The sequence below is a fragment of the Panonychus citri genome, unplaced genomic scaffold, assembly GCF_014898815.1.
Source record: "Panonychus citri isolate SS breed McGregor unplaced genomic scaffold, ASM1489881v1 Contig00072, whole genome shotgun sequence".
In the NCBI taxonomy this organism is placed as follows: domain Eukaryota; kingdom Metazoa; phylum Arthropoda; class Arachnida; order Trombidiformes; family Tetranychidae; genus Panonychus; species Panonychus citri.
Genome location: NW_026515477.1, coordinates 1,168,907 through 1,277,542, shown reverse-complemented (window position 1 = coordinate 1,277,542; position 108,636 = coordinate 1,168,907). Strand labels below are relative to the sequence as shown.

The 108,636-nt window shown below is 30.5% G+C and overlaps 17 protein-coding genes and 1 non-coding gene across 27 annotated transcripts; 8 read left to right on the top strand and 10 right to left on the bottom strand.

Moving 5' to 3' along the window:
* Positions 1–3,476: 3,476 nt before the first annotated feature.
* Positions 3,477–11,621, top strand: LOC128386540 (serine/threonine-protein phosphatase 6 regulatory ankyrin repeat subunit B-like). Its single transcript, XM_053345585.1, has 23 exons — positions 3,477–4,588; positions 4,709–4,807; positions 5,227–5,343; positions 5,420–5,623; positions 5,697–5,900; positions 5,966–6,064; positions 6,147–6,245; positions 6,320–6,523; positions 6,593–6,820; positions 6,891–7,025; positions 7,094–7,210; positions 7,274–7,372; positions 7,449–7,649; positions 7,718–7,816; positions 7,887–8,093; positions 8,184–8,285; positions 8,366–8,587; positions 8,680–8,985; positions 9,045–9,251; positions 9,331–10,005; positions 10,253–10,754; positions 10,848–11,078; positions 11,169–11,621. Exons 1-23 carry the CDS (start codon positions 3,743–3,745, stop codon positions 11,438–11,440), a joined length of 5,475 nt encoding a protein of 1,824 aa, XP_053201560.1. The 5' UTR covers positions 3,477–3,742; the 3' UTR covers positions 11,441–11,621.
* On the bottom strand, positions 11,621–17,686 carry LOC128386546 (phosphatidylinositol transfer protein alpha isoform-like). 2 transcript variants are annotated; one of them, XM_053345593.1, is made up of 10 exons: positions 17,309–17,686; positions 17,125–17,160; positions 17,011–17,041; positions 15,129–15,292; positions 14,968–15,067; positions 14,736–14,894; positions 14,588–14,665; positions 14,404–14,499; positions 14,202–14,324; positions 11,621–14,113 (listed from the first exon to the last, which is right to left on the bottom strand). In XM_053345593.1, the coding sequence occupies exons 2-10, from the start codon at positions 17,139–17,141 to the stop codon at positions 14,063–14,065; spliced, it is 819 nt and encodes a 272-aa protein (XP_053201568.1). In that variant the 5' UTR covers positions 17,142–17,160; positions 17,309–17,686; the 3' UTR covers positions 11,621–14,062. The 2 variants fall into 2 exon arrangements, with proteins under 2 accessions (XP_053201568.1, XP_053201567.1); XM_053345592.1 differs by having other exon boundaries at positions 17,125–17,686.
* Positions 17,687–19,015: 1,329 nt separating this feature from the next.
* Positions 19,016–20,115, top strand: LOC128386549 (uncharacterized). Its single transcript, XM_053345596.1, has 2 exons — positions 19,016–19,710; positions 19,791–20,115. The coding sequence occupies exons 1-2, from the start codon at positions 19,368–19,370 to the stop codon at positions 20,027–20,029; spliced, it is 582 nt and encodes a 193-aa protein (XP_053201571.1). The 5' UTR covers positions 19,016–19,367; the 3' UTR covers positions 20,030–20,115.
* Positions 20,116–20,295: 180 nt separating this feature from the next.
* Positions 20,296–20,369, bottom strand: Trnan-guu (transfer RNA asparagine (anticodon GUU)). The gene has a single exon. It is a non-coding gene; the product is annotated as a tRNA-Asn (tRNA).
* A 620-nt stretch (positions 20,370–20,989) lies between these two features.
* LOC128386539 (ectopic P granules protein 5 homolog) lies at positions 20,990–30,017 on the top strand. The gene is made up of 21 exons (XM_053345584.1): positions 20,990–21,388; positions 21,634–22,331; positions 22,426–22,646; positions 22,731–22,890; positions 22,967–23,567; positions 23,681–24,249; positions 24,351–25,621; positions 25,684–25,846; positions 25,921–26,011; positions 26,103–26,180; positions 26,251–26,393; positions 26,477–26,627; positions 26,708–26,905; positions 26,989–27,114; positions 27,197–27,278; positions 27,352–27,503; positions 27,567–27,729; positions 27,811–28,653; positions 28,726–28,950; positions 29,039–29,429; positions 29,521–30,017. Exons 1-21 carry the CDS (start codon positions 21,221–21,223, stop codon positions 29,882–29,884), a joined length of 6,858 nt encoding a protein of 2,285 aa, XP_053201559.1. The 5' UTR covers positions 20,990–21,220; the 3' UTR covers positions 29,885–30,017.
* LOC128386543 (aarF domain-containing protein kinase 1-like) lies at positions 29,988–33,126 on the bottom strand. 2 transcript variants are annotated; one of them, XM_053345587.1, is made up of 4 exons: positions 32,669–33,126; positions 31,218–32,556; positions 30,941–31,147; positions 29,988–30,530 (listed from the first exon to the last, which is right to left on the bottom strand). In XM_053345587.1, the coding sequence occupies exons 2-4, from the start codon at positions 32,220–32,222 to the stop codon at positions 30,207–30,209; spliced, it is 1,536 nt and encodes a 511-aa protein (XP_053201562.1). In that variant the 5' UTR covers positions 32,223–32,556; positions 32,669–33,126; the 3' UTR covers positions 29,988–30,206. The 2 variants fall into 2 exon arrangements, with proteins under 2 accessions (XP_053201562.1, XP_053201563.1); XM_053345588.1 differs by lacking the exon at positions 32,669–33,126 and having other exon boundaries at positions 31,218–32,617.
* Positions 33,127–33,263: 137 nt separating this feature from the next.
* On the bottom strand, positions 33,264–34,452 carry LOC128386547 (histone RNA hairpin-binding protein-like). Its single transcript, XM_053345594.1, has one exon. The coding sequence runs from the start codon at positions 34,182–34,184 to the stop codon at positions 33,450–33,452; it is 735 nt and encodes a 244-aa protein (XP_053201569.1). The 5' UTR covers positions 34,185–34,452; the 3' UTR covers positions 33,264–33,449.
* Positions 34,453–34,750: 298 nt separating this feature from the next.
* LOC128386542 (E3 SUMO-protein ligase ZBED1-like) lies at positions 34,751–37,237 on the bottom strand. Its single transcript, XM_053345586.1, has 2 exons — positions 36,664–37,237; positions 34,751–36,446 (listed from the first exon to the last, which is right to left on the bottom strand). The coding sequence occupies exons 1-2, from the start codon at positions 36,893–36,895 to the stop codon at positions 34,879–34,881; spliced, it is 1,800 nt and encodes a 599-aa protein (XP_053201561.1). The 5' UTR covers positions 36,896–37,237; the 3' UTR covers positions 34,751–34,878.
* A 474-nt stretch (positions 37,238–37,711) lies between these two features.
* LOC128386538 (piezo-type mechanosensitive ion channel component-like) lies at positions 37,712–52,451 on the top strand. Of its 4 annotated transcripts, XM_053345580.1 has the most exons (22): positions 37,712–37,886; positions 38,012–38,110; positions 38,278–38,400; positions 38,676–39,393; positions 40,419–40,581; positions 41,685–41,870; positions 42,180–42,284; positions 42,981–43,262; positions 43,697–43,963; positions 44,059–44,397; positions 44,471–44,619; positions 44,678–45,278; positions 45,350–45,532; positions 45,597–45,698; positions 45,772–46,674; positions 46,750–47,170; positions 48,318–48,460; positions 48,541–49,638; positions 49,722–50,020; positions 50,085–50,232; positions 50,342–51,783; positions 51,854–52,451. In XM_053345580.1, the coding sequence occupies exons 1-22, from the start codon at positions 37,820–37,822 to the stop codon at positions 52,194–52,196; spliced, it is 8,181 nt and encodes a 2,726-aa protein (XP_053201555.1). In that variant the 5' UTR covers positions 37,712–37,819; the 3' UTR covers positions 52,197–52,451. The 4 variants fall into 4 exon arrangements, with proteins under 4 accessions (XP_053201555.1, XP_053201557.1, XP_053201556.1 ...); XM_053345582.1 differs by lacking the exon at positions 41,685–41,870; XM_053345581.1 differs by lacking the exon at positions 42,180–42,284.
* LOC128386544 (uncharacterized) lies at positions 52,360–54,346 on the bottom strand. Its single transcript, XM_053345589.1, has 2 exons — positions 53,701–54,346; positions 52,360–53,606 (listed from the first exon to the last, which is right to left on the bottom strand). Exons 1-2 carry the CDS (start codon positions 53,792–53,794, stop codon positions 52,660–52,662), a joined length of 1,041 nt encoding a protein of 346 aa, XP_053201564.1. The 5' UTR covers positions 53,795–54,346; the 3' UTR covers positions 52,360–52,659.
* Positions 53,854–55,555, bottom strand: LOC128386548 (leucine-rich melanocyte differentiation-associated protein-like). The gene is made up of 6 exons (XM_053345595.1): positions 55,415–55,555; positions 55,071–55,298; positions 54,858–54,997; positions 54,668–54,794; positions 54,521–54,599; positions 53,854–54,433 (listed from the first exon to the last, which is right to left on the bottom strand). Exons 1-6 carry the CDS (start codon positions 55,460–55,462, stop codon positions 54,354–54,356), a joined length of 702 nt encoding a protein of 233 aa, XP_053201570.1. The 5' UTR covers positions 55,463–55,555; the 3' UTR covers positions 53,854–54,353.
* Positions 55,556–56,149: 594 nt separating this feature from the next.
* Positions 56,150–57,586, bottom strand: LOC128386545 (zinc finger C4H2 domain-containing protein-like). The gene is made up of 2 exons (XM_053345591.1): positions 57,174–57,586; positions 56,150–57,063 (listed from the first exon to the last, which is right to left on the bottom strand). Exons 1-2 carry the CDS (start codon positions 57,257–57,259, stop codon positions 56,277–56,279), a joined length of 873 nt encoding a protein of 290 aa, XP_053201566.1. The 5' UTR covers positions 57,260–57,586; the 3' UTR covers positions 56,150–56,276.
* Positions 57,587–57,684: 98 nt separating this feature from the next.
* LOC128386465 (actin-related protein 10-like) lies at positions 57,685–59,029 on the top strand. The gene has a single exon (XM_053345498.1). It carries the CDS (start codon positions 57,776–57,778, stop codon positions 58,925–58,927), a length of 1,152 nt encoding a protein of 383 aa, XP_053201473.1. The 5' UTR covers positions 57,685–57,775; the 3' UTR covers positions 58,928–59,029.
* A 203-nt stretch (positions 59,030–59,232) lies between these two features.
* On the top strand, positions 59,233–64,996 carry LOC128386464 (putative uncharacterized protein DDB_G0274535). Of its 3 annotated transcripts, none has more exons than XM_053345496.1 (2): positions 59,233–59,584; positions 63,432–64,996. In XM_053345496.1, the coding sequence occupies exon 2, from the start codon at positions 63,467–63,469 to the stop codon at positions 64,871–64,873; it is 1,407 nt and encodes a 468-aa protein (XP_053201471.1). In that variant the 5' UTR covers positions 59,233–59,584; positions 63,432–63,466; the 3' UTR covers positions 64,874–64,996. The 3 variants fall into 3 exon arrangements, with proteins under 3 accessions (XP_053201471.1, XP_053201470.1, XP_053201472.1); XM_053345495.1 differs by having other exon boundaries at positions 62,537–64,996; XM_053345497.1 differs by lacking the exon at positions 59,233–59,584 and adding an exon at positions 59,864–63,344.
* LOC128386463 (MOG interacting and ectopic P-granules protein 1-like) lies at positions 64,933–68,218 on the bottom strand. The gene is made up of 3 exons (XM_053345494.1): positions 66,073–68,218; positions 65,725–65,946; positions 64,933–65,458 (listed from the first exon to the last, which is right to left on the bottom strand). The coding sequence occupies exons 1-3, from the start codon at positions 67,903–67,905 to the stop codon at positions 65,252–65,254; spliced, it is 2,262 nt and encodes a 753-aa protein (XP_053201469.1). The 5' UTR covers positions 67,906–68,218; the 3' UTR covers positions 64,933–65,251.
* Positions 68,219–69,426: 1,208 nt separating this feature from the next.
* On the top strand, positions 69,427–74,390 carry LOC128386715 (cryptochrome-1-like). Its single transcript, XM_053345788.1, has 4 exons — positions 69,427–69,896; positions 70,564–71,029; positions 71,167–71,615; positions 72,687–74,390. Exons 1-4 carry the CDS (start codon positions 69,807–69,809, stop codon positions 73,308–73,310), a joined length of 1,629 nt encoding a protein of 542 aa, XP_053201763.1. The 5' UTR covers positions 69,427–69,806; the 3' UTR covers positions 73,311–74,390.
* Positions 74,391–74,890: 500 nt separating this feature from the next.
* LOC128386712 (epithelial splicing regulatory protein 1-like) lies at positions 74,891–104,626 on the bottom strand. Of its 2 annotated transcripts, XM_053345785.1 has the most exons (12): positions 104,031–104,626; positions 95,423–95,566; positions 95,128–95,347; positions 94,787–95,042; positions 87,772–87,947; positions 81,192–81,286; positions 80,708–80,923; positions 77,615–77,842; positions 77,292–77,487; positions 75,705–75,925; positions 75,123–75,261; positions 74,891–75,015 (listed from the first exon to the last, which is right to left on the bottom strand). In XM_053345785.1, exons 1-12 carry the CDS (start codon positions 104,157–104,159, stop codon positions 74,999–75,001), a joined length of 2,037 nt encoding a protein of 678 aa, XP_053201760.1. In that variant the 5' UTR covers positions 104,160–104,626; the 3' UTR covers positions 74,891–74,998. The 2 variants fall into 2 exon arrangements, with proteins under 2 accessions (XP_053201760.1, XP_053201759.1); XM_053345784.1 differs by lacking the exons at positions 87,772–87,947; positions 94,787–95,042; positions 95,128–95,347; positions 95,423–95,566; positions 104,031–104,626 and having other exon boundaries at positions 81,192–82,753.
* On the top strand, positions 97,586–100,336 carry LOC128386713 (putative uncharacterized protein DDB_G0282129). 2 transcript variants are annotated; one of them, XM_053345787.1, is made up of 3 exons: positions 97,586–98,565; positions 98,646–98,907; positions 98,989–100,336. In XM_053345787.1, exons 1-3 carry the CDS (start codon positions 97,918–97,920, stop codon positions 99,714–99,716), a joined length of 1,638 nt encoding a protein of 545 aa, XP_053201762.1. In that variant the 5' UTR covers positions 97,586–97,917; the 3' UTR covers positions 99,717–100,336. The 2 variants fall into 2 exon arrangements, with proteins under 2 accessions (XP_053201762.1, XP_053201761.1); XM_053345786.1 differs by having other exon boundaries at positions 98,646–100,336.
* Positions 104,627–108,636: the final 4,010 nt, after the last annotated feature.

Sequence of the window (108,636 nt, the reverse complement as noted above, 5' to 3'; positions counted from 1 at the left end):
TGTTGAGGAAAAAAAAATCTAATCTATTTTGATGAAAGTTGTCAACAATTTATTGATTGTAAACGATATCAATAACCTAATGGTTAACAATCAATGAGCAACATTCAGTTATTATTAATACTTGCCGATGATTAATTTAAATTCATTTCATATGATCGATATGATTAACTAACTGTAAGTTAATTTGTATTGTTCATTTTTTAGTTAATTAATCAATTAACTTTTCCTTTTTAATCAACAATTTGTTTGATTGTTAAAAATTAATCTGTTCACTATTTAAGTATAAATAAATTAATTTTACCATACTTATTGTTAATTGTGTACATGAATCAGTTAATTGTTGATCATTTAATAGATAACAGGTGATTTACCGTTAATTGAAAACATGAGATTAATAATTAACTATTATTATCATTATTTAAATAATGAAAGTTTTAAAAAATTTTCTCATTTAATGATTTAGTAAATTCAACCAATCAAAAAAAGTTTAATTGTTAACCAACTAACTAAAAGTTGTTCAAATCATGATTTAGGCCTAACAATTTAATTAACTAATCAATCATGATTCTCTCACTTGTGTCTAAATAATAATTATGATAATTTCCACCACAATTTAGTAGACATTTGGAAAGAAAAACAATTTGATTAAATGATTAACCCAAAGAATTGAAAATGTAATAATAATTTCGTTACAACGAAATTGAAACAACGAAGGGAAAAGTTTCGTCAAAATGTTCAAGGTTAATTTGATGATTTACGATTAAATGTTATTACGATATTATGATAATATTCACACGGTTCGAATTGTCTTTCACCATGTGAACCATCTGAGTACCTGAAAAATTTCAATTCGTGGTAATCATCAGTTAATTAACACTCGAAACTCGAAACAGGTTCGAAGTGAAAGTTTTTCTTTCTCGTTCCTTTTCCTGGTCATCATCATCATTATCGTAGATGATAATGAAATGTACATTTACAAATGACCATTGAGAATCTGAAATTGTAATTAAATGGTTAACTAAATTGTGAACATTAAATTGTGAGAGTTACATTTTGATTTATGTTAACTAAACGTCACCTTAATCATCAACAGTAGAGGTAAATTGTTATTTCATTCATTTCAAATTACTTTTAAATTATTGTTTATTATGTTAACATTAACAATCATAATTGTCATAATTTACTAACCAAATCAACATGGGAATTAGTTAATTGTTGAAATAATGAAATTTATCTGCAACAATCAAACCAACTATTAGTTAGTCTAATCGATTGACTTAATTTGTTTTCTTGATAGTAGTTGTTGTTTCTGCAACAATTAAGATCCTCAATCAGTTAATTACTTTAGGTTAATCTCATTACATTCAAAGTTAAATTTTAATTGTTCAGATAATCAGGTGACTACAATTGAAACAATTAAAAAAATTTATCGCCATCTTTTGGTTTAAAAAATAACCAAAAATTTGAGGAAAAAAAATTTTCATTAAATTTAATTTAATTGTAACTCAGATAATCAAGAAAGGTGTTTGTTTTTTTGTTAATTAATTAATTTTATAAGTTAATTGTGTATGTATATTTAATTTTCAAAGAAATCAGAATAAAAATTCTGACAGCAATTAATGTTTAATTGCTGATTGTTATTTCTCTGTCCGTATTTTAATTGTTTAGTTGATTGCGTGATTTAAGTTAAATTGTTGATTGTGTTTACTTTTTTACTTTCAAGATCAAAATTATTTCCGTTTTAATTGTATAAATAAACCATTGTATTTATATCATTATAATTATAATCATGTTTAACTGTTTCCAGTTTAAAACAATAAGATTAACAATTAACAGGTCATCATAATCATAATCATGTTCATCACTGTTGTTTGTTAATTTGTTAAATTATTTCAATAATAAACTTGAAACTTGAATTGTACCAATGACACTAATCATTGTGAGTTAATTGTTGTTGGTTAAATAACAATTAACAGAAATTTCTGTTAACTATTATGATACACCAAGAAACAAGGAAATGGTGTTCACGACACGATCGACAATTTAACTTAATCATAATCATCCCTTTACACACACACATACAACAATTAACTTCCCAATTTAGTTTTCCATTTAATTGTTTTTAAATTTTCTAAATTACTTTGTTAATTGTCAGTTTACCTTGTGTACAATTAAAATGAAAGAGAAAACAACAAAAACAATTGCTCAACATTAAATAGCCTCAGGGATAGTAAGTCCATCTTAAATTGTGCTCGTTAATCAGATAGTTAAGCTGATCAAGTGACGATAATAATAATATTGATTGACAATTACTGTTCATCGTCATGGTTAATCTAATGCTCAGAATTCAGGGAAATTCATTCATGAGCCATGAACGTAGAGGAAAATGAATTAATATATCAAATTGTCAGAATTTTGGAAAACTATCCGAACGAAAATGAAACTTATCCAGATAAATTCACGAAATTCAGAGCGATTTCATGTAAAGATATTCAAATGACCTTCCAATAAGACAATTCTTTGCTCGATAAACTCCTAAGGGTCAATTCTAATGGTCAAGTTTGTTCAATTCGGCACTGAAGTAATTACGAGATTAAAAACCTACCAAAGAATCAGAATTAAATTGTTTCAAGTAAACTGAATTACATTGATCATGATTAGTTAACTTCTCGTGTCTGATTAGTACAAGATTATATTTCATTGAATAAATTAATTAATATATATTAAAGTCCACAATAAGGTTAATAGTTTATGATGCTGATCATAAATTAATCTCAAAAATGAGTTAATTGTCCACAAGCAAAATCCTTTGAGTAGATTGAGTTTACAACGATAAATAGATTCGTGATTAAATTGTATTAAATTAGTAATCCAACCATAATAATAACAATATGAACAAAAAATTAATCTTCGTGACACTTTCATAGGATAATAATACAGTTGGGCCAAAGTTTAATTAACTGTGATTTAATCATTTTGATTGTCCTTTTTGTTTCCTACCGATTAAGTTTACGATTACATGGGAACAATTTATTTTAATTGTTTAGCCTTTTTCCATCCAGAATGTTTATCCAAATGATTTATTCATTTGATTTGGTCGGTTGATTGTAACAATTTAACTCTTGAAAATTAATCGAAAACACAACAAATCGTAAACACAATTTGATGAAAACAATGAGAATCTCTCTGTGATTTAATTGCAACCTGAAAGTTTATCATGGAAATTATATCAATAACAATTAGAGGTTTTTACTTTCCCTTCATTTCAATGATCTAAATTGTTGTTCAATCATTAATTGGATGACCAACCAAATGAGAACTACGTGATTATTATTGTAATCAATTTGATCGATTGAAAGTCTTCGGCTTGGATTCTTCATTTGATCAACATCATCATGATCACAATCAGTTGAAATCAACTATTATCATGAATCTCACTCTGATTCTTGACTCTTTTTGTCTGATAAAATCCTTGGTAACCATTCAATTCTGTATGCATGGTTGAATCAGAATTCACTGGAACTTTGAGTAAATTTCCTCTGACCATCATTTCCATGTAAAAGTATCATGATTATTTTGTTACATGATGAATCTTCAAGTTGAATATTTGTTCATGTTTCTTTTTTATATATTCATCACTCTTTTCCTTAAATCATCAAAAATTTTAGACTAATAAGTCTATCAACTCAATCAATGTTCATCATTTATTCTGATTGTCACCAATTAACAATTCATTATCCAAATGAATGAAAAAAGTGTTGATAATAATCAGGAAAGTGAAAATAAGGCCACAGGTAAAGATTCAGAAAAGGAGAATGTCAATTCTGTGAGAAATGAAGGTAAATCCAGTGAAATCCAAGTGAAAAATGTTAAATCTCAACCGAGAAAACAATCAATTGATCAACGAAAAGGTAAAAAGTTTGTTAAAACGACAAAAGTTGTCAGATCAATTGTACGAACATCGAAACAATTAAATCCAATCGGTGACAATTCCCTGAAATCAGCTGATACAAGTTCAAAAGTTAATCCACCAATTGTGATACCTAAAGAAACGGTTAATAGTGAATCCAATCAACCAGATAAATCAAAACAATCAACTGTTGGTAATAATAAACAATCAGAGCAGCAACAATTATCTACTAATGGTAATGATAAGGAATCATCAATAATCTCAGATGACAAAAGTGAATTAAAAGTGAACACATCAAATGATCCTAATGTTAATCCAAATGTTAATCCGAATGATGTTAATCCTAATCGAGCCAAGTTTCGTCCAAAATTTAAAACTGTCGCTCTCTTATCGGTTGCTGGTAAAAAGGGTAATCTGGTTAAAGGGAAAAAGCCAATGGAACCCAAAAAACCACCCAAACCAGGACCAGAGAGATTCATTGAATTATGTAAAAAGGGAAGTTGGAATCGGGTGATTGAGCTTATGGATGAATATCCAAGTGAAAATAATAACATCGGATTAAGTTCAGTTGATCCAGTTACGGGTTACTCTCCAATAATGTTTGCTGTTAAATCATCAAGAGCTGATGTACTTGAGAGGATGATTAAGTATGGTTTCCATATCAATACACAAACTGAGGTAAGTTCATTAATCAAATTTTATTTTACTCTAATAAAAATGACCTTCAAGTGATTTGGAAAAATTTTAATCAATTGATCATCTCAATCCCAATTTCATGGTAATGCTCATGGTTTTCAGAACGGTATAACTGCCCTTCATTTAGCTGCTCAATCGGGCAAAGATGAATTGATGAAAATTCTGATATCAGCTAAAGCCGATCCCATGGTTTCAGGAGGGGTAAGAATATTTAATTACAATTAACTAAATCAATGAGTAGATACTTATGAATATTTAATCAATTGAGTGAGTGAGTGAGAGAGAGAGAGAGAGCTGAATATCTCATGATACATTTGTTTGAATCAAATGATTTAGTTTATCATGATCACCAAGACAACGATTATATTTAATAATTAAAAGTATTTTCTAATAATTAGAAGGATAATTAATGTTTTATATTAATAATTAACTACCTTTGATTATCAAAAATTTACTGATTTTGTATTTTCCTTTTTTTTTAATCAATGAGAATCTCAAAACTTTCATGATTAATATGCAAAACTTATCAACTATCCTAATTAACGAAGTGATTGTGTTTTAATTAATCTAGAGAATCAAGTTAATTGTTTTCATTGGTTAAATTTTTGCTTTTCCTTCAGATTAAAAAAGAGTTTCCAATTCATATGTTGATTCGTAAATTGAAAGGTCCAAATTCAGGACCGATTTCAATGCTACTCAAATCATGTCCAGAAGAAATGAGATTGGCTGCTGATTCGGTAAATTAGTAATTAACTTAATTGTTACAACAGAAATTCACTAATCGTTAATATTGATTGATTGATTCTCTTCCAGGAAGGTTACATTCCTTTGCATTTTGCTGTTGAAATGCAAAACACTGGATTAGTGAGAGAATTGTTAACAATTAATAGTAAATCACAATTAGAATCGAAGAGGAAAAAGTTTGGAGACACAGCTCTTCATATGGCAACTCGAAAACGAGACATCGAAATGTTCAGAGTTTTATTAGATTACGGTGCTAATATTAACATTCAGAACGTGAGTTACAATCGATATTAACTAAATTACGATCGACAATTAACCCTTTAATTGTTTCTCCACCTTTAATTAGCGAGAAGGACAAACACCTTTACATATTGTTGCCTGTGATTCTGAGGATAGTTGGATTAAGTTTCTTCAAAGTCACTCAGCTGATTCAAATATCGCTGATTGTCAAGATCGCACTCCATTGCATTTAATTGTTGATAAAGGATTAGCTCGGCGAGTTGATTATATGATTGAAAAATTTGGTGCCTCAATTAACTGTCGACCCATGGTGAGTGTTTGCCCTAACAACGAAAGTTAATTTCTTGATTAACCTTTGATTGTTTGATTAATTAGGATGGTAAAACCTTAGTTCATGCTGCGGTTAAATCAAAAACGGTTGAATTACCATTGAGCTTCATTAAAAAGGGAATACCAATTAAAACAGCTGATCGAGTGAGTGATTAATCCAATTACTATTCTTAGGATTAAGATTTTTTTATTTTCCCAATTACTAATTAACTGTTTAAATGTTTAGAATGGATCAAGAGTTATTCATATTGCCGCTGATTGTGGTCATGTTGATTTAATTAAGATTCTAATTCAACGAGGGGAAGATGTTGACTGTCAAAATAATGTAAGAAATTATCATAATTGTTGAGGATTTTAACTTTTTTTGATTAATTGCTTTTCTTAATTGCTGTAATCAAGGATGGTTATACTCCTTTACATGTAGCAGCTAAATCAGGACGTGATGATATCGCTGAACTTTTAATTGCTAATCGAGCTTTGGTTGATGTAATTGCCTCCAATGGATTAGAAACTCCTCTTCATCTTGCTTGTCGAAGTCCAAATGGTACTAATTGTGCTCGATTGTTAATCAAAAGTGGAGCTAAAATTAACACAGCGAATAAGGTATTCTAATAATAATCTAATTTTAATTCGCAATAATTAACTGTCCATATTGATTATCTCCAAATTTAGATTGGCATGACACCGATTATGATCGCAAGTGAATCTGGTAATTTATCAACACTCGAACTGCTTCTTGATCATCAAGTGAATATTGATTTAGTTAATAACAATCAAGAAACTTTATTACACATCGCTGTTGCTTCATGCCGAACTTCAATTGTTACAACTTTAATTGAGGCAATTAAAGGTTTACGATCAGAGGATGGACTTAAAAAATTCGTAAACTTACAAAATAAGGTAACAATTGTAATTGTCATAACAATTAATATTCTAATTAAACTAATCATGGATCGTAAATTGTATTTAGCTTGGAGAGACTTGTCTTCATTATGTTGCCCGTTTGGATAAAAGTAAATTATCTGATCAACAGAAACAAGATGATCGACAATTAACTAAATTACTAATAGAATCTGGTGGATCCATTTTGATTGAAAATTTCGAGGTAAATTAATTTCATAATTAGATGAGTAACTTTGATAATTATAAGTAAATTTGTATCAATATAATTAGACGAAAGAAACTCCAGTCCATTATTGTTGTCGACTTGGATCAACTGAAGTTCTCGAGGAAATAATCGAAGCAAAAAGTTCGAGTGATCTAATGTTCATAGTAAACATACCGTCAAAGGTAAAAGTCCACTTTAGATTGTCACAAAATTGTCAACTAATTGTTCTCGAATTTTAATCACAGGGTGGATTAACTCCAATTCTTCATGCCTGTCGTTCAGGTCACGCCGATATAATCAAATTACTATTAGTTGAATTGGCTCGAACTGATGTTTTTGACGAGGTTAGTTTGATATTGTTTCGAATTGATTTCTTATCGTTAATTGTTCCCTTCGATAACTATACATTTATACCTACAGAAAGGTCAAGCATGTCTTCATTTAGCCTCTGAATTGGGTCATGAGGCTGTTGTTGACATTTTACTTGAAAACAAGGCGACGGTTGGAGTTCGTAATAAACAAGGAATGACCCCTTTACATTTCGCAGCCAAAAATGGTTTCACTTCAATGGTTAAATCGTTAATCACTCGATATCAAGCTCAGATTGACGCTGTTACATTAGTATGTTGATTTATTTCAATTAATTCATATTGAATTTTAATTAATTCGCATAATTAATTTTTCATCAGACTAAACAGACTCCACTTCACATGGCAACTGAATCTGGTCAACTTGAAACTTGTGCAACATTGTTAGACCTCAATGCCAACATGAATGCTGTTGATGGGGTAAGAATTGATTAATGAAATGATTATTTAAATTGCAATTTAGATTAACTGTAAAATCTTCACCTTTCAGCATAATCAGACACCTTTACATTTGGCTGCTGAATCAAATCATTCTGAAGTTTTCAATCTGTTTCTTGCTAAAAATCCGGCGCTCATTTCATCAGCCAATGGATCGGGTTTAACTTGTGCTCATATCGCCGCGAGTAAGGGAAGTGTTTCCGTTATAAAAGAGCTTCTTAAATTTGATAGAAAATCAGTAATCACAAGTAAAATACCAGTGAGTTAATTGTGTTAATTATTAATCGTATCATTTGTATACGTTAATAGAGGAAAAGTTAATTTGACGTTTGAATCATTTAATCTTCAGGGAAAAGAAGCAACTGCTCTTCATGAGGCTGCAGAAAAAGGATTCGCTGAGGTTGTTAAGATTCTCGTTGAATCTGGAGCATCAGTTCAAGACGAAGATAAAGTAAGAACTGTTGTTAGAACTTTTTTATGGAATATTATCTCATCTTTTGTTCTATTCGATATTCGATTCAATTATATTAGCATGGAATGACTCCTCTCCATTTAGCGGCTCGTTATGGGCACATTGAAGTTCTAAGAGTGTTGAAAGATGCCGTCGATCTTAAAATGGTTTCTAAACGGAACGGACTGACTGCCTTACATGTCGCCGCTTCTCATGGACAAAGTGACTTTGTTATTGAACTTTTATCCAATGTTCCTGGAGGTATAACCAGTGTTAAAGGGACACTTGACCCCAATGCTGAGGTAATAAATTCAGTTGAACTTTCTATTTGAGTTTTCTGTTTCATAGTTTCACAATTAGACGTTTTCATTTATACACATTATCTTTGATTCAGTTCGGAGTAACTCCGCTTCATTTAGCTGCTAAAAATGGCCATGAATCTGTGGTTCGATTGCTAATGAACAGCACTGGAGTTCAAGTTAACTCGATAACTAAAATAAATGAATCAACTCCTATGCATTATGCTGCTGAAGGAGGTCACATGATCGTTGCCGGTTTATTAATCAGTCGATCAGCTGATGCATTGATTAAAAAGGACAAACATGGTAAAAGTAGTTTACATTTAGCCGCAGCTCAAGGTCACCTTAATATGGTCTCAATGTTACTCGGTCAAGGAGCAGAGATAAACGCTTTGGACAGAGTAAGTAAATTACGACAATAATCGAGAATCTAAAATTAACTCATACATTTGTTTGATAGAGAGATTGGACTCCGTTACATTGTGCCGCTAAATCAGGTCATCTGCCTGTGGTTAAATTGCTAATCGAAAGTGGAGCTGATCATGATGCCGTTAATAACGAAGGACGAAATTCAATTTGTTTAGCAACCGGATCAAGTCATCTTGATGTTCTTAGCTATTTACTAACAATTAAACACGATTCACTTAATCTTGTCGATGATCGACCGGTAAGTGGCCTAAATCAAACGCTCGAATTGAGCTTTTTCTTAATCTAATCGTAAAAATTTTTTTTCTTTTCCTTTTTAGTTCCTTCTTGATCTGATGTTTTGCTCAAAGAATCATGATAATAAACCAATCGAGGAATTGATTCTCAATTCAGATTCCCCGATTTATATTTCTGTTAAATTAGCTCGTTCCTTTGAACAATTAGCTAATCGTGATAAAGATAAATCTAGAGATTTACTTGCAGCCTCATCTTACTGTGATAATATTGCCATTGAACTATTGAACATAATATCAACTAATTATGGAATCGGTTCTCTACTTCGAGCAACCGATTCTCAGTCAATTGAATTTCTTGATATTCTTATTGAATTTGAACGGAAAATGGTCACATCCCAGCACGCAGTTCAAAAATATCTGTCCAAAGTTTGGATCGGTGATCTAACTTGGACTCCAACTCGATTTACAATATTTTTCATCCTTCTACTGGTCTTCCCACCTCTCTGGATAATAATATCAACCCCGATAGGCCATAAATTACATTCGATTCCCGTTATTAAATTTTTATCCTTTCTAACTGCTCACATATATTTCATCATCTTATTATCATCAGTGATTCTATTTCCACCCTTGACAATTGCCTATTATCATTGCTGTTTACCTCAATGGAATGAGTGGTTTCTGTTTATCTGGATGATTGGATTACTTTTCTCTGAGATTGTTAATCCTCGAGATAGAAGTGGTTTGGGTAATATTAAGGTAATAGAATAATGAAAACAATTAACTTAATTACGAAAAGAAAAAGGAAAACAATCAGAAATCTTGGTTAACATTCTAATCCTCAATTCTCAAACCAACAACATTAATTTCTTATTCCAGTGAACATTTAGATTGAAATTTCATTTCTGTTGATTTTTGAATGAACGAAACTTCATTTCAATTTAATTGTCTATCATTTGATTTAGTTTACTAATCTTTATTTTTTTTTCTTCTCTCAATTGTTTAGATGATTATCTTGATCTTTAATTTCACTGGGATGTTGATGCATCTCAGTGTATTCATATTGAACTTTGTTTTCCATGAAGATGATATTCTTTCCGATGAATTATGGTCCATTCGTCGATCTGATATATTATATTTACGAAATCAAATCTGGGCCTGGGCGATGCTGTTCAGTTTTATTGATTTTCTCAATTTCCTAACGGTTCATCCACTTTTCGGCCCGTGGGGAGTAATTATCGTCGAGCTTATCGGTGATCTAATTAAATTTGTTTCCGTTCTATTACTTTTCCTTCTTGGTTTTACCCTTCACATTTGTGCAATTTACCAACCAGTTTATCGATCTCCTGTTAATTGTTCAATCTCATCTCATGGGCAAACATTCATGGAACCACCGAAAACAGCGGAAATATTGCTTTGGGCTCTTTTCGGTTTAGTTCAACTGGAAGAGCTTCCGGCTAATCATTTGAGCCCAAAATTTTCTCAGCGAACAATGAAAGCAGTTTTCGGTAATTAATTGATCCAAATGTTCAATTATCGAATTAGTTTTATCTCTCTCTCTCTAAAAGTGACCCAAAAATTTCTTATATTTATACTTGCAGGCATTTACATGTTACTCTCAATCGTTGTTCTCATTAATTTACTAATTGCGATGATGTCTAATACATATCAACGAATAGAAGATCAATCTGACATCGAATGGAAGTTCGGTCGAGCTAAACTAATTCAGAACATGAATCGTACTCTTCCTACACCCTCACCGATTAATCTAATCGTTGGAATACCATTATTGATCCAACGTCGAAATAAAAAGAACAAATCAAAGTTGAAAGGTTCGTTTTTAGAACGAAACAAAGTTCGTTCAGTCATTAGAACTTTTTCTCATCTCTCTCTCTCTCTCTCTCTCTCTCTCTTCGATCCAGGTATTGGTGATGGACGATTAAAATCGGCTCGAACTATAAGGTCACAATCATCGATTCGACGGAGCAGTAACGACACCGTGGAAACCAATAAATCTTCAATTCGAAGAGGTTCAAAAACTTCGATATCGACAGCGAAAACTTTATTACTCGATGATAATAAACAATCAAAAACTGTTTACAATGTTGTCAATTGGCAAACAGTAGTAAGAAAATACTATGAGACTCTTGGATTAGTTAAACCGATTGAAGAAACTGATGAATTGATTGATTAATAAATTGTTACAAATAAAAGTTAATTGTTGTTGTTGTTTATTTTACAAGGTGGCACTTTTTTATTGATTCAATTTCAAATGCACAAGTTACACACTCATTGATTAATACAAATCTTATTCACACCCAAAAGAAAAACAATCAATTAATTAGTTGGTTTGATTAAGATTGAAAAGAGAAGGTGAAATTTTGACAAAGAGTAAAATTTGATTACAATTGAAGTGATTAGTTGATTATTAGATGGTTACTATTATTATAATTGGAATGTTTTTGAAGTTGAAGATGAAATTAGTTGGTAATTAACTAATTGATTAACTAATTACTAAGCTGATTAATTAGATTGTAATTGATTTATTTTAATTAATATTATGATGATGATTTGGAAGCTCATTTATGTAATAATGCTTAAAATATTTACAATCATTAAATTGATTAGGATTAGGATATTAAGGTAATCGGGATATTAATTAGTAATCAATGAAACTATTAATTAGTTGATCAGTGAGGACGGATTGTTGGATGTTGATTGTTAGGTAATAATTAAGGGATAATCTATTATAATTGTCAATCAATTAGTTGATTGGCAAATAATTTTGCTACAAGTTTTTGAACGAGATCATTTTGAAGCTGTTGATTGTTGAACTTAATCAACTAATCGAGTTGTTTAAATTAAATTAAATTAAATTTAATTCTAATAGAAAAACAAAATGATTAACTTAATTGAAAACTTAATCAGGCACAATAATAATAATAATAAATTGAATTTGTTCACAATTAAATGAGGAAAATAATAATAACATGAATTAATTAATATTTACAATATTTTACTAGTGAAAGTTAATTGTGATTGGAAATGACAATCAACTCAATTAAAATTCAATAGGTTTTAATGGCAACAAATCTTGATTAATATTGTTAATTAAAATTGATAATTATTATTAGCAAGAACTCACGAGTTGACAATTAGCCAACAGATTTTTGGGTTTTTAATTGTGTTTTAATCAATTAATTAATTTACACACAATTAACTTGATTAAAACAAATACAGAGAGCTAAAAATTTACACACACTAAAAGTTAATTAATACAATCAAGGTAAATGCGATTGATTAATGATTAAGATTTTCATTTTAATTGAAATGTAAATCTTACAATTGACTAGAATTAATTTCATCCATTTCAGTTGATTGTTATGATTAAAACGTTAATTAAGTAATCAAATAAATACTAAATTATAATTATTATATGAAACACATAATAATCATGATACTAATTGTAATTACAAGTTGACAAACTAAATCAAATCAAATGAAATACTAATTTATTATATGAAGACAATACTAATCAACATAATCTAATTTAACTACTAATTGTTATCAAATTAAATCAATTCCCAGTTCAACTGGGAATTGATTATAATTATATGATTATTGTTTTTTACTATTGCACGATCCGGATTTCTAGTTGTTTATTAATTGATTAAACAATCAATTAAATCAACTAATCAGATTAGTTTATGTAAGTAAATTTAATTGTTGAATACTTTTAATTGTAAAGATGTCTGATTGCTTCAGGTGAAAACTAATCAGTAATTGTTATTAATAATAATTGATTGGAAAACTAAAATTGTTTTGTTGACACAAAAAATTATCCAATTTACTTTAATATTAATTAAATGATTTGATTGAGAAAAGAAAGTTAATTGAAATTATTTGTTTCCTTATTAGTAGTTAAATAATTGTCATTTAATTAGATTGTGTTTGTTTTCTCATTTGCATCATGAGTGATTAATCTTAATCAATTGATGTGCGTAATTAGTTAATTGTTGTGCTTTCAATAAACTTAATCAAATGTTTTAAAGTTTGATTAAAATGTTATAATAATAATTATAACGGTAAATATTTTTTGTCTCTCGTTTACTTTTGTAATTAGTTAATCGATTAGTTAATTGTTTCAAATCATAGAGAGAGAGAGAGAGAGAGAGAGAGAGAGAGAGAGAAAATAAATTGTTGAAAATAATTGAAAATAGTATTTGATTAACATTCCCTTTGTCAGAATTTAACTTGTTCTCATTTCAAGCAATCAACTAATCAGAACTGATGATTACCTCAGGAATCGTCAGGATGATAAGAATGATGATGATGATGACAAGAGATGAGAGAGAAGATTCTATCATGATGAAATTCTGCTTCCTGTTCATCTAAACATGAGAATAGAACTAAAAATAAATTCGTTTCCATGGTAACTCGATTTCACTTTTTTCTTTCTCTTTCTTCATCATCATCAAAGGAAGAAGATGATGATGATGATGAGAAACAGACTTAGCCAGTGCTTATGTTAATTATCTTTATCATCCTCATCTTCAAATGTCATTATCGTTTTTATCATCTTTCTTTTGTTCAAAGTTATCAAAAGATTCACCTTAATTGTTGATAATTTCAAGGATTAGAACTTTTCTCCATCTCTTGTCTTTATCCAAGATTAAACTAATTACTGTTTTTCGAATTTTTTTTTGTTTTGATTGTGCAACAATGAGTATCTACTCTAAGTGGGGTCAACAGGGTAAAAGGTCAGTTTATCGTTGTCTTTATATTTCATGGTCAAAGTTAATTAGAGTTACTTAATTTATTCATTTTCGCTAATTTGAGATCCTCGAACTAATCCTTTATTTCGTAACTATTGATAGAGAAAAAGAAAAGTTTTTTTTATCAGATTCGAGAGAGAAATATAATATCATAGCAATAGAACTTTTCGAATTACTTACCTCATCTAATTCTTTTTTAGTTTTCTCTTCTAAATCTCGAATATCTTGTAAGGTCATTCCATGCCAACGGTCAATCCAACAGAATACTTGTCGATGGAAATTTAAAAATATTCTTTTCTCAGTCTAAAACGAAAATTGTAACGAAGAGAAATAAAAACTAAATCATTGATCGAATTTAAATAAATCTAATTAACCTAATTACCTTTTGAATAAAATGTTCAACTTTATTCTGAAGACCGAACCATTTAAATTCAGTTGTAACTAATTTGTAGCAAGTCATCACTGGATCAACTGATTGCTATTAAAGGGATAGAAAATTATTTCATCTAATTAGTTTTCTCATCAATCAACAATAACAATCAAACAATTAAGTTTAATTCACTTACCCTCCAGTCCCCAGTTAAAGGACCTCGACCAGTTTTCTGTGATTTAAATTTACTCGGATCTTCACCTGACTTGAAATCCTAACGATTCAATCAAGATAATTGAATAACAATCAATCACTTTGAAACAAAATTAAAGTTAATTATTTACCTTTGGTGCTACAGAATCATTGGCAATATCGATGAAAACAACTTCCCGTTGTTTCAGTTTATCATTGGTCAGTTCGTGAACATTTTTCTTTGACCCATTATCAGGAACATGCATCGTTTCAATGCAAATGAAAAAATTATTTTTCATATAATCAGGATTCTGATAATGAACAATAAACAAAATAACAACAATATAATCACGATGAAAACTGTTAATGAGATATAATTTTTACCGTTATAACAGTTTTACAATATGGATATGCATTCCAAGCCTCTTCGTGGATCTCAAGTGACCCTTTAGGTGCCAGATAACGGACAAAAGGTGGTACCTTACTATGGAGACGATTAGAGGGATTAGATTAACGATGGTTAATCAACAGTTAATCATAATTACCTTGCTAAATGATAAATCTTATAAGTGTATTGTCCTTTGGTAAATTTACCTCCCAAAAGTGGATGATCTTGAAATGGTTCATTCTTAATCACTTCGACTCCCTCTCCACCTCCGGTCTCATTTTTACTCGCCTCAGCCACCGAATACAATTGTCCTATTTGATACTAAATATGAGAAGAGAGAGAAAAATAAAAGAATATTAATTCAAAACAATTAACTAATTGTTGGAGAAAAATTTACCCCAAAAACTATACGAAAACATTTCATGATAAGTGAACATGAATAGAAATGATTATCATGATTATTATTATGAGAAAACTTTTCGTTAATAAGATTAACTGTTTTTCCTCTTAATTATTTATATTTAATTGTTTTAAATTGTTTCATCTTTTATTTATAATCAGATATAAGAGCAATTAAACTAATTCAATATTAATACAATGTCATGATGATCAGAGGATTAATTTTAGGTTAATCGGGTTGATTAAAGTTTATTACTAATCCAATAAAATGAAACTATTAAAACAAAATATCAAATGAATCACAATCAAAATCCATTAATAGTAATTACCATTCAACTAATCAATGAAAATAATTATCTTTTCATATCTAATTGTTTAGTAATTGGTAATTAATGATAAAATTAATCTTATTATTATGATGATAATCATTTGTTTGTGAATCATTTGCTAATCAATTAATTAGGCTTAAGATTAATTCAATTTCATCATAATAACCTAAATCTATCAACAATAATGTGAAATATTAATAATTATTAAATTGCCACATGAACAATCAAATGATATTAATAACAATCAAAGTGCCAACAAAAACCAGAATTCTAGTGATTAATGAACACAATTATTATTACCATGTTGATGATAATTAAATGAACAATAAACTCAATTAATTGTTATATAACATTATATATAACAAACAAGGTTCATGTTAATATCAATGAGTTAATATACTACAACAATTAAGATTGTATTGATTATATTGGTGTTGATGTTCAATCAAATCAAGAGATTGAGATTGATCACAATTAGTATTATTTAACAATCTTAAGGTAAATGTTACAGAGTAAATATTTTGATTGTATTGATGTAAACCTTATTTACTATTGACAATGTAAATAAAACATTGTATTTGTTTCTCAATTTAATCAATTGTTGATCATAATATCATCGGAAACGGAAATTAATACAAAAGGAAGAAGGAAAAAAAAATCTCAATGTTCAAGTTTTCACCATTTAATCATAAGAAATCATCTTAATCAGATTGTAATTACGGTGGAAATCAATCAATCATCAAGTTGATTTGACTATAATTTGTCATGTTAATTGTTGGGTGAAAAAAATATTACTTGAAACAATTTAGATAACATGTTAACTATTAATAAATTGTTATGAAAATATTATAAACTTATCGAGTGTAAGTAAAAATATTATTGAATACAATTGTGATTATCTATCGGCTAATATAATCAGTTGATTAAGTTGATTAATTTGTTTGTGACAATCATGTATTAAAATGGTTACGATTAAGTTTCCTGTGGTTTATGATTGAATCTCAGTTAATCACAATCAGAGATTATCTTGTTAGGATAGGAAGGAAACTGTGATATCGGAAATTGATGGTCAATCAATAAGGAAATATTAATAGATGAAAATCACGATTAAATTACTAAACAAGAGAAGAAGAAAAAAGTTAATCACAATTTAATCACAACAGTGAGAATTAAGTTTCAATAAGAAGTAAAGAAAGAAAAATTTTCTCAATCATTTTGTATCAACCTAATTTCTCATCGTTCTCATTATTATTGATTACTGGTTCATTCACTTTACTATTATTAATAGAATTGAAATATTGATTAACTTACCTCTTCAACAGTTAATGGAAGTGTAACTCGACTTAATTGTAATAGATTAACAACAATATACAACACAGTTAAAGATTAGATTTGTTGATTAACAGGTAAACAATTACAACTTACTATTCTTTGATAATCATTTCAATCTACAAACAAAATCTATATCCAGATTAGTGTATTAATAGAGATTTTGATGAGACACAGAGAGAGAGAGAGAGAGAGACAATTAGATTAAAGGTAAAAGTTGATTACAATTAATTACAGGCTACAATTGGTATTTATCACGATCAGAACAAATTAGAATCACCATTTATATATTTCTGTGTATGTTAATTACGGACAAATATGATGAATGAATCACTAGTTACTAATCATTATATTGTATAAATTGAATAGACTTGAATATGATAAGATAATATTTACACTCGATGAAACAATAAACAATAAAATGTTACACTTAAAGGTCGAGATATTTAAATAATCACAAATAAATGAATATTATTATACATAAAATAAAGACAAGGTAATCATGATGAAGATTATTATATAAGAGGATTAGGATTAAACAAAACGGAACAATAATAATAATAATAAAAAGAAAAAGAAAAGGAAAAAAAAATGAAATTAGAAAATAATTTTCAAAATTATCAATGAAATAAAAGGCATAATCTGGTTCCAATGGGTGAAGCAAATGAAACTGGGAGTGATAACTGGGAGTGTAAAAGTATCGGTGTGAGTTGCCTGTTGTTGGCCTTGACAACCAACTCGAAGAGAAAGAGAGAGAGAGAGAGAGAGAGAGAGCATCATTATCATCATCCAGGAGTGAGCAATATTAGTATTTTATATTATATCATATATGTTATAGTAAAAGTATATTGGTTTATCGATTAGATTCAAGATTCGTTATTTTCATTCAAAGGCCAGAGTAGTTTTTTATTTGGTGTAAGATGAGCAGATGAAAATGATGTGGGTGAGATGATGATGATGATGGTGATGAGGATAAAATAATCAGGTATTATTATCATAAGAAGGTGAGGAAATTGTTAGCCCAAATTGATTGAGCATCTTTAGAGGATTTTGATAGTTACTTTAAGTTATATGTATTTACTTTTATTTTGTGTCTTTTATGTTTAATATTTTTCCGTGAATATTTATTCAACTTTCTGATGATGATAATATTACTAATAATAATAGTAAATATTTCCTGAAGAAATATTTTATCAATGAAACTGTTTTCAGTTCTCAGTTTTCAGTATCAATCTCTTTCAATGGTTTATCATGTTAATCATTCCTTTCACTTTCCTTTGTCTTTATTGTATCAATTATCACATAATTTATTCAAACCAGATAATTATCTTTGGATTAATTGAGCTAATTTAATGCTAATCTGGTTGATTATCAATTTCACCGATCAGTTAGTTTACCATTTACCAGAATTTATCAGTAGCGTCACCTTTTGGTAAAAGAAAAACTTTTTTAGGTTCAGCTGATTTTTTCACAATCGAAACTTGAACAACTTGTTTCGAAATCAATTCGAGCTGATTGAGATTCGTGTTGATAAATTAATTGTCATCAACTTTGACCTTCCAATTTTAATTAAATGTCAATCAGAAACCAATTAACTGGTTACTTAATAAATTGTGCAATCTTTTTGTTAATTTGATTTCTCAGTTTTAATTCAGTTACTGAATTGAATCACTTTCATCAGTTTGATAATAATTTTGGAAACAAATTAATTAGATGATCAATTGTTAGCAATTAATCAATTATTTTTTTTGCTTGTTGATGAGTTTGATGTAAATTAAGCTGATTGATTGTAATTGTAATCAAATTAAATACATTTAAATAGCCACACCAAATTGTTAATTTAACTTTCAATTTATTTTTTAATCTTTAATTAGTTGGGTGGGTCTGAAGTAATTAAATTAAATCATTTGATGCACCCAAACAATCAATAAATCATAAATTGTCAACTGTTAATTACTCTCAATCAATGATAATTATCTGAGTCAATGAAGTGATAACAATCATAAGAACGGGAAAGATTTAAACATTTGAAAAGCTTAATTAAGATGATAATCAGTTAATTATTATCACAATCAACTGGCTAAATGAATGAATATCTTATTGCACAATTAAGTTAATTAATTGTGAAAACTGGTCAACACCTTTAAATCATTTTAATCATAATAATAGTAATCCAATGAAATGATTGATTTTATTTCATTTGAATATTGATCGTTGAAACAATCAACTTTAATTGAATGTTGTTTAAACAATTTACTTTGTTTTCTGTTGTTATAATTGATTATATTAATACGATAAGTTGATTTATCTTTTTCCAGATAATATTTAAGTGATTAACAATGAGAACAATTGAATTAATAACTTTTAATTGTTTCATTTGTCTTATACTTGTTATCGTTTCAACGGATTCACAGTTATTTTCAGTTCTTGCACTGGCGACATTGGCAAAGGTACTTCGACCTCGACCTAAGTATCGACCACCACCAATGTACCCTTATGACCCAATGGTATCCTCGAGTTCACATGGAGCACCGATCATGATGAGACCTTCACCACCACCATCACCTTTGACCCCTCAACAATTTCCAATGGTACAACAATCATTTTCTCAACCAATTCCACCAATTTCCTCCAAAAGTGGCTTTGGATATCCAAGTAATCAATTGGTCTCCACTAATCAAGGTAAGTTTTATTTCTTCAAAATTAATCAACTTAATTGTAATCGAATCTATTACTTGTTGTTTACAAATATTAATCTTCAGCAATAAATTGGAATCAAAATCAACAATCTTCAAGTCCAGTGGTTCCTAATTTCTCATATCCAGCTAATGGTTTCACATCAACGGCCAATTTACAACCTCAACAATCAACAACTAATTACATGATTGCTTCAAAACCTCAAGTTTATCCTCTATTCAAATTCATTGCTGTTAATCAAAGTGACAAAATGAACAAATCAAAATCGAAAAGAACTCAAAATAAAAAAAGATTAACCCACTAAACGTGAACAATTTATTTTCCTAAAACTTTCACCAAATTGAATAGATTTTAAAAATCTTCATTGATTGTTAATCTTTTAATCGTCAAACAAAGTCCCAAATCAACGAATGAGAAATTAATCTTTTCGTTTTATTGTTCAAACTCAAGTTGTAATAAAAGAAAACAAAAACTTTGAGAAACTTTTGTTATCATCGAATTTGTCAAAATCGATAAAGTAAAAAACTTATTGATCTATTCACCTGGAGACGGACAAAAAAATTGGCCTGCCGCCCCCGGGTGGGCTCGAACCACCAACCTTTTGGTTAACAGCCAAACGCGCTATCCGATTGCGCCACGGAGGCATATAAGTTCACTGAAGTTAGAAAACTAAATGAATCAAATTATCAATGATCGATGGGAAAACAAAACGATTAATTCACAATTCCGAGTAATTAAGTGATTAACTTTGATTGATGAGAGAAAAAAAATTAACCGAATGACTTATAATCGTAGTAAAGATGAGGCCCAATATCACAATCTCTAAAGAACATCGTTACTCTGACCTCATCGAATATCGTTCATTCAGATAATCTGATCAAAACTTTTTCTTTATTTTCTCCCCTCGAGCATTTCGATGAAACAAATTTCTCTCTCCCCAATTGGGAGTTTCTCATGTAAGTTTATCAAAGAATATAAACTTGATGGTAAAAAGAATTTTCTCCTGTTATAATATAAATAGTTTTTGTCGCTCTATTATATTAGAATCTAAATATTAATTTACAATTAAACGATTAAAATGGTAAAGAGAAAAAAAATCAGTTCGAATTTCGGTTATTCAAATTTACCGCTTTTCTTTTCATTCGCTGTTAGTGTCACCTGGTGACTTTTCTTTGATTCTTTTAAACGTAAACAAAAATTTCTGACAACTGATCATTTGTTTACATTTTTCTCTCTCTCATTTGAAACAATTTTGATAATTATCTTTTTCTACTAAATAATTATAATTATAATCATTAGGTTAACAATCAAATTTGATTTTAACCTGTTCTACTCATTAATGTGATTAAATGTGAATCTGATATTAATTATCAACATTATGTTAGAAAATTAGTTTTTTTTTCTGTTTTTCTGTAATTATTTTATTCATGTTTAATTATTGATACTCTTTTTTTTTTATTTATATTAAGCTTTTTGTGTATTTGTTTGTTTACAAATGTCTGAAGTAATGGTTATGGAAGCAGTTGAATCAATCTCTGATCTTAGAGATCAAGTGATCTGTAAACTCAAAAGGATTAAACCTTACACTGAGAATCAGCTGCTTGCTCTTCACACTAATTCTGAGCTAAACAATTCAGCTGAATATGTGGATAAATTTATCAAGGTAACTATTTAAACTCTCCAATGAATGTTTTCTTCATCCATTAATCATCATTTGAAGAATTTTTTTCGTTTTCGAATTAGAGAAAAACCACTTTTGTTGCAAAATAGTAGAAATTATTTTCATTCTATTCTCTCACCCTCGTGAACGCCCTAATCAATTATGTTTCTATTTCTCTTAATTGTTTCTACTTTTGTTTCTCTCTCTCTCTCTCTCTCTTCCTGTTGTTTCTCTCTCACTCTATCTAGGAGGCATTGTCACTTGATGATTGTGACTTTTACCAAAATATTGGAAAACTCAATAAATGGAGAGAACTATTAGCTAAAAATAAGCGTGATTTAACTAAATTAAAAGGTGATTGTGAAGAAGATCAAAGTAAATCTTGGCAGATGAATAGACGAATGATCATAAAGAAAGGAAAATGTTTGGATAATCGACAAGTGGAAGGGAAACACTCATACAGAGAGGCTTCTCTCCAAGAGAAACGAATTAAATCATTAGAACACAATTTACTTACATTGAGAGAAACCATAGTAAATGAACATTGTTACCATATGCAAATGTCTCAATCAACACAAAAACAAATTGAATATGAAATTGAACTTCTAACCAAGGAGCCTGATAGAAATGAAAAGATACTAAAATTGAAACCAGTTCTTTCATCATTATTTTCATTTTATCGTAAATTTGAAAATGATGAAGATGGTCTAGAGAATCTGGTTAAACAATGGATCGCTCGATTGGTCGCTTGTCTACTGGAAGTTGCAACGTTCGAAGATCGACTGTTCCTACTTAATCATGTACTCAGATGCCCTGGAGGAATAACATCATGGGCTGTAGGGTTTGTTCAATGTCCAAGTCCATTCGATGGTTCAAGTTACGATGAAGCAATAGAGATTCTTAATCATTGTATGAATGTAATTTCCATTATACTTTCACCTGTCAGGTAAATTATTTTATTCCATTTTTGAAGCTCGATCTTTAAATTAATCTCTCTCTCTCTTTCTCCATTTCTCTTGTTGATTTTGTGTTTCTCTCAGAGCTCGTGATAAATTCATCAATTCACCAACATCTCCTGTAAAGATAAACGAAACATCATCAGAAGAGTATTGGCATCTTGTCGATGCGGATATTGACGAAGGGGAAGATGTTCTTGTGAATAAAATTCATCTTACAGAATTTGATGTGATTCACCTTTTGAAACAAATTCCTTTCGACGATATGCTTAGATTCTTAACGAAACGTCATACCTTTGTTAATGGTTCGTAATCATCTTAATTTGATTATACAATTTCTCCCAATTATCATGCTCATCTAACCATTTACTTTTTGCCTTCTCCTTCAGAATCGGATAATGGTGTTGCTTTTGGTGAATATACTGAACTCTCAATGCTTAAACTACTTGCCATTTCCACCAAAATGATACAAATTTTACGTCAAGGATTATTAACATTCAACTGTATGCGTTTCCGTACCCTGACTGATTATGTAACTTCAGCAATTAGGTAAATTTTATCTTCACAAATCAACCCTTAATTAACTCAATTAATAAACTTGGTTTGTTTTTACCATCTTCAACAGGAAAACTGTTACCGCTGTTTCAAATTTCTGGCAAGCTTGTAAAGGATCATTTTTTAATCAAGATGATGCTCTGGTCTTAAGGTTACAAGTTGAATATGATCATTTTATCCTTCGATCCGTTGTAACGATATTAAGCTGTCAACGATTTGGTGCTTGGAAGTTTGTTAGTGTAATTCCCTTTGCCGGTGTTACCGAATCAATGATGTGGCATATTGTTTGGGTCTTTTACAATAATGGTCGAGATGAAATCGATGAACTTGGAGGTCTTTGTCCCTATTTCAGTGATGCCTATTGGAAGAGTAAATTCAATGAACCAGCAATGAAATTCTTATTCCGAGAAAAATTACCGTCCCTTTCGTCAACTGAAGCTGAATGTTTACTCAGATCACTTGGAAATATGATTAAATCAAGAGGAAGCGATGAAATTGAATTTGTCAATACAATTGCATGTGAAATGTTTGAAATAAGTTTTCTAGTCCATGAAGTTAATCTCAAAATGAGTGCTACTTGTATTCAAACACTTTCCGAATGTATTGTTCAGCATCCATTCATAATTGCAGCGTTGATTGGAAAGCTCAAAGAGACAACCCCTGAAAATGAAGTGAGTAAATTACAATCAATATTAATCAACTTGTTTTTTGTTCAACTATCAGTGATTAACATGATCACGAGAATGTTTTATCTTTCATCTAATTTTGTACTCTTTTTATTCAGTTGATTATTGATCTTTTCATGAAGTTACCGGTTACCTGTTGGTTTCCCGATGATTCAATTCTCGATATTTTAAGAAGTTGGCTTTGTGATTATCCACCGAAAAGTTTATTCAATCGTTTAACTCGAGTTTTATTGATTAAACTTGCCTATGGTTTTACCAATAATCAGCCCATTCTCAGGCCATCCATTCATAGGAATATCGCATTAGCCGTTTACGATGGGATAATTGTACAAACAAAGCAACTTGAAGCTCTCGATACACCAATTAAATGTACCTTTTCTGGCTTCGATTTTGAGTCGGCCATAAAATGTGCTAAATCGAGTAAATTAGGCGCTTATATCGAATGGACCTGGAGAATTTTACTTCTTTTCAAATTACATGAAAGAGATTATCCTGTTGAATATTTCAAATCAGATGAGAATCTGAAATCATCAAAACAAGTCAATCCATTTTATCCTGTTCCCAATTTACAAATAGATTGTGAAGTTTTCCAAATCTTCAAAGGAATCGAGAAGCAAAATGTATTCGCTCATTATCTTGGCCTTTTAATGACGGACAAAGGTCTCAAGTATGTTGTCATGATTATAAGATTTTCCTCGTCAAATTTTATCATATTACTAATCTGATATATTTTTTTTTCTTCTACCATTTTCTTTATTTACAAATCAGTGTCTCTTCCTATGAAGATGAGATTGAGACAATTATTTACTTGCTCAATTATAAATGTTATATTCCCTGTATTCGGATCCTTGAATGTTTACTTCCTGTTTATAAGACAAAACTAAATGATTTAGCTTGTAATCAAAAATTCATCGCAACTTTTTACCAACTTCTCATGCTGGATACTCCTCAAGTGGTTGACAGTTTAATTGGTTCAATTAAAAAGCAAATTGAAGATGACAGAGATAAAAAAGAATTAGCTATTTTCTGGATTAAATTACTTTGTGAATTGGCTCATTTGGTTTTCCAGAAATATTCTGCTTCATGGTTTGTCTCATCGCCTCGAGGTCTTCAACAACTTGTCCATATATTTGATCAGATAATTTCATTTCTATTTGTTGATAATCCTCTCCTTGAAGTTGTTATCGATACTTTTTCACAACATATGCCTGATATTCAAAATACAAAGCAACCTCAACAAGGTGTATCTCGTTGGATCCCCTGGACAGGGTCAAATAAAAAGTGCGACTGGACAACACCTTTCCACTATTTTTGGGACAAATTTCCCGACAAAATTTGGTTCACCTTTCTGGTAACCAAAGCGGATTCATTTAGGATGAGCAAAATCTGGGAATCAATTGTCAACGAGATGAGTACAAACATTGATATGCCCGCTGAGATTGCGATTAGAAAGATCTGTGAACGATTTTATCGAACTCCAATTCCGTTAACATTTTTACCGATAAACGAATGGGCAAGAATTATCCTTCAAAGTCCACCTTCTCATCCGTTATTACCATTTTTATGGTTCAACTTTTTCTCCGATTTTTTTGCCAATTCACCAACAGGAGGATCATCCGGTTTAAGATTAGTTCCTGAGATTTTAATGAAACGTCTTAAAGCTAAACTTGATCTTTTCATTGATTATCATCATAAAACTTTAACCCAACCAAAGAAAAACTTTGAACCTGAAATAAGTTCAAAGGAAATACATTTCCATACAGAGATGATCAAATTTTATCGAGCTGCTATTTTGTGGTTACAAGATTTTCATCTTCATGATGCTTTCGTTGATGTTGATCATCTTACACCTCAGTATCAGGTTGAAATGCTTAAATTTGTCATGAACTCAGTTGACACGATGTTCAGAAATTTTGTTGATCTCGAAAAAATTACCGAACTCTCTTCCTATTATACTAAATGGTTTCACGAATTGAAAAACATCAATACCGAACTTTTCACCGAAAATATACCAAAAGATGATTCGAGTATTCTAAATGGTAAATATTCACTACAATCTAATGATGAACCAATTTAATAAAAATTCTTTTCGTTATTACAGAAACGCTCTCTCGATTGAAAATCGATAAAGTTGGTCCACCGGAAGAGAAAATACCTAACATCATGTTCTATGATATCGAAAGTATCGAATTTCTCAAACAAACTCCTGGAGCAGTAATGAAATACTTACGAGACAATATGAGAACATTAATGGAAGAGAAAAGGTAATTAATTGTTAGAATTTAATCATGATCATCAATCTCATTGGAACCTTTTTTCACCTTCTAAATGATTACAGTTATTTTGACAATCGAACTAAAAAATTGTACAACTTGAGCATTAATCTAGTTGATGGGGTTACTAATTTATACAAAAATACTAAAAAAGAGGTAAGTGTTCATACATATTAATAATTAACTTTTCTCTACAAATTGTTGATTCATTTCCACTAATCTATTAACGTTCAATTTAATTATCTAGACACAAATTAAACTTGCCTGTGATAAGGATGGTTATGATCCTGATGGTTGTTCTGGTATAGCTATTATCAACATTGAGGTGAGAATGATTAACTAATCATCCAAACCAATGATTCAATTAATCACAATTGTTTTCTTTCTGATTACAGTACATGGAAGCGACTGAAAACACTGATGTAGCGAAAAATATTGAACGTATTCGAATGGAGTTTAACAATTTGATGACAGAATTATTGGAATTACCATCAGATAAATCAGTTTGTGCTTCCATTTTCATTGAGAAATGTATCTCGTATGTATTCATATTTATAGAATTGTTATGTTCTTAATGATCAAAGATCCACCAATTTAATTAATCCAATTGTTTCTTTGCAGACTTTTATCCCACGAATTAGATAAAACATCATCAACTGATCCATGCGAAAGTCTCTTAAGGTTCTACCTCACTTGGATTGAAGAAAGTTCTGCTCTTACATTCGCTCCGGCTAAAAATTTGTTCAACTTACTAATCGATAGTCTTACCTTTGTACGTAATCAACTAATTACTTAAATTCTATTATCACTTATGATTAATTATTGATTTTTCTTTCTTTTCTCTTCCAATAGGATCGGGAACTTCAACGCGATAGTAATAGTTACTTTTTACTCCAAACTAGTCTAGAAAAACCATCAATCCTCGAGTATTTAGCTCCTCGATTAGCACCATCTCGATGTACAATCAACTGTTTCCTCTCGATGTACGAGCTTATACAAAAAAATCTGTACAAAACACCTCCACACATCTTATTCGTCCTTCTTAGCAAGGTATTACAATTAGATATCTTATATCACTTGAATTTTACAATTTAATTTAATTGTTTGTCTTTTTTGTTTTTCTTTTCTTTTAGTTTGATGTAAGCAATTGGTTGAAAGTTGCATCTGATGAAAAGATACACAATTTTCTCAATCTACTAATCAATGCCCTTTTCGGTTTCGGACAAGAACCAGATCAAGACAAAACGATGCTTTTAGGGGTACGAACTTGAGGCCATAATTATTAAAGAGTAAAAAAAACTTCTATTCTCAAAATTTTCTCTTTTCTTTTTTTCTCTTTAGCTTTATCGAAAACACTTACAGTATATGGTAATTTGTCGATTCCCGTCTTACCTTCAACCAGTTATGCAAAATATGCTCAGAGGTAAATCGACAGTTCATCCATTTCTTACTCTAATTATTGATAATTAATTTGATTCGATCGTTTTCTTCATTAGGAATGGACTGTTTTCTATTGTATCCATCTCTTTGGAATGATATTCTGTTGTCATTTGGTTTCTATTTACCATCAAATAAAAGTAAACTAAGTGACCTGGTCAATGAAATTCGTAAATACGCTGAAAGTCAACCGATATTTTCCACTTGTGAGGTAAAATCATATTATTTTCAAGTGAAAATTCCGAATGCTAATATTGTCCAATTGAAATTGCAGTTACACAATTTATTGGTCCTATTCACGAACCATTTCCAACGAATCAAGGAGGAAAAAACGAGTATCAATTTGATTGAACATTTTCGAGCTTATGTCCAATCATTTAGCATCGTTCTATCAACCATCTCATTAATGTGGATACACAGTAATCGCAAAGAAGCAGGTAAAATAACTCTTGACAATTTACTAATCATTGAGAAGAAGTTAACTAATATTTATCTTTGTTTTTATTGTTAATTGTTAGTTGCTTTTGATATGGTTTGGACTCCATTCTATGAAGCTTGGAAACTTTGGTTAGTTTCATCGGATTTAAGTCAAACTGTTGATGGAAATGACTTCGATTATATTTGGGATCTATTTATATGTAATCTTCAGTATTTAATGCGTACTTTTCATGAAAGTTGTTCACTTATACTTTCTTATGCTTGGAGGATTCTTGCTGAATATTATACACCGGAAAATGCCAATAGTCATATCGTTTATGCAGAAACAATCCAAGTAAAATTGAAGAATCTACCTTGGGACTATTACATTCCAAGTCATGGTGACATTAAATTAATGTACGAATCTTGTCAACACGAGAAAACCCCACCCTTTATGCTAATTCGACACATATTATGTACAGTTAAGTGGAATTCGTGTGTACAAACAATTGCATATGATTCAATTCCCCAATCGATGGAGTGGTTGGCATACACCATTATCTATGCTATCGATAAATCAGAGATGTTGGAAGTTACTGATTTACCGATTTTCATGGTAACTTCCGATCAGGCCAAGTCAATATGTCGTCTATTGAGATCAAAGTTAAAAATAATGTCTCTCATTTATAACAAAAGTGATATGAATCGATTTTACCTTCAAGTGATCAGAATTGTCTGTGGATTAACTCTCAGTGAGGATAATTGGAGAAGTGGAGCTTTAAAGGAGGATTACAAACGAAAACAAATTATCTACACGGAGACAATTAGCAATTTCTTATTAGACTCTGTTCGAAATGATCCAAATATCCTTAAAGATGAACCCGAAAGACTATCACAGTTTCTTAGAAAATGTTTCGAAGATATCGCCACATCGCTTAATGAAGGTAAATTGGAATAGGATTGTTGATGGAAAATCAGCAAAAATTAATTGGACATTTATTTTTCTTTCGTTTCAGGTTCTACTCACCGTGAAGCTTTAATTACGATTCTTTTAAAATTCATCAATAGCGTTACTATTCATGATCCTCAGAACATTTTGTTGAGAGTTATTTTAGAACTCGTATCAACATCGAAGCAAAATATCTTAGAACTTATTGTTTGTTCACAACAAGCGATCAAATTTTTCCCTCTTTTCATTCATCTCAGTGAGCGATGCATCACATTATATGCAATCAGAGAAGGTAACAAGAATTATTCATTCGATAAACCGAAAAAAAATGAACTTTTTCCCTTTTCTCATTCATACTTTTTTTTTATTATTCTTTTCAGGTTCACTTGATGATCTAATAAAAGTTTATGCTTTACCTGACACCTTTGACCCTGATGTTTACCGGATCTGTGATCAAACCCAAGCTCATCTAACTCTCTATGTGATCTTTCAATCAGAGAAATCATCTAAAAACATGATTCCTTTATTAGCTGGAATGGTTGATTGGGCTTGTCAATTGAAACCACAAAATGAGGCGAAAATACTTGGAATTTGGTTCATGTTGGTCAAGGATGTTTCCATTCATGTTTCATGCGATGAATCTTGTAACGGAGTGATTAGTTCATCATTGAAACTTTGTAGAAATTTATTTTACATGGTTGATGAAGTTGTCAATCAAGGATTCCTATCATTTGTCTCTATGAAATTCACTAAGAAAACCATCACATCAAAGTAAGACGATTGATGTGAACATTTGAAACACGATTCTTGAATCATTTTCCATTTGAATTCTTATTAATTATCCTTTTTCCTTATCCTCTAGATCGGCCTTTTTAATTGCAGCCATGGCGAGTTTCCTATTGAAGAGATTACAAGAATTACTTCCGTCTTTTCATCCTTTATACAATGAGATTGGTTCCATGGTTAAAGCTTCACTTAATCGTTTACTCGCAATTAAGAAACACAAAGGATTCGCTGATGTCCATTCTATTAACGATAAAGCAATTACCATGATTGAATCTGATCGGAAAATTGACCTGGAAGGAATTGAGACTCTTAAAAGTTGGTTACAAGCAAATTACTCAGATGATCCGGTTTTCCGTTTCGTTCTTACCGATAGTCAGATTATTGATATTCCAGAACAATTTAATTATACAAACAATCAAAATTTAATCACTAAATCTTGATCCATACTGATCAGATTTCCAATGATTAACATATTTTATTAATATTATTTTTTACTCAATTGGTAATTATTACTTTTTAAATGCCACATAAAAATTTCAAATGTCATAATTAAATAATTTTATTAAGTATTAACTTTTCAATAATTATAATTTTCAACATGAAATTAGAAATTTTTAATTCAGGATTAATTAAAATAGAGAGAGAGAAACAAAATCTATGTGATCAACTGATTAAAAATTAAAATGAATTGAATGTCATTTAGTAGTTTTTCCGGAGGGCAGATTTGAAACTTTGATTTGTGATAGAGTTTTAATTACTAATTCAATTAGTAATTAGTAGACATGAAAACCAGAGATAAAATTGATAGAGTGAAATCTTAGTTAATTGCCAGTTCTTTTGTAATCTAACTATTGATGAAGAGAGGATGTTACGACATTCACGAAGTTTATTATCGTAAATTGACCTGATGCAGCATTTGGACATTGTGAGAAGCGACGTTCTCTCTCCTCGAGTTCCTAATGAGTATTCGATACTTCGAAGTAGATCATTTGTCTTAAAGAGAAGTAACATTTCTCGAGGAACTCGATTGAGTATCGCAGCGATTTGAGGGAAATATTGTCGAGCGTAATTTTTCAATTCAGCGTCCTGAAAATGATAGAATGAGAAAAAGAAAAGTAATTAGTAAATCGAAGGTCACATTTGATAGGCCAACAAAAATGAGCCTTAATTTGATCAAAATAAATTCATGACTAGAAAATTTCAAGACATGAAAATTTTTCCACTTCTCACAAAGTTTGGTACTGAATTTTACTTGTTTCGTTTGATTATTGACTAATTCTCGTCTAACTGGTTGGTTAATTGTTAATTGTGGTTGATTAATTTACAGAATTGATTCACCTGCTTGTAGATATAATCAGAAAATCATACAATCTAAGTAAACATTTGATTAGAGTAATGATTCAAATTAACGTTCGTGCATTCAAGTCATGTTTATGTTATGAATTTTGTTTTCTTATCGATTGTTGAAAAATTTTCATGGTACTGATTAATTTTACCTCGGCTTCACTTTGGGCTTTTGGACGTGATTTGGTCAGTCCAGATGAAATTGTATCCCAAGTTTTACCCGCCAGAATACAAGCAAGTAAAGGGAATAAATCACCAGCACCAAGTTCCGATCCCCATTTTTTGATACCTTCAAGATCGGATTTAATCAACGAATGCCACAATTGACTGTATTGATGACGGAATTTCTCTGACAAAGTCTGAAAAAAAAATCGAAGGAGAAGAACAAAAGTTACAAAAAAATTCGAATAACAATCGACAATTACTCACAGTATAAAGACCATGATCGAGTAAAATAATCTGAGGATCACCATTGACATTAGAAACAAGAATATTTCCAGGATGAGGATCACAATGAACGTAACCTTGCATGAAAATCATTTCGCTGTAAAGTAAACCCAATCGATGAGAGACCATTCGAGTGTTAAGACCTTTCGATTTCATATATTCTTTATCGGTAACTTTACCACCAACCAGATACTCCATGGTCAATACTCTTTGGCTACTATATTGCCAAAGGATCGAAGGCACTTTGAGCCATTTAAGGTGAGAAAATAGTCGACCAACTCTTTCACAATTTCGACCTTCATGGATAAAATCTAATTCTAAGGGTAAGTTAATTTTCATCTCATCAGCAAGCCAAAGGAATGAAAATTCGGGAAATATTTTGGCAACAAGGCGAACAAGCATTTCCATACTGGTCATATCGACAAGTGAATGAGAACGGACATCAGGATGTTGAACCTTAACGGCGACAATTTTACCATCACGAAGCTTTGCCTTATAAACTTGAGCTAAAGACGCTGTTCCCAAAGGTTTCTCATCAAACTCCTCGAAAAGTTCATCGGCACTTTTACCTAAATCTTTAGCAATCACTTTTTTAATACTTTCAATTGAAGATTCGGGGGCACGATCATGAAGAACACGTAAAACTTGACAATACTCCGGTGGAACAAGATAATCAAGTGAACCGATATGTTGTCCAACTTTAATGAAAACACCTCCATTGATTGAACATAATTTCAACAGTTTCTCAGCTGATCTTGTATGGACAACTGACCAGGCAGATTTAGATCCCTCGGTTTCATCGGATAAATTACGCAGTGACAATTTATAATCAGCAGCAATCGAGGCAACGGTAAAAGCAGCTCGTCCAAATCTGGTGATTCCCAAATTGGATACTTGCCATTCATTTGCATGAAGAGTACCAATCAACGTACCCGAAGCACCAATGGCAACCGAGTATTTAACCAGTTTACCAACAGCTGACAACATTTCAACAGAACACAATTAACCAGCGTCAATCAAATAACAATGATACGAACCAACTAAATTGTTTTCTCCTCTTAATCCAAAAGAAAACAATCAAAAATCAAAAAAGAAAAAAATTCCAACAATAAACAACTAACATCACCTATTGGAAAACACGAGTAACCATAATCAAAACATTCTCTTGGTGATTTTGATTGATATTGATGAGAAAATTAAAAAGTAAATTAATTATATCACATCTGCAATTAACTCCCACTATCAAGTGAATTAGTGAATCAGTGAAATTGGAAATCAATTAAATGGTTGATCCTTTAACAGTAAGTATAGGAAAATATTCCTGAAGGGCAAATGGTAAACAAAAAAAAAAGAAAACAAGATGAAAGAAAAATGGATTATTATTAACAGTTAATTAAGAGATAAATGTGAAAGTATTAGAGATTAATAATTACCTTGGATGGTTTTTTTTAATCTTCAAAATGATCAGAATATTGATTGTGACCAAAGTGGATTAAAATTATGAAACAGAATTAAAAATAAACGATGTCAAGTGAATTGTGAACATGATGACGTTGATGCTTCGGGTTAATGAATAAGCGGTTTAGTAACATTTTTTTTTCTTCTTTTCATCATTTGACCTTCTTTCACCTTCTCCATCTTAATCCGACTAATTTTCATTATTACTCTTCATTTGAGAATTTAAATTGTTTACTTAAAGTCTTCCATTCGGATTTAATTCGATAATCTAAAAGATTTACACCAATGATAAAAGGATGAAGATACATTGAGAATCTCTGTTCATGTTGATCGATCAACTAATCAAAGAAAAACAATTTAGAAATCAATTGATTTGTATTGGTCAGTATTTGTTTATTTCTCTCGATTTTTCTTGATTAGTTGAGTTTTCTATTGAAAGTTAATTACGAGCAAATTGATTATTAACCAATAGATTAAAAGAAAAAAAAATCGCAAGTTCTACAATTGGGACAATATTAGGATTCTAATTTGGTTTTGGAAAAAAAAAATTGTTGAGAGAGAAACTTGGGATTCGATTGGGTAAATTGTTGTTATTAGGTTTTAATTACTTTTTGAGAGTCAAAAATAGTTGATTAATGTAAATACAAGTGATTGATGTCAATAAATAAGAGTCGATCAAAAAACTTAAATGAATATTGTGTTTGTTTGTATGTATGAGAAAGAGAGATTAGTATAAAAGTGGATTAAAAATATGGATTACTGAAGGTAGATTATGGCATTTATATCGTCGAGGTCCATTTCGATCTTGTCGATTTCCTCCTCATCACCTTTTTCACTGTTTTCTTCGGGTGGGTCATAAACGTGTAACTTTTTCCGCCATAATTTGATCTGTTGGTCCCAAGATCGTCTACTGAATTTGATAAATTTATTGGGTGTTTGTGGATCATTGACCATCCGCTTTTCTTTGGGAATAACTTTCAGATAATTCTGATAACCGAGAGTATTTTTACCATAATCAATTTGCTTTGATCGGCGAGATAAAACTTGTTTATCTTCTTCATATTCGATTGACTTTTTCCTCTTTTTAAGACATTTACGGATGTCCGAGGTTGTGGAACCACAGGTTGATGAGGAGGACGATGAATCTGAGGCCACCCGTTTACGCGGTCTTTTAACTTCATTGTTATTCTCATTGTTGTTGTTGTTGTCACTATTTTTGGTCACATTTTTAAGATTATTAAGAATAACTCGCGATTCAATGGAGGCCATTTTGTTATTATTATCTACATTCTCTTTAGCGAGAGTTGTAGCTTTCTGTTTACTCTCCAATAGTTCCCATATTGTATCTTCATTATCAGAATCAATATCAGCCCAATTAACACCATCCAATATATTAATGACTGAGGTGATCACTGGTGAAGAGGGTTGAAGATAATCGCTTGGTTCAGATGACTGAAAAGAGGAAGAAGACATAATTGGATCACTTGACATTCTGGATTAAAATAAAAAGGAAAACACTATCCACCAAATTGAAAGAATAATAAATTATTTAGATGTTTAACAAAGAGAATAAAAGAAAAGAGAGGGTAAACGTTTAACAGCGAATTGCGAAGATGTTGATTAGCCCAAAGTGGAACGAGAAATGAGCGTCCAAAGAGCAACAAGAAAGAGATGAAAGCAAAACAATCGGCGGGATTATCGATGAAAAGACGAGGGAAAATTTAGAAAATGAGCTCCTTCTGGTGTCGAGTTCTAAATCTATTTTGGTGGTAAACTGATAATTAAGGAGAAGAATCAACCATTAAATTTGATTTTCTTCGATCACAGAAAACAATTGATCAGTAAATCGATTGTTCTTCTCCAATTAATTGCAGTTGAAATGTTTCGTTTCCACCATTGGAACAAGGAAGAGATTTCTATTAGAATCTCTGGTCGAACCGAACCTCGTTCTTGATCTTTATGTTTGTTTATCTTTTTGGTTCTTGTTTGATTTTGATTAGTTTTTGTTTGGTTTTGTTCCGAGAATTTGATTTAGTTGATTTATATAAATATATAAATATGGTTTAGGTACAAATTTATTAATTTAAATAAATGTTCGTTATGAGGTTATGAGGGTGACAAAAAAGTATAATTTGAGAATCTACTGATGGTAAAAACAAGATGATCATTTTTTTTCTTAGTTAATTCAAACTCCTCTTAATTCATCAAGTGATAAACTGTTGAGGAATAACAATTTTTGTAATCTTTTTGGCTTAATCTGGCTTCGACGGTAATCAACAAGATCTCCATGTTTGGTGAATAATATCTCGGGAGAAACGCTTGTAGCAGGAACACTTAAATGTTTAAGAGCATAATTTTTTAGATGCTTGTCAAAACCAATCTCATGCCAAATTGCAACTGGATCAGAGAAACGGTGGGAAATTGGTGATTCTAAGTATGTTTTTAAAGATGGATGTAAAGAGTTGTTGCAAGATTGGTCAATTGAGATGTTGGATGCTAATTTGTCATGATGAGACCATAACAAATGGGTTGCTGGCTGTTCAACACGAACCTCGGTAGTAGTTGATCGGGTGTTGAGGTAATCATTTACAATACGTAGAGCATTTGAACAAGCAGTTGGATGTTGAAAATCGATATTCTTAAATCGTGGATCTAAGATTGTTGAAACTGCGGCGATTGTTGCAAATTCTGGGTCACCAATTTTTGCTTGGATTGTCTCGAAACAGGCTTGTTTTAATAATAGGCCACTGTCAGTTATGGGTGAAACATTTTCCAATGCCCTTTTCAAACAGAGAGTAATAGGAATCACTTTACTTAGGGTTGGATATTTTTCCCCGCAAAGTTCATCGGCAACGAGTTGTAACGGTTTTAGAACGGCTAAAATATCCATAAGAATATCTTTCTCTTGACTTGTAACCATTCCTCCTCCATAAGATTGGGTTAAAGCAAGTGAAACAAAATCATAACATGCTATGAATCTTTCAACCATTTTGTAAATTGATGTAAACCGAGTGTCAACACATTGTACCAATTTGACGTAATTTTTTCCTTCATGTTCAAATACTCGAGCCAATTCATCGGAAGCGGCTTGTTCTCGGATCAAAACATCGACAATACCCTTTACTTTTTCTAAAACTGCTATGACATCGGTTGTAGCTTCGAGAGCAGCTCGAACAGCGAGGTTTAGTCTATGTGCAAAGCAAACAAAATTTCGACCTTTACCTGGCCAAATTTGTCCACTTTCCAGTAGATTGGCTTCACCATCGGTTACCAGGCAGACGATCTTAAAAGCAGGTATATTCCATTCTCCTAAAATTTCTTCAAAATTTGATTTGATATTTTGAGCGGTTTGATTTTCGTTGAAGGGTCTACAAGATATTAAAACGGATTTTGTTCTTCCATCGTTACCAATATAATGAGCAGTTACATTTAGATAATTAGTTGAAGTATTAGGTTCAACCCAATTGTCAGCCGTTAAACTAATATGCTCAACTTTAGCAAGCTCAGTCTTTTTCTTGTGAAATAATATGTCATAATGATGATCCAATTTGTTACGAGCTAATTTACTGGTTATCGGTGAATAACATGGGACCAAATCTTTAATCAAATCACTAAATCCTTCACCATTAACAATATTAACATGAACATTGTCTTTAGCAATAAATTTCAGTATAGATCGGACGATATTTTCTTGGCTGTTTCCAGTTTTTCTGGACTCTGGTGATTTTTGTGGCGTTGAAGAAACAGATGAACCTGTGTAGCAAAAAAAAGACAAGAAAAAGAAGAAGAAAATAAAAATGACAAAAGGATCGAGGTTAGTATGGATATTAAGTGTTTGTTGATTTCTTTTTTTTTCTTCTATAGAATCAATAACATGGAAAGAAAAAAAAGACAAAACAACAGACAAACTTTGACTGAGACACTTATAAGTGAGTCTAATGGAATAATAAAAAATACTAGAAACACTAACCCTTGATAGATGCTATTCCTGGTTGTGCGATAGTTACAACTTGTGCTGGTTCACCCAAATCAACTGCAGCCTTTTTCGCAGCATAAATCACCGGATGTTTCGATCTTAAATGTTTATTCAAATTGGATGGATTATTGATAACCAGAGTGGATGAACAATATCGACAATAGGCTTTACCGTGTTTCTCGTCCTTTTGAAAATGTTCCCACACTTTACTCCTTATTTTAGGCATATTAAAAAGCTATTAAATTTGATTCTTCTTTTTTTTCTTTTTTTTTCTTTCTGATAATTTGTGAGTAAGCAAATATATCATCAAGCCAGACAAAAAAGCAATAATCTTTTCACTTTTTTTTTGGTTGGTTTTCTGTTGTTGTTGTTGGTCTCCTGTTTTATGTTTAACTCACAAACCAGATGAATATAGTCTAATAATATAATCACTTGCTTTGTCCATAGTTGAATCACAATAAAACAAAACAAAAAAGGTTAATTAACTAATTAAATTTAATTGCCTTTTGTTAATCACTTTTACCAAAAATATAATTGGAGGCTTTTCAATGAGAACAATAAAAAAGTAAAAGAAAAATATTCAAATATGTTGATTGGAAAATGTGAACATAGATGGAGACACTTTTTAGAATAGAAAAAAAAATTCAATCATTAGTTGAAGAAAAATCTAATAGATGTCAGTAGAATTGTTTTTCTTTTTTTTTCTTCTTTTTTTGTGATATCAAAAAATATTTACTCTTTCTCTTTGATAGTAGTTGGAATAGTATCCAATTCTGGAATGGATAAGAGAATAAAAAAAATTCTATCCAATCTAATTATCGAATATTTTCAATTAATGTTGGAGAAAAAATTCTCAAAATTTACCGCCATTAATTTTTGGAGAAAAAGAGAGAACAAATTTTTCTCTCTTATTCTTTAATCGATTATTTGTTCTTTTTTATATTCGATTTTCGAATGAAACAAAAAAATCGATTGGTTTTTATCGATTTTTTCTTTTATTCGATTTTTTAGTTACTCTCTCAATTTAAATTCTGTTTCACTTTCTCTTTGGTTGTTTCATTGAGATAATCAGTTAATGTTCAACAATGATTATCAACGTTCTTGTTGATAATAACAGAATTGTTATTTTTTCATCATCATCACTCTAATCATGGATTTAGAGCTTGCAATATGTTATACACTTATAAGAATTGGAATACCGATTTTGCTTCTTTTCGGTAAGTTTTGGTTTTCTTTTTCTCTTTCCAATTTTTTTATTCTTTTTTAGAAAAGAATTTTTTTTTTCCTTCCTGTTTTGCTTTTTTCATGTCTTGTTATTTTCTTTTCGTTCCAATTTTTTTAGCTGTTTGTATTCGTCAGAATTTACTATCTGGCATCTATTTAATCTTCCTACTGGTTGGACCTTATCTTCCATATTCTAGTGGCAGAAGCTTAACTAAAGGTTTGTATTAGTATTAGATTGACAAATTGTTGTCTCTTGTCAATTAATGTTGATTGCTCATCGTATCTTATTTTGATCTCTTCTTCTTCTAAATTGTGATTTCTTTTTGAATTATCATTGATGACATTTTTTTTTTTCTTCTTCTTCTCTGTTTTTTTTCATTCTAGGCCATGTTGGAATTTATTTGAAAATCTTAATTGTTGTCTCATCGATAATTTGTGTGGGTCAAGTTGTCTTCCAAATTGTTTTACTTGTTTCACCAGCTGAGTATCGGTCAACTTTAGATTACTGTAAGTCCAGAGACGATTAATTTTATTTTATTTCTCAACCCATTCGTTAATTACTGAATCTTGCATTTACCAACTTTGTTAATTTAACAAGGTTATTCATAAAATCGTTTAGACTCAAAAAGTATCAAGTTGATTGAAATTCTCCTTTTTTTTGTTCATTGTCATTTTACACATGGGAAAATCTTTTGTCCAACTTTTTGTTATCCAATTTTGGGACAAATTCAATTAAATTGTAATCAGATTAATAATACAAAGTCTCTTTTTTTTCACATTAGGCTCTTCCCATGGTTTTCTTTTAAATTCAATTGGTTTAAATCGTTTGGATGATGTTTCCATTTTTGAGATTTTACGTCTTATTGGATTAGATTTTGTCGTCTTCTTTTTTTCAGCCTCTGTCTTCCTTGTCACCGAAAATATTTACGAAAAATGGGCTGATCGATTAGCAGCTAGACGGGCTGGTCATCATCGTGAATCAAATTCTCAGCTTCGTCAGAATGCAAATGAAAACGAACATCGTATTGTGGGGGGTGGTGATGGTGATTCAAACGATGAAATCTCTCCCGTTCAAGGGTCAAGTACAACTACTGGACCATCAACTTCCCAAACAACCAGTACAATTTGTGAAAGTCGTATATTAAACGATCGTGATTCTACAATCGATGGTACCACAGATGTAAAGGATATCCAAAGAATTGAAAGATACCGTTTACGTCGACAAAAAGCTTTGGAAACCATCAAATTAATCTCAGAAGTTATTTTTGTGATTCTTTTATGTGGAGCAGGGATACTCAATCCATCACTTTCCTCATCAATTTATTTCATCAGTTTCTTATCAATTGTTACCTTAGTTTCTTGTAACAAAAAATTAGGCAACCTTTTCGTTAAATTTAAACTCTTCTTGTGTTTTGTTTTAATATGTCACCTTACTGCTCTCTTCCTCTACCAAATGGATTGGTTCCGTATTCATCTTCCTGAAACTTCATTAGGAATCAGGTAATTACAAACAAAGAAAAACAAAACGACGTGATAATAACCTTAATATTTACACTCGAAAGAAATTCTTCTTGACCAAACAATATATAAATCATCTGAAATGATGAGACATTTTTAACTCAAATTGTCGATAGATGAACCTTTTCGAACCCATGAAAGGTAGATGAAAATATCGATTGATTGTTATATATATTGTTTGTTTCATGGAAAAAGATAATCACATCCCTTTCTTGTCAGATGAGATAATAAATTTACAGGCATCCATAGTAAATAGATATAAAGTGTCATGATCTAGTTTCTCACGAAAAAGAAATCATAGTAACTTTACAGGAAGTATCTTGCTTATCAATGTAGGTACAACTATTTCCGGTTAATCTATAATAACCCATTAGAATCACAATTTAATAATAATATTTACATTGAAGGTTGTCAGTCAAAATGAATTTCCTTAGTTTTTATCCCTAACAACTCAATTTTTACGACTAATGGATAAATAATAGTAAATATCTAATACCTTTACTATTAGAATCAACCATAATTCTAGGTTAAGAATCATGGCAACAATCAACTTTAATCTTAATTCGCTATCAGAAACATTTACTTTCTGATTGAACTAAAATTAAAACAAAAAAAATTCGAAAAGAGAGAGAGAGAACAAAATTTACTATTATTAATACTACAAAAGTTTAATGAACATAGAATCTCAATTAGAAACTTTATCCAAATGTTTTTACATGAGAAACGAAAATCAGATCAATGAACTTTCACCCATAAAAGTGAAATTAAATTCATTGATTGAAAACAAAAAAAGTTTAAATACAATTTAAAATTTTCTTTCCTTTTAATTTGATTACTTTTGAAAACCATAGAGATTTTCAATCAAGTAAATATTTTCCATCTCTATTGAGGTTATTAATCTGATAGATTAATAACCATAATCACTTAGATAATTATTATCATTAGATATTAATTTTATTCCAATTGATGTTAATTGTGCAACTCTTTTTTACCCCCCATCATTTTAGACTATTTGGATTGCGACCTTACATTAAAGTTAATTGTACAACCGCTCGAGAATTACACTTCGAAAATCTCAATTGGAACATATATGCACACCCGTTTTTCCTCGTTATTCTTTACGTACTCGCTGGTTCCTTCGTTCGAGCGGAAATTTTCCACCGGACAAAAGTGAGTAATTGATTGGAAAACTAATGATAATCTCTTTTTATCACCATCTCTCTCATCCATCTTCATCATTTTCTCTTCTCATGAACATCTTCCACATTGGTCATATGATCATCACTGGGGTTTAATGAGCATTGATGATCCAAAAATTAATGATTCTCAATGATACTCATTAGTTTGATATGCTTTCCTTTTTTCTTGTTAATAGATTTAGTTAATGGTTTTCTTTATTGTTTTCAGTATTTATGGAATCATTTATTATTCAACAATCAACCAACTCAATGTAATTTGATTCAATTTAATTACGTTAAATCTATTGTAATGGGCGTAAAGTTAACAGAGATCCTAGAGAGAATACAATTAATCTAATCATAAATGGATTAGTTCATTTTTCCTATGTTCCTTTGTATAATCTATTAGTTAATCAATCATTTACTAATCAATGGTCAGTGTATTATATTTATCTTGATTAGGATAGTATTAAGTTAATTTTTCACGCTTATTAAATATTCATTAATCAAATTAGATTAAGACTTAAGGTTATTGTGAAACTTTTATGTACAGTTAACCCAATCGAGACTCTCATAGATCCTGTCAATTGTTGGTTTAGCTTGTAATTACAATTAATCATTGTTAAATCAACATCACTCAAAGCTGATACTGTCAACTAAGAGTTTCAGTAAACAATAAACATGACAATGCTTTCCAATATCATTAACATTGATCATATGAAAACATGATAATATATATTTTTACCACCATGTTGGTTTGATTAAAACTTTTTCCACCATTAAGATTTTCACAGCAGTAAAACTTTCACATTGAAACTTGATTGTTAATCTAATTTATATTAATCATTAGTATGTTAAAATTATTACTAATTAAAGGTTAATTAGGCGAATAGCATTAACTAAAATTGTTACATTTTATCTTTCCAGTAGTTTGAATTACTTAGAGTTTCAATTTTCAATTATTATGAAACATTTTCTATTACTACGAATCATATAACTTCGGATGAGAATTGTTATAAATATTTCATGATGAAATTTTATTCTTAATATTATTATCATTAATCATTCTAACTGATATTTAATTTTGATTATCAGATAGTCCGATGTAAAGCTCGTTGTTTAACCATCAGTTCACCAATGACCCTTGCAATTAATTGTGATTTACAACAAACTTCACCCAGTGAATTAATCTCCATGAACTTTATCAAACACAATTTCAATTTTCTAAACACTAACAACAAACACCCTTCAATCAACACAATCTATTCCGATAACTCACATGTAAGGTTAATTAAAGAAAATTCTGTTAGCTTAAAAGTAGCCGCTTTTGCTTTAGCAAATTGATCCCTTTTAATTAATCCGATTGCATGAGAAAAAAAACAAAAGAAAACCAAATGAATGATAAATTCAGCATGAAACTAATCAACTCACATTTTATTACAATGATTAAATATCAATGTTACCTTAGTGATAATTTTCCATTACCACTTAACTCTCCCTCCCATGGCTTTAATTGCATAATCATTTAGAGTTTTTTTTTCTCTCTATTTTATTATTTCATTTTAATTCTTAATCCCGAATTCCCTGCAGATTAATATTGATAAACTTAATGATCTGGTTGAAGAAGAGTCGGAAGTTGTTGGATACACGATGCCTTTGCACGATCTTGCTCCTTTTAAGACTGAATCAACACCAGTATGTAATTGCAACAATCGCCAAAACAAATCCTACAACCTTAAATTCCCGACAAAAACTAATAATAGTAATTCCAATTAACTAATCACTAATTTCGTCTACACATATCTTGAGGCCAACATGACAATGACTCAATTTTTATCTACACAGGGAAATTCATAATCATTTTTTTTATTGTTATTATATAAAATTGGTTATGAATATAATGCAACCTTGCATGTTAATATTTATTCAACAGATTTTATCTCTTACCCCCTCTCTTTAACTGTCAACAATTGAAAAAAAAAACAATGCTCATAACAATTAACCTATTCAGCTGCCATTATATTGGTTATATTGACTTGATGACATTTTTATTTTCGCCATTTTGTTTTCATCGCTATGAAACTTAAATCTCAACAGAAACAATCAAATATCTAATTGTATTTTGATTGATTGTAATTTTATCATGAATCTTTTAAAAAGAAGATCAAATTTCGCTTTTCTTTCCTGTTTTCATCAATTTTATATTAGCTTTTAATGTTTGATTTTCTCTGCTTTCGATTATATTATTTTTGATCAACCGATTAACAGCTTAAGCATTCGAGAGACATTAACTCGCCATTTTGATTCAACATCATTAACCTTGCACTTTCTTATCCCTTATTTACAATTGTATTGATAATTAATTTAACCTAATTTCTTTCATCTGATTAGCTACTCTCTGGAACTGAACCTAAACGATATCAAGCTCTTCATGAACAACCTTCAGCTCCCATAACTGGATTAGAAATGGATCCACATGGTAGTCTAACCTGGAGAAATGATGTTACCGATGGAGTTAGTGTTACAAGTAGTAATCAGAAAGCTAATCAAGCCACTAATCCAACATCTCCTAATCCAACGACTGTTGATCGATCTCAACGTTGGGCACCAATTCTTTATTTAATGAATCTAATTAAACGTGGAAGCTACGCTTTAACCTTAATCGTTATGATGGTAGGAAGTTAATTGTCATGTGATCATTTTAATATAAATGTGATTTCATCATGATTATGATAACTGTTAATTTTAACCTACTCGTAATCAGATAAGCTCCCATTTAATTAACTACTATTGAAGTTAATTATTACTGTTATTGAATAATTTTTTTGACAGTCAAATATTTACTCATCACAAACATGCAATTTAAAATTAACTCTTGATTAATTAACATCAATTTCAAGCACAATGGAATCTCATCTTGTTAAAAGATAAATGATTTAATGTTGAGTTAATTAGCGATTGATTTATATATGTTATCTTGAGCACTTAATGAGTAGAAAAATAAGTGTGGGTAATAATTAACGTTAATTATATCATTTCCTTTTTCATTTTTATTTTTCTCACAATTTATATTATAATTTTTTGTTTAATTTTCTACGATTAATTAGACATGGAGTATAACCTACCATAGTTGGCTTGGATTTACGCTTCTTCTTTGGTCTTGCGTTATATGGATGATGCCAAATTCCCGTCAAGCTTGTCTCAAGTCCTCATTCTGTCTCGTTATTTATGCCATTTTACTCCTTCTATCACAATACATATTCAGTTTGGACTTGAGAGAAGACGAATTGCCCCAATTTATTGGTACAATTAATCTTAATGAGATTGGATTGAAAAAATATTTCGATATGTCCTACAAACCATTAGCATTGAAGGTATTGAAGATTCTTGCATCAGTATTGATAAGTTATATTCTCAATTTGGTTTGATATTAATAATCATTTTATCTGATCATCTTTTTGTTTTGTAGACAATTTTTACTTGTATGTTTTGGATCACTTTACGTCAATATAGTGAAGAACGTGCTTTATCTCGATGGAATCAGGATAGAGATCGATCTTTGAGTACAAATCGTGGAAGTCAAGGTCGACCATCATTCCAGCGTCATATGAGCCTTGCCAGTGCTGTTTTACCGCAAGTTAGCCCAACTTTGCTCATACTGTCCAATTTTATTCGTGGACTTTTCATCAAATATTGGATCTGGGTTGTTGCCACCATGCTAATGATCATGTCACTTGGAGGTGATCGAGTTGTCATTTATCGTATTGTTTATATGTCACTTTTTCTTAGCTTCATTTTTATCTTTCAAGTAAGAACCGTTTTGTTGTTGATATTGACAATTTTATCTTTCAAATACTCATTTTGTTTTTGTTTGTTAATAGTTGTCATTCAGATTATGGCGCAAGTTTATGTACCCTTTCTGGCTCGTTGTGATTATCTATTCGATGACAGTTCTCATCGCTATTTATACTTATCAATTTCAACATTTTGCTCGATATTGGCAAGACTATTTTAGAATAAGCAAAGAGATGTAAGTAAATTTTCATCTATGGTCGAGTTAATCTAATCCGTTTTTTGTTTTTTCATAGGCAAGAAGCTTTAGGACTGAAATTATATGGAGCAGATCCTTGGGTACTTTTTAAAGAGCTTTTTACTCCGACATTTTTTTTAATCATCACCATCATCCAACTAAGATTTTGGCATAAAGATTTCTTATTGTTCACTCGATGTGATCTGTTTACCGAAAGACGCGAGGAAAGTTATACAACTTCCAGTAGTGCTCCAACTGCAGGACCAAGTACTTCAATATCCGCATCAACTACTACTCGAGATATTAAAATTGACATGGATTCTTCTGATATAACGGTTACTACTACCACTAAATACACTCCATCACAAGCGGGAACTAGTCAAACTACGAGTTCAACTAAGAAATCTGGTAAAACTACAAGTCGAACCACGACCACTATCAGAGGATCAGCTGATGGAATTGAGAGTCTTTTAAAACCAGAATCGAAAAAGAAACGAATCCCTCGTTTGTCTGTTAGCTTTTTATCCTCTAAACTTCGATCTTTCAAAGAGAACATTGCCCCAGGGATGAAATTCTGTCATCAACTAATGTGGAGATTATTGGAAATTCACTTGATGAAAGTTGTTTTATTAGTGTCAATCATCGCAGCTCTCAACGAGGTAACTTTTCTAATATCAAATGTCCATCTACTAATCTATTCTAATATTTTAATCTAATTTTCTAAACTCAGGTTTCTCTTGCAAATGTTGCATTTGTAATATTTATCTCCATTGCAATTCCGTTGACACATTTTGAAAAATTTGTCTCTTATTTAATCGGGTCTTGGGCCTCCGTTTTAATCCTCACAAAAATGGTCTATCAATTACCCACCGTTAACTCATCAACTGCTTGGATATCAAACTGTTCATTAGACGTATGTATTATTCAAACTAAATCAAGTTCAAATTTCTCACATTGATTGTTTTCATTAAATTTAGACTTCGGACAATTCAACCTTTCCCGTTCCAAATCCAATTGATAATAGGCTTTACTTGGGTTTCAAAGAGGTTGAAAATGATCAAGTATTTAACTACATAAAGGTACGTAATTGATTGGAAATTTAATCGACCAAAAATGTGATTGTGACCTTTTTTTCTCGTTCTTTAATTTTAGCTCGATCTATTTGTAACTCTAATGTTAACTGTTAACTCAATTGTTTGTATTCGTCAACAAATTCATCGTCAACGAAAAAATATCAAGCCATTACCTCTTGGAATTGCTCTTGTTGGAGTGAAAAGACAAGATGCTGAGAATGGTTTCTTTGGTCTCTCTCGATATTTAATCAACTATTGTTTTTACAAATTCGGACTCGAATTGACCTGTTTTGTGATTGTTATCGCCATTCAGGGTCGTCAAGATATTGTCAGTTGTTTCTACGCCATTTCCCTTATAACTTTCACAATGTGCCCCAGAAGAGTTATCAATCGACTTTGGCCTTACTTTTTAGGATTTCTTTGTATCTTTGTTCCAATTGAGTATATATCATGTGTCGGTTTACCTCCAGGATTTTGTTTCAATTATCCATGGAAAATGTCACCTTATTTCTCAATTTGTCGAGAATGGCTTTTCTTACCTGATTTTATCAAACCTCCAAATGCTCAAAAGTTATTCTACGATTTCTTTGTGCTACTTTTATCAGGTCGACAATATCTTGTCTTTAAGATTGAAAGACGTCCCGATTCATCAAATTACGATGGAGGAGATAATATTGATCTTGGTTCTGAAGAATGTTCCCATGTTCCTGATTTCGAAGATTTTTTCACCTTTACACATACAATTTACGATCATATGAGATCACTTTTTTATACAACCTTTGTATGGATCACACTAGCAGTCGTTTTTCTTACTGCAATGACTCCTGATAATCTTTTCGGGGTTGGATATATTATCGGTTGTTTCATTTTCCTATGGATGGGAAGTGATATTTATCTTCGTCAGCAAAGAAACATCGTTTTAGCCTGGAAAATATTAGTATTTTACAATCTATTTGTCATTTTATCTAAAACAATACTTCAGGTGACTAATTAGCTGAATTTCAACCTGTCGAAACTCAAATTTTCTAACAAATCATTTACTTTATTTTTTTTTTAGATTGTTGGCTGTTCTTTCCAAAAAGAGTTATTAACTAATTACTGTTGGGCAGTTAAATTAATGGGAATCGTTTGTAATGCCGGAATATTGGAACCGACTGCTCGATATTCTTGTATTATTGATTCGATGGATAAAGTTCAACTCACTATGGACTGTCTTTGCTTCTGTTTCCTTATCGTCCAAAAGCGGATTTTCAGTAGTCATTATTTTAAGTTCCTGGTTAAAGAAATTTGGGCTCAAACCACCTTGGCTTCTCGAGGAGCTCAACTTATCCATGAAGTTCAACTAAAAGAAGTTCGTGAACAAGAAAATGCCGAAAGAGAAGTCATGGAAAAGATCAAAGCCAAAATGGATCGCATTCGCGCCAATCAACAAGCATCTTTAGGAGCTAAACAAGACAAAATCAAATATCATTATCAAGGTTTGTTTATCTACTTAAATGCATCTTAATATTACACTAATCATTTCTAATTATCATAGTTTTCCACAACAGTTCAAGATGGATAAATTCACCATCGATTGTCTTTCGTTTTCTTTAAAAATTTCATTCACTATTCTAATAGTATGAATATACTATTAGCTAAATAGATTCTGTTATGGTTAATCTTTAGTTTGAGTTAATCATTTTCTTTAAACTTGAAACTTTTCTTTCTCTTTTTTATCGGTCATTTCTTCATATTCACAGAAGATTATGCTTATGATGTGTCACCCTATTATTCAACAGCGGAAGGAACGTTTCCTCATACACCAGAGCCAGAGGAAACTCCTCCATCAACGATCCTTCCTACTGTTTACTCACCCACTCCCTCTTTGCCTACCTTAATGTCACCCTCTTCAGCTGCCTCACACGCTGAAGGGAAAGGTTATCTTGAAATATTTAGAATTCCTTATTGCCCAAGATTCATTGACGCTCTTAGCTCAGGTCCAACGGTTCCATCGTTTAGTCCTAATTCATCTCCTTTCGAAGATAGTTCAACCACTCGTACCTCCATGTCAATCGGCCATTCTAGAATCGGTTTTAGACAAAATTCTGGTGATGTTGGAGATAACCACCAACAACCTGTTCTCCCACCACCCGATTCAATGTCTCGCGATGATGCGATAATCAGTCGACCATCTTTTCGAGTTCATCAGAAACCTCATCAACCACTTTCGAGATTATCTTCAGTTCGTCGTCATCATTCAATTCGTAGCTCAGTGGTAGCATCACATGGTTCATGTAAATTGTTACTCTTACAAAGATTAATCTAATTTCAAATTCAAAGCTCAAAAGCTAAAGCTTAGCTTATCGAACACCCAATTTTCACTCGTTTCTTTATCCCGACTGGCAACATGAGCGCAAATTTCATTCTCCCTCAGCAATATTTATTTATATTCCCTCAATTTTTGACATTTATTTTCCAATCGTTTAAAAAATATTCTTAATCAATTATAAGCTTTGCAGGAGCAAAATTTGCTTTGGCAATGGCGTCTGCGTTTCTAATTGACTGGCTTTGTTTTGCTCAATAGATTAACGATAATCACTATTATTAATCCTTGATTTTGTTTGTTTTTTTTCCATCTTTCAGCAATCAAATCTGGAGATTATTATATGTTTGATGAACCAGATCTTGAAGTGATTGATTTCAATGAAAAAACTCGACGTCCACAAATACCTGATCCTGTCGGTGATGAACTCGATCGTATTTCAAGTCTTCATGGTGTTACTGCAGTAAGTTGATTTTTCTGTGACTGTTTATTGTAATCGCAATTGTTTAACCTTAGACTAACATTTTCTATTGCTTGATTTAGTTTTTCAGTACTCTGATTAAAGGGCAATCCACTCAGTCAGAGATTGAACAAAGAAGAAAAGCTGAAGATATAACCGATGTTGGTGAATCAAGTAAAGACTCAGCAATTATATCAGCTGATAGAGAACCAGAAACCGATCATGAATCATCAGCAACAACTCAATACTCTTCATTACCTCCAACGACCATTCCAGAATCCCCTGAATCTGAAGGATCATCAACACTATCAATTGCATCGGAAAGTAAAAAGCTTCCCATTGATGATGAAAAATCTGAAGAAACGGAATCAGAAGCAGCTTCTGATGATGGACAATGTGAATCTATTATAAGAAAAATTGAATGGTGGTGTAAATTAATTTCCTTATTTTTCAAAAGTTGTGTCATTAGTATGACCGCTAAATTGAATTCAGTGTCTCGAGATTATCGATTTGTGTCTCGACGATTAGCCATTGAAAGGAAAGCACTCAAAAGATTAATTATTGATGATGATTACGATCGTGATCCAGATTTAAAGAGAGAAACATTGGAATTAATCAGTAAAGCCTCTTACACTGATCTTAATCGTATAAGTAATTCACCTCGGCCGGTTCTCATTAGGGAAGAGTTTTTCCTCACGATTGTACCACGAGAAGACCATGAGGCCCCCAGTGAGGATAAACTGACCACCCCGGATCCATTTTTAGAAGCCAATTTTTTTGTTCGTTTTCTTTGGTCACTTTTTTATGCTGTCATTTCACACTCTGAGTTCCTATGCTATTTACTGGTCATTCTTAATCAACTAATCAACGCTAGTCTCCTTTCTATGCCTTTACCATTGATGGTCTTTCTTTGGGGCTGCCTTTCAGTCCCTCGTCCTACTCGAACTTTCTGGCTTTATGTAATCACTTATACTGAGTTGGTTATTATAACCAAATACATGTTCTCTTTCAAAGTTTGGTCATGGATGTCCGGTCCAGCTGATGATGACCCTTTCTGGCCTCCAAGAATGTTCGGTGTTGCCGATATTGATCCGGTCACTCATCAAATTAGGGAAGGAAGTAAATCAAAAATGGATCTATTGTTACTTTTAGCTCTATTCTTTCATCGGTTTATGTTAAAGGTAATTAGATTGATTTGGAAAGTGAATGCTACTCAATTTTGATCGATAATTATTTAAACAAATTTATTTTTGTATTTTTTTAGAGTCTTGGACTTTGGGATCTTGATGAAAATTATGAGTTTGGCAAAGATTCAACTAAAAATCGGGAAGTTGCTTCGGCTTCTGGTGCAAGTCGAGATGAATTATCGAAAGAGCCAAAAATTGCCCGCACTAAAGGTCGTAAAGGAAGTGAAACTTATTTGCGACGTCGGAATATCGAAGATTTGTCTCATACTGATGGTAATATACGATATCAAGATAGTGATCCTTTGACACCTTCAGATGACAAAGAGATCGAAATGGTTCAAAAACTAATCGAAGCGAGTGAGAACATGCACAAAAAGTTAGTTCATCTTATCAATTTCCATTTCCTTCCTCTTCTTAATATTCTAATTTTCTTTTTTCAGATGCTGGGCCTCAGTTTCACCAATCAGACAATTTATGAGACGCATATTATCACCTCCTTTCCGAATAGCAAAAGATTACTATGCAATGATGTTTTTCTGTGATTTTATTAATTTCTTCACTGTTTGGTTTGGATACAGTTCTTTTGGAGTAAGATTCTCACTTTGACCTACAATTTTACTACAATTTTTTTGTATAATTGTCAATTTTAGATTTTACATTTATTAACAATTGTTTTTAACTTAATCTATTTGTACAGACAAGTCCTGGAGTTGGTGATATTACAACTTACTTGCAAGAGAATCGAGTTCCAATGCCTTTCTTGTTTATGTTACTCTTTCAATTTGGCTTAATTATTATTGATCGTGGTTTATATCTGCGAAAAGACACCAAGAAAAGATTAATATTCCATATAGTCATTTCCATTGCAATGCATATCTTCCTGTTCCTTGCTCTACCTGCGATTACTCGTCGTTCATTCATCAGTCCCGACAACAATGCACCTAAATTATGGTACATTTGTAAATCGATTTATCTTCTTCTCTCTGCTTGGCAAGTCAAAAGTGGTTATCCGACTCGTATATTGGGAAATTGTTTCACTAAAAAATACACTTTTGTCAATTCATCTCTGTTTATGCTTTACATGATGGTGCCTTTCCTTTACGATATGCGGCTGATGATGGATTGGATGTGGACTGACACCAGTCTTGGTCTAAATGAATGGGCCATCATGGAAGATATTAATAAACAATTGTTTGAACGAAAATGTGAATTGACATTTGAGGAAAATTTCCCTGAACCCGGTGCAATATCCCGAAGACGAGTCCCCAAATATATTCGAGGAGGTGCTTACCTTTTACTAATGATTGGGGCAATTTGGTTTCCGTTATTTATTTTCGCTCTCAGTGGAACCATCGGTCAACCCAATAAACCTTCAGACTTTGCTATTGAAATTGAATTCTCTGGTTATCAGCCCATTTTTAAAATGAGCTCAACCAATGATGCCTTAGAACCTTTTGATTCACTAACTTATAACGCTCTCGAACTAGAGTGTACCAAACATGGTTGGGTTGGTGGACAAAATTTACTCTCAACTTATGGCTATGCCGATGCTGTAAAGGCCAAAATCAATGGAAACTCGACAGCAGTTTGGGGAATTAGTCCACCAAGTCAACGTCAGTTAATTGCTAAATTACAATCCAATGATACATTGTTGGTTAAAATTACATATACAGTTACTCGAACCGCAGAAAAAGCAAAGACTCAAAATTTAGATCCAAGTATTTATGATTCTCATTCAATTGAAATAACCAAAGATGAAATTGATCTAAGAAATGCATTAATAGAGATGCTTCGTCAGCCAGAGGATCCCGATGATATGAATTATTATTCTAAAAAATATGAACCAGCAATTCTGAGGCAAATTTTTCCTAATTACATTAAAGCACCCGAATCAGGGTCACCTGAGGTATTGGTAGATTTTGGACAAACTTATCGTGATGTAGAAATTGTCTTGCGAAAAGGTCGTTTCGAAAATGGATCAATAACTCAATGGTGGGAAATATCAGAAGTTAATTGTAGTGATGACAGTCCATTCGCTTATTTTAACGATGCTGGTGAACATTGTCGCTATTTAACAAGTGTCATCTTCAGTGACAAAATATTCCCTGGTCCGTTATTACAACTCATTTCTGGCCATGGGTAAGTTAACATATCGTTAACCTAATTGTTTTAATTGTCTAATTGTTTTCATTTACTTTTTGTTTAACAGAATCTTTGGTCTTTATACAACCTTTGTTTTCGTTGTCTCTCGAATTATTCGTAGCTTCTTCGCCGATTTGTGTACCAAAGTGATCTACACTCAGATGCCCTGTGTGGACAGGGTTCTTCAGTTGTGTCTCGATATTTACCTTGTTCGAGAAAGTAGAGAATTTGGTTTGGAAGAAGATCTTTATGCGAAATTAATATTCCTCTATCGATCTCCAGAAACGCTTATTAAATGGACAAAACCCATCGAACCTCCTTCGATTCTTCCTCCACAAACTTCTCGACCAGCGAACATGGACCAAGAAAAAGAAAAAGAGGATAAAGATGATGATAAATCAGACTCATAATTTTAACTCTAATCATTACCATTTGGTTAACTAATCATTTCCAATTTATACCATCACATGTATTTTTTTATAAGTTATTTCTAATCCCTTTTTAAATCAAATCAAATCAAATCAAACTAAGAAAATCTTAAAGAAAAGTGAATAGTTAAAAAACGAACCAACGTTTTTGTTGTTCTAGTCATTTTAATGAGAAAAAAATAAGCTGATATCAAATTAAATTGTTAATTCGTTTCCAAAATTAACCATGTAAAATTATTCCAACTCAGTAATTGTTTTCCTTCCTGATACCATTTAATTGTGAATTGGACATATAAGGTTAACCATCACAATTAAAGTGATCGGAACTCAACCAGTTTAAGTTAAATTGTAGTCGATCAATTTGATCAATTCCATCAAAATTCAAATGTTGGACAATTAGATTCGATTGAATTTAGAATAGAATTAGAATTGAATTTTCGTTCTATTACAAGTAACGATCTCCATCGAATCCATAAGTTCTTTGATTGTAAATTCTGAATTCTTCTTCGATCTCGAAAGGTCTTTCTTGGTCATATTTCGCTCTTGGACAATTTCTCGTGATTAAACTTTTGATTCTCAGATCAATCGACGAATCGAATAATAAATATTTAAGATTGGGAGTCAAAGAAAGTAAACTCTCCCATAAATCAATTGGAATATAGAAACCAGTGAAATTAAGATATTCCAGTTTGAGTAATTTGTGTCCATCGTTAAAATCGAAAGGTTCAAAGAATGACCTTAATCGACCGAAATCAGTTACTTGGTAAAATATTTTCAATGCTCTTAAATTGGGACAATTGGTTGATAGTTTTGCCAAGAATTCAGGTAAATTGGGATCAACGGTAATGTACTTGGAATTGATGTAAATCTCCTCGAGATTTGGAGCATTTCTTAGGACATCATCGACGATTTTACTTGGAAATGGATGTAATTGAAATCCATTTGTAGCAAAGTAGCTAAATTTGAACACTTTTAGATTGACCATGGAAGGAAAATTCAATTTGTATTCTTTGTCCATTCTAATGTCCAATGTTGTGACATTCGGTATATTCCCAAGGATAATCTCGGCTTTACGATCAAAATTATCATAGGGTCGACCAAAGAAATTAGCTTTACACAGATCAAGATAAATGTACTTTGTGTGGATCAATGAAATTGGTTCACATTTCTGTTGATTTGTATCCGAATTGTGATCATATGAAAAGTGGAAAATTTTATCAACAAAATGGGTCAACTTTGGTGCGATACGAAGTAGCTCAGGTAATTTGATTATATTCTCGGTATTTTCCAGCTTCTTGTATTCACTTTCGTACATATAATCACTGTGGTTAATTAGCTTATAATTCTGGGTCCTACAAGCTTCGGTTACCAGGTTATAAAATGTTGAATTAACTATTAGAAGATGAAACAATAAGAGAGACGAAAAAAAATGTAAACAAAGATGAAAATTCAGTAAATTGGACAAAATAATTAACTTGGAGTTTACCTGAGGCCAAACGGATCTTTTCCCGAATATTGGTAATATAACTGAGAATATTTAACAACAATTCATCAGGTAAATCAAACAATTGTTTGGCCATTTTTGAGATAATCGAGATGATTAAAATGTAAACACAACAAAAAAAACAATCAAAAGGTTAACAAATATCAATAAGGATAATTGATGATTATCGAGCTTGATGTTTAATTGTAATGGAAGATTGTAATTTTCTTTCAGAGAATACAAATTAACTGGTTATTAATTAACAGAATAAATTGATTAAATTTCCATTAAAATACCATTGGTGTTGACAAGATTTTCCTATGACAGTTTAGTGAGATTTTTGTTTAGAGGGAGTGACATTGAATTACGATCAAGTAATTGATTCTCAATCGATAGTTGTTATAATTGTTAATTTGTTTTCTATTATCAATCTTTACTCTTGATGATTATTGCCTAATATTATTATTATAATATCATTTGTCTACCATTGGAAAATCAAATCAGGTTGTGTATATATAAAAAAAAATTACAACGAAATACAAATTGGTTGAATTGCATTTGTAATATAAAAATAGATTAACATTGAATGTTGATTTAGTTTGTTGTTGTTGATTTTAAATCAAATTTTCGCAAGTCAATTGGTTTTATCAACGATTTTATAAATGGCTGTTACGAATGAATCGATTCCCTTCAGAATGTTTTCCTGTGTATTTATACTTGAGTCGTCCATAAGCTCCTGTAAATACAAAATGATTGACAATTAGTAAAAAAAATCGTAACAATTTAATGGACAATCAGGCCTAGAAAATGTATATATCAATACCTTTAGGAATTACTTGATCATCGGTTGCTGGTAAAGGTGAATAAGGTAAATAGTCACAATCGTTTTGAGCTTCATTGAACTGTCAAAGTAAAATTAGAGTAAAATTAATGGAAAGTATATGATTAAAATCGCTAATTGGTTAATTACAAGTTCATCGTCAGGTCGGATGACCTTCATGTAAGATCCAATTCTTGCAGCTTCACGTTTCTCAGTTTTGGTTAATACTGAAGAATCAAGAAATTTAAGCCTTGGAAGTTTGGACAACACAAATAACCTGCAAACAAAATCAATTCAATTAGAATCTAGTTGAGGGGATTCTCGAACAATTGGAACCAACTTGTATCTATAATAGTCCTTTTCGTCGTCTTCGGCATTTGATAGTTGGTCAGGACAGGCTCGATTTCCGAGTAAACTTAGGAACCTAAGATTCGGGAATGAGATGAGTAATTTATTGAGTAGTTTTTCGAGATTAACCAACTGTTGATGATGAAAGAAAAAACAAAGAATGGATTAGATGGCGAATTAAAATGACCTTGGTAACCATTATTACCTTGTTTTTGTTAAGAGACAATGTAGTGAGTCGATTATTGTAAGGAAAGTTAACTGAATCATCCAAATCGTTATTGTCTAGAATTAATTCCTCCAAATTGATGAATCGATCCAAACCAGAAAGTGTATGCAAACAGTTGCAACTTAGATTCAAACGTTTGGCTTTTGGTCCAAAAGAATCGACGAGAAAAAGAGGAATTTTGTGACATTCTTGCCCAATGAAGGTCAACTAGTAATAATTTATAGAATTAATTGTGAGAATGAAAGAGAAAAAAGGTTAATTAATGAGAAATCAACAGGTAGTTCGATGAAGAAAAACTTGAAAACATCAAGAGTTAAACATACACTTCGATTTTCCCAAATGAGTGAATCTCCGGTGTCGTATCGTCTCATAATCAGTAAATTGTTTGGCACAAAATCAACGAGAAAAAGTCAAATTAACCAACAACGGATGGTCATTAAAACATGAGCTCTTTAAATTGTAACAAATTGAAATGAAAACAATTTAATGTTTACAACAAAATGAAAAAAACTCAAACCTTTTTCTGACCCGCGAAATACAAAACGGGTAAGAATTTTAATTTAATTTTGATTGAAATTTAAATTCATTGGCTAATTTCAAATGAATCAATTCTCATTCCTAACTAATTTCTAACGAAGTTGAAATCTAAAAACAATCGTGGCGATGATAACAATTGATCTCTGGTCATGGGTAAGTCAACTTATCGTTAATCTAACGGTTCTAATTGTTTTCTCATCTTTTATTTACTTTTCTTCAACAGAATCTTTGGCCTTTCGTTGTCTCTCGAATCTCTGCCGATTTGTGTACCAAAGTGACCTACACTCAGATGACATTTATGTCAACTGGGTTCGTGAAGAACAAGTAACATCGATAGAGCCTAAGATCGCTGTTGAATGGTCGGTAGTTAGTTTGGAAATGAATTTGACCGTTTTGTCGATTTACGCGATTTTCTCCGAAACCTCAGGTCAGATCAAAATACGTATCATGTATTTTGTTATGGTCAATTAGAAAGAAATGGAAAGAAAATCATTAGAATTAAATTTAAACAGAATCGTGGGTTATCCTTATTCCAAGTCAATTTATTTTTAAAAAGGTGAAAATAAGATGAAGTGAGATGATGAACCAATGAATTGAGATGCGAATGAAAAAAAGATGAACTCGAGATGAACTTGAGATTAACTTAGTTTAATCTTCCGTTTTCCGTTTGGGTTTTTTCGGATTTTTGGATCGACTTTTGGCCTTACAGTTGGGGCATATTGGTGCATTTCGATGAATTTGTTGTAAGCAAGTTAGACAAGATTTCATTGGAGCGGGTTGTTGTTGACAGAACGATCGATTCGATGGCCTTTCGGAAATGCTACTTGACGATCCAGTGGACATTAATCCCGAAGGTGGCCCATGAATCGGGTTGATTAAAGATGAAAGTCCAATAGCCGATGAACTGGGCAAAAGTGATGGTTTGTAATCTCTTGAACTTGAGGCTGTTGAAGATGGAAATAAAAAGGGATGTTGTTGATTGGATTGATGCTGATTCGCAATCATGAGAAGAGGTTTAAATCCATTGATTAAATCTCGCGTTTGATTTGAATGAGCAAATCCGATATCATTTCGATCTGAGCTTTTTGTAAATTCGCTTCTCAATTTTTCTTCCTCTGGTAAACTTGTCAACTTTTCAAGGCCCAAAGAAGATCTCATCTTATTTGCTCGATCGGCGAGTTGCTGCCATTCTAACATTAAACTTCTTGCTAAAGTAAGATGGTGATCAGCTTCCGTTTCAGATTCTTGAATAATTGATTCCATTTGGTGTAAATCAGTATGAATTAATCTTAATTCCTCAGCATGAGCCAACTTTTCTTGTTCAATCAACTCTTTCTCCTGTTTATAAGTCTCCAGGTATTTAGATTCCTCATCCATGGCTTTCAATGAACCATGTAAACGTGATTTTCTCTCATGTAATTCCAATGTTACATTTCTAAATATAGAAAATCGAAAAGAAATTAGAAATTAATTTGAATTCGAAAAAAATAAAACAAAACAAGACAAAAACTCTGATTATCTTTTTCTGTCAAAATCTCAACTCACCTTAGCTCCTTAAGACATTCCAATTTCCTCATGTTAATCTCATCATCGGGAGTTAAAATATGAAGACTTGAAGATAAACTTGACATTGTCAATATAAAAAATTAGTTAATCAAGTAATTAAAATAAAAAAGAAAAATAAATAGACAAAAAAAAAACAAAAGAGAAAATTTTTTTTCTTCTCAACCCAAACTTCACACCAAGAAGGTAATTAAGAGACAATTTCAGCCCCAATCACATGTGGGCCTTCACTTGACCAATCAGGGACATTGTCCTTCTAATTTCAATCTAAGATCAACACTTAATCAATTGTTAATTGAAACAATTAACCACAAACCATTCAAATTAAACTTTTAAGTGAAAAACTTAATCACAATTCATTTCGATCCAATGAAAATATTTCATAATCTTTAATGAGATTTTTAATTTTTGATACAAACAAAAAATGGAAAATTTGATTTGATGGCCAACAGATGGAGCCACTTTCGAACATCTGGTTATTTGTTTAGAAAAATTTTCTCATTGATTTTCTGTTGTTTTTTTTGATTGATTGTTTTAATTGTTGGTGTTGATTAACAATTTGATGATTTAATTTAATTTCCATTATGACAGATAAACATAGTGTTGTTCTTGAGTTTGGCCATCGGTATACTAAATGTGGATTCGTTCATGAATTAGCTCCAAGAGCTATAATCAGAACAAGTGTACAAGTTAATCAGTTTAGTAAAGAAATTGATTTACTTGATTTAACCGGAGATGAACTTGATCAAGGTTTTAAATCAATTATACAAACAATTTATTTCCAATATTTGGGTGTTAATTATAAGGAGCGTAAGGTTATCCTAATTGAGACCTTTTTCACCCAGACAAATGTTAGACGTTCTTTACTTAATGTTCTTTATCATCATTTTGAAGTACCTTCTTTGTTAATTGTTCCACATCATTTGATGGCTTTAATTCCTTCCATGATTTCAACTGGAATTGTTCTTGATATTGGTTGGAAAGAAGCAATTGCTGTACCCGTTATCGAAGGAATTACCTATACCAATTCAGTTAAATTCTCATCTTTAGGTGGTAAAACAATAAACGAAAGGATTAACCGTGAACTTATTGAGAGAAGAGCGAAAATCAAGATAAATGGTGTTGAAAAAATTTACGAACAATCTGATTTATTGGATGAATCAGTTTTAGAGAATATCAAAGTGAAAACTTGCTTCATTTCTCCATTTGAACGAGGACAATTAATGTTGGAATACAAAGCTGGCCTAAGAGAATCTCTTTCGAATACACCTAAAGACGTTGAATTTCATATCGATCGAAATAAAACTCTAATCATTCCCGGTGGTTTACGAGAAAGTGCCTGTGAAATATTATTCGAATTATATGGAGAAGAACAAACAGTTGCCACACTTATAATCGAAGCAATAATGTCCTGTCCCATTGATTATCGTAAAATATTATCTTCCAATCTGATAATCACCGGTGGAACCACAATGTTACCTGGATTCAAGCATAGACTGAAAGAGGAGTTAATTTTTCTCGTGAAAAAGATTGAAAAATATTCATCTAAGATTCAGATTGACAGATTTCTATTTCATCCTCCCCTGTGTAAAGAAAATTACATTTCCTGGTTGGGTGCATCCATTTTTGGATCAACCGATGTGGTGACAACTCGAGCAATTTCAAGAGACATTTACCTAAGAACCCGAGGCTGTTTTACCGATTGGTCTGAATGGTGGCCTCAGATAGTTAATTAACTTCGTGTATTGGATTAAATTATTTACTTCTCTCTCTCTCCACATTTACATAGGTGGAGAATTAATTTATATATATATAAATATTCACACAACAATCAGTAATCACAATTTTCCATCATTTCAAATGTCATCATAACAGTAAAATGAAAAGTTCTGTCATGATGAGTTTGTTGAAAACATCGCTGATTATTCAAAGTTATATTATGTATATAAATTGTTGAGAACAACGATTGACACAATTAGGGAAATTCTGTTAAGATATCTCACTCAGTCACTCATTTCTCTCTCTCTCTCTCATGTTATAAGATCCGATTTATAAACTGAATTAAATTGCCTCATTCAGGATGAGAATTGAAAGGAAATATGATCGTAAAAGGAGATCAACTAATCATAATTATGGTAATAATAATTATTAGACAAGGAAAACACAGAAAAGGAAACCTAATTATGATTGTTGGTAAAATAAAGTAAATCTATTCATTAATTTAACTAACAACAATCAGGTGAGAACAGTACATTTATCAATAAGTTAATTGTTTCAACTTAAATTGTGATATTTATAAGTTTAAGATGAACAGAGTAATTGTCATCTAAGTGATTTATTATTAACGATTATCAACTTTAAATGAAAACATTTAATTCAATTTTGAATTACCGGTAAGTACATTACAAACTAAGATTACAATTAAGTGTTGGATAAATTAGATTAATCAAATAAATTGATGGTTAATTGTTTATTTAACAAGTTGATTCAAATCAATTGGAAACTAATAACAAAGTTTAATGTTTACAATTGAATTGATTGTTTTGATTGTTTTGCTTGAAAAAATAACTTTGTTTTTTTTGTTGTATTGACTTTCATTTACAAATTAAAATGGTTTAATTAGCAATTTAATTTAGCAGTTTTAAGAAAAACAAAAAAGGATAACAATTAAATCAATTGGCAACGAAAACCTTGAATTAAATGTTAGATTATCAAAGTTTACATGATAAACAACAATATCCAAGGCCAATGTTAGGCCTGAGTTAAGTTACCAAGCAGGTTTCAAGAATCAACAATTTGAGCCAACAATCAGTTGAACAATTAACTTTAATCTAACCTAACATATGAGTTGTAATGTTAAACACTGTTAATTGTTACAGTTATCAAATATAATTAGGATAATAATAATGATAAGTACGATGGTTATGAATTGAATTCTGTTGGTGTTACAAATTGTTATTGTTTCATTAATATCATGATATTGTTTTTAATTATTTTATCAATTTGAAGAGAGAGAGAAAAAATTACCTGGATTCTGAAAATGCCCTGAAGGTCATTAAATATCTTTAACGCATGAGCTTCATTTGATCAACATCTTCAAGTGACCTGAGATGAGGTCAAAATTAAGATGATTAAGTAAATTGAAGGGTTGATAGTTTTTCTTAATGATTTTATGCTCCATTGTAAACATCAAGTCTTCATCTCTTAATTGTCAGTGTTCATTATCATTAAAATTCAAATTTTTACATCAGAATGAAAGAGAAAGAAAAAAACATTTAATTTACTAATTGTTGTAAATTTCAATCTTTTAACGAAATCAGTGTTTGCAAAGCGTTTCAATCATCAACCTTAATCATTATAACGGTTTTTTCTTGATTGTTCACTCGGTTGGTCAAGGATTTGTTACTTTCTTTTTCTTATTGTTCTTAAAGGATTAGATTAAAAGAGAGTTAATTGTGATGAAACTTAGATGATTATCTTCCTGTGATCTAATTAGATTATATCTTATTCAGTATTCCCTTGATCAGAACAATTATATCATTGTTTTCATTATCGAGAATATAATTGCTGATTGGAAAAGAAAAATGAAATTTTACCAGAAAAGCGCAAGAACACAAATTACAACGTAATCAGTTGATGATTACGATGAAGAAAATGAAGATGAGGATGACAAGAAGATGATGAGGAGGAAGAAGAAGAAGATAATGATGATGAGTTCGAGTAAACATGGCGCCCAGTCCGTGAGCCGATTCAATCTCATTCTTTTCCTATTTTCCTCTTCCATATCATCTTCATCATCCTCATCACCATCTCTTTGCCTCTTCTTGTCTCTCTCTCTCTCTCTCTCTTTCTTCCCTTCGTGAGGTAAAATCGTTAAAGTGAAAAAGAAAGAGAAGATAAGGTAAAATAGAAAGAGACTCTGGAAGATAAAGAAAGGAGAGAAAAAGATCAAGAGAGGGAAAAAAGAAAGAGATGATGATGATGATAGAGAAAACTAAGGTTAAACCCCATTTTGTTTTCCATTGTTTCCCCTATCATCCATTCCGACACGAGCCAATCAGAGTGAGATGCCAACTCAGCTCTTGTTCATCATCTTCATCATCTTTATCATCCTCATCATCATTCCCTCTTTCTTTATCCTCTTTCTTTTACTCTTTCTTTCTCTCTCTCTCTCCATTATCACCTTTAGCATTTTGACCCTTTCGAGTTTTATCATTTTCGACTTACATTATCATCACCAAACGAACTCCTTGTTAATCATGTTTCGAGAAAAGAAAAACATAATTTTCATAATTAAACTCGTCAACAATTAGTTTTAATCACTTTCAACTCACCTAATTGTTATCAAGGTAAAACTGTATCACAATCAAAGAGTAATTAACTTAACCATAAATTCAATATACTCAAAGTGTTACAAAAAGTAATCAAGACAAAGGAAACTAAATTAAATTACCAACAAAGTTTCCGAAAGAAAAAAAAATTAGTAACTACAATTAACTTTTAATTCAGTTTAACTGTTGATTGTTACAAGTTAAGTATTTAAAGTTTGATTGATTAACGAGAAAATTAAAGGTAATTGGAAACACATCATCTAATCAAATCATCCGCTTTCAGAACTAAATTGATAACTACAATTAAAGTAAAAGAGAGTAACAATCAAATTCAATTAAATGTTCAATCTTCAAGTTAATAATAAATAAAATTAACTAATAACAATCTAAACAATTAAACTAATTCTAATCATTGTGATCACCTGTGTGTGTGTAGCCTAAGTGAAGGTATTATTTATAATCAAGGTAATTGTTACGAGAGAAGAAAAAAAAAGTTAAATTGTGATTAAGATAATCAATTTTTGTGATCAAGTTTAACTGAGCCTCACAAACGAGCAAGTTAATTAATAAGAAACAATCAACTACAATTAACTAACCAGTTTAAGTGATTAAAAACAAGGACAGCCTTTTATTGTACATGATGAAAACTTTGTTGTTGTTGTTGTTTACATTTGATTGTTAGTATATTTTGACAATACAAACCATCAACAATCAAATTCATTTGTGTAACAATTAGTAAATCATGATGAAAGTAAAAACCGATGAGAAAACTTTGAAACTCTTGTGATCAATTAAATTGTAATATACTTGAGAGGCAATTACAAGCCATACAATATAAAAATTTAGTCTACTGGCCATACAAAAGGCCTCAGGGCAAATATAATAGCCGATATCTAATATCTGATTTCTTGAAATTGATCACAATTAACATGGTGATAATCTGATCAATTTGATTGATAAAAACCATCCCAATGTGACGGACCTTAAGTGCAACTTTTTTCTTGTCTTTTTCAGTGTTAACTTTATCACTTTTTGGCCTCATTTCATTCATAAGTGTTTCTTTTTCACCCTCATCTTCATCCTCATCCTCATCCTCATCTTCATCATCAATTTTGGCAACATTCATAATATTAAACCTTTCTCATTGTTGATCATCATCCTCATCACTCATCATCATGTTGATTGTAATAACATGAAATTCAATTGAACGAGTCTTTTTCAAATGTTGGTCTTTTTTTACTGTTAATGTCATTTCTTTATACATAAAAAGTTATTCTTTCTGATGATTAAAAAGTGTTACAAACTAAATCAACAACAATTTAATACAATTTGTAATCAATTTTCGATCATCTTAATCATCATCATCATCAATGAATGTTTTCACTTGAGAGAAATTCAAGTAAAAACAAGAGAATTGAAAAAAAAGAAAAACATTCCTCATCCTTCAGAATAGTTTCTCCTTCATCATCTTCTTATAATTCATTACTCATTATCACCATCGTCATTCAGTTATTTCCACCACGACTTCAACCACCACCATCGCCATCATCATATCAATAGAATCATCATCAGAACTTCATCCTTAGTTTTATAATTTTCTTCCGTTTTTCTTCATCTTCATCTTCATCTTTTCTGTTCTCATTGGACTTGACGATCGTCTTGTTAAGTTGCCAGAATTGAGAGATGATGATGATGAGGAGAGAGAGAGAGAAGAAAATGAGAAGATAAATTTGAATTCATCTTTAGAATCAAGTCTCATTTAGTTAAATCAGTTTGTTGGAAAAACATGACCAGTTAAATTGTTATTAATTCCATTCCAATTGTGAGAATATTTGATTTACATCATTAATCGTTTCCATTAATAGTTGTTTCTTTCTTCATCTTTTTCTTGTTGGTGTTTATGCAAAAGTGATAATTGACATTCAACAAGTTATTTTAATCCGAATGGAGGTTAATCAGGAGAAAATGGATAATCCATTGACGAAATCAATAAGGGATTCGATTGATTGTGAACAATCAAATTCTTCATCAAAAGTAATCAAAGAGGAAAATGATAAAGAGAATAGATTTACAAATGATGATGATGATGCTCGAAGAAAAAGTGACCAATCGCTATTCGATATGATCAAATCTCGACCTAAAAGGCCCAATAGAAAAGTACCAAGTCGATTGATGAAATCAACCAACGATAAACCAGATATTGTCATTAACGAATCAACAAGTGGTGATGAAAAAAAGCCAAAACAATCAACACAATCAACGAAAACAACAACAACAATCAACAGTACTCTTGATATTGGACTTGATACATTTTTCCAAAGTTCATTGGTCACATTTAAACGTCGGACTTTCGCTGATGTTTATCCAATGGATGAAGTTTTATCTAAATGTTTATCACAATCAACATCAAAATCAACACAAAATTCAAACGATAAAAGTGATAAAAACAATAACAATGAGATGAATGATTCTCATGATAGAGAAAATAAATTAACTCCATTATCGTTAGCTGATAGAATAGCTCGATCTCGATCATCACCTAATCTAATTGACCCAAGGAAAATGTTACTACCTGGTGATCCTCGTCACAATTTATCCATCATTAAGGAATTAAGATCTCGACAGAAAAGTGGTGAATCAACTGAAATCTCTCAAAATAACAACAATAACAATTTAAATCATCATTCATCACTTTTGTCAGAATTACGAGCTAAAAATAAACCATTTTGCTCCAAAAAAGATGATCCAACTTTAGTTCGTAAGGATAAACCACCAATTTCACTTTTAAAGCCATCACTTAAATCTTTCTCTCCTTCCGGGTCTTCATCTTCTAAATTATCATCATCTTCATCATCAGCATCATCGTCTTCATCTTTCTCTTCATCAGTACAACAATCTGGTCAATTTTTCAATGTTAAATTGAGAGAAACAAAATCAAATAAGGTTAACAATTTGATCAAATCATATACAAGAGCTTCTTTTCCTGTTAATAGTGAAACTGATTCTGGTGAGAAGGTGAAAAGAAACAGTGAACCAAATTGTAATCAAGTTAATCATCAAGATAATCAACATGAGATAGAGAGGAAAGATAATTCTGATTCTGATTCTGTTTCTGTTTCTGGTGGTGGAGAAGATGATAAAAGATTATCGAAGGAGGCAAGCGCTTTAAATACTGATGATGATGAGAAGGAAGAGAAAAGCCATCGATCGAGTGGAGAGTCATCATCATCATCTGATGATGATGATGATGAGGAAGAAGACGAAGAGAAACAAGCAGAAAAGAAAGGAGATAATGAGGATGATAATTGCCATCAAAATGGAACCAAATCTTCGGGTAAATTATCTTGCTGATCGAAAATGTATAAAGACAAATAATAAACAAAGAACAAAAAAATACCAATAAGACAAAATTTGCAATAAAACTTTGTAATTACGAGACTTTTTTTCTTGTATTTTTTAAATGTTATATATAAATATCAGCTTGTCAATTTAATGTGTGAAATGTGAGTGGAAAGGGGTAATTTTTGAGACAAAATTAAGGCGAAAGGTAAGTTGGTGGTGTAGAGAGAGAGAGAGAGAGAGAGAGAGTGTGTGTGTGTATGTGTGTGTGTGATTTTGTAATTTGTTTGTGAATTTTGAAAGATGGAGAGAGAAAAAGACAGAGATATAGATAGAGAAATAGTGACAGAGAGAGAAAGAGATAGAGAGAAGAAAAGGGAGAATTAATAATTAATTTTTCATATGACATTCGGATCCATTTAATCCGGTTTTTTGTTTTTTAACTAAAGATTGATTGGAATCGTCCAGATTTCTCTTTACTGATCCACTGTGAACCATGTAGACATGATTTTCAAATAGACGATATAAATTGAAGGTTGCCGAGCAAACTGTACACTTATAGGAAAGAAGAGCGGGTCGCAAGGTAATTTTGTGTACCTGGAGAGAGAGAGAGATAAAGAAAGATGGAAACAAAGGATTAGAATGGTGAAAATTTTGAATTTGTTTTCAATGTTTTAGAAAATTGTTACTTGTTTTTAAGTTGACACGAAAAAAAAATTATAAAAATTATACTAAATGAATCAATTGAAAGTGATTGCTAATTAATTATAGCAACTGGACCCTTAATATGATTCAGAAAGTGATGATAATAATTCAGTTGACTTTTCATTTAGATAGATGACTAAGTGAATCAACAAACTAACCTGGTTCATATGAGCCACTAGTTTGTTAGCTGATATACGACCACAGATTGTACATCGACCGCCATCTTGATTTTGATCAACCATATCTTGCATGTTAGATGTAACTAATCCATGGGCTCCTAATAGATGTCTCTCTAATCCTTGATCTGTAAAGAATCTCCATTGACACTTTTGACAATTAAGTGGGGGGCGACTTGCCAACATCTTTGGATGAATTTTAACCTTAAATTAAGAAGAAAACAAAACAAAAAACATTCATCAGAGGATTTAATCATCAAATTAAGATTTGATCTTAATTTCAAAGGATCAAAACAACAACAACAATATTAACGATGACAAGAAACTCACTTTATGAATCCACTGCATATGAGTTCTCAATTGTTCCAAATCTTTAATGTAACCATCACAAATCTCACAAATAACAAAAGTTCCTCCTTTTCCAGCCGGAGAGTCAATGGTGTCGGTGGCATTAGGCCTCATACCCGCAGGGCTTTTCTGTAATAACGCACCGGCACCAGGTATCACTCTACCTTTAACTGCCTGTAGGTGGGTGGTTGAATTAACTCCCGGTGGATATTTACTTTGCTGTACAGGTACCAATTGTGTATGACCACCGGCTTGTAACATATGATACAGTTGGGGAGCATTTGATTTAGCAAAGTTAGGATTAGATGTTATATCAAAATTAGCTGCATTTCTTAATGCTGATGGATTTGATTTTAAACCTGGAATTATTTTGTTAGCTCTCTGCATAGCTTTGCTTTGTAGGGCAACTTGTTGTTGTTGCATCATTAACATTTGATGCTGAAGTCCTCTGGGTAAACCAGGTAAATTGGGTAATTGATTATTGGATGAAAGAGCTGCGGCTCTTAAAGCTATCAGAGTGGCATCGTAAACCTTTATATCATCTTGGGTTATGGGTTTAGGTGTTATTGCAGGATACTCTGATTCAGGGTCAGGTAGATATTGAACCTTGTCAGGATTGAAAAATTTCATACACTTGGCTATGTGTGTAGCCGCTTTAGCTTTTTGACTTGACTCGTATGGACAGATAGGACAAGAGTTAATCAATGGTGGGGATTCCAAGATACATTGACGATTATGAGTATCCTTAAAGTGAGATACAATTATTTGTGTATCACGAGTTGAGAAGACACAAAAATTACATCTATACTCTTTACGATTACTTAAATGGGGTATGGAAAGATGTCCATCCATTGCTACTTCGGATTCCGTTTTAAAATCACACATATGACACCTTTTCAATGGGAAAGTGAATATGCTATTAGCGGCTTTACATTCATTATACAATTGTTGTTGTCTTTTCAATTCTTCAACAAGATCATCAACTTCTCCTTGTTTCCTAATTGATCTATGTAATTGTCTAATAACATCCTTATGGTACCATTCTTTAGATCTACTAAGTCCAATACCCATTAATAAATTTCCAGCCGATGATTTATAATAATCAGAGATGGTGAGCATCGTTAAATTGTTTGACTCTGTTGGTGTTTTATTATCTTGTCCAGATTCAGATGATTGTTGACCAGTCTTTGATAATTGATTTGATCCAACGGTGGTGGTGGTGGTGGTGGAGGTGTTGGTATTGGTGGTTGTGTTGTTTGTAGTTGTAGTTGTGGTGGTGGTGGTGGTGGAGGAGGTGGCGGTGGTCGATACTGACTGAGACTCATTTTTATCCTCACTATCTGATTCGATGACCACTTCATCATTTTCCTCTTTCTTATCCTCTTTATTAATCTTCTCACTGTCCTCAATTTCATCTTCTTTAACATCCTCTTTTTCCTCTTCTTCATCATCTTCATCTTCTTTAACGGTTGATCCTTTGACATCCTCTGGTTTAGCCAATTTGGGCGGAAAGATATTAGGCTTTTTAATCATCAAAGGTACCACTTGAGAGGCACAATCCAGAATAGAATCGTTCCCATCAATATCAATATTAATCCATGTTTTCTTGTTTATCGGTATAAATTTACCACGGATAACATGGCCTCTCATGGAACCAGGGAAACCGGTCTCTTCATCCGGAATATCTGTCTCTTCAACTTTAATATGTCCACTTGAATCCATGGTGGTGGTGATACAATTTCTATCAGTACTTTTACTATTAATTGTATTATTATTTTTATAATTATTATTAATTCCTAGGGTAGTAAACAACATGAACAATCACAAATTGAGTAAAGCGGCTTTAATAAGCTACCATAGACTGGCAGATACTGATGGAGGCTGATGCCACATGAGACACCCAGAAGACAATCAGGTAACAAAAACAATATCAAGATCAATTTAAAGTTAAACAATTTATATATCAACAGAATCACGACACTTTAATTATCTTAAATTGATAATTAGAATTAATTAAATAGACAAATTAAACAAAAAAATTAAATAATTCTTGAGAGAGAGTTAAAGACAAGAGAGAAAAAGAGAAAAATAAAGAGAGAGAAAGAGAGACAGAGAGCGGAGGGAAAAATAGACAGAGAAAAAAGAAAAGGAAAGAGAAGAGAAGAGAAGAAAAAAGTAAGAGAAGAAAACCAGAAGAAAGAGATGAGAGAAGAGGCAGATTTTGAGAGAGAGAGAGAGAGAGAGAGAGAGCGTTTGTCTTCCAACAATATAAACGAAAGGCTCACTTATCATCAGCGACAGAGCGAAAACCACTCAGATTTTATTCTCTTTCTTTTCTCTTTCATCTCTTTCTTTTTTCTTCTATTTTCCTCTTTCTTTCTTCTTCTTCTTCCCTTATCTTCTCTTTCTTTTTCTCTTTTCTTCTTTCTACGTCTTCGGCGCTTTCATCATTCTCTCTCTCTTCCTCATCTCATCTGCCTCAATTTCTCTTCTTCTCCCCTTTTGATGATGATGATGAAGATGAAGATCATCATCTCTCTGTCTATTTCTCTTTCGATTTAAGCCATTTTGTCGTTTACTTTTCTCTTTCTTTTTCTCTTACTCCATGTAACTTTATTCCTTTGCCTCTTAACCATTAACCCGAATACTCAACAATTAACCAGTTTTCTTGATTATCCAATGATTAACCTTTTCCATTTAGACTTTTCATCCAATCGAGAGATTAAATTCTGATTAGTTGATTAACGATTCACCATTAGTTGATTGTCAAAATTTACGAAATCATTTCAACTAATCAAACAATTGAACAATTAAAAGGGTTAATTTTGTTTAATAAAATCGAGAGAGAGAGAGAAAGAAAGAGAGAAACTTAATTGAAAAGTTCATTTTCGAATTCAATAAAAATTCAATTACTGAGAGAGAAAATTTCAATATTTAAGAATGGAAACTTTTTCTAATCATAATGATAATTAATTGAATCGAAATTAAAATTTTACAATTACAATTACAATTTCTCTCATTCAATTAACATCGTGAAAACAATTCTGATCCCAAAGTATTAGGATAAAATTAGTTTCGTATCGAATCAATTGATTGATGGAAAAAGTAAATTAGTGATTAGTTAATTTGTGGTTGATTTAATTGTTCAGAATTTTCAATGATGATCAATCGTTTATGTGAAATTACACAGAAAAATTTGAGTTGATATATTTTTCCACCTCTCAAATTCAGAGAGAGAGCGAGAGAGAGAGAGAAATACTTATCATGGATGATGATGATGATGATTACGATCATTATCATCCTCATCATCTTTATTATTACAAGGAACCTCTTATTACATCAGGCGAGAAAAAAATCTTCTCCATCCTCATCATCATCATACACATTCTCATCTTAATAACCTTTTCATCCTTCATCATTTTCGTCTTCCTCATCATCATCATCATCATGTTCACACTGAATTGCGCCTGATCATCAGGATTAATGGAAGACAAATAAAAACTTCCCTTCGACTCCCTCCCAGCATTTATCCCAATTATCTCAACAGTTAAGTTAATTCAGGTGATTTGATGGTTAATCATTGATCAGCTGATTCTAAACACTTTCATCTTTAGCTTAAAATCATCAGCAAATTGATTATCATTAGTAGAGTTTACAACCGATTCTCCGATCAGATCAAATAATCTTAATTGTGCCCACTCAATCAACGCAATCAAATGTCATCCCAATCAACTTTTAATTGTATCCATTGGTTTCGACATGGGTTAAGATTAACCGATATGCCGTCACTTGATCAGGCCACAAAGGTAAGTTGTTGATTACAATCAATCTTGTTAATTAATTTACTCCAAAGTCAAAAATCTAAGATAAACTTTCACCTTAATTATCAACTAATCAAACATTAATTTTATTCACAACTTTTTCCAAGTTTCAATTCATCGAAATTTGTTATTATTAGAACTCGATTAGAACTCTCGAAATTTCCAGATTCGTTGATTACTTTTAACTTGATGGACACAATTGATTAACTTTAAACGTGATCAATTGTTACAAAGTAAAGTTAAATCAACGTGACCATTATATTATTGTATTTTCATATCAACAGATAATCATGATTATAATTAAAATTAATCAAAAATAATTCGAGTTGATTAAATAATTGATCATTTATATAACATTATAAAACTTTTTTCAATCAACATTTTTGTTTTCATATCAATATATTGACGTTTCAATAACAACTTATACAACAATTGATTAGTTGATTTTTTTTTATTTGTCCAGTTGATTAATTGTCACAATCTAATCACAATCTATTTTGTTGATTTTTAATCTTTGAGATTTGATTTTGATAAATTGAAAACTTTTCCAGAATAATAATTGATAAAACTAATAAAACCTCCCTGTTGAACTTTATCATTTACGATTAATTGATTGATAACAATTAACGACTTTCAATTGTCCTCAATTTAGATTTGTAATACAATTTATCCACTATTTATATTTGATGGTCTAAGTGCTGGACTTAATGTTGCTGGTTACAATCGAACCCGTTATTTACTTGAGTGTTTAAATGATTTAGATGAACAATTTAAATCATTTGGTGGTCGATTGTATTGTTTTCATGGTAATTTTATTGAAATATTGAGAAAATTATTCGACCAATGGTCAATCACTCATTTAAGCTTTGAATTGGATCCTGAACCCATTTGGAAGGAGAGAGATGATAGTGTTAAACAATTAGCTAAATCACTTGGAATTAAAGTAATTGAGAAAATATCTCACACTCTTTGGGATCCAAATCAAGTAATTAAAGTTAACGGCGGTCAACCTCCTCTTAATTATGAGATGTTCTGCCACACGGTCAATGTTATCGGTCAACCAGATCGACCTCTGCCCAAGCCTGATTTTGAGAAACACGGAATATCATTTCCATTAGGTAATTATTAGAATCAAATTAGCGAATCGACAAGAGCAAAAATCTTCAAGAAGAAACGAAAATTGAAGTCGAATTGTATATTTTGGTACAATTAAGAGTTCGGAAAGATTAATTGGACTTTAATTGTTCGTTTGTAGATTATTATGATGAAAATCTAACCGGAGTTCCATCATCTCCATTGGCACTTGGAATTCAAATGGAATCAGAGAATCAAGTTAATCAAGTTTGGTTTGGTGGTGAAACGATTGCCCTTCAATTGTTAATTGATCGACTTAATTATGAGAGAAAAGCCTTTCAGGTTGGTGATTATTTACCAACTCAATCAACGCCCGATCTAATTAACGAGGCGAAATCGTTAAGTCCAGCATTGCGACATGGCTGTTTATCGGTGAGAAAATTTTATTGGGATTTAAATGATTTGTATGAATCAATTTTCGGTAATTCAGTTAAACCTCGAATCGTTGGACAATTAATCTGGAGGGAATTCTTTTATACAATGTCAATCAATAATCCTAATTATGGACAAATGATTAACAATCCAGTTTGTCTTCAAATCAAATGGAAACACGATCCAAATGCTTTCCAGGTAATTAGACAGTTTTTCTTTAATTCTAACAATTAACAATCTAATATTTATCAATAGTAACAGATAATAATGTTAATCGTAAAAAGTTTCTTTCTATTATCAATTGAATCGTTTTGTTTTATTGTCATTGCGATTATATAATCAACTAATTACTTGGGGAAAAGCAACTGGTTACATTGGGAGAGGAAATCTCAGCAATTAACTGAACTTTTCACAATTATTATTTAGGAATCGATTTTAAATCAACTTTTCGTTAGCTTCATGATTGGAAACAAAAAATTCTAGTTCCTCTTTCATTGAAGTTTTCATCATCTTCATCTTCATCTTCATCTTCCTCATCATCATCATCGTGAAGATGTTTCTCTCCCTCAGCCAGCGCCCTCTTCCATGATGATGATGACGAGGATGATGATGATGAAGATGATAATGATGACCTGTTACTAGGAAAATGGAGGCCAGAATATCGACAGAGAAAAAGAAAGAGAAACTTAGAAAGAGCAAATGAAGACAGAGAAAAATTTATTCTAAAGGCAGAAAACTAGTGACATCTATTATCTGGTTTACTAAATAATTCTCAGTGTTACCTGAGAATTGGTGATTGGTGAAGATGAATAAAAGCTAATTGTCACAATTTATCGTCAAAATTTAAAATCAAATCGATTCTCCAATCACAAGAAATTTACATAATCAACATTTTCCACTTCAATCAAGAAATAAGCGAAATTAAATAGATGATAAAATTTTTCTCTAAATGAAAAGTTATCCAATTAGTAATTCAATTAGAACAATTTTCGAACTCGAATTAACTTTAGAACCTTTTTCATGACCTTCGACCCATTTTTATGTTAATTAGTTCCTCAACAATAACCTAATTGATTTGTCTTTGATCGTTGATTTGTTTTCCGTTGAAAGTGTTACAATTTGAATGGTAAAAGATAATCAATTGAATGATATTAAAGTTTGACAATCAATAGATTGAGAGAAAAGCAATTGATTGGTAATTAATTGCTTGATAATTTGGTAAATTTTTTTTTCTCTGTTACTAATTATTGATTTCTGAACAATTTGAAGGTTTGGTCAACAGGTAAAACTGGTTATCCCTTTATCGATGCTGCAATGCGTCAATTAATTGCTGAAGGTTGGGTCCACCATGCAGCTCGAAACGCTGTCGCTTGTTTCTTGACCAGAGGTGACCTTTGGCTTTCATGGGAACTTGGATTGAAATTTTTCCTCAAATATTTGATCGACGCTGATTGGTCAGTTTGTGCAGGTAATTGGATGTGGATCTCATCATCAGCATTTGATACAATCTTACAATCCGATGCTTGTATATCACCAATCAACTATGGCCGTTGGCTCGAGCCCACCGGTAATTATATTAGGAAATACGTTCCCGAACTGACCGATATGCCAACTCGATACATTTTCAACCCGTCAACGGCACCAATTGAAATTCAACGTCAAGCAAACTGTCTAATCGGTATTGATTATCCTCAGCCAATTGTTAACCATGAAATTGTCTTTAAAAACAATCAACATCTAATGGAATCGGTTAAAAATACATTTCTTGATCATCGATACCAATCACTTGATCACTTTAATCATGTTCCTAATCATGTTGCTCCAAGTCATCTTGAAGAAACCAAGGCCTTCCTATGTTTACCAGAAGATTTCTTCAACAATCTAATCATTTAACCAAAATCACAACAATTAATCCCAATCAACAAGTCAAAACAATCACCTGATTATCAAAAACCAAACAAAACAAACAAATTGACAAAAGTTTCAGGTAAATAGTTAATTAAACCGATAATAGGTGTCGCTTAAGTTTCCATGAAAAACATTGAATTAAAAAATCAACATTTCCAATTGAATTAAATTACAAATTAATTGTTTAACTTTGAGATACTAATTTCATACTTTTTCAAACTAATTGTAAGAAAGATAGAGAATCAAATTAACCCAATTAATTTGACCCCAAGTCAACAGAAAGACTGTTAATCCTTAAAAATCCTCAAATTCACTTGGATTGTTACAATTAAAACTTTTATATAATCTTAAATTACCCAGGATATTTAAGAAATTTACTAAATGAAAATAATATCCTGACAATTAAAGATTTTACAGAAAGTAAATACTAATTGGTAAGAAAGTAATTAACATGTGTTATCCCTGTAATCTGTAAACTGTATCGGAAAAAAATTAACAAAATTATTACCATTGAGATGGTTTAACAACCTCTTTGTTAATCATTGTTAAATTGTGTCTCAATGTTTAACGTAGTTAGTTAACCAAAGAAAAATAAATTGTATCTTTTAACACCAAATGATAAAGATAATATCATGATAATGATAATCATCTTTCCAGCCAAATATCATCAATTATAATGGTGAAAAGCTCAGCTCTTCAATTCCGGAAGCAGTTATCCTGAAACTCATTCAGCCAAATAATAACCCTGGTCTCGGTGTTATAACTCACCCCCCACCTCAGGTTTACACTTACCTTTGCCACTTCATTTGATAACAATAATAATAATAACAATAATTGCTAATAAATAACAATCATGATAATAATCATAATCGTAATGATAATATAATAATAACTACAGTTGAGCAATTTACTGTAACTAATCCTTTACTTTTTTTCCCTATTCTCGTATCATTATTATAACTGAATTAAGTTAATTATTACCAAAGAGATAGTAGTTACAATGTAATATGAGAAAAAGGATAATCATTGTTACAATTTATATAAGTTGATTATCATGACAATTAAACAAGAAATCAATTGTGAGACAAATGGTTAATTTAATTGAAAAAAAATTTTTTTCTCATCTTTAATGTTAAATAATAATAACATTCATTATTATCTTCATACAATTAGTTAATTGTTATATCAGTTTTAATTGTTGTTGGTGTTGTTGTTGTTGTTACATGGGCACTTGTGGGCTTCAAGAAAATTATACAATTATTTGGTAATTAGTTAATTATTATTGGTGGTTATTAATTCATTTTTGATTGTATTGATTGTGTAAATGTGAAATGGAAGGCAAAAGTTTGATTAATTGTTTTTGTTGTTTTGTTTAAATTGTGGACATTAATTGTTGTCACTTTGGGACGGAATGTTAATGTATGGATAGTTAATTGTTTGATTAATACTAATCAACAATTGATTCAATTGAGTATGGGATTTTTTTTTCTTGTTAATCAACAACAAAAAAAAAGAGAGAGAGAGATTGATTATCAAAAAAAAAAAGTTACTATTAAGATATTACATTGATAATAGCAATTAGATAATATAATTAATAATAATTGATTAATTGTAATGATAATTATATTAGACAAAAGGATACAAAGTTTAATTAATTGTTATTCAGTTGATTTTCAATCAATTTCTGAGGCTGATAAATGTTAATTTTTATCAATTCATTTCAAAATTTAGCAAAGGAAGAAGAAGAAAAAAATTAGTTAATTGTTTGCAATGAGATTGAGACAGAAATTAACTAACATTGAATTGCACGTTCGGCCTCAATTCGAGGTTGAAAGGTTACCAGACCTTCACCGCCGTTGGTACGACCATCGCCGATTCCGTTTCGAAGAAGATGAGGATGAGAAGAAGATGGAATCTGAATAAATTCCGAAGATAACTGAAGAAGAAGGTGATCAATTAGGATGAGAGGAAGACAAGAGGAAGATGATGATGATAATAATAATAATAATAGAAGATAATATCAACTTCTCATTAATCAATTATCATAATTATCGTTTCAAATTATAGTTAAATTATCATTATAATGAATGAAATTGTTTTATCGTTGGTTTCATGATCAATTTGACAATTGATTGATTTTTGTTTTCAAAAAGGTAAAAATTATTTGCTGCCTTAATTGTTGTGTAGATATTGGGAGGGAGAGTGTGTAGTAGTTGTAGTAATTAGGTGAATATGTGTTGACCATTAAGGTGATAATTTGCTGATCATTTCATTTAGATTAGTGTTCATGATAGAGGTTATCTGGATATATATATGGTGTGTATGTTTGTGTGTGTGTCTCTCTGTCTCTATTGGCCGTTTCACTAATCAGGTTCTTACCATGGTAGGAGCCGAATGGGTATAATATGTGGTCGGTGAAACTGGGGGACTTGGATAAGGCCAATAAATGATCGGGTGATAATATGATGTTGGATGAACTCCACCAGCTCCTGTTGAAATTGCAGCCGCTGTTGCAGCGGCAGCGGTCACTGTACCGGCAGGTAAAACAGGAGCACCTCCAAGGTAAGGGTAAGCCCGATAAGGTGAAGGTAATATTGTTCCTGAGAGGGAAATAAATAATTCATAAGATAATCAGTCAATCATCAAGAAGAAAAAAATTCAACAAAAATTCAGATCATCAACTCAATTGAATCAATAATCATGATCATCATCATCATCATCATCGTCATTAAAAAGGGTGTAAAAAAAACAATGAGACTCATAATTATGATGATAATCAATGAATTGTAATTTATTAATGATGATAAAATATGACAGATATTCATTTAATTGTCTCGATTTATATAATTTGATTGGTGATCAATTTTTTGTTTTTGTTTAGTTACAATTATTGTCTCTCTATTAGTATCTAAACCAATGGTGTATTTAATATAACCTCAATTCAATGTTTTTTCCCAATGTAACCTGATGTTTATCATCATAACTGTTAATTGTAATCATCATCATCATCAATATTAGTGAACTAGATTTGTTGATTATATTTCCGTTTCCTTTTTAACATGAGAGTATAAATGAAAACAAAGAGGCAAAAGTTTGATTAAGAGGAAAATGATAATTATCATGATAAATATGGTTCTTCAAGGTCAATTAATTATAATCATTATCATCACAATTAACAGTTAATCCTGTTAACTTGAATAAGGAAATTAATTAAAAATTGATTAATCAGCTAAACTACTGTAATTATAATTGTTAACTTTAATTAACGGTGTTAAATTTAAATTCATTTAGGATCAAGATGAAATTACAAATATATTATATTGGTTAACAAAAAAGTTGCTGTGTTGATTAAGTTAATTGTTGCTGATGATTTAATGATAATCAGAGTAAATATAATGTTCATTTAAAAGATAATAACAAAAATGAGAATCTCAATCACGTTTAATCAATATCATCATCATCATCATCATCGTCATCATTAGAGGTTTACAATTAACTTATTAATTGTTGATTGTTAATAATCTTTAATTGTAATTGAAATGAATAATAAATAACAATTGTTACCTTTTAATTTCTCATCTTATCTAAATAACTTGAGAAGATGATAATCACAATCAATTGATTAAAACTGATCTCACTTTATTGTGTCATCATAATTATCATTTTCTGCTCATTGATTGTTCAATTTCAAATCAATAAGTATCACAATTAATCATTTATCTCTCTCTCTCTCATTAATAACTATCAACATCATCACTATTACAATTACAACGATAATCATCATGATGATCATAATATTATCAGGAAAAAAAAAGAAATAATAATTTCACCTGAATAATTTTTTCTCCTTTTTCTTTCCCTAATAACCTGAATTGATTCAATAAAAAATTGAGTAAAGCACAATGATCATGATTACGAGAAGACAAAAGTGAACATTATGGTAACAATTAACTAATTGATTCTTACCTGTTGTTTGTAAATGCCGTTGAATGGGAACTCCGCCGGTTAGAACTAAATTCATATCATCAATTGAACATTGAAATACTTCAATGTATCTCTGCTTTTTACCAAAGCTCATGTACTTATGGTGTCGTTGAGCTGCTGCCATGGCTGCTGATTGTTCAGAATCCATCTGAATAAATGCTTCACCTGAAGGTTGACCCTGTTGATTGATTGTCCACAAAGATAAACAAACATAAATACTCAGGTGATTTAGAAAATTGAAATTGAAGAAAACTCCAAATTCAAATCAACAAGCGAGAGAGAGTAAACAAAAAAACAACAATTACCTGAGCATTATAAACCATATGAACTCCCCTGAAGACGATATTTTTGGCATTTTCACCAAGAAACTCGAGAATTTGTTCAACTTGAGCTTCATAAGGTAAACCTCGAAGTCTAATACAATCTCGTCGTGATCCCGATGGAAGAAGTTGATGTGGAATCAACGGGATTTGTGGTAAATTTAGAGAATTAGTTTCACAATTTGATCTAAAGTCCATTGCACGATTAAGAACCTAGTTAATGATCAATTTTTCGTAAACAAACAAAAAACACAAACAATTAATTTGATTGATTGAAAATTGACACCAGCAAAATGAAGGGAAAAAAGTTACTGTTGATCCACAATCAAAGGCAAAGTCAAGGAAAAGAAATTGTATCAACAAAATAACAACAAGAGCAAGAAAAAAAAATTATGTATCCTAATCACTAGAGATTAACTAGATTATCCTCATTGAAAAAGGTTAATCATCAATTTAAACAATGTTATAGTTAAATTGTTGAGCTTTAATTTGTACAAAGCAAAAAACAACAACAACAACAAGAATGTATAATCATAATCAAAGTTAATTGGTAATTGGTTTTACTTAATCTTCCAATGACCTCTCTGTACAATTAACCATCATTACAAATGCATATGTTAATCAATAACACAGATGAGACAAGAGCCTTTGGGTTAAAAAGTCAACTTTCAATGTTGTGACCTTATTGTTGACCTCTTGTTGAAATAAATGACCTCAAGTTACTAATGAACGGTTATTATTATTATCGAGCAGTAAGAGAAACAACAAAATAAGCAGAGTAAAAGTTATAACAGAAAACAAACCTTTCCCATTGACCCCTAACTGGCCTTTATCCTCATCTCTCTCTCTCTCTCTCTCTCTCTCTGTAGCAGGTCAACTCACCTGCTACGATGAGGCTACTTCATTAACGGTTAAAAGCTTGTTAAGGTTCATTCCCTTTCTTCAAGGTAAATTGACTTACTCGTAGATATTGACCAAGGTAGAAGGTCAGTGCAATGGTCAGTTAGTCTCATTATCCAATTAATAAATGAAATTGTTGTGAGGTCTTTGCAAGAGGATAAACAGTATTAGTTACAATTAAATAAATTCTTCATCTTCTTAACTTTTCTCTCCAATTAATTCTCATCTTTCATCATCATCATCATCTCTCTCTCTCTTTCACTCTAGAAATCATTCTAAGCTTATCATCATTTTTTAAAGTTCTTTTTTTCTCTTTTTTCTGTCATCATCTTCTTCTTCCTCTGTCATTTTGCTTTCTTCTTTTTTTTCTTCATTCTATTCATTTCTACCTGTAAACTCTTTTCTTTTCATCTTGTCTTCTTTTTTCATCCTTTTTTTTCTCTCTCTCTCTAAACATCACCTTAAGATAATATCTTCTCTTTCTCTCTTGTCATCATCTCACTTTTTTCATCTCTTTCTCTCTCCCTTTTGTTGAATGTTAACCTGAAGATGATAAAATTTTGTCTACGACTTTTCAACGTTTCCAGCGTGTCAATCGTTGTACCATGAAGTTTGACGATTCAACGATCAGAATTATTAACGCTGCAACGATATTAAGAAAAAGAGAAACCTTTTTTGTCTCAAAAGTTAACATAGAGAAGAAGATAAAAAAATAAGAGTAAAAAATATCATCAATGCTATGGAAGAGTAATCTTGACCAAAGAAGAAGATGAGAAGAGAGAGAGAGAGAGAGAGAGAGAGAGAGAGATGACGATGATGATGATAAATGAAGAAAAGATAATAACAAAATATCATCCAAGAGTTAAAATAATAATAATCAATCGTAAGACTTTAAGAGGCCAAAGAATCAAGATCAAGATAATGATATCAATTTAATTCTATGATAAAAAATTGATCACTTTTTTTCATCATCTCTTTTCATCATCTCTTCTTCACCTGATTCTTGTTTTTTTTCCTCATTTGATCAGAAAAATATATAAAAAATTGTCAAGAAAATGATGATAATGATGAGAGAAACACATTACATCAACAAAAAATAATCTAAACTTGAATGATAATGATGATGATGAAAGTGAAGAGAGAGAGAGAGAGAGAGAGAGACAATAATTGATGTAAGTCTCACCTTTAAATCAATGATAATGATGTTAATCTAATAACAATGTTACCGGAAACAGGAAACTTAATTTTACTACACACATACACAATTAAAAAGCTCTAAATGTGTTACTAATGTGGTAACGTTATCAATGTTTTTTCAGAGTGAAAAAAGGACAAGGTAGTTGGTTTCGTCTAAAGGACAATGTCAAGGTAAGATGATGATGAAGATATGAAATAAGAGAGAGAGAGAGAAAGAGAGGTTAAGGGGATGAAAAATTGGAAGAGAAAGGAAAAGGAAAAGTAGAGATGATAAAATAATTGACAAATATTTAGACACATCAAAGAAAAAACATCCAGGTAAATGGTCAAGAGAGAGAGAGAGAGAGAGAGAGAGAGAGCAAATTTAAAGAGATATTGACCTCTGGTCAGTTTGAGATCAATAATTTCCCCTCTTAATTGTCGTTAGTCAATTGACCTCACCAACTTGATCGGTATTCGGACAAACCTTATTCTTGAAAGAGCTAAACTTATTTAAGATTATATTCGAAGTCGTTTAAAATAAAGACAAAGGTACAAAAAGAATATGAAATAAACGAGATATTATCAGGTCACTTTCGCAATAGAAGCGAGAGAGAGAGAAAGAGAGAAAGAGGCAAATACGAACAGAAAAGAAAACCCCGAGGGCTGAATACTATTTCCAATGGAGAGGATAAACTTTGAAAGAGCAACAAGTTAATTTTTTGGTGCAAAAATGAAGCAAAAAAAAAGAGATGAAGATAAACAAGGTTCTCAAGAAATAACCACAAATCAATAAGACAGATCAAAGCAACTTTTTTATCAACATCACTTTTAGCTAACCTCAGGAGAGATGCTCATCTTCCCATCATCTTCATCCTCATCTTTTTCTCTCAGAAAATACCTGTCTAATTTTCTTCTTCTTTCTCTTTGACACTGTCTACATTCTTGCTGGACCCAACATTTTGCTTTTTCTATTTAGAACATGATAACTTTGACCCTTACCTGTTGAACCTCGGCGGTTGAGCTTCGAAACAGTTCAATGTACCTTGACCCGATAATTTCTCGATGTTTATGTAAAGCTTTAATCGCCATCTCTTCCGAATCAAAAAGGACGAAAGCATCACCGGTTGGACGACCATCGCCACGACGGACGAAAAGTACACCTTCAGTACCATCCATTACATCACAACCATTTTTTCCCGATGAAAAAAATTCAATCTAAAGTCATTATAAAGGAAATGGCAAGAGAAAACCAAACACCCAACAAACAGAATGATTAATTAATTGTTTGATCAGAGAGAGAGAGAGAAATTAATTAGTATTGAAACTAATTTGCAAAAATGATTCATCGAAATCGTTGCAATTGTATTTGAACAAATCGTTCAACAAGAGAAAAGCTCTTGTAGCCTTTGCAAAGTTTCACCTTTGGGTGAGAACAACGTTGCTGGTAATTAGCTAATTGTTGACAATTAGAGGGTAAACTTACCACTTTTTGATCGGTACAATCGTATGGGAGACCTCGCATTCGCACAATCACCTGAGCCCCTTTCGACAGGAATTGAAGAGCCTCATTGTTTTTACCTAACAAAGAGCATGATAATAAATCATTGGAAATTAATTTAATATTATCACTATTTATTAGATGATGATTGTTGTTGCTGCTGTTAATTTGATTGTTGCTGTTAACATTGTTACTGTAATTGTTATGAAAATTGTGGTTCATGTTGTTGTTACTGCTGTTTAAATTGTGATTATTGTTAATTGCTAAATTATTATTATTATTATTATTATTGATAGTATTGGTTTGTATCAAATTGGAGTAAACTGGATTAGTGGTAATTGAGCTTTGATTATATGGATTAACATTATTTGCATTATTATTAATGATATTGTTTTTGGGTGTAATTGTTGTTGGCGGTGGTGATGGTGTAGTTAATTGTGGTACTTGTTGATTGTTGGTCAATGTGGGAGAGTTAATTGTCCCAGTTAATGATACAACTGTGGTTGATGTTGGTGAATTAACACCCGTTGATAATGAATTAAATGGAGTATGTTGAGGTTGAGGTTGTGGTTGATGATGAGGAGCAGGTTGATGGTGGGAATGATGATGAACAGACTGTTGTTGTTGTTGTTGTTGTTGCCCTGTTTGTTGGGTTGGTGGTGGTGGTGGTGGAGGTAATGGATTGGGTTGTAATGTCACCTGCCCTGAGACCGGTGGTGAGACCGGATAAGACACTGGAAGGTAAATCACTTGAGGTGAATAACTAATGAATGGACAAGCGGCTAAAGGGGCAGCTCGTCCATAGGAATTTGCTGGTGGATATGAATAACCAACAAAACGATTGGAACAATTTTTCCAATTATTAAATTGATGATGATAATTGTGATTATGATGATGGTGATGATGATTTTGATTGGGATGATGATTTGAAGTTGTTGTTGTTGATGTTGAAATTATTGGTAATGAATGATTGTTAACATGATTATTATTGTAAACACTCAAATTACTATTATTATTATTATTATTATTATTTATGTAATTACTGTTACTATTGTTGTTGTTGTTGGTGTTGATTGTCGTGGTGGGTGATGATGATGATGAATTATTGTTATTATTATTTGAATTTTGAGCCTCTTTGGGCTGAGAGACACTTTTAACCTTACACATTGAGTTGGAACTGTTTATTCCGGTTGAAGAAGATGATGATAAACACCAATTGATTGTCGAGAAGTAACTTGTTGATTCACTTGTTGATGATTTGTTTAACTTGTTTCAAATGATCATCAAGATGATGTTGATTCCTTGAATAAAGCACAAGGTGACTAGGGTAGTTTACAGGGTTACTCGGAATAAGTGATCAACATGTACCTTGGTAACGTCGGTGATGTTACTCTCATGACTAGCAGCATCTGAGAACCGGAGCTCAGAGGGTGTCACATAAAAGTTCATAATGATTCGCTATTCGAGATAACGACAAACGACAGAGGAAAAAAAAGAGAAAGAAAGACTCAAAGAGAAAGGAGAGAAAGGGAAGGAGAGAGAAGAAAAAAGATAGAGAGGGAGTGAATGATGATAAGGGAGAAAGGAAAATGCTGCAAGAGTTTATGTGAGAGAAAAAGGTAGAAGAGAGAGAGAGAGAGAGAAACAAGATGATGATGATGATGAGAAGGGGAGGGAAAAGGAAAACAAGGGAAAATAGAGAGTGAGAGAGAGAGAGAGAGAGAGAAAGAAAGAGAAGATATTTTTGCAAGGGGGAGAAAAGTAATTGGCAGAATTGATAATATCACTTTGAGGCGTTATCCATACCTGAGAAAGGGGAAATCACCGCCGTAGGAAGGGCTGAGGGTTGGCTCATATTGACAGAGTATCCACAGAGCCATCTCTCGATTTGCACTTTCATTTTATCGTTTTCTGTATGATTTTCAATTTTTATCGAAAAAAGATCAAAATTATCGATCGAAAAATGAACATTTCTATCCCTAAAACCGTTAATTATGTTAATCTTTTAATCCCTACGATATAACAGAACTTATAATTTCTCTAACTCTCTCCTTTTCTACAAGGTATTCATCTAATCTTCCAACTCCTCCTAATTTTCATCTTCTTAATTGAGGCTTAATTATTATCCATTAAAACAATTAAACAGTTTTCTGGATTATAATTGTTACCATTTTGTTTCATTTCTCTCCATTAACAACAATTTACTTAATCGTAAACAACTTTCCTATTTGGCTTTTTCACTTAATTGGGCTGATTGTCAGTTAATTGTTAGGAAAAATTTGATTTAATGATAAGAAATTGATTTACCTGATACAGAATGAGTTATATATTAATCATAACAATTAAATGTTATCTAATCACTATTGTTAAATTTTACTTAAATTTATTTACCTAATCATAAATTGTCTTGAAAGTTAATTTCAATTGTAATGAGATTAAATTTTTTTTTGTTAATCCTTTAATTAATCTTCAACTATAACAATTGGTTAATTGCTAGCAATTTAAAAGTTTTAAGGGCATTTAATCATTGATTTCCTATGAAGATTATGGTTAAATTGATTGATTACATTTTGTATTGACAAATTGTTTACATTAACAATCAATTGATTGGTGTATATAAAAAAAATCAAGGATTATCATGTTATTGTTATTGTTGTTGTTTAATTGTTACGCTTTTATATTCAGATAAAGGGTTAAATTAACAACAATTAAAGACTCTCGCTCTCGACAATTAAATCAATACAATTACGATGACAATGATGATGATGTAAAAAAAAATTGACTAACTCATTGGATTGTATCAATTTGATCAGTCTCATAATTAGAGACATTTAATCAAGACTTAATTTTGATTGATGAACAATTTAAAAGGAAAACAATTGATGATGATAATTAAATTGTTGATAAATTATATTATATTGATGATTGTGTTTTTCAAGTTTTCAAGAGACATTGACTGAATTGATAATCAGTAAATTGTTTGATCAGAATGAGGTAAAAGTTTTAGTTAAGTTAATCAACTGAGAAACAATTTACCTGGTTAATTAAAGCGGAAATTGATTATTCACAGAGAAGTGAGAAAATAGTAACAATTATATTGATAATAATGATAAAAAGGAAACGGAAATTGCAAGTTGTTTTTGCTTACAGAAATGATCAATTGTTGCCAAAGTGATTAAAGCACATTGAAAGCTAAATGATCTGAGTGATTACTTAACAAAAATTTAACGAACTACAAATCAAATTAATCAACTAATCAAAGATTATTAATTCTAATAATACACTTTGAATGAGTAACGAAAAAAAAAAGTTACATCAAGAAAGAAATTAAAGATTTTCAATGAAAGAAGATAAAGTTTCAAAGTCTTGATTAACTAGAAAAAATAATCTCTCAACTGATTAATTTCAAGGTTAATCCGATGAGGAGACTAATTAAATTGATAATAATCAAATGAAATCAGCATCATCATCATCATAATCATCATCAGATCATCAATATTGATTAAAATTTGTGGAATTAATAAAAAGAAAACAACAAGATTGAATAATATTTTTTTACGAAAAATAACAAATTCGATTAGAACTTTTTTTTTCGAAAGAGAGAAAACAAACAAAAAACTTATCGAATTGTCTGAAATGAAACAGGTCAAAGGTTGAATGTCAGATAACTAATAAAGTAACGGTTATTTGTTATATAAGTTTCAAGTTTCAAAATCGTCAGAAAGTTGTAACGTTGTTCCAATAGTTTATTCAAGAAAATATCGTCAGTATCTTGTGAAGATAATCTTGTCTCACTTTCTTTTTTATTTTTATAACTTTTTTTCTTTCTCTTTTCGTTAGTAACTAAAGTAACTATTAAAGGGATGAAATTCCGACGTGCTAATGTTAAGGGATAAGAAAAACGTTCTGACAAGGTACGTGAACGTTTTCTTACCTTTTAATGAGTTTAACTAATTGTAGCGTAATTATTAGTTTAGTCACTAAGAGGTTATTTCACTTTGGATGATAATGATGATACTAATAACCATTCAACCTGCGTTAACTGTTAATTAACTGACTTAATCATTGACAATTAGCAATCTATCATAGAGAATCGATAGAAACTTGAATTTCAAGAATATTCTTAAAAAAGTCTATCAATTAACTAATTCAACGATTCCATCAGAACAATTAAGACATGGTGACCATTTTCCTCTCTCTTTTTTTCTTCACATTGAGAAGAAAAAATCAACCAAATCTTAATCAATTAGAAACGAATTAATAATCTCCAGGTAATAATTAGACTGTCGTTGTGTGTGAGAGAGAGAGAGTGTGTGTATGTGTGGAGATTAATTTGAGAGAGTAAAAATGATACAAACGAAAATAATTAAATTGTTGTAATAGAGAAAAGTTTAGATTAGTTGATTGCGTTGAAAAGTTGTCAATGAATTTGACAACCTTCACTTTATGTCAACGGCTTTTTGTGAAAAAGAAAACAACAAAAAAAAGTATCGAAATGATTAACCAAAAAGACGCACGTTGATTTAGTAACATTGTTGGAAAACAATTTAACTCTAATTTACTATTATTATTATTATTATTATCGTAAGTTGATGAATGGTGAATAGAGAAAAGAAAAAAGTTAAATAAAAAACAATCAAGAAAATTACAAGTATAAAGATAAAACAATTCTACCTGTAAGATTGATGATATAATAACGAGAAGAGAGAAACAAAAAAGTAAAGGTAATCATAATTATGTAAAAATTGACCTTCAAATAATCAACGTAACCATAAAAAACCCTTTTTTTTACTACAAGTGATGGAGATAAATCAGTAAATCATCATCCATATTCATCATCATGATACTTTGAATCATCTGTTTGGAATCATTTACCTGTTGTTACCTATCATTGTTTATCCATTGAAGCGAAATAGAAACAAAGAATTGAAATAATTGTTTCTTTTGTTTCCGTTTCTGGTTTTTGTCTTTTTTTGTTCTTTACTCTTGTTGACAAAATCTACGAGATTTACTAACAATTTACTAATTGTATTGACCGGAAATGACCAAATATCTAATTACCAGCAACAAAACACCAACAATTTCTTGCTGATTGAGTGATCAGAATATGAAATTGATCAATTTAATTGATAAGTTTTTTGTTTTAATTCAACTAAATGTCATTGGTGTTAATGTTTAACATGATTCCTGTTTAATTGTTGGGGTAGGTGTTCAAACAATTAAGGACACAATTAACTAAACATTGAACATATAACATTTAATTTTATCTCTCTATCGGTTTTCAATTCATATTGTAATGATGATGATGATTAACTAATCTATTTCCAATGATAATTTGACAGTATCATTTTCACAACAATTTAACATTTAATTGTGATTTAATTTTCAATTGATTGTCACAATTAAATATTATGAATATAATAAATTATCATTATTATTTAGTTACATTGTAATTAATTGTGTTGTTAGTTAACCTTTAAGGTAATGAGTTTTTTTTTCTGAATTCTTAATCACAATTAACTAAATTGTTGTGTCCTCTTAGTTTAATAGTGATTTATTAATGTTTCACAATTGACATTATCAATTGAAAACTGATATTTCTTAATCTTTAATCTTAGAGGTTCAATTTTTGACAATTAATTGTTGGTATGACAATTAAATCAATGTCAAGATTATCAGAAAACAACATTGAATTGAAATAAGGTTACAACAAATTTCATCATCAATTAAAATAGTAAATATTAAATAATAATTAACTATTACAATGTCCACTAATCAACCATTAGATTTTTATTTTCACAATTTATATACTCTCAATGTGGGAGTTAATTTAAGTTAATGATTAATTGTTGTAGTTGTAATTCAAAACAATCAATAGTAGTAATTAGTAATTAGGCTTAATTATTGATCATTTTGACAAATGAAAAAAAAGTAAAGTTTGTAAAGTAACAAAAGTATAAATTAGACTTGAATTAGGATAAGGAAATGAGGTGGAGGAGGATGAGGATGAGGAGAGAGAGAGAGAGAGAGAGAGAGAGAGAGAGAGATTTAAGATAAAGTTGCAAGGAAATAAGGTATTGAATGATAAGTTTCACATCGGCCAGTTGCTTGTTACCCGATGGATGCTGGTTTTATCCGATAACCCTGACATCTCAACACCAACACAAGTTATACATCAGCAAAGATGATGAACAAAAAAAAAATAAACTTTAAGCAGCAAAAAAAAGTGAAAGTTACAAACGGGAAACCATCATCATCATAATTACAATCATCATTATTATCAGCAGCCAATTATCATTATGGTAAATGCAATGAGAGTCAAGTTGAAGGTAAATGTATTTTCATAGATTATTGTAATAGTAATAATAATAATAGTCACAATATGTAAGCAGCAGTAGTTTAATAATATTATTTTTTTTTTCTTGCTTTTTTTAATAGTTTTAAGCAACAGTATCAATGAAAACAGAAGCTACAATTAACTTGTTAATTTTAATTGCAAATTTAGAAAGATAATGATAGTTATTTGCAATTGCAATTCGATATAAGCAATTGTTTATCAACTCACCTCCTGCAACTTCAACAAAATCCTCTCCCGAGGCTCGATAAACTTCAATGTAACGCTGACCAATATGGTGTTTATGTCGCTTTAAGGCCATATCCCGATGCTCCTGATTTACGAAACGAACCAGGGCTTCACCATTACGACGACCCATTGGACTCAAACACAAGGCGACTCCACCTCTGTGAAGATCACAAATATATTCAAGAGAGAGAGAGAGATTGTGATTAGATTTAATTGAAATGGATTGAAAGTCTTAATCACTATTATTAAGCCCAAAAACCATTGAGATGAAATTGATACCAGAAAACCGAATGCAACAAACTGATTAATATGATGACCCAAGAGATACAATTAAAGATTAACCCCAAACAAGATTATCAATTTTTTTGTAAGAAACTAATTATTTGATTATTGGGTAGCAATTAGGTTTGATTCTTAATTGTCATGATCAGGATTTGGAATGAGAAAAGTTTACCAAAAACAAGTAACAGAAAACCGGATGAAAATATTATTAAAACAAAGTAAAAAACCTTCACCGAAATTGGAACCAGAAAAATAATCGACCCATTCATTGAACATTTAATTAGTTATTTAATTACCTAAGTTATTACAATTGATCAATTGTATTTATCATCAAAATCAGAATTATCTTTAAATTCAACTTCAAATCATCATCATTAAGCTAATATTGTGATAAGGTCATCAGGGAATCATTTTCATCATTGAAGGATTCAGGCCAATTGATCAAATACCCATCATGATGGTTGTGTCATCAATATGATGATTATTTTGTTAATCAACAACAACAACAATTAATATCATATAATCATCATGAAGAGGTAAAGGAAAAGATAACAAAAAAAGAAAGACAATTAAATTAAATGTAATGATAATCAGTTAATTGTTAGGAGAGAAAAAGTTATGAACAGAAAAAGTGATCAAGTTAATGATGTTAAATACGATGAGAGAGAAATAATATCTTGAAATGATAAATAAAAGATGAGGATGAAGATGAAGATGAAGATGAAGATGATGAAGATGAGTAAGATTGAAAGGATGAATCATTTTCTAGTTATTTCCATGGGTTCTTTCAGTGTTTTCATGATACAAAAATGATCAGGAGAGTTGGTTAAGTTTATTTACCCCCAAGGGCAATTTCAAGAAATCAATGCTAACCCTAGAGATGAAAATGTTTTTTGTTTGAGAGAAAAAAAAATCGTGATCAAGGTTATGAAAGGTCAATGAAAGGTTAGCTCCAAGGAATTTATCCAAATATATATTGAGTAATTGATGCAGTTAACATGATGATGATAAGTTATTGCAAAGGATTCATTGAATTTCATTATATAATTATTAACATGATTGAAATTATTGATCAGAATTCAAATGAATCATTACAGTCAGAATTTATTACCAATGGAAAAGAAGAAGAAATTTTTTTTTCTTCTTCTTCTTCTTGGTAAACTTTCATTCAAATTATTCAGAGAAAGTTAATTAGCTAATCAAGTAAATTGAAAATTTCCAATTTCAATGAAAATTAAGACAATTAGTTTTACTATCAATTGTATGTCTCTTGTTTGATCAATGAATGGAAAACCTTAAACTAAATTAAGCTAATCATGTTTAACTATCGTTACTATCCAAGGTTGATTATGATAATAATAATAGTTGATAGGATGTTAATTGTAGATTTAAATTGTTCACGAGTTAAAATTAATTGTTTCCACTAATTAGCTCACTTTTTTTTCCTGTTCATTCACAATTTAGCAAAATTATCATGATCACAATGATGATGATGATGATAATGATGAGATAATCAATTGAAACTACAATCAATAGTTAAACGATTATTGATTGTTAAAAGTGAAAGTTGAACAATTTAAAATAAAAGCTAATGATATGATATCTTTTCCCAATTATAATTAAAGCAATTTAGCAACAATTTAAAATTGATTATCAAGTTTAAAGGATATTGTATTCTCATCACTAATATTATCAGGTAGAAGAGTAAAATTATCATCCAAGCTTATCATCATGTTTAAATTTTCTTACAAAATCATTAATTTAACTGATTAAACATTGTTGCAATTAACTTTCCATTGATAATTAACATGATAATCATCAATAATAATCACATACAATCATTGTCCTAGCATCTTAATTGTTTGAAAACTATAACAAAAACCTGAAGACAAAATTACCTGAGAATTTAGTTTTCCTTATAAATATTGTTACCTTATCGATTGTGCTTGATAATTGTGCATTTGTGTCAATGATTAAATTGCTAAAAATGATTAACATTAACTCATTTGGTTCGTTGATTAGTTGATTGTTTCAATTGTAAAGTAAAAAGATTGTTGTTGAGACGCAAACGTAATATGAATCCTAAATGAGTTAACAACAAGGTGAAATTAATTCTGTTTAATTTTTACCTGATAGACAAGAAATTATCTTAATCTTTTCACAATCAACAATCTCAAGTAATTAAGATTCTTAATGCAAGAGAAAAGAAAAAAAAATTAACTTTCAACAACAAGAAAGAAAAAAAAATCCAAATAAAGACAAGAAACAAACAAATCACCAAGATAAACAATCAACAGAAAAGCCTCCAGGTAAATGTTACCTGAGTAATTTTTTTTCTGTGAATTGGATAAACATTTCATAATAATTTATCGCTTCATTGTCAAATTGCAACAATTAACAAGAGTCATTTCTGTATAAGACAATTAAGGTTCACTACCTGTTATCATTCATAAATATATTCCCGATAATTGTATATTCAGTTTGACAGTAATGGAGGAAAAATTTGATTGTACTAATTGTGGATGAAAAAGAAACTTGATTTATATTAATTAATTGTGAATATAATGAAGACAATATTTTGGACGATTAGGTTAATCATATTAATCGAATAGGAGAAAATGTTATCATATTGATTGGGGAACATTTTTGTTTTCCAATACAAATTGAAATTGAAGGTTATCATTGAGATGGTGAAGGTGAAAGGTTAAAGTATTAAGTAGGTACGTGTTCAACTTTGACACGAAAAGACTGATAATCGTTTGAATAAATTAAGTGATGCGAAAATGTGAAATCCTGGATTCGCGATCCGTTAAATGTCAGAATCCAAAGGACTCGAATGATTGATGTTCAAATCTCGTTCATTAGAATAGCAATTTGATAATAACATTTGAAAGAGAAAAAAAGAAAAGTTTTTCTTTTTTTTTCTCCTCGGATTTGTATCAATACAATCAATCGAAGTGGATTAACGATTAGCTACAATTTAAATCTTTTTTTCTTGTGTATAAGATGAAAAATATCCAACGACGATTGATATTTACCATCATCTTTATTATTATTATATAGTTTTTACACCTTGTTAAAGGTAAGATAATAATACTGATTAAGTTTGATTGAAATAGATTGATGATTTAGTAATTTAAATCGATTACGAAAGTGCAAAGATAAATTATCGTTAATAGTTAATCATAGGGATGAAAATAATTGAGTAACAATGTTTCAAAAAAAAGGCTCAAAATGAACAGCATGATACAGGGTGAGATAAACTAACTCAGCGTTCAGATTCAATTCTCAATGATATTGAACAGTTTACCAATTTAAAGTTGAGTATTTTTTTTTTGCTCACCAAACTGTTCAACTGATCAACTGATCATAACAAAATGATTATTGTATTAATTTCATAGTTTTATCAGAACTTTTTTCTTGTTGTTTCGCCATCATATTGAACCATTGATATTGTTGATTACAGTTGAACGATAATAGAGAGAGAAAGAAAGAGAGAGAGAGAGAGAGAGAGAGAAAGAGATGGAGATGAACACGATGATGATGAAGATGATGATAATAATGTATAAGAAGAAGACTTGAGATGATGAAGATGATGAGGCAAAGAAAGTACAAGATGATTGATCTTTCATGCGTCAAACTTTTCTCTTTTCATCTTCTCTTTCTTTATACGATTGGAAATCTTTCACTCTTCCCATCATCATCATCATCATCTTCTTCTTCTTCTTCTTCATTGATATTTTATTCCCTGAAAAATCAGATTCTTTCAAGCAGAAAATTGCTGCGAAATCGACCAACTATGTATATACGATTTTGGTGTTAAACTTTAAGCTTTAACTTATTATATATTTTCCCCCCTTCATCATGATCCTTTATAATCCAGTGCTATGGATTAAGATTAGTTGATATATAAAAGTTTCATTGAATTGAATAGACACCAAGAATCACTTTCCTTTTTTCTTTACTTATCAAATCAATATCGTTATCATCAGTAACAATAATAACATGATAATAATCATATTGATAATGATAATCAGTCCGTTTGATTGATTGAATCACGATGAAATCAATTCAATACTCAATAATCACAGGGTGGTAATCACGAGTTTATATCAACGGAACAATTTAATTTCAATTACATATAATGATAAATATCCCGAAAGTACAAGATGAAACTGTTTTCCCAGAGTATCAATTTTAATCATCAGCGTGATTTATCAAACAAAATGTCATCTATGTTAATCCAGAGAGAGAGAGAGAGAGAGGGAGAGATTAACAATTTAACTAATTAACTCAAGTCCAATGAAGATGAAAAAAAAACACAAATCAAATCAAATGAAATCAATAAAACAATTTAATCAAAATTTACCATAAGCAAAATAAGTTGATTGAAAAAGTTGATTAGCTAAAAAACTAGTCTCAACCATTAGCTGATAAGCTTCATGGATTTAGATTAAATTGATTAACTACTTGATTAAATTGTCAGACAATTTCGTGAGTTAATCAAAAACAATTAACGAATCATCATTCTAATGACCTCTAATTGTATTTACATGTTAATATCAATATTTAGTGAAATGGATTAATGATTTTGATTGTTGTTTGTTTGTTTTCACAAAGATCAAGATGATTATTATTTTCATAGATACTAATTGATAATAATCATATTATTAATACTTTGGTGATGGTGATTAAGTTGATTATGATTTAAATACAGTTGAGATTAACACCAGACAATCATGATTAACAAGAGATGCTAATCAAGGTTGACAGATGTTAAACATTATGGTCTAGAGATTAAGTTAATTAAAACAATAGTAATTAAAATTAAAATGATTAACCAACATATCCTAACAATTAACTAACAATAATTATTAATCACATTGTCACCAAACACTCAATGAAATAATAATAATAATAATCAACATGATTATCTGATAACCTTGATTAATATTTAATAACGATAAAGTTTGATGACCTGATGATGACTTTCCCATTATTTTAATTCATATTTAGTATTAAAGGTTTTTACCTAAATTGGACTCTCTCTCTCTCTCTCTCTCTCTCTCTCTCTCTCTCACTCTCTCTCTCATCTTCATCTTCATCATCATCTTACTTTTTGCTTACTATTTTCAAGGTAAGGCTTCAAGAATTTATCTTTTCCTCTTTCTATCATCATCATCATCTTGATAGCCCAGTTAAAGTAAGCTTATTATTACCTGTAATTTGGCAAAGGTATTCCTACTTATCCTTTTGCTTATTAACTCCTTTGAGAAAAATTCTTGCCTCATCTTTGGTTACCTGTGTGTGTGTGTGTTTTTTTATGGTGTTTGATTATTTTAGGTTAAAATCTTAAATGTAAACACAACCATCACAATGTTGAGTATTTTTTTCATCTTCATCATTTTTATCATCCAAGTGAAATGATGATGATCATCGTTCTTCTTCTTCTTCTTCTTCTTCTTCTTCTTTTACTGATTCATTAAAAGGTGAGGTTTAATTGCGAGTATTTCCAATAGTAAATAGTAGTTTGTTGTACTATTAATGTTGTTGTTTTTTCCTCTTCAGAGTCTCTCTCTCTCTCTCTCTCTCTCTCTCTTTCATCTTCTCTCTTTCTCTCCGATGGTGTTTTTTTTTCTTTCAAGAGAATTTTTTTTCTTCTCTTTGTGTCACTTATCATCAAGGTTATCATCAAATCTCTGATACCCTTGATTGTTGACCTTTAATCATTAAAGTTAATCAAGTAGTTTGATTGTAATCAATTTGGATTGTGAATCGAAATGAACAAAAAAAAATTGTCAAAACTTTTCTTTCTCTCAGCGACCTCTATCGTTCCAATATTATACTAATATTAATTTTCTCTCCAATTTTTCAATTTAATTTTCTTTCTTTCTACAACTAATCTAATTAAAAGATCAATTAACACATTTAATTAAGTAAAAACGATGAAAAAAACAAATATTATTCACTTATTCACAATGTAAACCAATACAATTAACCAAATGATTGACTTTTATTTTCACAATATCAGAATAATTAAAAAGCTATTTAATCATTTCTAGTTTATGATTATAAATTAATTTCCACAATTATCAGATGTGAATTAATTTGATTACTGATTGCGAATCGTTGAATAGATTTTTTTTTACAATTAACAAAATTTCTTACATTTAAATGTAACAATTTACTCATATTGTCAGTAATCAATTCAGCAAATTACTTGAAAAAACTTTCATTGGTTTTCAATCAAGTTTACAATTAGCAATCTAATTGTTGACAGGTAAATCAATCCATGGACAATTAATTTCAAATACTAATTAACGATAGTTAAACTAAATTTGTTTCCAGTAATCAACTAACCAATTATTATTATTATGCAATACAAATGATAATAATATAAAAATAAATGTAAAACTCAAATTACCAAATGATTTAACCAACAATTAAAGTTGAGATTGAAATTTACTCAATTAATCAACATTAAACTTGGTTAATTATCTTGTGAAAATGATATTAATCTTATAGACTAATTTTCAATGAGAAGTTAATTGTTGCTTACAAAATGAGACATCAAATGATGATGTTGATGACAATTAATGAATTTCTGGTTAATCATCATCTTACCTGAATCTTGTCATCATCATTAACCTTTAATGATGATGAATTTAAGTTAATTAAAGATAGAAAGTGAAAATTGATTTAATGATCAACTTACTTGATAATATCAAGCCCTTTGAAAAATTTGGCGATATCTTGATCAGATGATTGCCAAGGTAAACCTCGAGCTCGAACTACAGTATTAACGTCAATTAGTTCATTTTTACTGTAGATTCCGGGTTCTAATCGTTCAGAGATTGTTTCATGATCAATGAAGGGATGACCATCGCTAATTAGACGGACAATTATCTTTGCCATGTTCTGAATGCGTCTAATTGAATAATCAGCTGACCCATCGGGTTCTATTGATAAATCTGAACAATATCAATACGAAATGATTAGTTGACTTGATGAACGATTAAGAAAAAGAGTAAATTGGATTGAAATTGATTAATTTACATGTTAACATTTCGTCGATTGTTTGAATATCATTGTTTCGATAGAATTTTTGAAATTCTTTCCTCAGATCATGGAATGAATGAAAATAATCAGGTAATGTTATCCCTTTTTTACAGGTTTCCGGGTGAATGACTTGACGTAAGTGCAACTGACCATCGGTGATTAATCTGAATGATCGAGCTCCATCTCCTTCTAGTTTACTTTTAGCATATTGATCAAACTGTAATTCAAATAATTTATTGAAAATCACAATTTAATCACAATTTAGATTACAATTATCTGGTAATTTACTTACCTCTTCAATTACTTGTTCCAAGGGTTGACCACTTTTAATGAGATCTTCAGTTAATCCAAACTTAGTTCGGGCCACACCGGACAGTACATTTGAGTATAAATCGGCACTTCTTGGCTTTACATATTTACAGTGAACAGCAACAACCTGATAAATTGATCAAATAGATTCAATTAGTTAATCATGATGGCGATAATTGTCATTCAGAATATCAATTGGTAAAAGTGTATCGAATGAAAAGAAAATAACTTTTTCTCTCTATAATTTGATTCATGATTTTCACTTGAATTTTTCATATGGAAAACTTTTCCTCAGCATTTGTAATTTACATGATCATCTCATGATCAATTAAAATACCATATATTAAATTGACCACTTGCATAAATTGTGATCTTATTGATGATTAGTATTGTAGAATAATTTAATCTTATATGTGACTAATTAAGTCTCTTAGAGTCTCATTAGAGGTGCCAACAAGTGGAACCGGAAATGTCATTCAAATGTACACTCTCTCTCTCCCTCTGAAGAACATGTTAGATTTTGAATGTGTCACAATTTTGAAGGTCAAACAAGAAAAGGAAGTTATCAAGATGATACCTTGTAAGAGTCTGCGGTCATCCAGAGCGATTGTTATCTCATTCACTTGGACAATCAACAATTTATCAAATGTTAATCAGGTCTAAGTGAAATTGTAACTATCCTAGTTGAGATTAGACGAGAGAGAGAGAGAGAGAGAGAGAGAGTTCTCTCTTCTCTGTCTTTATCATCGAGCCACCGTCATCGACATCATCATTTCAATGAGCCTCAATTCAAATCATTCGGCTAATGACCTGGATTAAAGGTGCTTCTTAAAATCTACCTGAATATATTTCCTCTTTTAGACTATTCTCTTGTTATTAGAACTATTTTCAACTAATGGCGCTGAATCACCTTTCGCTTCACAGTTTGAGTTGGTCATCTTTTAATAACCTCAGGTAACCTTTGTTGTTATATTGATTAGGCCAATGGAGAAGCGGCAGCTAATTAAAGCCACGGGCTGAGAGAGAGAGAGAGAGAGATGATGATGATGAGATGAAAAACAAGAAGAAGATGATGATGATAAATATTATGATAAAGAGGCCTGAATATGTGAAAGGTAAGAAAATGAAAACAAGTAGCAAAGATTAAACAAGAAAATCAAAGGTATGAGATTAAAAAGATGATGAGAAAAAAGTAAAGATTTAGTTACGATAATGTGATCCTTGGTCTTTACATTGAAAGACGATATTATTACTCAAATTGCCCCAGGCTATCAATTGATTGTTGAACATCGTATTACTATTATAATTTATATAAATTATATTTTTCAAATTCTAAGAAAAATGTCATCTTTTAAATCACTTACAAGTGAATGATTAGTAATAGTAATAAGTTACTGCTATTTACTGGTCATCAAAAGCTAATACAGTAACTTTAAATTGCGAAACAATTTCCAATCAATTGATTAGCTAATTAGTTTACTCGAGTAGTTTAATTAATCAACAACCCACGTGACCCACATTATTATTAAACTGATTGTTAGATAATCATTTGCATGGGCAAGAGTGAATTAAGTTAATTGTAATAATAATAAAAGTCCATTGATTTTAATTGTAATTTCACCTTTTTTTTTCATCACAATTAAAAAAATTGCTCACAATTTATTATGAACAATTAAATTATCATTATTTATGGATTTGTTGTTATTGTTGTGATAATTTAAACGATAACTTTGTAATCCCTTATTGTTATGTATATTAGAAGCTTTAACAATTAACTAATCATATTCACTGTTAATCAACTAATTACTATCAATTGAATACTTTCACATCATCTCTTACAGACTCATTATTAACAATAACAATTAACGTTACCATTTAGAATCAGTTTTCTTAATGGATTATCGTTAATCACAATTATCACCTGAAAGAAAATTCATTTTCAATTGAATCAAATTCTGAGCATTATTAATAATAATTCATCAACAATTTAATCTCATGAAGAAAATGTAACTATTATTGTTAATCAGTGAACCAAAGTTTTCCACAATTAACCAGTAGAAAAAGTGAGATCTTAATTGTCCTTTACAATTAGTCCAAGAAACTGATTAATTACAATAAAATATTGTTCAACCCAACAACAGTAACAGTAACAATCATAATCATAACCATCATAACTAAATTAAATCTCATTGTGATTAAGTGAAATTTTCAATCGTAAATCATAATAGTAATTAAAATAAATTGTTCTTCTTATTTAACATTAATAATTTTTGTTTTCGCATTTCTAATTTCATATTAATGTTAACCTTAGATCAACTCAGTTAATTTGATTAACTAATTTATCTCCTTAATTGTTTTATCACTAATTATTACTTTGGATTAACAATTCTTACATGTTATCCCTCTGTTGCCATCAAATTAACCAAATTCATTGATTAACCTTTTGCATTTTGATTAACTGATTGTCAATCAAGTGAAATGGTTAATCTTATTTTAAGAACATCATTTTACTATCAGTTAATTAACTCTTTGATTATTGTGATATTATGTTTTCCCTCCGATCAGAATCTAATTACCTTACCAGGTAATTTAGTGGCAACAAATCAAGATGGATTATTATCATCATCATCATCACCTTCATCATCATCATCATCATCATCATCATCATTGTTATCATTATCATCACCATTACCTACACGTAATTTAACATTGACAAAATCATCAATCTCTAATCGTTGGTTTAATGTTACAAGTGATTTAATTGGAGTAAAATCATCATCAAAATTACGTTCCCAAGAAAATTATCAACAGCAACAATTAACTGGTGATAATAATGAAGCAATTAAAAAATTAATTCGTCCCTTTATCAAAGATTTAATCACTTTAAGCTCAGAACCAATTGAATCAGGTAAAAGTGATACAATCAATTTAAATGACAACAACAGTAACAATTATACTGATCAAGGTTATGATAATAATAAGGAGACTGATTTAGATGACCAATCACCTTGGGATTATCGGTCATCTTTATCCCAACGGATTAATGATTCAGCAATTGTTGAAGATATTTTCAATAGATTTAAAAATCCAATACAATATTTGAATAGCCAATCATCAAATAAACAGGTAAATTGTTTCAATTATTATTAAATTTTAGAGTCATCTTTTTTTTGTTTGTTAATCAGCTGATTGTTTTCTTGTTTCAGATGAAACCAGCAACAGTTGAATCAACGGCGACAATTAATGTTTCCAATAAAAATTCAGATTCGCGAGAAAAATTAAACAATCAACCAGAGATTATTAATGATGGAACAATTTATTACGATAACAATTGGTTCCGGAATCGTCAAGGTAACATGGAAGATTCAATGATGACCAGAGATACGACAATTTCCACACCAGGGATACCGAAAAGTGAAGCACTGGTCAGTTTAAATTCGAAAGAAATTAAAATAAATAATAATAACAGTAAGAATAATAAGAATACCAATAGTGAGAATAAAGTTGATTCAAGTAAATTAACCAAAGAATCAATGTTCGGAATGCCAGATCCAAATCGTTGGTATTACACTCGAAATGTTTACAATGCTGAGCCCACGAAATCAGGGTCAACGGAGGCCAAAATACGAAGTAAAGAAACAAAAGAACAATTTAAATCAGAACTGACCAATGGAATATCATCATCAACACCAACATCAATCGATCAACCATCGACAATATTACCAAATAATTATCCAATTTTCGATGAACAGATAATGTTAACATCACCTCATCACAATTATCTTCCTAATCCTCATCAGCCAAATCATCATCATCTTCAACACCTTCAACATCTTCATCATCATCTACCTTATCCTCCACTAACCAATTATCATTATCCCCGTTTACCTTATCATTTCCAGCATCCGGTTCGTCCTAATCTCTTTCATCATCACCACTCAATCCGACGATATCCCAAACTTGGACCAATAGCCTACTCATGTTGTAAACTTGTCTATCCAAATATTCATGGTAAAAGTTTGGGATCATCTTTAATCCCTCATGGATCATCAATCTCAAAGGAAACCTTACCAGCCTCTTCAACAACTCCTTCTGAAACAGTATTAGGATTAAATCATCAGCATCTTCATCCTCATCATCATCATCATCATCAAATTGAAACAAATTGTATCCCAATTTATCCAGCAACAGGTTATCCCTTTGGTTATGGTCCTCGATTTGTCAAAACACTTCCGTTTGCATTGAAAATATTCAAAAAAGCTTTGCTATTTGGTTAATTGTGTGACATTATTATTATTATATTAGGAAACATGGTCACAATCAATTTTAATCTAAAATCAAAGTTAGCACACTGATTGAATGAATCAAGTTTAAACTGGAATGAAAATTGTCAATTGGAATACAAAATGACCATTGAAAAGTTGGAACAAGAAAATGATTGAAGAAGAAAACAAATATAAAGATAATCAATGGGAAAATTAGTTAATCAAATGAGTAGAAAAATGAATAACCAGAGAAACATGAGATTACCATGATGATTATAATCATTTGATGGTGAGATAATTGTAACTAAAGTCTGACAAGTTTAGTGAATTAACTTAAATGTTGTTGTGCCTCGAGTAACACCAAGAATCAAGAGCCATGAGTTATAATGATTGTTTCATTGTTAATTATATGATTATGATAATAATAACACCAAGAGATACATAAACAACTTTCCATTCAACTGTTTTCACTTTTTGTCACAATCAAAAGAAAACAATTTACTAAATCATTTTCTCCAATAATTATCCCTTTCTCTCTGTATTTGTAAATTGAAGGGCTTTTAATTATCTTCAGCTCTTAATTGTGATCCATGTTAATAAAAGGTTCATCGATATTTCCATTCGTTCATCAATTCCATGAGTGTATTATTCAATATTCAGGTGATCATCATGATCATCATTATCTTCATCCTTTTCTCCTTATAAAGTGATAATGATGATTTTTTTTCTTCGTATTTTCAATTGTCAAACAATTTTTTAGAAAAGCAAATTAACTTGATCACTAATTTATGATTTACTATTAATTATCTTGGAAAATTTTGACTTTTAATGAGACGACAAATTGTCGCAATTAATGATTGTCTTTGTCTCTTTTTTTCTGATCGATTAACTTTTGATTGTTATTTTACTCTAATTGTCGTCCAATCGATTATTGGTAAAAAAATGATTCCAACGAATTCAATGTTACCTGGTTATCGAAAGACAATCAAAAGTTTTAATCGATCATTTTTTAAAATTCTTATTGATTTATCATCGGATTAACTTATTTATTTCATGTTTTTTTTGTCTTCATCTTCATGTCAATTAATGAGATGATGATGGTGATGATGATGATCTAACTATTATCTGCTTTTTGTTGACACAATTGGGACAATCACCATTGACCTTTACCGATTCACAATCAATAATAATCAACAACAATCAATAACTTGAATTGAAATTTTTTTCCTTTCTCCTTGTGAACTTGTGTAACTAAATTGATTGTTGATTAAATAACAAACAAACATCAATATAATCCAACAGATTAAATGAAATAGTTTAGGTTGATTGATCAATGATCAACAAAATTTAAACTACCAGGTCAAGAATCAATTGTTGACAACAATTAAGACATTTAAACAAAATTGAGACAAAATTCAAATTCAAATAACAAGGACACGAAAACAACAACAACAACACTAAATTTATATCCAGATAATATTAAGATAAGTTGAGATATAATTAAATGATATTGTTAATATGTTTACCTTTTAATTGTAAACTGATTGTTCAAGTTTAATTTACTTAATCATTGATGAAGCTTTTAATTGTTGTGATTGAGATACTGAGTCTATTAAGACGATTGATTTGATGTAATGATAGAGAGAGAGAGAGAGAGAGAGAGAGAGAGAGAGAGAGAGAGTATTGAAAAAATTGTTCATTTGAATTTAAGATGATTGTTTGAAATGAGAAAATTGAATTGAAAATAATAATCAACTATCGTTATCTTAATCATGATTCTGATCAACAAAATATTATTATCATCATCATGATGAACATGATGATAGTTTGAGTATAAGCGTGTGGATGAGAGGCCTTTCTGAGTATCCTTGAGATTCAATAATCAAGGTGAACAAAAAAGTTCATTGAATCTGTTTGATTTTCTCGAAGTACTCAGCCAACATGGTAAAAGAAAAGGGGTGAACTAAAAAGTTCTGTGATTCTTTATCAATCTGCAAGATAATTTTTCTAATATTAAATTAGAAGAAAAAAAAATAAACAACCAAATTGTTCCTAATGGTGTAAATATAATCAGTTAATGATCTGAATGATTAGAATCAAGAACATCAAGTAATCAAAAGAAAACATTTCAAGATCAGAATTTAAGATAAAATCGAAGAGAATTTTTTTTTCAATTTTCTTCTCTTTTCCGAACAAAATTGATATCATCATTATCATCTTCTCTCTGTGGTGATAATATTAATAAAACTTGGAAAGTTCTTAAAATAATGATATTTGTTATTCGGAAATTTAATTGATATTATATATCGATCGCTGAATTTTCTGAATCTTCAAGGATAAAATTGATTCCATAAATTAATCATTGTCTTCTTGGGCTCACTAATCACTATTATCATAATTATCTTTATTCATTTAATTATATCGTCTATGAGTAAGTTTAATTGTCTTTTATTTATCGATTTTTTTTTTAAATTTCTTATCGATTCTATTAATGTGATTCCTCTTCAGGGTATTGAATCACCTTGTTGGTGATTATTTGTTGATAAGCTTTCAGGGTGATTAAAGTAGAGATGACAGTTAATCAACTCATCTCATATTAACTAATGCGTAAGTATTTAAATTGTAACAATTTACGACTTGTGAAAAAAAAGTTTCACTTTATTCAATGTAAACTGTATTCAGCTTTTCATGGAAGTGCTAATATACCGGTTAGGTGATAATCATGATCATGGAGATTAAATCGTTAATGGTTAATGTTTATCTTTGATTGTGTCTCAAGCGAGAAGAGGTGATGAGATTGTCAGAATCATCTCTCGCTCCCTTTCATTTGTGAAGCAACAAAGAGTCATAATGAGAGAGAAAACGAAAGAGAGAGAGAGAGAGAAAAGAGAGAGAGAGATAGAGATAAATATAATAGTTTTCTCATCGATAGAATTTTAAAAAACTCGTTTTTCCCGCCAACTGTTTGCATGTTTCCTCTCTTTCTTTTTACTCTCTTTTTTCTTACTATTTATTTGTACGATATCAGAAAAAATTGCAAATGTATTTTTTCAAGAGAGTAAATGTTAACCCACACACAAAAATCATTTATGCATAACAGTTTTACTCTACCCAGAACTTTTTTATCATCGAATAGTTTTTGTTTTTCTTATTCTTTTCCCTATCCGATAATAATATCAAGTCATTTTCATCAGAATGATGATAATGATGATAGTGTGTGTGTAGACGAATCTCTTCATGAATTAGTCGATAATCATAACTTGCACTTCTCGACTTGTTCACATCGACTATCAATGGATTATCTTTATTTCCATCTCTTCATTTCGAGTGTTTATCACATTCAGTTTTCGGGTGAGGTCAAAGAAAAAAAAAGAAAATTATTCAAGTTTCTCACAGAAACAATTCTCTCTCTCTCTCTCTAAATATATGTATTATATGAAGAACTTTTTTTTTGCTCATTTCTCTTTATCATCTTCTTCATACTTATCATCATACTATTTACTGTCTTTGTAGCATTTTCATACATGTAGAACTTGTAATGGTCCGAACTTTTTCCAATGATGTAAGTATAACAAGGAAAGAGAATTGGAAACATGAAAAAAGAAATTGATGTAAGTAGAAATTGTTTTTTTCTAGATCTTCAATTTTATCTTCTTTCCCTTGATCGGGCGGGTTTAAGGCCGTTTTCCACGCTACGGGCTCAGGGGTTTGGTATCAAATTATAGCCAACGAAAAATAAGGAAAAAGATGAAATAATCTAAGATGATAAGGAAGATGAAGAGAGAGAGAGAGAGAGAGAGAGAGAGACTAAGAAAAAGGTAGGAAGAGAAAGAGAAAATTTCTCTTTGTTTATCAGAAAACGATCAATTTTCCCTTTACTATTATTTACGAATTTATATTATCAACCTTTTCTCACCAAAGGAATAGAATAGAAAATAAAAGTTTCTAATTCTAAATTTACTTTTACTCAACTTTTTCCTATTTACGAAAGTTAAACATTTGATAAACGTCACAACGAAACTTTCGATGACGATAAATCAAAATGATTCCCTGAATCTGTGACTATTATCATTTAAAACTATTATGAATTAATAAACAACAAATTATTATCAAGGTAAATATAATAAGAGAAAGACAAATATTGACTTGACTCATCAACTTATCGTCAACGATGATTAATAAACTAACTATCGTTATAATCATGGAATCAAATGAAGAAAGTAAAAAGTTACCATTGACTATTCAATGTTATGATTTTCGGTGACATTCAATGAAAAAGATTGTCAGTAAAAGTGATCACTAATTGTTGACCATCAATTAACTTACCTTACAATTGGCTACATCAATGACGAGCCATGTTAATAAAACAATTTCATCTTCATCTGACCCGAGGTCATTTTCATCTAATCCTGCGGTGACAACATAAACAACGACAAGATATTTACTGGTTGACATTTTGTTTCTAATTATTTCATTCAAGTTTAATTGTTGTGTGTGATGATTATGGTGATAATTTGATGAGGCTTTTTTTTATGATTGATGGTTACAAATGTTGATGAAAAAATAAATTGTTGTTGATTTGAAGTTTGTTATTATTTAGAAATTTTTGATTGTTATTGTTTATCACAATTAGATGATACATTCAAATGAAAGAAATCGTTTCGTTGGTAAAGTTTTGTGACACTGACACTTTATTATTATTATTATTATTATTTAGGATGATTAGTTGATTTGGTTTGATATTAGAACTGAATCAAAATTGGAATCAAATATCGATAAACAATATTAATATGGTTGTGGGCACCGGTGTGGGTTATGAGTTGATTCACTTGTTGATTGTTGTTTATTTGATTTTACTTGTTAGAATCCAATTTGGTTGAAGATTTTCAATGGACCAATACAATAAACAGAAAACAAAACAAAACAACAAAAAAAAGACAGAAAAAAAGAAGCAAAGAATTAAATGTAAAAGAGAAACAGAAAGAAACTTAAAAGATGATGAAAAGAAGACAAGAGAGAGAGAGAGAGAGAGAGAGAGAGAGAGAGAAATTATAAGACAGGTAAGTAGACAGGTAGAAGAGAGAGAAAGTCAGGGAAGAAAGAGACAAGTAGAAAGAGTGTAAATATCATCTGATGAAAAAAAATTCCCTTTCTTGGGATAATCTGTAAGAGAGAGAGAGAGAGAGAGACCAGGGGAAGAGTGATGATAAAGAGGATGAAGAGAAGGGGAAAAAAGAAAGAGAAGAGAGAAAATTTTTTAAACAAAACTGAATCTATGAATGAGAGAGTAACTTGGAGGAAGATGATGATGATAATGATGAGAAGAAAATGAAGAGAGAGAGAGACGAAAACAGGTAACAGGGGTTAAGTTAGAAAGAAGAAAAGAAAGAAAAATAAGTGAGGTGTTTAGGTGGGCGAGTGAGAACAGGTTAAGCTGGAAGAGAACAGGTAGAAAGAGAGAAAGAAAGAAAAGATAATTTTACTTTCAATTCTCGATCATCATTCATTATTTTCCATTTATTATCATGATCAGAATTGAATTGATGATATGTTATCCTGATCAATCTATTGATTGAGTTTGCGCTGAGAAGAAAAATTAAATTTTTAATTTAAATTCGTTTTATTATCATTACAATTACTAATCCATTTTAGATTTAAACGCCATCTAAACTCAATTAGATTTATCGCTCTCACTCACTCACTAACTCACTCATTCTCGTTCGTTCGTTCGTTCTCTCTCTCTCTCTCTCTCTCTGATTTGTCTAAAAGTCACTTGACAAGTTTACACAATTTTCTGTCATCTCAATGATCATCTTAACGACAAAGTTCTGATTCCTAATCTGAATCGTAATTAAGAGCGAAAAACTTTTAAAAGATAATCAATGGACAATCAATTACAACGCAAAGATGGAAAAGCAATTAACTCGTTCATCAGGTAAATTGTGTTCGATTAATATAATTGTAACAATTTCCGTTCATCGTTTCATTTCATTGAGAAGTTGAACTTTTTTTTTGTTCGTTTGACGTTTTCTTTTTGGCATAATAACAAGTTCAACTTTTTTTTTCTGGTTCATCGGAAGAGGAACCTTGAAAATATTATCATGATATCAGATTGATTGCGATGATGGAGATACTGATAATCATGATGATTAAGGATGAGGATAATTTATTTTCACTTATTACTCAAGATTTATTGGTTAATCTGATTAATTTTTGGCTCTCAGCTTTCTCAAAATAACCTTGATAGTGAATTAAAAGTTAAGGTAAATTGTTTCATTGAGAAAATCATCTTACACATTAAAGTATCGATTGATGTTTAATTAAAGTTAATTTCCCTTTTGTGTTGATTAATCATTTTGATCAATTTGATTATTATGATTGATAAATTGTTCTGTTAATACTTTTAGGTTTCCATTTCCGTCTTGAGTTTGAGGAAACAAACTGATTACATGATAATTGATTTAGTTGACATTTTTTTTGTCCAAAATTCAATTTAACTTGATTGTTTACAATTAAGTATTAATTTGATTTCTTTGTCTCTCTTTTTTTTTCTTCTTCTGTTAACTTAATTGAACAATTAAGGTTTAATCTATTGATTGATTTGATCAATGTAACATTTAATATTATGTTACTTAATTGTTGACGATCTGTTATAATGTAAAAACAGTAAAGGGAAAGAAAATTTTTTAAACAATTAAGTCTTTATGATGATCAAACATTGATTATAATTAATCAATGATTAAATTTACCTCACGAATTAACAATTCACTCAATTCATTTAACCGAATCAACGGAATTATTATCATGATTAAAAGTTCTAATTCAAGTCTCAAGATTAGAATCTTTTTCTTATTCATTTTCATGCTTCTTGAAATGCCCTCAGGGTCAAGGTCAATAGTCGGTAGGTGAAAAAGTTATCATATTAATAAATAATCAAGGAAATTAAATCAATGACACTTAGATAATTGTATCATCTTCAGATAAAGTTAATCAATTGAATGATAATCAAAAAGTTTAACCAGTTTGTGACAATTTGTATCAATGAGAAAACTTTTAAATTGTGATAACTGATAATTGTTACAATTTGATTATTATTTTGGGTTCAATTTTTTTTTTGGTGACATTTTTTTGTTGTTGTTTCAGGTAAAAAGTTAATGATAATTAAGTTGATTGTTACCACTGATTGGCACCATTTAAGGTCAGTAATTGTATATATATATATAGATAATATTAGTTAATTTCAATTGGGAAATGTTTAATTGCCAATGTGATAATGATAATGATTAAGTTGATTGTCTGATTATCCTTGAAAATTGAGCAATAAGAAGAGAGGTAAACAGAAAAAAATTAAGATGAAATTAAAAAAAACGACTAACAATTTAATGATTATCATGGAGACAATTTAAAAAAATTACACACTAGCCTATCATTTATTGATTTAATCATTTGGAACGACAATTAATGAGTAAATCATAAGGTATATAAACATGGTTAACATTACAGTTGATTGAATCAAATGATTCCTTCAAACAATTAACTAATAACAAAATTATTATAACGAGTAAACTTTGGATTGAACTTTTTTCATGGAAAAAGAATTTTTTTTTCAAAGTTCTAATCATGATCATGAACAAACTAGAACTTTTAAATTATGATTAAAACGCTAAAGTGTTAAAAATGTTAATTGTCTAATTAATTATTGTTTAATCTTCGGTTGTGAATGTTAATTGTTGATTAAAGTTTGAAAATAGTTGCGAAAAATTTAATTACAATTGTGATGAGAGCTGAGAAATTAATTTTCTTCATTAGTAAATTACTTTTATCCTAACATCAAATTAATTCAAGTGAAACAATTTAATTCAATTTATGTTATTAAACAATTAGCTAAATCACTTTTCCAACTATTTAACAATGATAAGTCGCCGACCGATTAATGTAAATGTAATTAGTTGATAATTTAGTTAATCATTTTAAATGTATGATCAAAGTTAACTGACAATAATTTAATCCAAAGTCATTAACTAATGGTAAATAATCAATTGATTGCAATTCTCAGGTAAGAAAAAATCAATTCAATTATTAGATTCAATCATTATTATTATTACTACGAGATATTAACATTGTGATTGCTACTTAATCATTAAGATCATTTAATATACAATTAATATCATGTAATTAACTTTTATCTATTATTATTATTGATTGGCAAAAACTTTTTCAAAATGATTTATTATAATGATCACGAATTGATTGTTGACAATTTGTATTATTAACCAATTTTGATTGAGGACAATTAATTATTCAGGTTCGATTTTTGTTCAGAAAAGTTTTCATCTTCTCGAATCTATTATTAACTTTCTGATTATCTCATCTTTAATTTCATGGTGGTCATAATTATCATTAACAATTAGCATAATTGTTTAACGAAACAACTAATTTAACTTTAATATTAGAAAGATAAATTTGAACTTTTCTAACGATGTTTATAAATCTACATTGAATTTTTAATTTCGTTGATTATATACCGAACAAAAAAACGATTCAAAGTTTACTTAATGCCTTCAGGGTATCATCATCTTCATCTTTATCATTATCTTAATCATGCTGAGCGATTTACACAGGTAAGACCAGATCTTTCCGAACTTGTTTTCTTCATGTATCTTTGTTGTCTGATGATATTCCGTTCTGATTATATTAGACTTTTATTCACAATTTAGTTTCTTCATCTCTCTCTCTCAAGAACACTGTGTAACTCATCAGAACTTTTCTTACCCACAGAATAATAGTAATAAACATTGTTTCAGATTATTGAGAATCTTTTTTCAAGGTAACATAATAAAAGTTAACAGGTAATCAAAAATTTCAACAGAGTAAAAAGTTTTACTCCATCATCCCTTTAATCCTTTAATCATTGATAAAATCATTGGATGTA

Coding starts and splice junctions, on each gene's coding strand:
- LOC128386540 (XM_053345585.1), top strand. CDS start 3,743: ATGAATGAAAAAAGTGTTGATAATAATCAGGAAAGTGAAAATAAGGCC. Junction 6,065..6,146: donor CAATTAAAACAGCTGATCGA/GTGAGTGATTAA, acceptor TTAAATGTTTAG/AATGGATCAAGAGTTATTCA. Junction 6,524..6,592: donor AAATTAACACAGCGAATAAG/GTATTCTAATAA, acceptor CTCCAAATTTAG/ATTGGCATGACACCGATTAT.
- LOC128386546 (XM_053345592.1), bottom strand. Junction 14,895..14,967: donor ATTGTAAAACTGTTATAACG/GTAAAAATTATA, acceptor GTTCATTATCAG/AATCCTGATTATATGAAAAA. Junction 14,325..14,403: donor TTGAACATTTTATTCAAAAG/GTAATTAGGTTA, acceptor TTTTCGTTTTAG/ACTGAGAAAAGAATATTTTT.
- LOC128386549 (XM_053345596.1), top strand. CDS start 19,368: ATGAGAACAATTGAATTAATAACTTTTAATTGTTTCATTTGTCTTATA. Junction 19,711..19,790: donor ATTGGTCTCCACTAATCAAG/GTAAGTTTTATT, acceptor ATTAATCTTCAG/CAATAAATTGGAATCAAAAT.
- LOC128386539 (XM_053345584.1), top strand. CDS start 21,221: ATGTCTGAAGTAATGGTTATGGAAGCAGTTGAATCAATCTCTGATCTT. Junction 22,891..22,966: donor TATGTAACTTCAGCAATTAG/GTAAATTTTATC, acceptor CATCTTCAACAG/GAAAACTGTTACCGCTGTTT. Junction 28,951..29,038: donor ATTATATGCAATCAGAGAAG/GTAACAAGAATT, acceptor TATTCTTTTCAG/GTTCACTTGATGATCTAATA.
- LOC128386543 (XM_053345587.1), bottom strand. CDS start 32,222: ATGTTGTCAGCTGTTGGTAAACTGGTTAAATACTCGGTTGCCATTGGT. Junction 31,148..31,217: donor TCGATCATGGTCTTTATACT/GTGAGTAATTGT, acceptor TTTTTTTTTCAG/ACTTTGTCAGAGAAATTCCG. Junction 30,531..30,940: donor AAGCCCAAAGTGAAGCCGAG/GTAAAATTAATC, acceptor TATCATTTTCAG/GACGCTGAATTGAAAAATTA.
- LOC128386547 (XM_053345594.1), bottom strand. CDS start 34,184: ATGTCAAGTGATCCAATTATGTCTTCTTCCTCTTTTCAGTCATCTGAA.
- LOC128386542 (XM_053345586.1), bottom strand. CDS start 36,895: ATGCCTAAAATAAGGAGTAAAGTGTGGGAACATTTTCAAAAGGACGAG. Junction 36,447..36,663: donor AGGAATAGCATCTATCAAGG/GTTAGTGTTTCT, acceptor TTTGCTACACAG/GTTCATCTGTTTCTTCAACG.
- LOC128386538 (XM_053345580.1), top strand. CDS start 37,820: ATGGATTTAGAGCTTGCAATATGTTATACACTTATAAGAATTGGAATA. Junction 37,887..38,011: donor ACCGATTTTGCTTCTTTTCG/GTAAGTTTTGGT, acceptor CAATTTTTTTAG/CTGTTTGTATTCGTCAGAAT. Junction 38,401..38,675: donor TCGGTCAACTTTAGATTACT/GTAAGTCCAGAG, acceptor TTTTCACATTAG/GCTCTTCCCATGGTTTTCTT.
- LOC128386544 (XM_053345589.1), bottom strand. CDS start 53,794: ATGGCCAAACAATTGTTTGATTTACCTGATGAATTGTTGTTAAATATT. Junction 53,607..53,700: donor AAAGATCCGTTTGGCCTCAG/GTAAACTCCAAG, acceptor ATCTTCTAATAG/TTAATTCAACATTTTATAAC.
- LOC128386548 (XM_053345595.1), bottom strand. CDS start 55,462: ATGAGACGATACGACACCGGAGATTCACTCATTTGGGAAAATCGAAGT. Junction 54,998..55,070: donor TGTCTCTTAACAAAAACAAG/GTAATAATGGTT, acceptor CATCATCAACAG/TTGGTTAATCTCGAAAAACT. Junction 54,434..54,520: donor TGATCAAGTAATTCCTAAAG/GTATTGATATAT, acceptor TTGTATTTACAG/GAGCTTATGGACGACTCAAG.
- LOC128386545 (XM_053345591.1), bottom strand. CDS start 57,259: ATGTCAAGTTTATCTTCAAGTCTTCATATTTTAACTCCCGATGATGAG. Junction 57,064..57,173: donor GAATGTCTTAAGGAGCTAAG/GTGAGTTGAGAT, acceptor TTCTATATTTAG/AAATGTAACATTGGAATTAC.
- LOC128386465 (XM_053345498.1), top strand. CDS start 57,776: ATGACAGATAAACATAGTGTTGTTCTTGAGTTTGGCCATCGGTATACT.
- LOC128386464 (XM_053345496.1), top strand. CDS start 63,467: ATGGAGGTTAATCAGGAGAAAATGGATAATCCATTGACGAAATCAATA.
- LOC128386463 (XM_053345494.1), bottom strand. CDS start 67,905: ATGTTGTTTACTACCCTAGGAATTAATAATAATTATAAAAATAATAAT. Junction 65,947..66,072: donor ATATGCAGTGGATTCATAAA/GTGAGTTTCTTG, acceptor TCTTAATTTAAG/GTTAAAATTCATCCAAAGAT. Junction 65,459..65,724: donor TAGTGGCTCATATGAACCAG/GTTAGTTTGTTG, acceptor CTCTCTCTCCAG/GTACACAAAATTACCTTGCG.
- LOC128386715 (XM_053345788.1), top strand. CDS start 69,807: ATGTCATCCCAATCAACTTTTAATTGTATCCATTGGTTTCGACATGGG. Junction 71,030..71,166: donor CGGAATATCATTTCCATTAG/GTAATTATTAGA, acceptor GTTCGTTTGTAG/ATTATTATGATGAAAATCTA. Junction 71,616..72,686: donor ACGATCCAAATGCTTTCCAG/GTAATTAGACAG, acceptor AACAATTTGAAG/GTTTGGTCAACAGGTAAAAC.
- LOC128386712 (XM_053345784.1), bottom strand. CDS start 82,373: ATGTGTAAGGTTAAAAGTGTCTCTCAGCCCAAAGAGGCTCAAAATTCA. Junction 80,924..81,191: donor ATTGTACCGATCAAAAAGTG/GTAAGTTTACCC, acceptor TAATGACTTTAG/ATTGAATTTTTTTCATCGGG. Junction 75,926..77,291: donor ACGGCATTTACAAACAACAG/GTAAGAATCAAT, acceptor TTTCCCTCTCAG/GAACAATATTACCTTCACCT.
- LOC128386713 (XM_053345786.1), top strand. CDS start 97,918: ATGGTTAATCTTATTTTAAGAACATCATTTTACTATCAGTTAATTAAC. Junction 98,566..98,645: donor GCCAATCATCAAATAAACAG/GTAAATTGTTTC, acceptor TTCTTGTTTCAG/ATGAAACCAGCAACAGTTGA.